At 43.3% G+C, this 117,026-nt stretch overlaps 2 protein-coding genes and 1 long non-coding RNA gene across 6 annotated transcripts; 1 reads left to right on the plus strand and 2 right to left on the minus strand.

Annotated features, from left to right (window-relative positions):
- Positions 1 to 19,239: 19,239 nt before the first annotated feature.
- Positions 19,240 to 22,843, minus strand: LOC309874125. 3 transcript variants are annotated; one of them, XR_014316778.1, is made up of 3 exons: positions 22,747 to 22,843; positions 21,913 to 22,519; positions 19,240 to 21,292 (listed from the first exon to the last, which is right to left on the minus strand). It is a non-coding gene; the product is annotated as an uncharacterized lncRNA (long non-coding RNA). The 3 variants fall into 3 exon arrangements; XR_014316779.1 differs by having other exon boundaries at positions 21,864 to 22,519; XR_014316780.1 differs by having other exon boundaries at positions 19,240 to 20,386; positions 21,098 to 22,519.
- Positions 22,844 to 22,974: 131 nt separating this feature from the next.
- CHST7 (carbohydrate sulfotransferase 7) lies at positions 22,975 to 29,008 on the plus strand. The gene has a single exon (XM_082751397.1). The coding sequence runs from the start codon at positions 23,051 to 23,053 to the stop codon at positions 24,476 to 24,478; it is 1,428 nt and encodes a 475-aa protein (XP_082607523.1). The 5' UTR covers positions 22,975 to 23,050; the 3' UTR covers positions 24,479 to 29,008.
- A 12,667-nt stretch (positions 29,009 to 41,675) lies between these two features.
- On the minus strand, positions 41,676 to 104,451 carry SLC9A7 (solute carrier family 9 member A7). 2 transcript variants are annotated; one of them, XM_082784850.1, is made up of 17 exons: positions 103,981 to 104,449; positions 77,273 to 77,472; positions 75,936 to 76,013; positions 75,203 to 75,279; positions 74,095 to 74,207; positions 72,667 to 72,772; positions 72,238 to 72,379; positions 69,274 to 69,379; positions 68,761 to 68,849; positions 68,524 to 68,637; positions 65,080 to 65,191; positions 63,661 to 63,814; positions 57,591 to 57,650; positions 54,177 to 54,240; positions 51,468 to 51,550; positions 48,374 to 48,479; positions 41,676 to 43,443 (listed from the first exon to the last, which is right to left on the minus strand). In XM_082784850.1, exons 1-17 carry the CDS (start codon positions 104,261 to 104,263, stop codon positions 43,195 to 43,197), a joined length of 2,136 nt encoding a protein of 711 aa, XP_082640976.1. In that variant the 5' UTR covers positions 104,264 to 104,449; the 3' UTR covers positions 41,676 to 43,194. The 2 variants fall into 2 exon arrangements, with proteins under 2 accessions (XP_082640976.1, XP_082640977.1); XM_082784851.1 differs by lacking the exon at positions 57,591 to 57,650 and having other exon boundaries at positions 103,981 to 104,451.
- Between the last annotated feature and the right edge of the window lie 12,575 nt (positions 104,452 to 117,026).

Here is a 117,026-nt window from a genome sequence, read left to right on the forward strand (position 1 = left end):
AGTTCAAGGAAATTACAGATCAGGACAAAAATCACTGTTGTCCACTTCCAGAATTTCTGTGGCAGAAATCTGGCAGAGCTATCACAGGAAGAAAAGCAGGCACTGACCTGGGGAGAACCACTCAGTGAAAGAACTACTAGAGCATATTTCTAGATCAGAAAAAAAAAAAGCAACCATTCAGTATTATAACCCTATTTTGAAAAACAGAAAAGGTGAAGATTCTTGTTTTAACTTGCTACAGGATGTATTAATTGAGGCCTTTAGGGGTGACATCTAGTGCCTAGGTAGTGATTTTAATGCACAATAACAATGATATATTTTTTTTAAATCTCTGGCATGTTTGGGCTAGTTTTGACTCTAATCAAAACAGCAAATGATTAAGTCCAATTTTACTTTGTAAATATGCTGTTTATTCATGGAAATGTACTTATAAGTACATAAAACACCACAAAACTCTCCAGCATGTGCTGCAAAAAGACAGTTTATGTTTATGAAAAATGTAACATTTATAGGCAAATGTACATGCCGTGTAGGCTGGCAAGCATGGTCATGACACTGGCATTTAACTGGAAACTCATTTAAATAGAGAGGGCAAGGAGACCAGCCTCCAGTGGTCTGAAGTAAAAGACAAACGCTCAAAGAATGTTTCTGCTGTAACTGAGGAGCTGCTTCAGTTTAACAGCAGCTGTAGTGAGTGGTTGAATTTCTTTGGATTATCTTAATTGTTTTGAATGCCCTGATCTGTTAAAAAAAAAAAAAATAGTAGTTAAGGTAATCACATTCATTCTTAAAATAAAATAAAATTAAATTAAATTAAATTAAAATTAAAAAAAAAAAAAAAACCTCAAACATGCATTCCAAAATGCCCCAATGCATAGAGAAGTATTACAGGAAGAAATTAATTTTACTTACCTGTATCGGAAATGAGCAGTGAATGTCTAAGCAACAACAACCTTCATAAATTAAGAATGTCCCAGAACTATATGTTTTAAATGCAGGTCTCATACTTTTGGGGTGTGGGGCATGGAAAAGCACTGAGGTGACTAATAGACTTATTCTGAAGTATATGCTCATAGGAAATCTTTTTACAAACTCAAGAATTCTAACTAGGACAAGCCCACATCAGCATCAAGCATAGCAGGAAGATGTTGACAGACATATTTAGGACACCATAAACATGACTTCCATAACAAGTGATTATATGGATGCCATCTGGAAATCACAGAAAGGGAGTTGGATGAGCTTCTGTTGACGTTGCTGTCTATTTTTCCTCCTTTTTTTTTTTTTGTGCAGGTTCCTGACTGTGATTATTTTTATATCATAAAAATTCTCTTAGCCATACACAGTCTTATCACACTTAAGGATGGAGGAGTTATGAAAGTTAAGGGCTTAAGGGGAGCAAATATTTAGTTTTGCGGGGTTTCAAGGAAAGGATTTAAGCTGGCTGGCTTTGCCACCATTTGTCATAGAATCATTTAGGTTGGAAAAGACCTCTAAGATCATCTAGTCCAACCTTTAACCCAGTACTGAAAAGTCCACCACTAAACCATGCTACTAAGTTCTACATCTACATATTTCTTGGAGACCTCCAGGGATGGTGGTCTCAACCGCTTCCCTGGGCAGCCTATTCCAATGCTATACAACCCTTTCAGTGAAGAAATTTCTCCTAATATCAAACCTAAACCTCCCCTGGTGCAACTTGAAGCCATTTGCCCTCGTCTTATCACTTGGTGCTTGGGAGAAGAGCCTGATTGCCACCTCACTAAAAGTACCTTTAAGATAATTGTAAAGTACAAGAAGGTCTCCCCTGAGGCTTCTTTTCTCCAAGCTAAGCAGCCCCAGCTCCCTGAGCCACTCTTCATAAGACTTGTTCTCCAGACCCCTCACCAGCTTCATTGCCCTTCTTTGGGCAATGTCTTTCTTGTAGTGAGGGGCCCAAAACAGAACAGAGTATTTGGGGTGCAGCCCCACCAGAGCCGAGTACAGGGGGACAGTCACTTCCCTAGCCCTGCTGACCACATGGTTTCTGATCCAAGCCAGGATGCTGTTGGCCTTCTTGGCCACCTGGGCACACTGCTGGCTCACATTCTGCCAGTTATCGACTGATATCCCCCAGTCCCTTTCTGCCAGGCAGCTTTCCAGCCACTCTTCTGCCAGCCTGTACTTAGGGACACGGTGTAGTGGGTGATACTGGTGATAGGGAGGTGGTTGAATCAGATGATCTTGGAGGTCTTTTCCGACCTTAATGATTCTATGATTGCATGGGGTTGTTGTGTCCCAAGTGCAGGACCTGGCATGTAGCCTTGTGCAACCTCATACAGTTGATCATGGCCCATCGGTCCAGCCTATCCAGATCCTCCTGCAGAGCCTTCCTACCCTTGAGCAGATCAACGCTTGAGCCTAACCTGGCGTTGTCTGCAAACTTACTGAGGGTGCACTCAATGCCCTCATCCAGATCATCGATAAAGATATCGAAGAGGAGTGGCCCCAGTACTGAGCCCTGGGGAACACCACTAGTGACTGGCCTCCAACTGGATTTGACTCCATTCACCATGACTCTTTGGGCCCGGCTATCCAGCCAGTTTCTAACCCAGTGAAGCGTACACCAGTCCAAGCCATGAGCAGACAGCTTCTTCAGGAGAATGCTGTGGGAAATGGTGTCAAAAGCCTTACTGAAATCAGGGTAGACCACATCCACAGCCTTTCCCTCATCCACTGAGCACGTCACCTTGTCATAGAAGGAGATCAGGTTCGTCAAGCAGGACCTGCCTTTGATAAATGCATGCTGACTGGGCCTGATCGCCTAGTTGTCCTGTAAGTGTTGAGTGATGGCACTCAAGATAATCTTTGCTCTGTGAGCTTCCTGGCACCAAGGTCAGACTGATAGGCCTGTACTTTCCTGGATCCTCCTTCTGGCCCTTCCTGTAGATGGGCGTCATGTTTGCTAGTCAGCAGTCGACTGGACCAGTCCTGATAGCCAGGACTCCTGACAAGCAATGGAAAGCGGCTTGGTGAGCACTTCCACTAGATCCCTCAGTACCCTTGGGTGGATACCATCTGGCCCCATAACATGTAAGTGGAGTAGCAGATTCCTAACCGTTTCTTTGTGGATTATGAGGGTTTCATTCTGCTCCCTGTCCCTGTATACCAGCTCAGGGGGCTGAGTACCTGGAGAACAACTGGTCTCGCTGCTAGAGACCGAGGCAAAGAAGGCATTAAGTACCTCAGCATTTTCCTCATCTCTTGTCACTACATTTTCTCACATCCAGTAAAGGTTGGAGATTATCCTTAGTCCTCCATTTCTTGTTTATATATTTATAAAAACATTTTTATTGTCTTGAACAGCAATATCCAGACTGAGCTCAAGTTGGGCTTGGCCCTTCTAATTTTGTCCCTGCACAGCCTCACAACATCTTTGTAGTCCTGAGTGACCTGCCCTTTCTTCCAAAAATCATAAACTCTCTTTTTCTTCCTGAGCTCTAGCCACAACTCTCCTTTCAGCCAGGCCAGTCTTGTTCTGTGCTGGCTCATCTTTCGGCATGTGGGGATGGCCTGCTCCTGTGCCTTTAGGATTTCGTTCTTTCTCCTTTGTCCTTCAGAACTGCCTCCCAAGGGACTCCACCAGCCAGTCTCCTTAACAGGCTGAAGTCTGCCCTCTGGAAGTCCAGGGTGGCAGTTCTGCTAACCCCCCTCCTTATTTTTCCAAAATTCAAAAACTATTAATTTGTAATCATTGTGTCCTAGACGGCCTCCAGCCTTCACATCACCCACAAGTCCTTCTCTATTTACAAGCAAAAGGCACAGCGGGGGGCACCGTCCCTAGCTGGCTCACTCACCAGTTGTGTCAGGAAGTTATCTTCCACACACTCTAGAAACTTCCTAAACTGCTTCCTCTCAGCTGTGTTATACTTCCAATAGGCATCTCATAAGATGAAGTCCCCCCTGAGAAAAAGGGGATCAAGAGGGGAAGAAGAGAAGTCTCAAGGTAGTGAGACTTCTCCCATCTGTTTGTAGAATACATCATCTGCCTCTTCAGCCTGGTTAGATGGTCTATAGCAGGACATCTGCCTCATTGGCCTTCCCCCTGATTCTTATAAACATTTAACCCTGTCATCACCATTATTAATGTCAAGACAATCCAAACACTCCCTAGCACACAGGGCTACCCCACCACCTCTCCTTCCTAGCTCTGAAGAGCTTGCAGCCATCCATTGCAGCACTCCAGTCATGCAAACCATCCCACCATGTTTCAGTGATAGCAGCTATGTCATAGTTTACCTGCCACAAAATGGCTTCCAGCTCCTTGTTTGTTGCCCATACTGCCAGCATTAGATGCACTTCAGTTTGGCTAGCGATCCTGTCACCTTTTGGGGGGAAAAATCCCTAATTCCTGCATGATCATTCCCAGGCATTTTTGTGATTTCTAACCCGTCAACATCCATTGTGCCTTTGCTGCCACATGGCTCTCCATCTTCTACCTCAACAGGGCCAGTAGACTGGTAGACCAACTGATGGTCATGATGGACCCTAACAATTTTTAACCACCTTTCTTGCTGCCTTGAGCAGTAGAAAAGCTATAGAAAGCTTGTGGATTCCAGAGTGTGTCGCAGTTTGTTCTAATGGTCAGGTATACATTAGCAAATAGCAATGCTATGGGTCCCACAAGACATACAAGGAATTAATTGGTCTTAAGTCACTCCTGCCCTGTTTGGTTGCTTGTGCTTGAACTTCTTTCTGAGTCTGGGACACCTGCATGTTTACATTGCTTTCAGTGGCTTCTGCTTTCTAACACTGTGATGAAAATCTAGCCCTTTAAAGAAGAGCACCCCACTTATCACCTCCAGATTCTTGCAGTCCCTTTCAAACATGTCATCTGTCAGTAAACATGGGATCCTGCAGGCTGTAGTTGGGATGATCCCCAGGTTGTCATATTTAGTCTTTGTCTGAAGCTGCTAATAAACTATATTTCTCGTTAGCACTGAAACAGTTATAAAATAAGTAGCTGTTGAGGTCTGCACTATAGCAGAGCCTCATAAATTCATCTCTTAATTACCCTATTTGTCAAAAGGGATACATTAATACTAGGTGAGCAAACTGCCTATTGACAAATTGGTTAATAACAGAGCACAGGCCACTTGGCCCAGTCTGGCATCTCAGAAGCACCACAGCTACCTGGGACCACGTCTCACAAACTGGGGCGTCATAAATTAATACCCTATTTAAAGGAATTGTCATGACCATGGGATACTGGATGTCTCCAGAAGTGCATTTATATTCAGCTGAATTGGCAGCACATGGAGATGTTTGTAAGATCTTCCTTGTAAACAAGAGTTTCTAGCACAGGGGATGTGCCAGGGCACACAGCATGTCAAGGGAGCCAGCTCCCTTATCCAACAAGCTGCAGACGTGTCCTGTCAGCTCCCAGCTGAACAAAACCCAGAGAAGACTTTGGGAATCAGGCCGAAGACAGATAACCAATAAAGTTTGTTGTTGCTTCGTTTCTTTTCATTTGTTTTCTGAATCTACTTTCTAGTTTCTTAATTCATTTTACTTTTCATCTGGTCATCTGGCAAATGTCATCTGGTTTGGAAAACACTTTCAGGATGAGCTGGCAATAGTTCAATGTGGTCTGTCTTCAGGGCTGAGCAACATAACGAAAGTCTACCAAAACTGCACCTATAGTATGGAGGCAAATTATGCTTAAATTAGAGTCTGTCCTGCTCCCTTCTGGAAGAAAGTAGTGAAGGAGAAACTGAGAGGCCTTCTAAGTAAATCGAGCTAGGACAGAAGTCAGCCTTCAGCAGACTTTTGTCTGCTGAAAGAAAGAAGAAGACAGAAGTCTGCTGAAAAGGGAAGAAGCACTGGACTGTTCTGTAGCACGTGGGAAACAAGTGGCTTAGCTGAAGAGGCAAGTGAATTATTGAAGATATGTCTGAGTATAAATAGGAAAGGACATGCCAGAAGAAGCATCCCCCTTTTTTCCAATCCACCAAGAGATTTCTTGGAGTCGGCTGGACTTGTCTCGCTTGACCTGTATGGACAATACACAGAGGACCTTTTGATTTATTTAAGAACTCCTAGTAAGTGAATGCTGAATCTGAAGACACTTGGAAAGAGTCTGCCTTCATCACTTAGATGGGATTTTAAAACATGTGAACTAAGTCAGTTCATAATGACATAAATTCTTAATAAGGACTTCAGATTCAACCCAGTACTTGTGGGTCAAATTTTCAAGTTCAAGAGAAGAACATAATTCAGGAAGAACAAAAAGAGCGTATAGAAATGTGTTGTGTCAGGAGTTTTTAAAAGACAAGAGCAAAGATAGGAGAGTAGGCTAAAGATGGTCAGATTAGATATTTCCAGTGCAGCATGAGTCGCCTCGGGCTTGTAGCAAATGGAGAAGAACAGATGTTTCTGGGTATGAGTCATCCCACGTGAAAGCTGGTCTACGTACTAATTAAACCAAACTGCACCTTGAAATTGCCAGTTTCTCTCTTTTGACTGCAAAGGTTGGACGAGGGTGATCAGCCTTGCTGTAAATGCTTCTAACATGGATGTATAAAACTAAGTCAGAAGTGGGGTTTGGACCAGAGGACCTCCAGAGTCCATTACAGCATCAACCATCCTACGATGCTCTGAAGCCCAGGCAAAGTTTCTACATGTAAAATTGGAGCAGCCAAAATCAGCTTCCCCCAAGCCCTCTACCCAGACCAGCTTTATGCCCAGCCTTTTGTGGCACTTGAAGTGATAACAGCAAAGTCATGAAGGGTCAGTGATATTGTCGCTTCATTTACCCATCTAGGTAGAAAAAGTGCAAACTTTGACAATAAGTATGTGCAGATGCTCATTGACAGATTGTCAGGAAAGCAAAGGAAGACTTACTGAAGGGCCTGCTTACAGACAACCTTAATTTTGTTAAGGTACTGACCTGTACTTTAGCACCATTAATTACCATCAACCATTTTAAAGGACGGACATGAAACTGTGTCCCTTGGGAACTGAATACACAACATTTTACATGATGAGAGTTAGCCAATTACAAAGTAATCACTTTATTATCCCTGTGTGACCAGACCAACGCATGCCGAACTGGTGTCAGAGCTGCTGAGGAATGTCAGTGCCTTGGGGTGGAGCTGCAATAGGAAAAGGGAAAGACAGAGGCCTGCAACCTAAATTGCCAGCTTTGTGAGGGGCCTGTGGTGGCCAACGAAACAGCTAACGTGGAAAAAGCCACCTTATTTGCCTGAAAGTCTCATCCTGCCATTAATTTCTGAAAATAGATTAGCTCAGAGGAGTAAGTGTCGTTATCTCCGAGCTGTTTATGAGTCAGAGATTAAAGTGGGCTGGAAGGGTGTGAAGAATTATGGAGGTGTGAGGAAAAGTGCTCCTCTGCGGCTGCTGTCAGATACAGCATATAGCTGCCACATCGATTGTTTGCGTTACAGAGGGAAGGCAATATCCTTTGTAATCATCACACAGTTTGTTTTTCCATACTTTTTTTAAGTCTGTTTTTAAATCTGATTGGCTAGGCCACCCAGGAGTGCCTTGACCTACTGTTGCCGTAATTCACACCAAAAAAAATCCTTAAAATGTCATCCGTGCTTTTTATGAACTTGGAGAAAACAATCAGAAGTAACCTTTCTCATGTGTCCAAAACACTGCTAAGTACAAATAAGTAACCTAGACAGATGGACATCCATGGTAGCAGACAAAAAGCTGCACAGATCTGTTTATCCAACATTTGGTGTCGTGGGCATCACTTCCAAGTAATGGGAGGCAGGGGAGGAGAGATGCAAAGCTGGAGCTGCCCTGTTGGAATAAAAGAACACCATATAGCAAACAGGAACATGATCGCAGCTCCACAGCTCAAGCCAATGTGAATGAGAAATCTTCCTCTGAAGGGCATATGGCTGAAGAAGGGTTTACACCTTCTTCAAGAGTGCAAGGACAGAAGAAAGAGTTTATATTGCTCTGTACGCCCTTTCCCTTTTCAGCACTTTTAGCTATAAGAATTTTATCAGTAAACCCAAGGAAAACACTTAGGAATGAAGTGAATGAAGACAAAATTTGTTTCCCTAGCTCCCCCACCCCAGCAAACTCACATACCGTAACTCAAGAACTGTATCCCTCTCTGGGCTGTAAGGTATGCATTCATCTCCCTAACACAATTTTTTTCCCTGTTGTGGTTAGCATTCTTTTCTAATTCAAATTCCCAACAATATGCATTTACTATCTGAACACATTTTGCAACCAGGCCAGGAATGTGGCAAAGAGGAAATTGAGGGGAGAAGAAGGGAAACCAAAACATCGGAATTCTTGGTGACTTCTGAAAGCACTCATTGTCTTACTCAGAAACTGATAAAGAAAGATGGATCCATTAGCTTGGCCTTGACAATCGTATATTTAACCTTTTTATTGCTTTCTTGATATATTCAGTTAATGAGGGATCTAATTCTCCAATGTGCCGTGCAGTTTTAAATAAGGAGCTCATGGAAAGTAATATGTGTATCTTTCACTGTGCTAAATGAAGCAAACCAGCTTATGTGGCAAAGGAGAGAAAGATATAACAGACCTATTTACTTGAATATTTAAGGTTGGTCATGTTTAATTTCTTAGTTCCTCACAAAAGTATTTCCTCGCGTTCCCAGCCAAAAGAAATGTTTGTTATAGCCAGTGATTGCTGCCCTGAATGAGCACACACACAGGCTGTGGTGCTGGTCAGCACTTCCAAGTCCTGTGTGTGGGATGAGCTAAGGGACAGCAGCAGCTGGGACAGCATGGCCAGGAGGCAGATGTGAACCAGGAGGAAGTCTCAGAAACATACAGTCCTGTACATAGCATCAGCAAGGACATGGTGCAGCACTAGTTGCTGTGAAATACACCATCTCGTATGCTGCAATCGCTCCAGAAGATCTTACTGACTGAACAAGCACAGTGTCTCTAGGCCTGGCCAGTGACTCTTCTGGTGTTTGGTGCACTCGACTCACTCTAAAATGAAACAGACACCAGAAAAATGTAACCCAAGAAGAGGTTTGCTGGTGAAAGCATCACAGGATGAGCTCACAGCCTTCCAGAAACTATAAAAGAAAACAAAAACAAAAACAAAAACAAACAAACAAAAAAATCACAGAAACATCTTTCCAGCATGTTTTCATAGCCTCCATTATTTAGCTGGTTTTCCATCTTGTCCTGAAGCATACCTTCATGTTTGGTCATTTCTCTCCCTCTGGGATTTGCTGTGATGCTGTCAGCAGCTATGTGTTTTACAGGTGCCAGACCACATTCTCACATTCTTGGCATTCCAGACCTTTTTGGTTTCTGAAAGTGGGGCCTGACCTCTTCTCCCCAGGAATCGCTATGGACCCTCCTCTGGGCCGGCAGAGCCCCTACCTTCCATCCTCTTGGCTGAGCTCAGATTTACTGCTACATGACTTTTTTTTAACTCTCTGCTTTCTATGCTGGCTGAAGTTGCTTTAATCCCATCACTTATTTAAATTAAAAAAAAAAAAAAAAGTGATTGTAAATGTCACAAATGAAGCCCCCCTGCCTTTGTCAGTAAAGTGAATTCTGCATAGGTTTGCCTGTTTGGCTGTAGCAAACGGAGCTGCAGTCATGGGAGCCAGAAAAGGCCAGCCCTGTGACCCATTTTAAACACACAATCACTGATTCCTGGTAGAAATCTTATTATGGACTTCTATTTTTTTGAATAACTGCTGAGGAATGGATAACAGCATATCTTCAAATTAAATCCAGTTCAATAAATAGTACAAAATTAAATCATTCCATGTCTGGTCTGCCTTGAGCTGCACTTAAACCCTGTGCATGATTAACAGATTAGAATGAGAAAAAAAGAAGCTTAATCTGTCTGCTGTGGAGAGACTTTTATTCCTCTGTGCTGCAAATTGTTGTATCTCTAGATACTACAGCAGTCAAGGTCTGCCTTTAGGTCTCAGCAGATGGTGTGATTAGAGGAGCACTAACTTTCTGCTTTTTGCTGGAACCCAAGCGTTCATGTTGCATCTTTTTAATGAACCAGTGATACGTGCCCTTTTCAATTCTTGCTAGAGGCATATAACTGTACTGATTATATTTATTACAATAGCATTCCCAGTGAAGATCAACACACTTAGAGGATCAGACTTGCAAAATAACCCGTCCCAGGCTGTATATTAATTCTGTATAAGAGAAGAAGCAATGGCATCCAGATACCCTGAATCCTACTTGAATGCCTTACCTGTAACTACACTCTGTAGGTTATCCTTTAAATTAGTATTCTATACTAGGACATTTAAATCCTAAGTATTCCTCATCAGGGACTTCAGTTAACAAAGGTTCATTTTCTTAAATGGAGCCTGTTTTTAATTTTGACAAGCTGCATAGCTGCATGAATACACCACAGCACTTAAAATAAAAGTACCCATATCAGATTAACATAAGGCGCAATCTAAGAGAATATGTGCTGAATTTTTCTGCTGCACTGGGAGCATACTTCACTTCCAGCAGAAACAGAAAGGGGAGAGTGCTCAGGGTTTTGCAGAATGATGCCACTACATACTTGAATTATGACATGTATTTTGTATAGCACTGACAGCAAAGAGTATCGGTCACACACTGAGACCATACTCAGTGACCTGGAATATCACCACATACTCTTTGGCACCTAAATAACCAGAACATCACTAGCTTTATTTGCATTTCTTATCAGCAGCTCACAAACATATAGGGACATACCTGAAAAACACTGAGATATACAGGCATATTCATATATTTTTAAACATAAGAACAAACAAACAAACAAAAAAAAACAACCTGCTGTTCAAGGTGCAATAAAAGAGGAACAGCCACCCTACATCACCATAGGCAGTCCCTTCCTCACTGGCCTCCCTTCTCAGCCCGTGCTCACCTGGCTCCTTGTCTGCCAGCCCTGGCTGGCCACGACACAGAGTCCCTGCCCTGTGACACTGCCACCGCCAGCACTCTGCCTGCTGTGACATGGCCACGATGTCACCAGGCCTGGTGCCCAGGATTATTCTTTCATCACATGATGACATGGCTTTTCTGCCGTATAATGAGAAGAAACAATTAAATAACTAAAATGAAACAAAATCGACAGCATCAGTTGGTAATGCCGGGGAGGGAAACGATGTATCTGCGGGATCAGTTTAAGTGTAAAAGAGAATTAAAAGCAGCAGGTACTTCCCACTGGGTACTTCCCATTTTAAAGGTGTGTGGTACTTGCTGCTGAGATATGTGGATTTGAGGGCTAAATTCTGCAAGAAAAATGCTCGTCGAGTTGCCTGAAAGTGATATTTCACACCTTTGACATTAAAAACACATCAACGCCCAACCCTGTGTCTGTGAGTGGCTGGTCATACTAAAGGTATCTCATTAAGACTTGCATATTTCTTTCCCTGAAACAAACCAAAGATTTTGTTGAGGGCTGTCTTGTGCTGTGCATGTCAGTTGGACACCAGCCCGAAACACAGAAATGAGCTGCCACCTATTTCCTTCACTGCAGACTATTGCATCCTCTTTAATTGATAGGACAGGAGGCCCTGTGCACAACCAGTCCCCCAGGAGGCTCCCCCTGAGCCCCAGGAGCACTTCTGTGCTGTGCGGGTGAGGAGCCCTGGCACAGGCTGCCCAGAGAGGCTGTGGGGTCTCCTCCTTGGGGATCTCCAAAAGCCGCCTGGAGATGGGCCTGGGCAGCCTGCGCGGGGTGGCCCTGCTGGGGCAGGGCTGGGGCCTGGTGGCCTCCAGAGGGCCCCCACAGCCTCAGCCCCTCTGGGGTGCTGTGATTCAGATGTTTCCTCCAAAAGTGTCTGAACAAATCAGAAAGCTACAGGCACACAGGATTTTTTGAATGGAGCAGTGGGATTTTAATTTATTAAGTTAAATTTAATTTAGTGTCACACCCTGAAATCCCCATGTGGGCCTACAGGCTACATGGCCAAGTCAGACTGTGGCCTCAGGTACAAAATCCCAATGACAATTAGTGAATGCCAGCTGTAAAACCAGTGTGGGCTAATGAGTACTGCAGTGGGGTGATAGCACATCACCTGCAGCTGCTGGGGAACTGGCCCAGGAGAAGAGAAAAGCTTGCCTGGGAAGAGGTTTATATGTTAGATAGTTTCCTCTTAGTAAGTTTTCCTATAATATTTCTCTATCAAGATTTCAGAACAGATCAGGTGTTCCATGACCCAGTTTTAAACAGGAAAGTCACCCCACCTATCATGTTGACAAGAGCATGGATGGTCATCTGCTTTCAGATAATACTCAGGAAAAGCAGAGATGATTAAATTAATCATTAGTTCTTAGGTTGTTGGGTTTTTGTTTGTCTGTTTTGCTTTTATTTATTTATTTATTTGGGGGGAGGGTGAATTTATGTTTGAGCAGCTGGCTTTCTTGTATTAGAGGTTTTTTGCAGTAGTAGTAGTTTCTCTGGTGACCTCTACCCAAATGTTGCACAGAACAGTGGCAATGTGTTTTTAAAACCATTCCGTGTGATAAGGCTGTGCTGAGAATTTACAAACCTGATTGTACATGTGTCCAAAATATTGGATGTTTTTATGGAGAAAGACATTCAGAACAATGGAGTCTGTAATACAGAGAACGGCAAGCAGTTTTTAAGTTTTTTGCTTAAAAAAGATTGCATTTTTACAAGCTGGTGGCCTACTTCAAATTTCAGTGGACATGAGTCTTCATGAGTCTCATACCTAAGTGATCTAGAAATCTTGGAGGTTGAAGTGTATAAAATCCCTTAAAAAAAGAGCCTGAGGTGTCTGATATTTGATTTGGTTATTGTTGCCAGAGACATCCATCCCCATAGTTTTCTACTTTTTTTTGCTTATGACAATGGAAGTGAAAGCTTCATGCATGCCGTGAGTAAGGGGAGCACGTCTATAGCTGGCAGCACTAAAGCATGGCTGTATGGAGCCCAAGGAACTAGCAGCAAAGACAAGAAATCTTTCAAACATGTTAGATGCATCAAATCTGCTGTGAACACACACATCATCTGGGCTCCTACAATCACTCCTTATGTGTCAAGCATGTGTGTGTCCAACCAGACATTTTGTATTTGTCCAGAATATCTAGCCAGGCAACAGTGAGGGCCACCAGGAGCTCAAGGAGAGCAGAAGCTCAGAGTACATCAACAGGGCTCTGGCCAAAGCTGCAGGGAGGCCTCAACCAGTGGGACCACTGATGTGATTTGGTAGAGCTGAAAACTGTAGGCTTGCGGAAAAAATAATCATTAAAAAAAAAAAAAAAAAAAAGCTGACAGTAAGGCCGGGCATAGGAGAATGAATGTGAGAAAAATTTCCCCTGATTTAACATGATTCTAAATATTTTCATAAGGAGAGCCTCTACACTACTTTATGCAGCTCAAATTACCTAGAGATCTGAGACTGTGCTCTACTTTAATTAAGGTCTGTTAGGATTCCCACTGAAATGATTTTGCTAATGTTTATGTTATAAAGGCGCTGTGCCAGTAATGTGAGAATAACAGGAGTATCCTGTCATCATAGCAAAGTCCCCTCATCATAGCAAAAACTGAAGGGAGTTCCGCAATCGGGCCTGAGTTTGTGGTTCAAAAACAAATAGTTCTGCTTTTCTGTTCAGCTAAGTTCTATAATTTATTCAGTAAAATTCTCCAGTCCTAGCCTGGACTTCTTGTTCAAACTCAAAGTCATATTTAAAGTTTATATATGGAAAGGTTATCATGCTATTCGTTGTTTTGGTATTGACCAAATTGACTTTAATCTCATTTGAGTTTTAATTGTTTTTATTACAATTTAGCGTTACATGTTTTGGTGATACCTTTTCTTGATTTAATTTCATTGTGTTTTGACCTCTAAATACAGTTTTCTACATCAGGAATGCATAATAAGTCGCATTTCTGTCAATAGGTTACATGTGTTACATGAGTACGGAAAGGCTGAAGGGCTAGGGCAGACACCACTCTACCAAACCAAAAAAAAAAAAAATTGTTTTGTGTTGATAAGTTTATGATTCCTGCATCAGCATCCAAAGTGGAAGCAAGAGTCACTTTCTGAGGACGCTGCTAACACAGGCTGACACAAAGTGGTACTGAGGAGCAGACAGCTACCATAAGCAGCAGAACTGCAAAGGTGAAGACAGGAAATCCCCACGCTGGTTTTGTTTAAGTTATTTTCTATAATCTGTTGTAAAACACACGTTACTCAAAAAGAGACTGAGAAAATCAGTTATTTTTTATTCTTTAACTGCAAAATTATGCATCTTAAAATGACAATAGAAATACAGTAGTCCAGTTTAATTGCCAAATTAATTGGGATTTAAATATTAGCCATGTGCTGTTTCATTTGGTCCTTTTTTTTTTTTTCCAAATTGAAAGGGATCAAATTTTTTTTAATTTTAAAATCCTTTCATACCTCTCACTTCCTGCAAGCACTGTATAAGATGTTTTGGATTGCAGTGAAAACCTGTGTATTTTTAAAGCTGAGAAGCTGACTACTTACATACTGATTGCTGATGAAGGTACTGATGACTGACTAATGTCCATCACTTGAACATTTGAGACGTATCACTATAATTTACTATCAAATTGCTTTGATTTTCTTGACTGTCTTCTGGCAGCACAAACTGAGACAGAGAGCATTTAGCAAAGCCACGTAGTTTGGTGTTGATGCTAGTATTACTTTCATCATGAGTCAGTTGGAGGCATCGCTAATTAAGTCAGGAAAGATGTTAAATGCTTTCTGCTTGAGCATGTCATGGAGCAGAAGGGATTGTGGTCAAGGCAGTAAAACTGAGTTCTGCAAAATCCAAGGGTGGTACTCAGATCACAGGGAACTCTAATTTGGGTGACGTAGGAAAGGAAAACAGGTCTCGCAATACAAACACAGATAATTTTAATTACTTTAATTGTTTTTACAGGAGCTGTTTAAAGAGATCCACCTTTTTTTTTCAGGTCTCCCACAGGACAAAGATAAGTTAACCAAGTAAATAGACACAAGGCATCTTAGATCCCACACAAAACATTTAAGCAAACTGACCCATTTGACTTCCTTGCAGGGTAACTGCCAGGCTTCCCCAGGGGAAGAGGGATGACACTGAGCAATCCCTAGGAAGTCAGTAAAACCAAAGTATGTAAAAGTGTTGATTTAGATTATCATTATACATTTACATTATCATTTTACAAAGCCTTTTTGTCAGTTCCATAAGGTGAGATACATCAAAACCAAGGTACTTGTGGATGGAGAGGGTTGAAGCTCTGAATTAGAGGGAAAAAAAGAGTCATAAGAAGAGCAACAAACAAAATAGATCAAGAATAAGGGAACGGAGGTTCAAGTTTCCCGAAGTACTGGGCATGACCGGACAGACTGATACCCTTGATGACCGTCAGTAAGATGCCAGGGATCTGGATAGGTGGAAGGCACCCATGTTCTCCTGCCCTGCTCTGCGTAATCGGGAGGTGTCTCTCAGAAGATGGCTTCAGCCAGAACTTCAAAGGAGGTCCTCAGGGCTTATCAAGCAACAGTCTGCAATGGCTGAGTTATGCAAGAGGTGAGGTGATACCATAGCTAAGAAACTCCTTTATTTCAAGTCACAGACTGTGAGTTTGGGTAAAATCTATACAGAAGCCTTTTCACCAAGACAAAGTAGATAAAACCCCCAAATAGCTGAAATGTAAAGGGACTGTTCAGCTGTCTAGAGTTGCTTGGTTCAGAGGCAGGCATAATTTTTTGTGGCAGAGACGTTACTTGAGTCAGTCCCAGTACCCAAGAGGACACCTCCCTCCTGCAAAGCAGCTCTTGGTCTAACAGGGAGACCAAGCAGAGATACATCCCTGTGATGCTGGTGTTATGCTTACCTTGGGGAGATGAGGAGAATATGTACACCTATTGTACACTAACCCTTACAAGACAAAACCCACCAATGTGTTTCTCTTCTTTCAGCGAGTGCAGGTGGGAGAGCCTGGGCCTCATACCAGTGAGTCAGCCCAGACGTAGGTGGCTATCCTGCACATCCCTCACAGTGACTTTTGACAGAAATGAAAGCCAAGAGCACAGAAAAACATCAGTTATGAGGTGCCAGGCCCCTGAGGGCAGCCACAGATCTCACTGTCTCTGCCCAGCCCCTCAGGGCTCCCCACACCCTGCCCTGGACCCCAATACGGCCTAGCCCAGAGCTGTCTGCGGGGAAGGTCAGGATCAAAGGCATCCTGCTTGAAAAACAGGTCACAACTCAGACGGAGGTAGCTGTGGCAACACCTTCCAAGACTTAAAATATTTGAAAATTTTGTAAAACTTTCTGTTTTACCCGTAGTCTTACAGTATTTTCAGGAGGTGTGTCTTAACAGCAGGTTGAAGGGGAAATCGCACACACACCAAAAAAAGAAAAAGAACATTAAAACCACAAAATATGGCAATTTGTAAAAACAAGATGTAAAACAGGGGCTTCCCTCCACTTCACCCCAGTATCAAAACAAATGTGAAAAGCCCACAGTAGCCTCCTGCCTTGGTAGCAGGTGGGACAGGGAGCCTTGGAGGCTGGGTGGCTGGGCCGTCCAGCTGGAGGATCAAGAAAACCCCTGTAGGCAAGAGGACTGAAGACAGCGAAGGCAGGATAAAAGCAAAGCTAACAAAAAATGTAGCAAAGACTTGGAGAAAATTTCTTGCATGCAGAGCAGTGGTATGGGGAACTTTAATATCTGCTCGGCTGGTGAATGTTGTGGAGGGCAAGCTGGAGCAGCCTCATTTGACCCATTCAGTCCTACTGCCAGTAATACCTATGTGGTCCTCTCCGTACACCCAAGCCCAGCAGCTAATGCAGGATGCAGGAAGCCTGCCTGGGCAGAGAATAGTATATATCACCCAAAGGCGATAGGCAGAACGGGCAGAAATTTCTCCTGGGCAAAGAACAAAAAGAACATTGCAGAAACTATGCTGAGACCAGCTTGAAGCTTTCAGGCTGAATTTATACGCTTTGTGCCTGAGCTGAATGGTTCACGTTAATTTCCACAGAAGCTCTGCAACTGCATGTGATTTTTGTTGTTGTTGTTCAGCTAGAACACTAGTTATCTCTCATTTGTAAAGCAGCTACCATATCCTGTAATGACCTTTTACCGTGTGGTTTTCTTATGTTCAACCGCTTGTCCCCATTACTTTTTTTTTTTTTTTTTTCCTGCCAGAGTGCTGATACCTCGGGCATCCTTTACTTCTTACTCCCACCTGAGCTCAGTCCTGACAACGCAGTGTGCAGTTACCAGATGCCTGTCTCTGGGACTGTGAAACTGCTGTATCCTGTTCTCATTCTGCAGTGTCACAAAGCAAATACCTCCTGCCTCTGAGAACTACAAATGTGTGAGACTGAGCGTGATGCAGGAGGAAAATGTTTGTGACAGCTGATGTGCATGTTAATGCAATTGTTTGTTGCAGCGATTCTCAGACATCTGTGAGTCTGCATGCATCTAGATGTGTGTGAGGTCTACCAGGAAATCTTCTCTTGTCCTCACAGACAAATAACATGTTTTTTTCATAGAATAAACTGTACTATATATAAAGTTTATTTTAAACTTTTAAGCAGGAAGACTTTCTTTGAAAAGTATTGATTTCTAGTAGCTTATGATAAGCTAACTTGGGCGCAGCTTCAGGTGGATGTGCCAAGGACTTCTGCCCAGGAGCAAATGAAATGAAATGGTAACACTGGAAACCTAGGCAGGGCTGTCCTGCAATGCCTGAGGAAGTGTGCTGAGCTAGTGTGCAAGTTCTTTGTTGGCAGAGGTTACAGTCAAATCAATATGGTTTTCACCTAGTGTTTTAAGCATGTAGATGTGTTACTAAATAAATTGTGTGTTTCAGCCACATAGTTATGCTATGATGCCCAAATTTTGTACAGCTTGCAGTGAAAGCCCAAAGGAGTAGCAGCGAGTTTTAAATGTTGCATTTCATTAGGCAGCTGGGAAAGAAAAAAAAAAAAAAAAAAAAAAAAAAAAACACCAGACTGCTGACTGCCCTTCAAATTGGGAAACCCCAGTCAGTACAACAAAACCAGGAGAGACTTCCTCAGGAACAGCCCGCAATGACAGCCAGGAAACTAGCCTGGTCTTCGTAGGTCACAGCAACCAAGGAGTTTCCCAGAATCACCACCTTTTTTTGCCTGTCAACATTTTCACAAGTTAGATCCTCTGGCACAAGGATATACAGGAATAGATTTCAAGTGAATTATACATTACAGCACTTGTCTTTCTCCCATAATGCACAGTAATGTCTCCAGGAAATTATTCACACCAGAAATTACGAATTTACAAAATAATCTTTAGAAAGCCGTAGGGACAAATATATTCAGCAGGTGTGGTGACTGAGCCCTCAGCATTTTCATTTACGCATGCAAGTATGAATTTGCATGTAAGACTAAAATGACTAAAAAGGCAGACAGCTCAGCCCAAAGATTATATTCTGTGCATGAAAGTGTTGAGTTGTGAAGGCACAGGAGACCTGCACATAGTTTGTGGCAATGGCTGTCAGAGGGATTTTTGAGAAAAAAAAAAAAAAATCCCCTGTTAAAAATAGGTTTCAAATTTTCTAGTTATTTTCTTTGCTTGACTGAACTGCAAAAGATTTAGTTCCCTAATTATACCGGCACAATGGCTTAACTTGTTGAGTTGCGAAAGCTTGCTGTTATTCTTAATCAGCATCTTTAATCCTGCAACAGCATGTCTGCGGCAATGAGAGAAAACAAAAAAGATTCGTGGTGGCTGCCATTAAAAATTGTTATATCTCACCCGTCTTTGTGTTGAGGCACTTCTTGAACTTGAAACTGGGAGACTGAGCACATTCCTGTCGGAATAATCCTTGTTCAGCAGCTACTGTGAATTGTCAGGCTTGGGGAGGCTTTCAGGAGGTGCTGGCTATTTGTGCAGCACAAGCCCAGCTCCGTTGCTGTTAAGGGGATAACAGAGCAAACTCTGCAGTGAGGAGCCTTAAAAACTTCAGAGTCACCCTTGGCATAGCTTGGAAATACTCAGGTTGCATTAACATTGAGTTTTAGTGTGGAATATGTCTTCTCCTTTCATCACCACTTAACTGATTTACCTGAATTTCCAGAGTAGCATCTTCTATTACTTTCAATGAGGGCATTATCTTCCTTTCTTAGAGGAGCTCAGAAGATCACCAGTTACATGAAATGGACCACAATATGATTTTATTTTATTTTTTAAAAAAGCTTTTTTTAAATGTTGACATTTCAAAACCCATATCTCCCATTCTTGGTAAAGGTGTGCCATGGAAAACCAGAAAAGGAAGCCAAGTCCACAGGAAATCCCCACGCTGACTCTTTGAGTGTACCATATTAATAACAGGTTAATCTTTAAAATCTGGAAGTGGAAATGGAATGACTGTGGTTCTTTCGGCCTTGCCGGGTGCCTGTCTGACTGAAGGCTCGTTTGTGTTTGCTGAACCATGCTATTAAGCATCCCTTAGCCCAAAAGCAGGCTGCAGGCTGGTCTGGCTTCACCCAGGCACTTCCCCAGCTCACGTGCTGTGCCTGGCATCTTGCTGGGTGGCACTGAGCAGCCTTTATGATTTTGCCAGTTCTCAGCTGGTACTAACTGGAGAAATTTGGGAGAGAGAAGGGAGTAGGGCACCCCTGCCACCCTTCTCCACACAGGCTGCTGGTCCCTAGACTTGGAGCACCAACCCCTGCAGCTGCCTCTGGGGTCTTGTAGCTTCCCACTCTTACACGGGCTGCTCACCAGCCCCTTGGCTAAAGCCTCCTCACATTTCGTCTCCTCTAGATCTCTCCCTCAAAACTCCTGCGATATTGCTGGCCTTCTAAAGGCTCTTGCTCTCTGTTCCTCTTTGGGGGAAATTCCACCGCTGTGAGCCCTCCTGCAACCCGTCAGGCTCCTTGTGCCACCAGCCATCCCGCTACTCTCAGAAATCCTCCTCTTAACCACGAGCTACGAGGACCAGACCCATAGGTGAGGCACGTGGTACTGCACATGTTGAAACATCTGACGACAAAGAGCCTTCAAAAAAGGCAAAAAGAAATAGAGAAAACTGTAGTCCCAGCTTGTCGGCTTCTCTAAGCTTCTGAAGCTGTCATTAACCACGGACTTCCTTTTGGCTGAAGCCTGTAAGTGACAGTATGTGCGAGCACAGTGCTCATTAACAGCCAGGATGTTTGAGGCTAATGCTCCTCTTGCAAAGCATATTTAATTTTATCAGCTAATCAAGTTATTTTTAATCAAAGTGCTCTTTGAAAATGACAAGAGCACGCATGATCTGAAAGATGAACAGCGAGAGAGAGGCAACTATTTCTATTTTAAAACCTCTGACAGAAATTATTCCGGGGCTGAAGCACGGCATTCCAACATCTACTGGCTTTCTTGTCAGTCACAGAGCTGTGGGAGACGGAAGAGCAAAAATTAAGCTAAAAGAGATAACACACAGGAAGCCAGTGCTGTGTTAGATTGAAAGCAGCCAGTGCTTTCGGTGACAAACTTGGAAACTAGAATGGAAACACTGCTACTCTAAATTATGCCGAACCTGCTAAATGTACATACTTTTTTTTTTCTTTATATAATAGTATAAAGCACAGAATTATCACCAAGAAATGGCAGAAGCTAGATGCCAAACAGTCGGGCTGCTTCGCGTATGAACAAAGAACCTGTCTGCCTGCCTCTCTCCCGCACTGAATTATCATGCTCTTCTTGGAAGGAGATGAAGATCATCAGTCTATTTAAGCAGTGACTTTATGATTCATAGAAAAGCCTAGGTGGGGGACATCGCCCCCCTTATCGCCACTGTTAGTGGCAGATAGGACAGAGTCATATCGAACTGAAAACCAAGACAAGCCATGGCTGATCTCCCTGCTATTTTAGGACCTGCAATCAGCTCCTGAGTGTGTGTGTTCAGATCTGATACTTCTCATGACCCATCACAAGGCTGGAAAGAGGTGATTTCAGGTTTGTGAAAGCGCCCCATCAGCTGCAGCATGAATACCAGCTTTGTTGGGATTTGTGCTCTCTCCCCACTCCAAAAACAAAAAACAAAACCAAATAAACATTTTAAAATTAAAAAGCAACCCCAAGAGAACCAAAGCAACCATTTACAGGCTAATCCCACTTCAGCACAGGAGCCTCGCTGCGAAGGCGCAGAACAAAACATTTACTGTGGTTCTTGTTTGGTTTGATAATCTTTCGAGAACTTCCCATGTTTTGCTATCAGTAAAAACAGCCTGTGGTAAACTGATTTGTGTTTTCTGCCTTTTCCAGAACAGTAGCCATAGAAGTTTGTAGCCTCATTGTCTGAAAACAAAACAAAACAAAACAAAAATGCGTATATTTATTTCATTGGTTTCTCATTTGTCTTACCCTGTGAAATGTCATATAAAGGGAAAACCCCAGTAACTCACATATAACCACACTCCTCTGTACTTCTCAGGATCCCGTCCCGGAAAGCATAAGTTGGTAAATCCTCCAAAATTATTCTCATGCATGATGACAACCATGCTGGAGGTACCTCCTCAAACTACTAGATAAGCATCTACTTTGTATAGGTCAAGTTTTTTTGGCAAGCCCATGGCCCATTTTTGGCAAGTGTGTTTTTATTCTGTCCTCCTCCTTTAGTTGTGGGAGGGTCGAGATGAAATCCTGGCCTTACCAAAGGTGGAGCTGAAGCTCAGGCTGATTTATCTGACTGTTTAAAATGCCCAAAGCCACAATGACTGTACACAGGGAAATGTATGTTGTGACGGGAGTTCCTTTCAGATGCCATCATTTTTACATTCTCCTGCTCAGGAGTCCAGGAGTCTAGTTTGGCTTCACCTCCTCACTCAGCACGCCATAAACCGCAGGAAGCCAAGTCTTTAACACGTACTTAACAGAGGTCAAAGAAAGTGTTAGCAGGCAGGCTGCTGGCTCACCACCTGGACAGAGCAGGACCGCTCTTTTTCTCTCCCAGCGCTCTGTGTTTCTCTTCTGCTACCAAATAAATCCGAAATAAGGGTATTGGTTATCGTCTACTCACTCAGGCAGAAAAATGCAACGGCAGTTGCAGACTCTGTAGCTATATACTTATACTATAGGAGCATTTTTGGAAGCTGTATAACTAGGGGGTCATTTCTGCCTGCTGTTACGCGTGGTATCGTTGGTGAAGGTGATGGCACAGGTGGGTACACAGCACACAGACTGCTCTGCAGGCGAAGACAGCACAGGCTGCGGGTGAGGACCATGTCATCCCGGCTGAATTTCTCTCTGAGCGCTGTGCTTAGTTGTTGATTTCTGCGCTGCCTCGAGGTTAGGACGGTCAGCAGCACAGCCAGCAGGACGGGGACATCACCTCTGTCAGGTGCACAGGGGGTCGTGACCCACCGTGTCGGTCCCGTCAGCATCTCCCCAGGACAGGCAGGGACTGCGCTGGATTTTGGGTCTGTGTTTTCGTATTTAAGCACCTGCGGTCGACCTCCTGTTGGCTGCGCAGCTCAGATGAAGAGATTTACTTAACTTATTCTGGGAAGCCTAAAAAAGCGGATGCTGAAGACCGAGTCGGTGATGTTAATGTTCATGGTATAAGCAAGGAGAGCGGCTGTCAGAAGGGGATCAGGTGCTGGGCGTGCGGGCTGCAGGACCCGCCTCACTCGCGGGCTGCCCACCCCCAGCCCCCAAACCCAAACCCAAACGCAAACCCTGGGGGACAGCCCCAGCAGCTCCCCTCCTGCAGCCCGCCCCAAACCCACCGCAGCCTGAAAACACACCCGCACCTCTCCTCGCCGCCTTCATTCCCCGCAGCGCCCGGAGACGTCGGGACCCGGCCCCGCACCCCCGGAGCCCCCGGCCCCGCGGCGGGGCAGGTGCGGCCGCTTCCGCGAGGAGGAGGAGGAGGAGGAGGAGGAAGAGCAGCAGCAGGAGGAGGAGGAGGAGGAGGAGGAGGAGGAGGAGGCGGCGGTGCCCGTGGGCGTGCTCCCGGCGGGGAGGGCCGCCCGCAGCCCACACCCCCGCCGCTAACTTCGCCGCCCTCCCCGCCGAGCCGAGCCGAGCCGAGCCGGGCCGGGGCCGCCCCCAGCCATGAAGGGCCGGCGGCGGCGGTGGTGCTGGTGCTGGCGGGGGGAGCCGCGGCGCCTGGCCGTGGTGCTGGGGCTCTACACGCTGCTGCTGCTGCTGCTGGTGCCCTACGCGCTGGACTACGGGGCCAGGAGGGCGCGGGGGGACGAGGAGCCGCTGCTGCGGCGCTGCCCCAGCCTGGAGGAGGCGCTGAGCGAGTGGGGCTGGGAGCAGCGCCCGGCGCCCACGGGCGACGAGGAGGACGAGGAGGAGGAGGAGGAGGAGGAAGGCGGCGGAGGGGCGGCGGGGAACGGCACCGGGGCGGCGGCGGCGGGCAAGCGGCACATCTACCTGCACGCCACCTGGCGCACGGGCTCGTCCTTCGTGGGGGAGCTGTTCAACCAGCACCCCGACGTCTTCTACCTCTACGAGCCCATGTGGCACCTGTGGCAGGCGCTGTACCCGGGGGACGCGCTCAGCCTGCAGGGCGCCCTGCGCGACATGCTGCGCTCCCTCTTCCGCTGCGACTTCTCCGTGCTGCGCCTCTACGCCGCCCCGGCCGGCCCCCGCGACCCGCTGGCCCCCGGCTCCCCCAACCTGACCACGGCCGGCATCTTCGGCTGGCGCACCAACAAGGTGATCTGCTCGGCCCCGCTCTGCCCCGCCGCCCCGCGGCCCCGCGCCGAGGTGGGGCTGATCGACGGCGCCGCCTGCGAGCAGCGCTGCCCGCCGCGGGCGCTGCGGGAGCTGGAGGCCGAGTGCCGCAAGTACCCGGTGGTGGTCATCAAGGACGTGCGGCTGCTGGAGCTGGGCGCCCTGCTGCCGCTGCTCAGCGAGCCCGGCCTCAACCTGCGCGTGGTGCAGCTCTTCCGAGACCCCCGCGCCGTCCACAACTCGCGCCTCAAGGCCAAGCAGGCGCTGCTGCGGGAGAGCATCCAGGTGCTGCGCAGCCGGCACCGCGCCGAGCCTCGGGGACCACCTCGGCCAAGGGGACCCCCCGGCCCGCTGCCCCCCGGGCTGCTGGGCGCGGGTCGGGCACCGCCGCCGCAGCACCGAGCCGAGTTCTTCCTCGGTGGAGCGCTGGAGGTGATCTGCCAGGCCTGGCTGCGCGACCTGCTGCTGGCACGACGCGCCCCGTCGGGGCTGCGGCACCGCTACACGCAGCTGCGCTACGAGGACCTGGTGCGGGAGCCCCGCGCCCAGCTGCGGCGCCTGCTGCGCTTCGCCGGGCTGCCCGTGCCCCCCGCCATGGAGGCCTTCGTGGTCAACATGACCCGCGGCGAGGCGTACTCCTCCGAGCGGCCCTTCCTCATCTCCGCCCGCGACGCCCGAGAGGCCGTCCACGCATGGCGGGAGCGCCTCAGCCGCCAGCAGGTGCGGCAGGTGGAGGCGGCGTGCAGCGAGGCCATGAGCCTGCTGGCCTACCCGCTCAGCACCGATGACAGGCGGTAGCGGCCCCGGGACCGACGCCAGGACACCCCGTGGCATGGGGGCCTGTCTGAGACAGGGGAGCAGTGGCCTCATGGGCCTCCGCCTTGGCGTTGGTGGACATGTTGGCATTGGCGGACATGTTGGCATTGACATTGGCATTGGTGGACATGTTGACATTGGTGGACATGTTGGCGTTGACATTGGCGTTGAGGGGCACATTGGCATTGGTGAACACATTGGCATTGGCCTTGGCGTTGGCACACAGAGGGAGGGAGGTTTGAGCGCCCACTGGGTGCCAAGAGGCCAGGGAGCACAGCTGCCGAGGTGACGATGGAGGGGACACGTTCTTGAGGTGTTTGGTGAGAGATGCCCTCGGGGCACAGTGCCGGACTCTGAGGCCCACTAGATGTGAAACTGCGACCCCCTGCCAAGAGTGGGGGTTGTGTAAAAAGAAAACAAGAATGCTGTGTTAAATTTTAAAAATCCCCCCGGACAACAACTCTCAGTAAGGAATCAGAGGACTCAAAAGTTATTAACGTAAGAGGATCACCCCTTCCAGAGCATGAAAACACGTTGTGTTCCGCTGTATTGCTATTAAAACACTTAAAGGAGGCTTCTGTGAAATTCATGGCGTTTATGCACGGCCCGACTGCCAGAGTCTCACGCCACGGGAGGACGTCCTGCCGAGGGAGGAAGCCTTGGTGTTGGCGCTTGCTGAGCCCGTGTGAGCTCTGTCTGTGTGGGTGGCTTCGTCTCTTTCCCGTTCCTAGTTGCAGTTCCCCTCTGTCCCTTGGAGAGCTTGGGTATTTGGTTGTAGGAGCAGGGAAAGTGTTTGGATGCTTAAGTGTTTTGGAGATGTTTGTTTCTTAAATCGTAACTTTTCTAAGGAAATCCATAACCCTTTTGTAAAGTTGGATATTTTAATACATTCCTGTAGCTTCATGGTGATATTCACGTGCAATACAGGTGGCTAACATGTTTTTTGCGGACACCCGTAGAGATAACTGTAGCTGGAAGGTGAACTCTTGGTATTTCCATTTTGTTTCCTCAACTAGATGAGTGAATCACTTTTCTTCCCTAACTTCCTGACTGATACATTGTGCTGTGCGCAGGTTCCCCTGCTCACATCCCTTCCGAACAATAACATCCTCTCAGCTGGTAACGCGTGTGCTTAGACAAAAGCAAATGCTTCCTAACAGGGCTGAGCAAATTCATCTTGGCGTAAGAAGCTCCCAGATAAAAGTTTGTATTTAAGTGGGGGGAGGGGGAAGAAAAACGAGAAGAAAAAAAAAAACACTCTAAGTTTCATTTTGGGTTTTCAGATGATATTTTCCTGCAGACTTCCTGGAGCTTGTATGAGAAGGGTGTGCGTGTGTGTGTGTGCAAGTGTCTTCGTTCTGTTTCTCAATTTGGGGATAGGAGGTTTAAATGTAACGTGAGGACACAGCGCTGTAACTCGTTATGGACGGCTTTTGAGCCCGTTCCAACCTGACAGCGTCTCAGTGGCACTGCAGGAGTATACGAGGCTGTGGGGACACTTACATACAGTCCTCCAACACAAAGTGAGAACACGAACTTCAAACTGAGGATAATCCAGGCTCAAGAACAAAGCTATATTTATATAAAGTGCTGGAAATAAAGGCAGTTCAAAGGGGTTACGCTCTCTTACAAGAAACATTTGCATTGCACTGTAGTTGTTCATGCTTTGCATATTGCGCTGTAAAACATGCCAGGGTGTTAGGGTGAGCCTTAATTTATTTGAGCTCTTTTCCTTCCTCAGCCTTCCCACCCAAGGGTACATTAGCAGTAGAAGCATTGCTGCTGTCATTGTCTGAGGAAAAGGGCAGTCATAAAAGTGTTTTTGAGTAAATCAATTAACTTCATGGTAGCATGCACCATACAGTTGTGCATCATTTGGTTTCTGCTTGAGGTAAAAATTGCAGGGGCCCATTTTGTATGGAAACCACCTTTGTATTATCTAAGGGATATTTCTGTGTCCTGCTGTAGGTAAGCATGAGAGCAGATTCGGTCTCTGGATGTTGTGGTGCTGTTTAGCAGTGGGATTTGTTTAGATGAACAATACCTGTCCTGATGCCTTGATCACCTGTGTCGGGTAGCCTAAGCTGGCAGACACCCAGCCTGGCTTGTGCAAACAGGTTTGGGAAGAAAATACGATTTAATCGCATGCCAAAAGACAGTACGGTACTTATTTCCTTACGTCAGATGGGAGATCAAAATGCAGGGTAGCTTGCTGATTTGTTTCTCAGCACACTGCAGTCACGGGGTTGCACTGTGCAGTTGTTGAGCATTCGCTTCACCTTGGCCAGGAATCTCTTCTTGCCACTGCGGGTTGTGATGGTCTTTTGTAAAAGAGGTTGTTGGAAGCGCATGCTTAGCCTCAGTTCGTCGTGGTAAGACAAGAGGTGCTTATAGCTGAAAATATCCACTACCTGTACAGCGTATAGTGTCTTCTGAAATAGTTTTTACACTTGACAGAGACGCATTTTCTGTACCCATATTTATTTTTCTCAATGGAAGTTGCTCCCTGATGCACTTTCTTCTTTCTGCTAGTGATTCGTTCGATTTTTTTCTCACCCCAAGCTGTTCTCCTAAGACCCAGTGTGGTTCCTGCAGGTTTCTGAGTGCTGTGAAAAGGGCTCTGTTCTGCAAAGTGTACAAAAATACAGCAAGTGCAATTTCCGTTTTGCATTCAGGGCACGAGAGTTTATTAGAAGACTCTGCTAAATGATCAACGGGGAATATATGAAGTGGAAAAATGGAGTAGCACAGAGCAGGATCTTCAAGCAGGATGTGCAAGAGCATCCAGGACTGGGCAGCAGTTGCCTAATGGCAAGTTTGAGTAGTTTAGGCTGAGATTTGGGGAAAGTGTAGGCTTGTGTTACACTGCTTGTAATGAATTAACAACTTTAATACATTGAGCCTTGGTGGGAAATGGAAACAAAACTGACAAACGCTTATACAACTTATTTCTGTCATCTGGTTTTACTTAACTTAAAGGTCGTCATGCGTTCGCCTTAAGGGAGGTCGAAACTTGAGCACCGTAACTGTACGTAAAGCCCTGTGTTCTAGATGCAGCGTTTCCACGCTGGAATTGCTAATTGCTCTGTCACAGCACTGTGCTTGTGTTTAAATTGTTAAATTTAAATTGTTGGGCGACAACTGGACTGACACACCTATGAGAAATGCTGGAGGTCGGAGTCAAAAACTACCGAGCCCCTGCGTTGCTTGTAGTGCTAGAGCATCACTTGTACATCCCCGTGGTACCGACTCACACGCTTCAGATATAACAGAAATGTTTTTGTTGCTCAGAAGTGTTTATTTCTTCGGTTTCTTTTTGGCAGCACAAAGCTCTCCCAGTGCAGCATCCCCTGAGAAGCGTTAGAGCAGGCATGGAGAACGGCAGCAAAGTTCCTTATTTAACAGCTTCGGCATCGCTCCGGTCATTTCTGTCCTGTTCCCCTGCTCACTGCCTGTCCTTCAAGAAAAGCTGTGAGTTTATACATTAAGTTCTCTTCAGGCATTGATACCACAGATTTCAGTAAGATCATAAAAATCAGCACAGAACTTTGGGGTTTCTTACGGTAACGCAATTAAGCAACACCTCCATGGAGAGCTGAGCTCTCGGAAGGCAGCAAGGAGCCAGCACGCCTGGCAGCACGTGCCGTCCTTTTCCTCAGCCTGCAGAACTGTCACTCAGCCTCCCCGGTGGTATTTGGGGTACAGGGAGAGCGAGTATGGTGCTTGTGCTTTCTGAGAACCACCCTGCAATCCAGCCGGCACTGGGACTCTCTGAACTTATTTCGCCATCCCTATTTAACTGGACGTGGCACCTACCGCCGTGGAGACGAATATGGCAAAAACAAGATCGTCAAAGCAAGTATTGCGCTAGCAGAAATTTTCAAGGCCACACTGGCCATGGGAGAGAGACTTTTTTAAACCCAAACTCAGGCTTTTAAATCCAACTTGGATTTTTAGATCCAAAGGCATTGAGGTTGAGGTTTTCTGTGGCTAAGGGCCCTGTTTCTGGCTGTTGAGGTGTACCTCCAGCGGTCTCGGCTCTGGACAGCAGGCTGGCTGGAAGCTGGCTGGCTCTGTAGGGCTTATACCCTGTGCAGGCATTTAGCACCAGCAGATTACAGCTTCCAGCACTGAGCTGTTAAGCTCTGCTGCTGACCCATGGCACCATTTCTTGTGTTGGTAAATGGGAATCAGACCTTTCCCTGGTGCTCCCAAATTTCTCTCCTCATTTCTAATCATATAACTTTGCCAAACTTTAACTGTATCTAGGCTGAAATGTTTCGTGTTGGGCTTAAGGCTCAGTTCTCTTTGGGAAGTTCAGTCCATCTTCTTTCGAAACCAGGGTTAGGATGCGGCGGTCTTTTGCCTGTGTTCCAGATGCTCTCCAAGATGTCTGTGAAATCTTCTGTCACGTCAGTGCTTTGGGACGAGCACTCCTGTTCAGGCAGGGGAGCTGACCTCTGTGTAAGGGATGCGTGTTCTGTTGCCATTCCAAGTTGGCCAAATATATTATTAATGTTTGCAAAAAAACAGCATGTGCTCAGTAAAAGTGGTTTTGGTATATGTGTGTCTGTCTTTATTTTGTACCAAACAAAACCTGCCTTGGTTTTCTCTTCAGCAAGCATGCTCAGACCTCTGCCTTCCCCACAGGAAAGCTCGGTGCGGCGTAAGGCACACGGCAGTGGGTACCAAAGCCACGTAAATACCACCAGGAGCTGCCATCCCTGCACTGCCGCTGATGCCTTCTCCTCCAGCCCCATGCTGCCCAAGGAATTTCTTAATTGCCCCACAGCTTAATTGCCCCTAGCAGATCTGAGGTGGGAGCAGCATCCTCCTGCTTAGCTTTTACAAGGTTCTTCCCCCCCATTGCCCCTCAGTACTGTCAAGCTTGGCTTGTGAGGAAAAGGGGTGATGTGGGAGCTGCCTGGTCCAGCTGGGATTTGGGAGCGCCTTTGCGATCCTGTGTGCATCGGTCATTAATACCCGCAGACGGAACAGATGTGTCTGGAGGAGGCCCTCGGCTGTGTCCTTGGCCCCAGTAACAGATGTTTGCACTTCGGATTGAGAAGCGCCAGTGCTGGCAGTGACTCATGTGCGTGTCACTGACATCTATTGCTTCCAAAGAATATACAGGATCCTCGGCTGGGAGGGACACGCAAGGATCACCGAGCCCAAGGACCATTGAGTTCCCTTCCATGCTTCTCGACAGCTGTATGCGTATCACAGGTGTTTTTTTCCACAGGGTGGACCTGTCTGGGGAGGAACTGATCCCGCATGAAGCCTGGCACTTGCAGAAGGGCCACAGCAGGAGCCAGCATGTGACAGGGGTGCCGGTGGCTCGCAGGGTGACCCTGAGGTGCGGCTCTGAAGGAGGCTTCCAAATGGGGCAGGAAGGGAGGGAAAAAAAGACAGCTCCTTTTAGGAGACAACTCCACTAATTTAGAAATGGAAAGGGATTGCTAGGGTAGACAGCCACGTGGAGACAACAGGTGAAGCTGTGTGATCCAGGAGCCCTGTGGCCTGTGGAAAGTTCCGCACCGAACGCTGAAACCTGAAAAATGGGCTGTCATGTTACAAAAAGAGCCAAGCCCGTGGCTCGCAGATGCTTTGTGCGTTTTGTTTGTGCTCTGTGAAAAGGAGGTAACGCTGACCTCCACGGAAAGGCTGCAAAACAGTTTGCTCTGGAGTACCCTGCAGTGGGCTGTCGTCACACAAAGCTTCCTAGGAAGAAGCCTGGTGACTTTGTCTTTGCCAGGATTTGAGCAAAACGTATTAGAGCTCAGCTGTACCATAAATCACAATGAGCAAAACTAATATCATAAATTCGTTTGCCCTGCTTGCTAAGAAGAGAGGAACCGAGGGGGAAGGGAAAATGCTCTGTGTTTGTGTAAACACAAGCCACGTGCGTGTTTACTTGCGATGGGTAAAAATCCAGCTGTGTACCCAAGTGTGCGGCCATGCAGCCCTAATGCTGCCCTAATAGTGGATGAGCTGCCCTTAATGCTTTGCTAGGAATTTGATAAATTATTCTCCTCTTGCTAATTTATGCACATGCGTGAAACAGGTACTTTCAGCTATGTTTTAGCAAGCATTTAAATCACAGGAAAGAGGTGAAAGAGGTGAGTGCAGTTGTTAAAATAATGAGAGGACTGTACGAGATCAGCCTAAGTACAGAAGAAGCCTCACTGGTGGAAGTTTTGGAAACCTTTCCTCAACTTACCATAATCATTGTAGCTACTGCTTGTGAAAAGACGACTTAGGAGAACTGTCTCTCCTCTTTTTTCTTTTTTTTTCCTAAAACCAGTGTAAGAATAGGCAGTGATACCTAGCTTCATCTCAAGTGTTTTGAGGGCAATAGGATGTGACATCTGTCACCTGTCCCAAGCTGTTCATTAAGGATGGAGACTTCATAGCCCCAGCAGCATGCCCACCGTTAAGTTCTCTCTACTGTCTACCTGAATCATTCCTCCTTCAGCTGAAGCCTTTTACTTCTCTTACTGGGTGCAGAAAACAGTCTGCCACCACTTGCCTGTACCAACTTTGTTAACTAATCTTATCAGAAGCACACAATTATATGATTTTATTTTTTTTTTTTACACAACAGCAGCAACAACAAAGCATTAATCAGCTTTCAAGCCTATTAGTTTCCAGTTCAGGCCTCAATTTGGTAATTCTTGTTCTTATAGAGCAATTTGGGGTCATTTATCCTTTCATATTGAGCAATTTCCCTATTCCACACTCAAGCTGCAGAACCACTCCAAGGCCTGCCTTAATGCCACCGTATCAGATAACCAGATAAATATTTCAGCTGCTTATATAACACCAAATTCTCACATGAATAGAGGTGCTTTTGCTTACTGGTCTTGCCTGTTCCAAGTGGGTTTTGTTTTGTTGTTGTTTTGATATAAGAGGTGGAAACTGATACAAAACAGGCTCCAGCCTCAAGTTCCTTCTTTCTGATCAAGTGACTGTAATAATATCAGCAACAAATGAGGAATCATTTTACATGAATTTCACTTTGCATCATGAATTGTAAATTGGGTGCCATAGCTTGCTATTAATTCTCACTAAATTCTTGCTAAAATATTTGTTAGCTGGCTCTTCTAGGAACTTACAGTCAAAGCAGTTACATTCACATTGGGAGCATCTAGCCAGCATTACATAAAATGTTTCTTGATAGAGAAGGAGCTAGGCTGTGCTCTGATAAAGTTTATTATTAAAATCTTAAATACTGCATGGCAGTGGGTGAGGTGGGAGGGGAGTCTCCTGTGATGCCACAAACCCGACAGAATAATTTAGAGACCGGCAGTTAATTAATGGAACATTTTCCTCTTCTAACGATGCTCTGCTGAATGCAGAAGCAGCGTAAGGCCCTGCGGAATAATTCCCAAGACTGATTTTTGAATTTCTGCAGGGCTTCATCTACATATGAAAAGATAATTCCATATTTAGTGGTTTTAAACCAGTGAGGGTAAAAATTTTCTGGGGAAGTTGATAGCTCCTCTTTGCACTAAACCAGCCGTAGGACTAGAAGCATCTTTTAAGTTTGAGCCATAATTTGAGCACCTGTAATGGCATAGCTGCAATTTGCACAGAGCAATGTTTGCATCCTTCGGACAGTTAGGTTTTGCAGGAACTGCCAGAAGGTAAAAATTGGGCTGATTGCTGCAATCAAGCTTTTTCATACTTTCATTGCGTTACTCTCTGTATGAAGAAAGCTTGAACATCTACAGGAAAAAAAAAAATCCATATCCATTGTCACAAATTGTGTTGGATAAATGCCCAGAATGGACCACCACGTTTTTTTAAATGGTTGTGCCATTTTTTTTCCACGCTGCTGCCTTTGCCTTGCCTGGCTATAGCAGTAGCTTTGTTGAAGCCTGCAGCTAAGCAATGGCTTTCAGTAACCCGAGGGTAGGGTTGTTCACATTTGCCCATAACGTTATGACAGATGGCTCCTTCCTAGCAACGGGAGAAGCACAGAAGTTTGTTGGTGTTATTTCCCACTCCCCCTTCCTAAATACCAATCCCCCGGGTAAATCATGTTTTGTCTGCAGGGTTTTATCAACGTGCTTGTTGCTCGTGTTAGGAGACTCCCTCGCGTACCCATTGACTAAACAAAGCTGCGCCTAAATCCCCTGGGATCTCCTCCCTGCAGCTGCTTTAAATTGCTCAGCGCTACTATTTACGTGGGCTCTGAACCTGAACAGCTACCTCTGGTTGAAACAGAAAAGAAAAACACAGTCGAGACCCAGTTGTTCATACAAGGGAGGTGGCAACGCGCCTTTTGGGTAGCGATGGACCCGTCTGGAAGGAGAAGGCTGTTGATCCCCACCTGTGGGGGTGCAGCCATGCTCCTGCCCCAGGTGGTTGCTCCAGTACCCCTCCAGGAGCAAAACTCACCAGGGGAGCTCTGCTTCTTGCGACCATTTCAGAAACCAAAGACAAGAGAAGCAATTTTCTGCGCAGACTAAAGAGCGTACAGCAAAAGACGGAGGGTATGACTAAGCACACGAGAGCTGTCTCCTCTTTTAGCACAATGACTAAAAGCTCTGTTGGAGAGACAAGGCTGGGGCTCCTGTTTAGAAACGGGGGCGTTTCAGCTTGGTGTTTAAAATTTCGTGTCATAACCCCAGTTTCTGACTGTAACTGGGGCATGTGTGCAATTACTCAGCCTCTCTAGAACAAAGCATGTTTTCTGAAGATTACAGCTGATTATGCTTCCCTTTTTCAGAGCGTATGTTATCATTTAGCATTTAGACACAATTCTTGTTCCATAACAAGAGAGCAGACTGGATTCTAAGATTTTAAATAGACACGGGTTTGATCATTTTATTTCATTAATCAGATGGCTCAGAACACTTAAACAGTGTGTTTAGAAAAAAAGTCACATTTTCAAGCATTACACTGCACAAAACTGAACATTTTTTTAAACAAACAAACAAAACCAGCAAACAAAAACCTCTTTGCTCCTAACTTCACAAACACATGACTTATGTTATTTCAAGTGTGTTGCAGAAATCACTTGGTCTGAGAGTAGGGTTAGTCTAACAGGAGTAAATAGTTTCTACTTAGTGATTCCAGTCTTGGTTGGGGAAAACAGGAGGTAGAATAGATGAACAAAATTCAGTTTCTTTGCAAATACTGAACTCAGTCTAAATACCTATGATGTCTTGCAATGGAAACAGTATTAGGTTGATAAACACAAATTGATGATATTAAGGGATGCACAGACTGCCTGGGGGAAAGGCAGCGTGCAGATCTTCCACAGTTTGTCAAGCACAATTTCATTCTTACCACCATTTCACAGCATTATTTCTACTCCTCCCTTGTTTGATCTAGTTCAAATATTCAGCTGATGCTAGCATCCCGAGAATTTACTGAGTATCCTTAAAAAGCTTGTTTTTATTCAGAACTTGAAAAGGAAGTCCCCAAACATCTGAGGAAAGCATATTGCAAAAGAATGGTTTATTTGGATTGAAAAAAAAAAAAAAAAGTTGCAAACAAGTAGCATTAAAAGCATCAGATCTTCAGTCTTCCAAACAACGAGGCTGTGTAGCTGCAGGCAGGAAGCACTGTGATCTTCTCAGGTCTTAGTTTTCCAAGAGGTGACGTGGTAATGTTGAAGAAGAGTTCCCTTCTCTTTAAATACCAGATCTGAACTTCATAACTTACCCGATTACAAGCTTTCGCACGTTCTCACAAATGCTAAAACCTACTTCACTGCAGGAAGCCTCGACAGGCTTCTCGCCTTTGGATTTAATGCAGAGCTTCCCTTCCTGGCTGCAGGACCCCTCCAGGGACGGGGCAGACAGAGGGACCTGTGCCACCTGGTCAGCAAGATCCTGCTTTGTGTGTACAAAGGGACAGGGACAGTTTGGGACTGTGACAGCAGTCACAGTCCCAAACTTGGAGCACACACCTACCTCAGCCAAACTGAAGCTGGGGAGGCTCAAGAACGACTTTCACAATGCGTTCAGTCACTTTTATAACCTCATCGTGAATCAGAATGGACAAGCACAGACAAAATGCAGCACTTCTAATGACTGAAAACGCTCCTTCAGCTACGTGTAGGGAGCTGAGACGAGGAGGACCTGAGCTAGGCCTCGCCTCCATTGACTGGAACTGTAATACCTCGTGCTCGGATCTGCTGACTGGGGATCACCCTGCCATCAAAAAACACAGTCACTCACTTCATGCAAAGCCTCAGACTATGTCCATGGGAAGAGGAAGACCATCCAAAGCAACTCGTGCACTGCTGCTTGGAGCAGACCTGTATGAGCAACTGCTGCACTGGGCCCTGAATTCCCCTGCCCCACAGCCTGCACAGGTACAGCACAGGGGTTAACACAAGGCAGCCGTTTCCAGCATTCATCTGTTTTATTGAAATAACAGAGAGCAGCTTCCTGTATATGAAGACAAAAGAAAATACATCCCAACAGTGGCACCCGGCCTGCCTAGGGGACAGCAATGCAGCGGTGTGGTGCTCGCCCCCCTCCCCATTTTTCAGTGGCTCAGGGACTGCCTGAGGCAGGGGCCACGTTTGGGTTGTGTCCGAGCAGTGTCAGGGGCACTGCTCTTATCAGAAGTGCTGACTTTTGTTCGAAAGCATATCACTGGGTGCAAAGGCTGTGACAGCAAGTTTCACTATTTGTTTAGAGTAAAAACACCGCCTTTGGGTTTGATTTGTCCCTTCATGTCAACAGGCAGCCTTTCATTTGTTTTAGTGAATCGCTCCCTGGTCTCCTTTGCTACACCACATTTTAATTTTACAAAGCCCTATCGGATCTCCCTTTGCCATCTCCTTTACCAAACCAAAACAACTCAGCTATTTACTCATTACGTGAAAATTACACTGGATTTCTGGTCACCTTACCTGGCTCTGCCTTTTCAGTTTTGTGTCCATTCAAAGACAACAAAGGCTGCAGGGGACGCTGATGACAGGGACATGTGGTGGACTTCAACAGTAAAAAAATAAATAAATAAATAAAAATGTGAAGACAGTACTTTGCTGACCTAGAGCAGGTGTCTGTGTTCATACCTAACCCGAAACTTGTTAGCAGCACAGCAGCTCATTGCAGCACTGGCTTCTCTTATTTTTTTATTTTATTTTATTTTTTTTTACAAAGGGCTGCATGGACAAGGCCTTCATCAGCATGTTCAAACACAGCTGAAAGCACAGCGATGCCTGCCCACACAACTGAATGTTTAGCTACCTATGTGCACACATCAGCCAGTGGCAGAAAGCCCAGCAGGTGTTTCTGTTCCCCCTCCTCCACTACTAGCACCCTAGAACAGAGCTTTCACAATATTTTTGTTTTTTTATCTCTGCCCCAACCCCCTTTTTTTTAGGTAAACAATATAGTTAAACAATAATCCATTGCTATTTGACATCATTAAGATACTGAGCTCCCAAGCCAGAGGTCCAAAACACCTGCATTTTTTCAGTGCACGAGCAGCCTAAGACCAAAACAAACCTTGAAAGTGCAGAGTTATTACTGCCCTTCTATCCTCACAGCTTCAGGTGTAAATAGTGGAAGGCTTGCAGTTGCTGCAGCTATCACCACTACGAAGAGGACGTATCAGCAGGTGGAGTGTTATATTCCCATTTTACCAACCCTGTGCTTACCACAGTTACTTCAGTGGCATTAAAAATGCACATGAGAGATGAATGCTGTCTCCGGGAAGGATACTGACTCCGTGTGCTACAGACCTCCCTGATACAGCACTTGCCACAGCCCCAGCTTGAACCTGTCAGGTAATGCAGGGTGTAGGTGCTTTGAGAGCAAAGGAACAGAAGTTACCAAAAATTTTGGAGAGGACATCTACCACAGCAGTGTTAGTCAGGACGGCATTAGCTACTTTGGTTATCTAGTGCCTATTTATGTTTGAAGTAACCTTCAGACAGCTCCTGCAACTTTGCCGCTGTGTTATCTTAAGTAGCAACAGGTTGCGAGTTCTGCAAATGGTAGACTGATAAAAGTCAGGTAAAACGCTGCTGCTGATTTTGTGCTCTATGGACAGATCACAACTAATGCACACACACAAAAAAAAAACAACAAACAAACAAAAACAAACAAAACAAAACAAAAAAAAAAAAAAAAAAAAAGAAACAACCCTGCAGTTACAGGATATAGTGTTAATGTTAAGGAAATGCACAGAAGGCTAATCTCCCTTAAAGGAAGAAAAAATTTAAGCCATCCTTGGCTGGTTTACCTTCTCCCTGTCCCCCTTAAGCCAGCTCTGGTGATATCCCTTTCTTTACTTCTGATTTCCCAAATTAAAACCAGACGAACTTACCTTAAGTGACCCCTTGTGCTAGAAGCTGTTATTTCACAATGGCTATTCCTGATATGCTGGTATGATCTAGAAGAATGTCTCCTGGCACGCTGCTTTCTGGTATTAATCTGTGTCAGCATCAAGACACTCAGTAAGGCAACCTAGGGCTGCAATTCAGAATCCGACAGGGGACGATGACCTCCTTGATTAAACTAAGATCTGGAAATGAAGTTCATGAATGCATTACAACATGGAACTGCGTGACCTACTTCTCCCTTGCCCTGCAATAGCAGCAAAGACTTAGTTAAAAAATAAATCCAATCTCTTTCTCATAGGCTAAAACCAAATATGTAAACACTGCAGCAAAACCCTTTTAAGTCGAGCATTCACTTTCTCTGAGGGAACATATTTTTCTTCCAAATAACCACATCAAAGTGGCCCTATAAGCGCAGTATTTCAAAATATTGCTATCTAATTGACCAGATTATTTTTTTTAATGCTAACAATGTAGCATAGCTTTGACATTGCTCTCAGGCATAAAAACTATGTCTATTTTGCTCCATTATTTTTTTTAATCTTGCATATTAAATGTGCTTATATGGGATGCTTTCAAGTTTTGAAAGGTTGGGAGGTGCAGGAAACAAGGAGCATCAAAAAGTAAATGAAAAAGCATTACATTAACAAAAGCTAGAGCTAACCCAGATGTTTTTTTTTTCCCCAGAATGAAGATTGCTGCCCATTTGTACGCACCAACCTAAGTCCTTTCTGGCTCTATGCTGCGGAGCATGAACGTGGGAGGAGCACAGGCTTTCTCCACATCAGTACACAGTATTTCCCTCCACGCTGACACTTTTCTACAGCATCAAGCTCCATGACACAGAGCACAGGCAATCGAGAAAGTCCTTTATTCCAGTACACATTGTCATGAGCTGTCTCTGTTCAGTTTCAGTCCCTAGATAAAGCTTTGAACCTAGACCATGATTAAGAAAGTAGTACAGGATAAAGGTGTATTGGCTAAAGCATCCAAACCAGATGGATCGTTTTATTACCCAAAAATCTGACTTGATTTGAGTACTTAATCTAGTACTAAGTTCCATAGCAAAAGCTTGTGCACATCCTGTATCAAACTAAGATGTGAAATGTCATTTGAGTCTGCGACACAGATGCAAACAATTGGTCTACGTTTACATCTTGCATGTATAAGGCACTTTCACATATATCAGACTAATACTACCCTAAAAATGACTTTCAAAGTCACTAAAGACTTTTAAATTCAAGAAAGCAGAGCAGTGATGAAAAATTATTTTTAAACGATTGTTCCAAGTTCCTTTCCTTGCCCTGAACTAGAAGAAAATCAGGGTGTCTCTGTGAAAGACTTTGAATCTATGATGAATTAGGACGGGGGTAGTCTAATTACTGTTGTGTTATCCTAGCAGCCTTACTTTAGGGTAAGTTATGCAGAAGTCCCCCAAAACTTTTCAGCATTTAGGAGTGCAGGATTAAGAGTAACAGTTGTTTACAATGCTGTTCCCACAGTAAAGCTGCCTGTTAAAGCCATTTCCTGGCTCTGAAATTCACTGTTTCCTCCCCACTTTCCTTCTCTTTCACTTCGCAGGCTCCTTTCTACTGGAAGTTATTTTTCAGAAGGGCACTCCCAGCATTACAGGCCAAAAAGTGCCTGTGGTTTCTCCCTGCAGCACGTGAACATCTCCTCCCCAGACCTGGGGAGCAGGACCCTCCTAACTACACTGCAGATAGGGTTTGTGGGAGCTGCTTCTTATAAAGAGGAGTTTTCAATATAGGAACATCTGAAATTGTTACTGGGCCTGTTTTTTGCTTAGGAACATATCCGTGGTACTAAGCAGCTCTGTCCTGCTTTCTGTGACTCTAGTCACAACCAAGATGACACTGGGGCCATTTGGGGATATTTACTGCCTTTTTTCCTGCACCCTCCCTTGCTTATAAGCTTCAGAGGGTCGCGAGTTCAATGTTTGGGAGAGGAACAGTCCCTGCTGATGATGCGTTTGAGAGTCCTCCCCGCGAAGGTCCTCCCCTCACCCTCATCTGGAGGAGAAGCTCACCACGCCGGGACTTCTGAGCGCTCAAATTCCATTCCCACACTTGTGCAGAAGCAGAGACCACGTCTGCCAAGACTGAGGTCAAGCATGTTATTCCTGTGAGCTACTTCAAACAGAGTTAAAAGAAACACTGGAAGTCTCCTTGAAAGGCATGTGAAACATATTAGTTTCCCCTGTTTTACTGTTCAGAATTTAAAAAAAAAATAATAATCTGATCAATACTGTGAGAAGAGAGACTGCAAGGCAAGTTACACAAGACAGACCATCCTTCCCACAGCAATCTACAAATCGTCTTGCTGAATGATTAAAATCACGGGGTGGGGCCTCTTCATTAGTGTAAGTTGCTTACCCTGTCTACTAAGGTTGCTAGACTTCTTCCTACGAGGCCTTCTGGCCGCCCCAGGAGCAAAACAGAGTAGCTATCGTAACAGCAGGCACGTTAACCTTTGCAGTGTATTTGTCTCGGATCAGCTCACTGGAAGTTCAGCCAAACACATTTGTATTTTTTTCCTGCACTCAACATTTCTGCAGTCCTTTCCCCAAAGGCAATTCCTTCCATGTGGAAAAAAAAACCACCATACTACTTCTCAGCTTTAACTGATAAACCGCCTATAGCCCTGCAGACATTATGGGAACCAGCCTTTTTGCACAAAACACGCAGTGTGTACAAGTCATTCGTCTCACGCTCACACAATTAACAGCAGGCTAAGCACAAAAACACCTCATCTAGGTATTTTCAGTGTTCTCCCGAGTTCTGTAAATGGAAGCCTTCGCAATTCTTCCCCCAAACATTATAGATGAACATACAGAGAGGTTTAGGTAACTTCTTAGTGTCTGAATATCATGTTAATGTATCACTTGTATATTGCTGTGGCCTGTTGTGCAATTAAATCAGTGTTAGCTTCTATGAAGTCTTCTATGAAGTACTGAAAGAAGACCAGGGACTTCACTTTGCCCGTCTCCACCACTCATATCAGGAGATACCTTGGAAATTTCAGGTGAAGATTTCCAGCAGTAAGTTGACGACGCAGTAAGCAAAAACCTACAAGGAGGAATCGCTCAGCCCCAAGCACAAGGGCAGCCACACAGGCTGCAACACCCCATGCTAGTATAGCAGTACCTTTTTCAATGAAGACCATCATCTTACATGCTTTCCTCTTCCTATCTGAAAAGGACACTAGTATGCATCAATCGCCATTCATCCCAATCTTACGCTGTTTTCTCTGTGCAAAACCTCACGCACAAGTCCTAAGAACTTACACATCTGCTGTGCAGTAGGTCAAGTTCTTGCCAGCTCAGCATCTTATTGGAAAGGAACTGAAAGGATCTTTAGGAGAGCACTAGTTGGTGAAGTACGCAGCTTTTCAGGACTGGGTGTTGTTTCAGGGCAAGCAGCTTTATTATATTTTTTTTTATTTTGTTTCTTGCTTTTGTCCCTCCCTCCCCCCCCCCCCGCACTTTTTCAGTAAAGGAAAATTGGGAATTTTGTACAAGGATCAATGTAGTAAGAACAGGCTAGATAGTGCAGCTTACCTTCAGCTGACAGTGGAAGATTTCAGTTGACATTTTCGAAGATTTAAAATAAAGAATTAAAAGATTTTTAAAAATAAACAAAAAAATCGAGGAATAAAACTAGGGTTGTATATACAGGTCTCTCCTCATTATGTTGGAGAAGTGTTTCAAGTAATTCTCGAAAACAAAAGTTAGACTACTTTATTCATCACTTCTCATCAGTGATCAGTCTACTTTCGTTGCCCTTTCACAACCACATTTTGGGCTTACTGGCAAACTTAATTCATAAAATTATAGAATGACTTGGTTCAGAAGGGACCTTAAATATCACTCAGTTCCACCCCCCCACCATGGGCAGGGACACCTCCCACCAGCCCAGGTTGCCCAAAGCCCCATCCAGCCTGGCCTTGAACACCCCCAGGGATGGGGCACCCACAGCCTCTCTGGGCAGCCTGTGCCAGGGCCTCACCACCCTCTGAGTAAAGAAGTTATTCCTTACACCTAACCTAAACCTACCCTTTTTTAGTTTAAAGCCATTCCCCTCTGTCTTGTCACTATCTGCCTGTGTAAAAAGTCACTCTTGGCCATTTATCTTTGCCATAGAAATTATAAACATAGACAAATAAATCTACTACAGATGATTTACTGATGCTTTCAAAAGACTTTAGTCTTCCTAAGAAATCTAATGAAATAGATTTTTTATTTTTACAATCTGTACATGATCTTTCTTCTAAGGAACAGATCACTGCATACACCCCTGTTTTTCAGTCAAAGTAATTCGGTACATTTCAGCTTCAAGCTGCCTGTAAAGGTTTGCCTTACTGTATTATGTACTTTTATTTTGGATAAAGTTCACCGTCTCAAGCCAAAATTTAGTTCATACAACTCGCTGATAACTCAATTAACTGTTGTTGAAGCCTCAAGTCCTCACTCAGAGTGGGTCCTCAAGACTCTTGTTTCCATAGTTTTTAAGCTACTTTTATACTGTCAGCACTTAAAAAGAAAAAAAAAAATGAAACAAGCCACAAACAGTATAAATAGAGTGTGAATCATTGCCATCTTTGTCTTTCTTGAATTTGTTCTTCTCAGAGATCTTCATCAGGGTTTGTTACTCTTCACCACGTAAGATCAGAGCTCAGACCTCCAGTTTTCCCCACAAAAAAAGCTTCTTTGTTTCCTTGAGTCTTTCTTCTTTAATGTCAGATAGTCATTACAGATCAATGCCCTTTAAAAATTTCATCTTGGAGGGACACACAAGGAGGTAGATCACTCAAACACATTTGAAAGAAAGCAGACTTAGACGATACAACTGCAATGTTTCTCTGTAGCAGCAAGTTGTCATTGTTAGCCCATCATTAAGTTTAATAGTTGAGGAAAAACAGAGTGGGTATTAACTCACACACAATTTTATGACGAACAACTGAAATGGCAGCAAGATAAAACCACAATTTTTAGACAAACTGATATTACATCACATTAGTGGGCCACAGAATGGTTTGAAAAATAAACCTTTCGAGACATGAGAAATGACATTTTAGCATGCTTTAAACAGCTGAACTGCTCTTCAAAGCATAACAGTTTTCAGCTACTGGCAAAGACAATGATACCGCCTCACTTTGAAAGTAAAAAGCATTAAGCAATACGTTAAAGCTAGCCTACATGTAAATGGGCTAAATACTAGGCAAAGATTTTATTTTCCCTTTTCACATTTAAGATGATACTACAGTTTGTCACTTCTGTAGTTTATATATTGTTGTGCAATGCCCCACTGAAGTTTCACATCTACTCTGCAAAAAAGAAGAGCAGTAAACACCTTCCTTTTAGGATAGACACAAATGGTAAAGCCCGCAATGTTTGTCTGTCCTTATAGTTAAATGTTTGCTGTTTGTCGCACAGGAACTGCAAGCAGAGTCTATGGATTCTTCTGAGAAATATGAAACCTCACGGTTCCATGCAACTTCAATACTGCTTTCTTTTTTTTTTTCCTTCCCTTCTTTTTCCTCCTATCAGCTGTTTTCCCCAGCCCAAGACATATTTCCACCTCTCTTCAACTGATTTTAATAGCCTTAAGGGAGAGAAGGTTTTTCCTCATGACTTCTGCTCAAGAGCCTGGCTCCAGGCATGTCTTGGACCACAGGAAGTTGGACGTTACTCTTTTGAGGCACTAGACGTAGGCTAGTAGTCAAGTTGCCCAAAGCTAAGGGGACAAACAGCTCATTGTCTTCCTATTTAAATACATGTCCAGTGAAGAAATTTTCCCTTTTTTTTTTCCCCTGAAACACATTAAGTACAGCTTGTAGTAACAGATTTGCCACAGTGCTGCATTCACGCGCCTGTGCTCCTAAGGTACACTGTCCCATTTTACCTCTGGATTCCTCATCCTCACTAGAGAAGTTAACAATGGATCTCTCCACATTCAGATACACACACATTCCTTTTTGTCTCATAATCATCTTGTTTATATTTCTTCTTCCACATTCACAAGCTAAGCCAAGACAAGCTCAGTTCTATGACAATTTTGCCACATACCTCTTCTCAGAGAGAGCTGCTGCAGCTGAACACGATAACTGCAGCATCTTAATTATACCGAGATTCAATGTGTGGTTTAAAAGCAGAGCGTGACCAGTTTTCATTTGTCTGTTTTCAGACATTTAGAAAACCCCCACTGTCAGCATCTTGAGTAAAAAATAGGGGACATCTTCAGACCTTAGTAAAACCACTCAAACACATTAACTTGTTCAAATAAGCATCCCACCTCAAGTGACACAGTGGCCTGCAGTCTTCCTTGATCCATCCACAGAGCAAGAGTTGTTTTTACTGAGTCAGTAATCATGCATTGTCTTCCAGAGGAAAAACTAGCCGGGTACCCCTGCTCGTAACTTCATGGTCTGCTGCTCCCAAGTCACGTTCCAGCGCCTCCTCTGAATTACTCTTTGTTCGCCTGCCATCAAGGCTAGTGGTAGCTGTATGGGGGCCTGAGGAACCGTTTGCAGTTATTGTTGTGTCACCATATGTCACAGTGAGGTCACCGTCATTGAGAATAAAATCAGAATCCTCTTCTCTAAGCTGTTCTTGATTCTGGAATAAAGGAGAAAAGTCTTTGTACAGTGCACGACATTAGGTCTTTGCCAGAGAGATAATGGAACAGGAAAGTTTACCTACATGTCAATACAGAAGCAACAAGAGGTAGAATTCCACCTTAAGAAGGTGTTAAAAATAACCTTGAACCCAATGTTTGCAAATCAGATTACTGTTCTCTGAATAACTACTGCTCTTGTGGATAGATGAGGGGGAGCTGAATCCAAGAACAGATTTAGCAATTTAATAGCACTGTAAGTTCACCAGAAGTACAAGAGAGAAGCAGTCTATGGTGGTTTTTGCATGACAATTTAGAAGGCTGTATAGAAAAAAGAAAGACTTGAGACCAAGCACAATTAAGTAATTCCAGATAAAGTCTGAGTTGCATCTTTCGTTCATTAGACAAGTTCAGAAGCAGAAGATTCATGTAAGCTGCTAAGAATTCATTAAGTCCAAGTTCTTTATATTCAAGGCTTCCTCAACAAATTGTGTTTAGTTCTTGAACTAAACATTTCAAATATCTGCTTACTCTGTTTACCTGATACTAAACTGAGAATTACTTGACCTAGTTCTTAGGAACACTCCTGAGCCCTGGCAGTAGGAAAGGCTGATAAAGGAAAATGCTTCCTTCATAAATTTGTGGCTAGTTCTGAAGTGTTCTCTTTTCAACGTCATTCAGGCAAGTGGCTCATCAAGCCTTATGAATTTGTTTTGATGGAGATGGGATGAAATATATTGTCAAGGACTAGAAATCAGTGACGTATAATAAAACACTTGAATTTAGTTGTCCTACACAGCATAGTACAACAGCAAGCCATTACACCATAATTCACTGCTGTTCAGCATGGTCTTCACAAAAGGCTGAATTGGTCAGAAAACGGCTTTTCCTCATGTTCGAAGAAAATTCTATCAATACTATAACCTTGCTGTCCTACAACTGAAAGCATTTCTCCATGTGAATGGCTCCATATTGCTTAAAGAAAATGAAATTTAGGTGCATGTATTGCTGCTCTCCCTGGTAAGCTGGATGCTGATCAGGCTACGTTCTCATAATGCATCATTTTCTTCCACTACAGCAAAGGAAGAAGGGGACAGGGCACAGGCTGTGTGAGATCAGCCTGACCAGAAAACCCTACTTCTATTGCAGAACAGGATTTCAGTACACTTGAGACTGACAATTTTGATTAATCTGTCTGCGATGAAAATCTCTGTGCCTAGCTAAATAAAACTTCCTGGGAAAACTGCCTGTCCTTATTTCAGGATGACAACCACTCAAAATAAAGCAGCATAACCCTCTGGATGATACAGAATGTCAACTAGACAGGACTCAAAGAGGTGTCAGGAGTTTACCGAAACCAACAAAAAAAAGTGATGCAGTTCAGTGTCAGGTACAAGACAAGTCCTACTTAGACTGAACGCTAATTTCTCAGAACCTTTGTGGCATCCAAGTTTATCATCACAGATTTACAGATAGTATTACTGTGATAAAGAGCACTGTTCTCAGAGAGCAAAAGAGTTTGGGATTCTTCCTTTCTTTGATTACAAAAAAAAACCCCACCAAACTACTGAACTGTCTTAATGAGAACAAAAGTAAAAATTAAAAGGTTCAGATACAGTGAACAGAACTGCCTTTATAAGCTTTACACGGCAAAAAATAAGCAAGTCTGGCGAGTAAAACCAAGAGGAACAAAAAAGGTACAGAAAACAACCAGCTGTTTAAGAAAGTCTGATATCCTTCTATATTCCATTTTTGAAGAAGAGACACTCAAATTAAGATGACAAGCAGAAACACTAATATGAATTAAAAAAAAAAAAAAAGTAGTTTGTGACTGATTATATTCTAAAAAGCCCAAGAGGCTGCAAAGATGTATCACAAGTTGCCTGTCATGGTGCTTGCCCTTGGAATAGCATCAACGAAGGGTAGGCAGTGCACTTGGAGGTACTGCGATCAATCCCAGGGCAATATGCGGAGCAGCTCAGCAAGCTCCACAGTCACCTCCTGACTCCACAACGCCACTTCACAGCGAGTCCTGGCAGCAAGGGCATACCAGATGTGAAACTAGCAAGAACACACATTACACCTGAGCTTCCCCAAAAGGCTGAACAGCTCTTGGAAGAAAAATGTTGAGTAGAGACAGGGGCCACAAGCCTTATACTAGATGGCAATTCTTAACTAAATCTTTTCTGGTTTTCCCAAGTTGTACGTGCATGTACATAAACACGATCAGTTCCAGAGAAAGCACTGAGCTTTCTCTCAATATAGTGAACAAACATTGCCTTGCGTGAGGCAAGCTCCTCTTACTTGTTTCCCTTCTGAAGTACGCTGCAAACAGCAGGCACTTCATTTCACACGCTTCCCCAGAGAACATACATGAACAAACCCATGTAGTATACAGATTTGATGCTACGTTTACAAGCACAGAGGATGCATGAATAAACCTACTGTGCTTCATGCAGCATGAACAATTCTTTCAAGAAAGACAGGAAATGTATCCAAGTCGGTCCCTCGAGACTTGAAATTCTTCCAAGAATAACCCTAAACTGGCCTCTACAATCCCCTACAACTCTGTTAAGAGTAACTTCAATTCGCTCAAGAAATACAGGTCTGAACTTCACTACTTAAAAACTATCATGTCTAAGTACCTAAATCCAACATCCTACAAAAGACTGAATCTTGTTTCAACTTGGGCACTGTAACCCACGGACTTTACAGCACTGGTCGTAAAATTTGTTTGAGAGGTCACATGCCTATGACCACATGCTGGAGATGTTCACACTGCTAAAGCTTATTTAGAGTTACTGCTCACAGTGTTGGTCTTTAATGCCTCTTAAGGCAGTATGAAAATAAGCATGAAGCATGCTACATGTGCAAAACACGGGTAGGCACTATTTCCACTGCTAGTAGTGGAAAGCACAAGCATCACAAGCGACAAAACTTACATCACAAGTTACTTATCTTGTGGCTCCAAAGTAAAAGCATCATGTACTATGCATGCAAAATATATTTCAAATTAAATCTGATGCTCTGCTTAGACTTTCTCTAGTTCTCACCTGAATTCAAACCCATGAAGGAAACTAAATTTCTGCTATAAAGCTAGATCCACTAGGAAAAGGGGGCGAGGTGAGGAAATAACAATTCTCACCAGTTTTGAGAGTTACTTTCCCCAAGACTCAGACATACTGCAAATGAAGTTTCTTTATTGGATTTACATATTTAGAAAACCACTTCTCTCTACTGCCATACCAAGTGTCACACCGTGTATGGTGCAAGAGCTAAACATTCAAAAAATGGGTGGGGACATGTGTAGGACACAAAATACAGCCCTGAGCAACCAAGCAAAAACAAAGTAGCCAGCAGTGCTTCATCAGGAAAAGCAGATGAGAATACAGGCGCTTCTTCCAAACAGGAAGAATGGCTGGTAGAATAGGTCTTTGGTCTTTAAGCCTCTCAGATGTACCATGCAATTTTCCTGAAAATACCTCACAAAAGCAAAACTACTCCAAACAGATCCTGTTCTCCAGAAGACATGGCTCTGAGTTGCTTCATCTGCACTTAAGAAGGCAAGAAGCTTCCTTATCCTTCTAGCTAGTAATAAAACGGTGTAGTCACGCCATTGCAGCAAGGGCAGCCAAGCAAAGAAACAAAAAGCAATCGCAGAGTTAAGATATCTGGAAAGGAAACTAGAAATTTCATCTCAAATTAATATTCCTAATCCTAATGTAGCAATGCACCAAAATCGGAACAATAAGAAAGACTACAACATGGAAGTTCCACATTATATGTGTTAAAGAAAAAAAAAAAGTATGCAGGCTTTTAACATTTTTTTTATATAAATAGCGAATTATGCAGTGATGAAGCTAACACCTCAAGACAGGGGATGGTGAGGTATGTCACAGAACCAATGCAATTAAATAAATTAGCAGTGGCTAATGGCAGTAGTTAATAATGAGTAAAGAAAGAGCCAAATTGTTAGAGAAAATGAAAGCCAAAACTACATGCTCATTCTGGTTAGATCCTCAGTTACTGGAAAAGTAATCTCATAAGATCATACACAGATAGCCAAATGTGCAACACACAAGTAGGCTAATTGCTCTGATGGATGCTTTCCAGCCTAGATCTGCTTTAAGATCTCCAATGGCATTGCAAAGATGGGAACAAGGCCAATTTCTTGCATTACTAATAGCTCTAAATAAGCAGTGGAAGAGGAAAGTTTCTTTGAAGTTTTACTGTCAGATAAAAGCAAGATTCTAATAATACAAAAAGAAATGAAGGGAAATATATCAAAAGTTGCATGTGGAATTTGTAACTTTCTGGGGAAAATAGTAGAAATCTGGTCCTAAATTAATAGAGAACTGGCTGTGCTACTTGAACATAACAAAGATGTTACCATCTCCAGGTTCTGGAGAACCTGCAAACTGGAATGATCACACAGTACTAAGATTTTATTTACAAGCAGTTCATAAAAAGTTGTAGATTTAAGGAGCACTTCACAGATAGGAATGACATATATCAGGATCCTGCAAGAGTAACAGGAGAACGAAGCATTAATTATTGCAAGACACGGCTGCAAACATAGTGTACTGCCCTGCTAGACTGAGATAAGTAGCTGATTAACAGATTCTGAAATCAGATCTTAAATTTCACTGTGGAAACAACGAAGGGACATTCTACCAGATTTCCTTCTGGCATTGGTAAACATGTCAGTGTCTTTTCTGAAGGAGATCTCAATACAGCCTCAGCAGTAACAAGAAAACAATTTTGTCCAGAAATGTTAAGAACAGACATCATATTTGGAAGCAATTTACTAAGATCACTTACCAGCACTTACAATAAGTACATCAGACCACCTTTTCTTAAAAGAATGCTTTGGTGAAGTTAAATACATTAAAAAAAAAAAACAAAACACAAGTATTGAGTTGCTCTACTTACATCATAAACCTGGGGACTCGTCAGGCAGCGGGCTATGAGGCCACACCAGCTGGGTAGAGTTGTGGTTAACGGAGGGCCGCTGTGAGTGAGAATTGGCTTTAAATAACTTTAGTAGTTAAGGAAAGCAGAACAGTGCTTGAAAACCACTATTTAAAATAAAAAGACAGTTGTACATAAACATGGTTCTGCCTTTGATCTATGTGTTGCTCACTAATTGCATGTAACATCCGTCGAAAAACCTGCATTTGTGAAGAAATAAATTAAAACCATCTCCCTTCCCCACCCCAATTTTCCCTTGATCCTTTTAAGGGCAGCTTCTTTACCCACATGTTTTCTGCAAGGGCAACTAGCTAACTCCCTTACTGTAGTTTCATGTAGTTGCAACACTTCAAGCTTTTGCGCTTGCTGAAGTCAAGGGGAGCAAGCAGAGGTACAAGTGCTTTAATGTTGGTCCAAGGGTATTTCTGCTCTGCAGGTGGGAGCACAGTGTTGAGGTTGCACGCTAGAGATAACAAGATACCTATGTGGCTTAACACATACCAGTGATGAAATATTGTTCTGAGGATGTTGCATGCATACTACAGTCACCTGAACTGGTCCACTATTAGCTGGCCAGTGAGCCACAGATGCAGCCAGGAGTAGACCTGGAAGCTTCCAAATAAATCCATGTTTGTTCATACCATTACTCTAGGCTGCTGATATGCCTAAGAAGTCAAAAAAATTACTCATGAATCAATAAGGGTGTCCCAGCTACAGAGCAGCATGCTAATCCTGCCTGGCTCCAGGCTACAGAATAGAGCTGGGGGAGAGTGCTAAGATGTCCAAATGTTGTCTGAAATCAGGGCAAGTGGTTTTTTTTGTTTTGTTTTTTGTTTGTTTGTTTCCTTTTTCCTTAGGGCTTATTTTAAATGCAAACATGATACAGGTATTCTAGCTAGTTTAAGCCTCTATACACAGCGAGAATTTATTCCACTTGCGAATTAATAGTTTTCCTGATTCTTACTCAACAGATGACCGTTTGGGGAAGGTCAGGAGAACTAAAAAATAAATAAATTATTGTTTTAGCCAAGGGGTATCCCTCTCCTTTGGCAAAGCCTGGCATAGTGCATTTACTTGAACACACAGTGGTGTGATTATGCCACTGCAGGGTTATATTCCCTCCGTACCTTCTCTGCTAACAGTGCAGCTACACCCAGTCCTGGAAAGAAAAACTCTCCCCCCAGCCCTTGCACTAACCTACCTGCCTACATGTTTCCCTGTGTTGGACAGGCAAGCAGCAAATCCACCATAAAAAAAAAGCAAACCCGCTAAAAGACACCTGGTACTTCATCACAGTTGTTGTTTCCTTCATATTTAACGGTTGTGGCTGAACCCAGAGAAAAGCCCATGGCACTGAATGAACTCCATGTTCCACAGGAATGAAGTTCCCAGTTACTCCTCCGCACAGTGCTCTGCAGAAAATAGCCAGCATTACAGCACACTGCCAAATACACCTTGCATCTTTTTCAAGTCAAATTTCATTCTTGCGAAGAGTGATTTTTGAGACAAACTGCCTTTCTACTCAAAACCAAGTGAATACATCAGCAAAAAATATTTTGATATTTACATGTAAATATAGAGCTAACAACTCTGTGGATCATCCTTTATGTGCAACTAAAGCCCGCCCAGCAGATGTTTATCTGAATGCTTCCTTAGAAGAGAAGTAACAGAATTTAACTTAAGACACAGCAAGACAGCTCTGCCTCTGCATGGCAGTTTCCTCAGCACAAACTTGACAGAAAGCTTCACTAAAGCTTGCTAGTTGCTACTGAAAAAGCAAGTGCACTATCAGCACCCTTTAAATAAAAGTTTTGTGAAACAGCTCATTAAGCTGTAATTTCCACTTAGCACTCCCCCCTTGCTGTGGCTGTTGGGGACTGCACTTGTGCTGGTGTCAGCTGAAGGGAAGTCAGCATTGCCAGCTACTCCTGTTATTCATAAGGCACATCCCCTTTGCAAAGGCAGGGGAAGAGGACAGCTCTGCTTCTGCTTCCTTGGGGGGTGAGCGGAAGGCAGTCAGTCATAGCCAGGTCCTGCTCTTACCACACGAGTCTTTTTTTTTTTTTTTTTTTAATACAAATATGGTATTTGAACAAAAAATTGACCTTGATGCACTTGGACACCAGCCACTATGTTCAAACTGTTTACTTGAAATCATTAATAGCTATGAATATTTAAACTATACACACACCCTTCTGGGTTTTGTCCCACTACCGTGCCATTTGAAAGCATCACTCACAGGTTTTACCCTGAACAGGGAAGTGCTATTTGGATCCAAATGCTTCCAACACTACACCTTGGTTTCCATGGATGGCTGATCTTGATGTACAAAGCAAGGAAGGAAACAGGCCAGCAACATCTCAGCCACCAATGGACAAGACCCCAGGCCATCTATTCACTTCTCAGGTGCAAGCTGCAACAAGATTAAGACCCTATCACAGGTATCTTTAATACCCCACGAATTACTAGGAATCAAGTACAGAAATGTCTAAGTTTTTAGTTAAAAGGGACTTGGCATGGCCACAAGATTAGCTTTCCCATTTTCTACCAAGTGAATATAAGACATTGAGGAGGGACACCTGTACGATATATTGATGAGGAATACACCAACTAGTTTAAAAAGGAAAAAGCCAACAAACTAGCATGAAGGATGGGACAGGTACATAAAAGTTATTATGAAGTTCAAGCAAGGCTATCTAAACAGCATAATAACAGCTTCAGAAAGGTTGTAGAATACTATATAGACAGAAAAAGACACTCTCTACGTTCATACTCATAGGAAGAGTTAATTGTCTGTCTTACTGTTAAGCAAAACCTCAGTTCACTGACTGACTTCTTTTTTTGGTCATCTGGCAAATGTGAGATAGCATGCATGAAACAGAAATGTCCATTTTCTGAGTCAGCAAGGTGAAGTTTCAGTTGTGCCTTGTTAAATACTTGATCTTTAATCATGCCTGACTCTCTCAAGTGCTTAAAGCTGCATATGGGTAAATGGCAAGGAAAAAAGTCTGAATATTTCACGTCTTGAAGTGAAGCTGTGTTTTCAGAAGGATACTTATGGTCAAAGCTATACCACAGCCTGAAGAGCCAAGCACTTTCCTGCTTCGTTCTGTTCCTTCTTTCAGAATCTGGGCCATCCTAAAAATAAGATAAAAGCATATTCATTATTATGGGGAGGGAAAAAAAAGAAGTCATACATTCCAGTCATTCACATTATAATGGCCTATGCAAAGCCAAATGACTTCAGTGCTGTACAGAGACCTCAGGAGAAAACTATTTAGAGACTTGTACTGATGTTACTTTCCCTAGAAAGACCAGAAATGACTGTGCAGAGAACAAGCAGGCTCTCTTCATTATCCTCAAGTTACCTTAATAAACTCCCTACCACCAAGTTACCTTAAGCCTTAAATTTCACCTGTCACTGCACTGACTATGTGATAAGGAAAGAAGTTCAAAACTGAGAAATAAGCCTCACTGATACCCTGTCCTCCACCCACCTGTCAAATAAATGCACTGAGACAGTCCAGTCTGATTCATTTTCATTACTCAGCTGGCTTCCTTAACTCAAGGGAAAACATAAAATACTCCTAAAGCCTACTACACCCTTGAAAGAACAAGAGAATTTACTATACCTGATAAATTCTTGCAAACCTGAATAAACACATCAGGCCTAAAAGAAACATGCTTAATAGGGAATCCACATAAAAATCACAATTGAGGAAGGTTATGCAAATTTCCTAAGTGCTAGATCACAGCAGCCCTCAGAAGTGCTAACAGTTAAATATAGTCCCTTCACTAGCTGTGCTACATGTCGTCACACCAGCTGGTCTGCAGCTGCATTTGTGGTTTTTCTTTCCTCTTTTTTTTTTTTTTTTACACTTTTGTTACTTTTTTTTTTCTTGGACAGAGACCAAAGTTAAGCCCAGGAAAACAGATGATGCGAGAACGCCCTGCGTGAATCATCTTCCAGCGGTGTTCTTCTCCAGCAGTTTTGCTAGAATTGCCCTGTGTACTTCCCATCTGCAGAAAACCCTATGATTCACCAAGAGTTAAACCTCAGTACAAACTCCTTTTCCCCCCTGCCTTATCCCTAACTTTGTATTTTCTTTAACTGTGACTCGCAGCCAGTCTTGGCTTTGTGAGAGACAGAGGAGTCCAAAGGGAACTGACTAATGGATTCCAGTAGGAATGTAATACACAGCTAAAGAGGGAAACAAATGGGTAAGTGCTTTATGTTTACATGGGAAAAAAGCAAACAAGTGATTTCCACCCCGACACTGAATGAGAACAGAATACTCATGTTCTGGCTGTGGCTATTTCCTGTTAAAACAACTTCTCAAATACTGACAAGCTCAGTCTGAAAGTCATCTTACCCTGATACCGCTTCCTAACCTTGGTTTTATGCCAGAACTGTGGCCTTCATTGTAGATGGTGTTTGGAAGCCTGGCCTTCTGGTTGCATCCGGACACACACAAAATCTACAAGAGTCTATTATGTGCTGGACCTAGGCTTCATAAAAAGAACTCAGAGATGCCTAATTCAGTTTCTGCAATGAAATAAATGCTTCCTGAGCAGGTAAGCATCTGCAGAACCTGTCACAAAAAGGAAAACAAAAAACAAAAAAAAACAAAAACAACAACAACAAAAATAAATAAATAAATAAATAAAAACACCAAAGAAAACCAGCACACCTACACGAGACAGGAGACCACTAATAAAAGATGATCCCAAATGGAGTAACAGCCAGCCTGAACACCAGCATCATACAACTTGGGGTTTACAAGGCAGAGCTCACATGCTTGTGCTCTGTTCATCCTCTGGCTTCAGTCATCCTGTTTCCTGCCATTCAACCTCACTTTCCTCCAGCAGATGCCTACATAACCAATCAGTCACACCACTGAACGATTACTGTCAAGCAGTACACTGTCTGGGAGAGTGTAAACCTAGGTCTGGACAGAGGAACCTGTGATGAAAGTGTCCTTGCACAGAGGAAGCTCCCAGTCAGACCTCAGGAATTGTTTTCTTTCCAGACTATTTGCTCCTCCTGTGAATTCACTCAATTTATAGATGAGGAAAACTGAAGTTTCTGATACAGACAACATTCTTTCAGGAGTCTTATTTGCACATAACACTTTGCATCACAAAAAAAAAAAAAAAAAAAAAAGCAACTCAGACTGTTACTGATGCACAGAATGCTGCACATTTCACAGCACGTTTGCTGAAGATGACAACTTTCCAGCTCTTCTTTTGCCTCAAGCAAGGTAGGTAGCTAAAGCAAGATCAAGCCAGGCAATAGTATGGCATACAGGAGTTGAAGTCGGAATAGCAAACTTAATCTTTGATTCAAATCAAGTCCAAAGGCCAAAATTTGCTATCAACTACTTGACATAATCCACGACGATTAGCTATGTGTCAGTCTAAGGGAGGACCGTTCATGCTGTAAAATGTTGAAAAGCACGTTGGGTGGTGGGTGAGGGAAGAGGAAAGCACATTGTTATAGACTGTGTTAGTAGCTTTGGGAAGAGTTTTGATGCCTTATATTTACACACACGCCAAAATTTGAAATGCAGAGAGACACTGCAGTGTTATATGCAACAACACAATGTTTTTTGTGGGCATTACTTGAATACTATAAAGTAAAATGCATTATTGATTTGCCAGCTAAGAGAAAGGTTTCCCCCATGCATGTAGCTTCTGCAGTTCTTTATCATCCTAAGTTATAAAAAAAAGGTCAGCCTAATAGAGAAGTTATGTAATTACTTACTCCTTGTAAGACTTGAAAGCTGTCATTAGTAGGTGGAGGATCCTGATCTGGGTCAACCCCAACCCTACAGAAACATTAGGAAAACAAAGCAAGTGGTGTTACTGAGGATTGCAAATGCTGTGAGTTTGGCAGAACGTGTTTTAAAAGCACCTTAAGCATCCAGCAAAGCTGCATTCAGAGAGATAAGAATAGTTCGAGGAAGAGCTGTCTATTATTCCCGTGCAGTTACATAGGAACAAACACGATGCTTTTTCACTTAAGCAGCTACTACTACCTGTAGATAACAGCTTTAACTCTACCTCAGCATTAGCTTTAACTGCTTACCTTTGTTGCCAACTCTTTTAGGACACTGGCAAATACTACTTTGGGCCTAAACAGGTGAATTGTAGGTGAGATCCTCTTCAGTGAAGATTCCTCATGTCCAGCAGCAGGAAACCAGAGACTAAGGATAAATCCAGCCTAAATATTTGACATGGCAAATAACTTTGAGCTATTCTCAGGCCTGTCTCTCAGCTAACATACTATTAAGAAAATGAAAACACAAAACCCATATACACGCACCATTTTAAGGCACTGACAGTACAAATCAACAAAAATACTTCATGAAGGTTTGTAACATTAGTTCTTGCAAATTTTGTTCACCTTACACATAACAGCCACAACGCATTAGCAGGCAGTCTATCTAGTCCAGCCTCTCATCTCAGGAAGGGTCATTGTAGTAAGATGGTGTATGACTACTGTCTTTTGCATAGTTAGCAGGCATCTTACTACTGGACCATCCTTTCACACAGCCTTCCTATCCAAGATAGGTATTTAATCTGACCCTTTTAAGTATGTTCACGGTTTTCTGATCCGTTGTTCAGATTAGACTTGTCTAGCCTCAAATCCCATTCATGTCTCAATCTCTGGTGGTTTAAGTTCTGCAATGAAGTACAACCTCACCTGTAAGGCAAGACTGTCAGTGTCAAACTGTTGTGTTTGAGTTCTATGGAGTTATATAATTAGTGTAGAAAAATGCAAGAACTAACAAAAACACTGCCTTAAACAGCTCACATTTATTTTCCCCTCACTAGGAAGGGACTGAGCTGGTTTAGTGTCATTTATTTCCACCTCGGCTTTGTGTCAGCTATTTCTAGCCACAGTGTCTATGCAACCTCCCTTCTGAGACAGGATAACCAGAAACCGACAGAATACTGTAGGAAAGACCATATCATTTGTGCATCCAAGGGATGCATGCTTGTGTAAGGCACACAGGGATCCACACATGACTTACCATCAGACACAGAAGACTGCATTGATTAAACTAAAACAGAACACCATTAAACAGCATACAGGGCAGAACTTTCTAATAGGATTTTTTTTTTTTTTTTTTTAAGAAAAAAAAAAGGTAGGCATTGAACTCAATGTTTAAATCATCCTTGTGGACTCAAGGCTTCACAGAACTTAATGCAGTTCAGAGAAAATCCAGGAGGTCGCTCTAAGACAGCCTCCAGCATCCTCACATTGAACTAGCTACTGCTAATCCCACTTCTCTGCTTTGACTTTTCCCATCTTTTCTTTCTTCATCCCTTTATTTTTCCTTTCATAGCAAAGAAACACAAAGAGAATCATCTTAACACTTTGGCACTGACCAGCCTCAATGACTAAAAAGCTTTGCAAATTTAACACTAGACAGATGGGAGTACTGGTCAGATAGATTGAGCACTGGATTGTAACACATGCCAGAATGAAATGCCACACACAAGAGCTTAGAAAGGTTACAAGGGCTTACACGTTACTGCTTAGGCTCCTGCTAAGCAGTGAAGAGATAAGAAGGATTTTCTACAGACAAACAAATCAGTTATCTGATGAGGCCTCACTCGAAGCTGACAAGCAACATCAGGATACAGGCTCAATATGGCCATATACAAGATTGCACATTCCTTCATAAATACAAATAATTAAAGATTTGTGGCTTTTCTCACTCCAACTACACATCAGGGAGGCTCAATGCACTACGAACAGCCACCATGCTCGACTTAGCCTTGTGACTGGCCGTATAAACGGGGAGTTCACAGAACTTCTTCCAGAAGACAAACACATCTCGAATACCCCAAATAGTTTTAATTCCCTGTGCTACACATTCACTTCATATTATATAAAAGCATAAACAATTCAGAACATCGCAGGTTTTATTTGATAAGGTTGTGTGTTTGATTTTGCAGACTTCTTAGCTTCCCCAGGGCAGTGGAATGGGGCTTCAGGGACCAGAGCAGGATGACCGTACTGCTCAGTGAAAAGTCATAATACACGACAGGTCAGGTTCACTGACTTCCTGAATAAGAAAAACACCTTTCTATATTAAAACATTTCAGCTTTCAAGAAATAAAAATAAAATAAATTCTTACTACATAAGTTTCTTTCAACACTGAAATAATACAAAGACACAGGCTCCTATTTTTAACAGTTTCCAAAGTTATTCTTCAAGGTAATTGGAGTATTTCTAAGGAATTTCTTTCCTTCAAGACACTTTAAAAAAAAATTTGCTGTTTCAAAGCTTGTCCCTCAGTTCCGTTTAACACCAAATGCATTACTATTTTGAATTCCCACAGCTACTTTTTGTATCTTCCAACCAGCGTAGAGTATCTTCTATCTGATGCACTAGATAGAAAACATTTATTATTCATAACAAGTCTGTCTAATCAAGTTTAAAGATACATACACCCAGCTCTAATGACAAGCATGGTTTTTGTAGGCCCTGCACCCCCCAGCACTGGTGGATAAGGAGTTCAACATGAGCCAGCAGTGTGTGTTTGCAGCCCAGAAAGCCAACCATACCCTGGGCTGCACCAAAAGCAGTGTGGCCAGTCAATGTGGGAAGTGGAGCGTGGGGTGTTTGTAGCAGTTCTAGAAGCCACCAGCTGGAGAAGTCTAGGATTCTGTGTCTTCTCCACCCTTATCAGCATCGTCATGCAAAGCATTCCAACAACCCTTGCTTTTAAAAATAGATCCCAATAGATTCTGTGGGCTGAATCACCCACAGAAGTCCTTCTTACCTGAACAGTTGTATGACATAATCCCACGGAGTGCCTAAGACCATCTGTGTGATTAAGGATCACATCCATAACTTCTCAGCTTTCAAGTCCTCACAGGCCAGAGACACTAGTTTTGTTTTATTTTTTACCCATACACAAGAGTTAAAGGTACTTTTTGTTTGGTTGGTTTTGTCTTTAAGCTGAAGACAATGAATGATCCACACTCTCCCAGCTCACAAGAAGAGAACTAATACAGAAGTGAGGAGTATCTACGGCACTGCAAAAGAGGAGATGCAGCAACGGCATGCCACAGAACAGAAAAAGAGCACACGGTGTTATAAAGATGAAGAAAGCCAAGCACCAGGTTAGTTCGGTATCAGGGAAAGCAGCTCAGTGTCACCTGAAATACAGCCAGCGGCTTTCACTCATCTCTTCCACCGATGGAACACGGTCACCAACTCTGGTACAGCACAAGAATGGAAAGTGAGTAACAAAACGCTCATGAGATGGTAGCTTGACAAAGCTGCCTAGCAAAAACAAAACAAAAACCTACCCAACCAAAGAAGACACGACATACAAAAATAAGAATGGCAGAACAATGACAAAGTGACAAAAATCATGGAAATTAACAAAAGCAGCCCTTAGTTATTGAGATGTCAAATAATAGCCTTCATTTTTTTCAGATTCAGGCTAGGAAAGACACCCACATTCATGACAGGCCACCACTCTGTATAAGTCATATTCAACAGCTCTTAAGAGAATTGCTACATGTAGACAGAACTCAAATACATGCTCCCAGTGCCTTGGGACCTGTGCATTTTCTAAAAGAAAGTAATAATATGAAGTCAAGACTGAAAACTATGCATATATGAAAGAGGCTATCATCACTTCCTAGTTTGAGTCAAATACAACCGGTAATACATGCATAAATCACTCAATTGGTTTAATTAACAGTTAACTAAATCTCCAACATAATACTTCAGACGTTGTTCTTACTCCTTCCTTTACTTTTTTTCTACTGTACTTAAAAACAAGTGAAAGCATGCTTGGTTTCTAGTACTTTCAATATAAATTCCTTAGCAGTTTGTGTTTTTTTTTCCCCTATTCTTCCATTAAGGTGTGCTATGTGAGTGACACACTGCCCACATGAAATAAATGCCCAGATTACCGCAAATCCACAGTGGCTTCACTTTACGAAGAACAAGTATATGCTTCCTGATTGCAAGCTTACGTGTTTAAGAACCAAACACTTAAGGCCATAGCCTGCACTACAAAGAACATGCACTAATGCAATCCTTGAAGGCTGATGCAAATACCGAACTTGGGTTAGATTTATTTTTTGGACTCTCGGTTCAATAGCTCGCTCTCATGCCAACACACGCCACAGGTCAGAACACTCTGCATGAAAGGCCAGCGCTGAGAGAGCTCTGTATATGTAGCAAAAACTAAAATGAGAACTGTCTGATAGCTTCCCTTTATGACTTTTCTCTTTGTTGTGTCTTTGCCAAGCTCATATACTGAAGTTTTCCCAGATGTCTATAATGAGTACAGCATTTTTGGAAAATTTTAGCTATTTTGGAAGAGTTCAACTGTTTCTCAGAAGGTGGCTGAGGAAGAAGGCAATTCCCACCCCAATATTAAAAAAATATGAAAGCACTGATCACTAAAAAACCCTAGAACTAGGTAAGCTGCTACAGATGTTGTTTTTAGGGTACCTTCAGGGATTCCTTTACTTGACCTAACCAAGATAATGGCTCCTGAAACTGCCCACAGAGGCTTGTTAGAGCTCAGCAGTTAAACCTGTATCACCCCATTTGCTGTAGATACATCAGCACAACTCCTGTGGGTCTTTCCCATACTCTCTTTCTCTCTGTGTAAGGAATTGCCATGTTTAAGAGCACAAGAACTGACATAAGAAAGCTTCTCCCATGCTTACACCCAGACATCCAAAAGAGGAAGCAATCCCTCTCCCACCAAGGAGATACTGGGGACCAGTTCAGCAAGGGTGGAGAACTGAAGGCTGTCCTGCACCTCCATTAAGAGATCCATGACAAGAAATTAGAGGTTGGAGGCAAGAGAAGAGGAGAAACCAAATGTGAGAAGAAGACTGGAGAAAACAGTGCAGAAAGATACAGCAAAATAAAAAAGCCCACAATGGAGGGAAAGGCACAGTGCCTGCTGCGTGGGCAGAAGAAAGCAGCTAGAAGTCAGGCTTAGAAAATGATAAGCCAAATGAAAGATGTAAATTGCAGAAAAAGTGGAAACAGGCAGCAAAAGAGAAGGATATGACCTCTGATCAAACATTCCCCACACCAGCCCTGGATATAACAAGGTTGGATTCTGGCATCAACACTCACTTCTTGTCATTGCAGCACATGCAGGCACAGTATTTAAGGAATGCACATTTAACCCAGCAACTAATAGCTGGACCACCCTGGATGATTTAATATAATATAACCTGAGACTGACATCAAGCTGTTTTACCACCACCCCAGAGAGCTGCTATGTGAACTGTCTACCTGTATGAGTTTCAGTATTTCCAGATTATTTTTTTTCAGTTTGCTTAATGAGGAAAAAACACTAGATAAAAAGCTATGAAGATTATAATTGCAAAGTCATATAGAAGGCGATAAAAATTTAAGTTATCATCATTCAGGCAACCTTTAACTTTTCTCCAGAAAGATAACAAAACTATATTAAATCAAAAGATACTATTCTCATGTTTAAGATTTAGAGAGACTGATTAGTATAATTGAAATTACTTTATTAAAATACACAAACATTTGAAGCAGCTTATGATGGAGAAGCAGGCACTAATTTACCTGCTGCTTCATTCAAAATGAAAAAAAAAACAAAAACAGGTCAAACCCTAATGAAAAGTGGCAAATATTTTTCAATGCAAATGCTAGAAGCTCCTCTTTTTTTTTGTTTTCCTTCCTGTGACAAATAAATGAAACAAGTCAGCTACTTTTCAGAAAAGAGGAACTTTGCCAGTAGTTCTGATTTATAGGGCTAATTTGCTGAAAGCATTAAAGCTTCATGCAGGAAATTGTTTCATCATTTTAGTCTCAAAGGAAGACACTTTCATTTGTAAAATTCAAGTAATGCTTTAATATCTACAAAAAAAGCAAATCTACTGCTAGAAAAAATTACCATTTATGATTCACATACATGAATGTTTCACAGCCAAGACAGCCAGCAAGTTCAAATATATGACATCATGGCTTTAACACTAATTTCTGGTGTCAACTTTTAAGCTTGCTTAGCATTAAGTGGCAGAAACCAACAGCATCTGAAGATCTCGTTCCTTTTGCTTGGATTTTGATGCCATGGTGTCACTTTCCCAACCAGTTCAGCAGTGAACTCAAACTAAGTCTCCACTGCAAACTGTAGGTCCTTTGCTTGGTTGTACCTTTTAATCCTGAGCACTGGACACTGGCCAGAAGAACCAAGCATGCATACAACTGCTATTAAAATAACAGGCACTTGCCTTTGCCTCTGAGCCCTAGCAAAGCAATTCGGGGTCCTTGCAAAGGCACTGCCCCACGTACGCACACTGTGGATGTAGGAGTACCAAGCCAGGCTGAAAGTCGTGGCTGGAGTCAGCTCTCCGGTACTGTTCTACTTAAATTGTGCAGACTAACCTTAAATAAGATCCCTTCCTGTTTATGCCTTCCTTCGCTCCCCAATAACTGCTGTAAGCTTCACACGAGAGCTGGACTTGTGAGAGTCCACACAAGCCCTAACGTTTAAATCCAACACACAAATGGCATTAGTTTCCTATTTCCCTTCAGTTACTTACTCCAGGAAACAACCAGCCTTCTATCTTTTATTCTCCCTTCTGCTAAATGGCGCTATACAGAAGCAGCACTTATTTCCAGCCTCTTGCGGTGCAATCTAATGGGTAAGTGCCAGGGCTCACAAAGCATCCAAAAAAAAATGCTGTGTCAGCAGCGTGCACTGCAGCTGCCTGAGGCACCGAGACAGAGGAGCATCTTCATCTCCTCCTGCCGAACTCCTCCACTGCCTGGAAAGGAATGGAGGAAAGCAGCACGCTTCCAAAATTCAGCTGGAAACTAATCTGCCCCTGTCTTCTCTCTGTAAGGTCAGACAGGTCTTGATTTCCTGCAGAAAGGGTTTTGTCTCAAACTCTACTTTACCAGAAACAAGTTCCTAATTCATCAGCTGCACACGGCTGCCACCTCCTGGTACAAATCTGAATTCGACCCTAAAAAGTGCAGCCTCGATGACCAACACAGCAGTGCTCATCAGGGCAACTGTATACTTACATAGAGTGCCCTTTTCTACATGGTAACTTTCTCTTAATGGGGATGCTAACTATTTGTTTTCTGTCAACCATGCTTTTTCTGTCAACTGACACTTAAAATTCCTACTTACTAGCAAGCATGCGTAGGTCTTCCAAAACAAAACAGCTAAACACTCAAGACTGTGGTTCAGCTCACTGTTGGCAGCTGCTCCCCAGAGACAGTATCACAGGCACTTCTCAGTGTTTCCAGCTGTTCTGCCTTGTTGGCCATGGCAGTGATTTTTGCAAGTGCATCTTACCTAAAGGGCAAGCCTGGAACAGATATGGCATTAGCTTTTTCTACATTCAGGGACAGCTCATGAACCAGGTTCGTGGAATCTCATTATTGAGCCCAACTAGACCTGTTAAAGGAGTAAGTGCAGCTTCTTAGATGCTTCCACAAACTGTTTACTGGGCTAGACTGCACTAAAAAAAAAATAAAATAAAATAAAACAAAAACAGCAAGTTACTTCAACTAGTTTCCAGTTGGCCAGGAGCTAGGACACGCCAGAATTCAGTCCTGTCCTACTGCGGATGACTGAAGGAGCCTCGTGGCAGAAGTAATGGTTGAATTTCACCTCAGCCAACGAAAAGCTGCAGGCAGATCTTGGCAGACTTCTTACCTGCACAGCACATGCCAGAACTCATCCCCTGCTCCTTCATACCCCATTCTCCAGAAAGAATACGTACGCTGCTGGTTATACAGACACTCTGGCTGCTTGGCTTGGTGAGGTGTATAAGTACAGTTGTGCCTTATATATCTCTCTATATCTCTATATCTCTGGAACTTGCATTTAAACACAGTTGTAAAGGACAAAAATTGATTTGTGTGGCACAAGAAAAAAGAAACCAGGATTTTCCAATGTGTGCTGTTACAGCAGTGATTTACCATATTTCAGCTCTAGTACCTCTCTCGGGCTGGAAGTATTTGACATCAGATACATGTGCTATGTTCTTGGCACAGAGTGGTTCAGCTCTGCTCAAGTGCATATCCATATTGACAGGATGTCAGCCAGTCAGTCTGACAACACAGTTTTGGTAAGCTCATCCTGTAACTCCAAAATTTGCTGTTGACATTGTTTTATCAGACATTTTAGCTTTAGCTACTTCCAATAATAGGAGTCTCAGAGTCTCAGGCATTTCTGAGCACCCTAGCCATCCTTTTTTTTTTTTTTTTTCCAACCTAGAAAGCAACTGCTACCTATCGCCACAAGAAATTTACTGAAGACTTCCAAAAAACAGCAATACACCTTGAGAATGGTTAATTCTTCCAAAGACTGAAACTGTTTTCTTTACCCAAGATTGTATCATGCTAGGATAGGAAAAAACAATAGTAGACAAATTCTGGTTAGCACAACTAGAATGCGAGACAAAGTACGCTTTCAAGGACCAAACAGCATGCATAATTTACATATGAAAAAATGCACTGGAGTATTTGTACAGCGTGCTTGCATTAATTCCACTCTATTTACCCTCCCTCCCCACAACAACAGCCAAAGCTTTCACAGAATGAAAAACATACGTAGTCTTTAACAATGATGGATTCATGATTCTCTAGGACTTCTGTTGATAAGCAGCCTCAAACATGAATATACTTGCAGCCCTACAGTACTAAGTATTGGCCCAGATTTAAAGCCAAGTGGCGATACTCATGCTGCTCACCATTTTCATAGTTCTCGTCAAAACAGAAGAAACACACTGGAAAGACTAGCAGGTTCCCATTTATCACAGTTGTAAGGTCATCAAAACATTTATCCAAACAAACTTAAGTGCATTTTTAACACTAAAGGATCCATCTAACTCAATAAATAGAATAGGGTCATTACTTAGAGCCAGAAGACAGGGAAATGACTAATAGGACAAGAAGTCGATATGGTACTAGATAGGCTAATTCTTTCTTTTCAGTACAGGGGCTACTATCCTGCAATGCTATCCCATATCCTACAGGGCTGAGAAGGATCAGGTACCTAATCACAGAGCATCAGGGAGCTGAATCCCAGCAGCAGCCTGTGCATTTCCTTTACCTGCCTGCACTAACACCCTCCTCTATATAAGAGAGCGTTCTAAACACCCAGAACAGCTCTAGGAAGCATCAAACAAGTTCTGTAGGACTTCAAGTTGCCACCTCAAAAGAGTTTTCCCCAGCATACGTTTGCATACTGACCTGATGTTCAGCCATGACAGCATGGGAGTTGTACCTCCACCGACAATCCACACAGTGAAAAAGACGATGAGGAGGGTTGTTGAGAACATCATTTGGTGTGAGTAGGTAGCAGTATCTCGTATGGCCAGAGCGAAGGCCATGGCTCCCCTGAGACCTATGCAAAAGAATGAAATAGCAGAGCTTCAGAAGTGTGCAACCATGCCTATTCATAATATGGAATCTTTCCTTGCTCCCTCCCTGCCATACATGCTCAGAGACAGGCAGAAAGCATGGGGCTCAGCCTGTTCTCAGGTGAATTTCAGTTATCTCATTTTCCCTGGTAAATTATACTCTGGCATGTTTTAAAGCATGATTTGCCCTAGTGCTTTTATGTGGCTTACAGAAAACACAGTGATAAGGAGTAACTATTTCCAGAAATTAACAGGAAAGGAATGCAGAAACAAACAAGTTGTGGACAATAGCAAAATATATTTTGGAAATCAAGGAGCTCCCTGAATCTAAATGAAAATAGACACTTTTCCATTTGATTCCATAACCAAAACTTAACTTCTTGATATGGAATTGTTATCTCCTGGAAAAATACGTTAGTTACGAACATGCTCACAGGCAGAACACATTGCTTCCCCTCTCCTACAGATTATGAAACTCCCCTATCAAGGGCAAGCAACTGGTCACCTGCAAACTTATTTAGGAGGGGAGTCACCAAACAGCTCTAGAGAGAAGGGGGCTCTAGAGGTCATCTGGTCCAACCTGTGTTCATGAGGGGCTACCTATTGCTGGTTACCCATGTTCAGACAGCTCTTGAAGATCTGAAAGGAAGGAGACCCTGCAGCCTCCGGACAACCTGTGCCAGTGTTTTGTCACCTGCAGAGCAAAGAAGTGCATCCTGGTATTCAGAGGGAACCTCCAATGTTTCCCTTTGTGCCCATTGCCTCTGGTGCTGGCACTGGGCACTGCTGGAAATAGCCTGACTCCATCATGTCAAGTAAAGGAGTTTAATACTTTTTTTTTTTTTTTTTTTCAATTAAGCAGGAGAAGTCACCCATAAATGTCTCAATTCTCTCAGAAGATACCTATTTCTGCACAACATGCAGATCATCTCACCTAGAACTAACTTTCTGGAAGAAATACATCTCGATTCCCCGCATTGCCGTCAGATGCTCAACATTTCAAATGAAAATACTCCATGCCCAACATAAGGTGACTGTGGGCTGCCAGCAGCTGGCAATTCGAGGTGTCACCCTTCTCAGACACGACACTTCATGTAAAAGTTTAAAGATACATATGAGGGCATGCTGCAATTGTTAATTCTTCTGTTTAAAAAACCTACATGTGAATTATAAAAGCAGGTGATGGATCTATAAACATCTTATGATTTAAAGAGTATTATTGCTTTACCAAACCTTTTTGCTCTTTTACCTGAGAACATCATCATGTGCTGAAAGTTCCAGCTGATCTTATGCCTTCTGCCCAGATTCAGCAAGAAAGACAGAGGGTAGATGTGCGCAGCTCTGCCCAAAAAGATCGCAACCTGTTCACAGCTGAGGGTTAAGGATTTCACTTTCCTGGGGTGTGCACACTCAGATACCTGTCTCTAATACAAACCTTCTGCTTTAATAGGAAATTTACATAATGATAAAGTGCTCACGTTATCCCTGTCTATGTAAAACAGAGTTTCACCAGTTACTTGCATAGAGAACTCACTGCACAGATTACAATCTTTAACTAATACACCCACTTTTTTTTTTTTTTTTTTTTTTTAAAGGCACAGTGAAATTACACCTAGTATTAAGGCTACCAGTACAAATGAAGACTTAATATCACATGTTAAACAACTACCACTGACATTAGATTGTGTATTTTAGCCCAACAGAAATGCAGCCCCAGTGCAGAAGGAAAGCCAACATAGGAGACCAGCAAGTGGCCACTCCATTATTGCTCCTGCAGAGGCACGATCTCCTACGGGCTGGCAGGCACTTCAGAGTTCAGAGAAACTACAAAGATGAATCCAAAAACAATTGCCAGCACTATAATGAGGTTCAAAAAGTATTTTTAAAAAAGTACTGCAGAAATTCATGACAGTAAGTGGTAAGCTCTTTCCATGCTGTACCGTGGTTCCAGTGAATATCAGAGAGCTGAATACATGCTCCAGCAACTCAGGAACACTTTGGTACAAAATAGAGTGATAAGCTCTGAAATCCTGTAACACACCAACATAATTAGAAACGAACTGAGCACTGTTCATTTGCTGCTGGGATAACAACATTAGAAAAGTGAAACAGCTCTCTTACAGAAATGTGAAGTAGAGAAGAACTCTAGATATGTCCGGGTTGTTGTCATACCTAAATATGGATTTAAAACAACACAGCTTGCAGAAAGTTATGTCTACAAGAAACTAAGATTTTTATAATTAGTTTCTACAAAAAAGTTCATGTAATTGTTACATGAAAAGAAGCATAGATAGCATAGCCTGAACAGAGAACAGAAGGCTATATCAGAAATGAAAAATTGCGACACAGCACACCAAACAGACAGCTATTCTATCCACATCTTCATCCAATGGCCATAGGGCTCTGGGACACTTTTTAGTTCAGAAGAACAGATAGGAAGACAGAGGAAAACTCTTCACTTCTCTGAAGCAATGAAAATGGCCAAATAAAGACTTATGTGATAAAACAGATGAGATAAAGAGTAAGAAAAAAAAGTATATTCTATATTAGGCCTTTTTTTTTTTTTTTTTTTTTTTTTTTTTTTAACTGGGTTTTATCGCCATGGCAGATAGCCCTACTCCTGCAGCAGGTAAGGAGAAAACAAGACAGGAAGATCCGTCCCCATTGTTTGATTCACATAATTGCTCTGTTTTTTTTTTAAGCACCCAGTAAACCACAAAGGAATAGGTATATAGGCTATTTCAAGTTGGACAGGGGGAGAAAAGTATCTAATGACTCCCAAGTAATTTGAGTGATACTACCAGCAAAGTGCTCTGCTCTGAGGCAGCTGAGAACCAGCCAACAAGTCAGCCAGGGATGAGGGGAACTGGATACCCACCTCCAACATCAGCATCTCTCAGCACTGTGTTCCCTTCATGATCTGCACCACAGCTCAGTGCCTGCCTCCTCCATCACCCGAGAACCTACCTCCACCTTTAGAATATTGCTTAAACAATTTGCCCACAGTCCCTTTTATTTACTTGAAGTTCATTCGCTTTGTTCAAGGGACAGCTGGAAGTGAAGAGGAAAAAAGTCTTTCTCAGGTCTCAAAAGTTTGAATACAACAGCATTAGAAGCACTATTTGGCATCAAATCTGAATTTAAGAAGAGATTGGACTGTGAACTTAGGCACATGGTCTGAACTTTTGGGTAGACCTGTGCGGTGTCGAGAGTTGGACTTGATGATCCTTAAGGGTCCCTTCCAACTCAGGATATTCTATGATTCTATGATTCTATGATTCAATAGCCAAGGCATATGATAAAGAATTGTTTTTTTGCTGTCCTCCCTCCCCATCCCAACAGAACTTGACAAGAAGCAACAAGAACAGTTTTTCTTTTGTATGAGACTGTACAAAAAAAACAGTAAAAAAAACAGTAATAAGAAAGAAGCTTAGGTGGTCATAACCTCATCTCTACCTTATTTGTCCTGATATCTTTTGGAATCTGATTCACAAAGCTATTATTCCATTTATATGGACTGAAAACCACACAGTGCTTCCACTTAAGTTGTCAACATCTCCACAGCAAAGATTGGGAAAGAGCAGAAGGATAACCAGCTATTATTTCACTTTTTTTTTTTTTCAGATTATTGTCAAGAATCAGAGATTTTGTGTTAATATATATTAATTCAGTGTCAGTGAGTGGTAGTCTTCTAAATGTCTTTCTATCAAAGACAACTGAAGTTATACCATGCAAATCCTCCTTGAAGGCACTATGCTTTGCTTTCATTAAGCTTTCTAGCATTAAGCACTTCAAATCAACTGGAGGAATGAGAAAACAGACTACACTTCAGGAATTTACAAGTCCAGAAAGACGTAGATGTGTTTCAGCTCACACCACCACACATGTTTAAGCTGCATGATGCAATATAATTTCTTCAGTTGTAAGGTCTGGAGAAGAATAAAAGCTTCAAGTCTTCCGTCCCCAAAAGGCACAGATACTTGACATAGGTTCTCTGAACAACAGTCTAACTCAGACCCATTCCCTCTCCAATACTACTCTACCCCTCATTTCTCTGCTCTCTTCCACTCCATAGAGTATTAGATTCAATCTAGCGTACTTTTTCTAGGTGAGCAAGGTGTACATCTGGGACGAGAAGGGAGCGGGTAAAAGTTAGACTCCTGAATGTCATCTGGAAAAAACACTGCATTGGAGAACCACTCCTCTTCTCCAAGAATTCCCTGGTATCATCATCCATCAGTTTACCTTTAGATTAAATGTTTCTCCATATCTGAAAAGCAGGTGCTCACGCTTCTTAAGAAACCGACTCAGTTTGCCTATGCTGATAAATACAGGCAGCATGCTGTTTTCCCTTCCTGCTGACACCGAGGTTTCTGAGCTAGGAAAGAAGTTTCCAAATCCAATGTTAAAAGCTCCACTGCTATGACTACATGCAGCAAAGCATATTAGTTCATTTATATTTTGAATTTACACGACTTTTAGTACTTGCTCAGGTGCAAAGCCAACAACTTTGTGGCACAGAGTCCTTAGGACTTTGGTGTAAGGGTTAATGAAAGCCTTTCTCAGAATTTTTGCTCCTACAAGACATCAGGAGAACTCCAAGTCAACCACCATCATTTATTTAGTAAAGCCAGACACCAACAGCCTTCAGGCACACAGGATAATACCAAAGCCTCAAACTGAAAAAGGATACAAAAGCTCCAATGATGAAAACCGGGCTGAATATATGTTTCTGGAAAGTAAACAGTGCCAAACCCATGTAAGAAAATATGAAGTTCTCAGCCAGGAAGTGCAATACCTCAAATAGCTAAGGGGAAAAACACAGACAATAACATATTAAAGGCCAAGCAATAAAGACACTTTTCAAAAGAAAAAAAAAAAGTACACAATTCTAGAGCAATAGAATGTACAAGAGGAAAAAGAATCTTGCCTGCTTGGTGCGACTTCTTGATTCGACTGACAAGTTATTGTATGTATAATGTGCCTGGGTAATTCCACAAAACAGGACAGCCACCACACCTGTGAACAGAACTACATGTAAGTATCAGTCTGTTTCCTACATAAACACAAGACTGCTCCCTTTTCAAGTTCTATTAAACTTAGACAACATCCTTAACCCTGGGATTTTATGAAACTCATTTTCAAGTCAAGGATTAGGCAAGGCACAGGGGGGCAGAAGCATTGGAAACAAATCCAAGCTGTTCCTAAAAGCTTTTGCCACACAGTGAGTTGCACCATCAGTGGTATTGTGCAGGAAATAAATAAATAAATAAATAAATATATATATATATTTATATATATATTTATATATTTATATATATATTTATATATATATATAACTGCTAGAATCATGTTCCTTATAGGAAGGTTTAAATGAGAAAGTGGAAACATGGTAGCTTAGACAGACAGGAGTTCTCTTAGCGTACTAGAAGCCACAACTCACCAGTAAATCCACAAGCTTCTGCTAGCAGGAAGGTGCTCCAGGACATCAAGAAGAAGAGAGCCGTTTCCAGCAGGGGGAAGCAGTGCAACTTGGTAAACTTTGTCACGTTAAGTCATTTGTTAAGGGATCAAAAATAAGAAATTCACCAGTCCTTTGGCTTCTCTGTACCCAATATTTGTGAAAAGAGCTATTACGTGCTAACAACCAATGCTACTCTGAGAACAAAACACTTTTTGCTGAAAAACATCAATTCCATCACATGCAGACAAACTTCAGAATCAAGGTCTCCCCTTACAAGCCATTAATTTTAGGTATTTGTGCTGCATATCCTAAGCATAACTACGGCTCCACCTCCGTGAACTAAGAACTAATTCAATACCATGTTTCCCTGCAAAGCACCAGCAGGGAAGGCATGTGTACTTGGTGTTCCTTTTACTGTTCTTTCATTTTATTTTTAAATAAACACATGTACACAGGTCACCTTTAAATAAGTCATAAAATACATTGAGAAGTGCTTCATTACAGGGCTGTTCTTGACTACAGGAATCCTAGGATGAAGTAGATCTGTCAGAATTTTTTCTGCTCAGATTTGTTGACAAGGTCTTTCAGCAAGTTGGACTACTTCTATACTTTTGAGGCAAAGCAGATATCCTGCCTACAACAAAACGTATTGCTTCTTGTGTTAATGTGCTTTAGAGGACAAGCCAGCTCAACCACAGCAGCTCAGCCTTTCAATGGGAGTAAGTTTATCTTCCAGATGAGGGCAAAACTTGACTAACATCAAACACACACTGAATTAACAGTTCAGATAGCTACCTGAAAGAGTGGGACAGATTTCAGTAGTCTTAAATATAGCTTTCTACATAATACAGAATGTTTGTTCACCTGTCTATGGACCTTTTTACCCTACAATCACTACTCTGGCAGCACGCAAACACATTACAGAGAGAAACCATGTGCTAGTAAGAGTGGTGGAGAAGTCCTTGGTCTGACAACTAGCAGTTGTCTCTGAAATCCAAGCAGAAGGAGAGCACGAGACCAGCAAGGACACCTGAAACAGCGACAAGGTGGTAGCACCCCCTGCCCCTATGTAGGAAGCCAGTACCTTGACAGACACACGGAGGCTGCACCACCACCCACGGCTCCTCTCCACGCACAGCACAGCTGCAGCCAGGGCTCTGTAGCATTACACAACCAAAACCTAATTTCAGGGGAAGTCTGGTTAGCACAAAGCACTGCTGAGCCCAGCTACCTGCTCCCCACCCATGCCACTACGTCTTGGTGGCCTTCTGAAGCTAAGAAAGAGCCCTCATCGGAGCTGATGCCTCATTTCTAGTCTCTTCTGGCAGCTTTGGGAATCAAACTCTATTCCCCTGGTTGTTATGCTGTAAGTAACCATACCAAAACATTTTAGAAAGCCAAAAGTCAGCATATATTATCTGCATCATATTTGCAAACCAAGCGTTCTGCCTGCTTTCAAAGGACAATGCATGACCACAGGAACCCCCTTTGCTGGTACAGGTACAGCTGTAGGTACTCCACAGCTGTGGCAGTGCTACAAAACATTGGGAATCAGGTCCTATTAACTTCACTCACGGCTTAAGTTATGGGCTCTAATTAGCTGAGAGTAGTAAAATGCACATTTACCATTTGCTTGTAGACTATTACAAGATGTTAAGTATTCCTTCGCCAACAATAGTTTAAATGGTATAATTAGAGCATAAGTTTATGTATTTTTATGTATTTATTTTTAAACCAGAGGCTGTCTTGTGAACAGTTTCATAGCACTGTCCTGAGCACAAGCATTACAAACAGCAAGAACCGACTGCTGCTTTTAGATCATGATTTTACAAAATGGATCCGAATGTATTCAGGCTGTAATTAGAAACTAGCCAGAAAGCCAAAAACCACAGCAACAGCACTCCATCGGCTAGAGCTATAGATGGCTGGTAGCTTAAAAGCCAGGCTAAGAATCATCGTTCTGGGTCACATCGATTGCAGAACAGAGGAGCTTGAAGACCAAACGCTAAAGCATCACAGCACACCTTCCCCCCATATCTGAAGGGTTTCCATTCTGCAGGATACAATGAGGAAAACCTGAGCAGTGTATATATAACAAGATACAGTTCAGACATTATTGGTGAAGATCAAGAGTCGCAGGTTCATGATTATTGTAAAAAATATCACATTCTACCAGTTTTCAGAAGTCTAGGCAGATCAGAGCAAGCTGGGATGTGTAAAAGTATCATTATCCTAGCCAGTCCAAAAGCAGAGTTTGATTTTTTTTTTCCCTTTCCTGGGGAAACATCACAATTTCTGGTGCAGATCAGGCTTAAGATTTATTGCCCAAGCTTAAAGCAAAACCCACACAGATTGCTCCCTGAGTGCCTCAGAGCCCTCATCAAATAGACAAAGCTTCAAGAGAGCAGGACAGGTCAAGCAAAGCACGTAATGTTATGATGTTAACTCTGGTAGAGATACTCTTACCCAAGCCGCATGATACAAGATTTCCAGCAGAAAGGTTAAACACAGAACTCAGAAAGAACCCATTAGGGTCAGAAATAGCTATTAAGGATTTTGCTGAAGAAGAGCAAAACACCAGTTATCCTATGAGATGTCTTTCAAACCTATATAATAAAAACTTTTTTGTAATTCCTAAAAAGAAACTGAACATTAGGACGTGTCTATTTAGGGCTCCCCCTTGGCTTTAAATCTTTTGGCAGTACAATGCACGCAGCAACATCACTAAAACTTCTAGTGTGGCCACAGTTACACCAGAAAAAGGGGATTTTATGGATACCTATATGCCTTTCTATAGGCAGAGGTCACACGAATGCTGGTCACGTCTTCACAATCAGATTAAAACCGGCTTAAGTCACCGTTGCTACTGCTGGAAATAGGTGAGCTCCATTAGCACATGAATGTAGCATTTTATCTGGAAAAGCTAAACATGAAAAAGGATATCAGAGCTGTCACTACTCCTGTCACTGCTCCCATCATGAAAGAACCACTGAATATTCCCAGGAAAACACCAACCGACTTGAAAAATGCTGCTGCATCAAAAGCATGGGTATTTTCACCTGTTGGCTGGTAGGCAACTATCGATCTAGGAACAGAGTAACACAGTGACAAGTTAGATGTGGCATCAGCAAGGCTTTACTCCAACAGCATCACCTGAACAGCAGAAAAGACAAACCCATACAGAAGGCAAACTTTCATTTCTGGTGCCTGTTATGCATGAGATATCTTGGCAAATGCTTGTAATATTTACTAATTCAGCTCAAGATGATCCACTTAAATTTAAAATAGCACGTCTAAAATAAATGCTTTTTCTGAGAAAAATACCTAAAACGATTAAGTAATTTCAGAACAGAATTTCAGGTAGTTACTTACGAAGATAATACAATGGCAACAGCGTCATTCAACACGCTCTCCCCAAACAGAAGGGCATAGAGATCAACATCAGCATGCAGCTCATTAAATATTGCTAGCACGGTAACTACAGAAAGAGGGAAAAAAAAAAAAAAAAGAAAAGACTGGCTGACTTCAAGAAAAACTGTGAGTTGTGACAGAGTAGACTTTCCAGTTTGCCTTAAGCAACAAAACCCAAAATTGAAGTACAGGCTCAGAATCAAACTGGGAAATAGACCAGCCACATTTATCTACAGGTAAGCAGCTTCACCATCAGTTTTAAGGCAGCTCCATTAGGACGGGGGCTCTGCAGTCCTCCCATCTGCAAAGTCCCCCGTGATCACAGGGCACAGTGCAAATGAAACTTCTACCAAAAAAAAAAAACCAAACAAAACAAAAAAAAAACACCTTCAGCACCTAAACACCTTCAGCAAAACATTCTGCAGCCCTTGCTACTTTTAAAGGCTGCATGGCTTGTTGACATGGCTTTATTAGTTCAGTCATAGTGCTAATAGCTGTAAGTGTTCCCCAAAGCACGCACTATGCCACAGCAGTGTAAAATTGTGTAAGATTAGAAATATTTAGCAGTCTTGCCCATTTCAATCAGTGTTTTCACAAACACTTCAGTCTGGCATGAGAGAATGACTCTGAAGATGTTCCCATATATCAGCTTCAAAAAAATCACATGGTACTTCTTTTTTGCATAAAGGCCAAAATCATGTGCAACCACGAGCTGTTCAGAGCTCAGCTCAATCACAGGAGCTACTTCCCATTTTTACACCAACTAACACATACGACATCACACAATCTGTTTTAAACATCAGGCTTCACACTTCAACACTCCCTCCCCTAGCCCTTCACGCACACCAGCTCTCCAGACTCACCTGTCAAGTGTGGAAACCTTTGTGAATATGCTGGACTTCCAAGGAATGACTAAATTTTTTTGCCAAAAGATAAAGTTAATCTGCAGAAGAGCGTTCTTCTGCTTGAATTTGTATAGCATCATTGGAATGAGAAAAAACACAAAGCCTCCTCAAGTACAGCCCTTAAAATATCCATTGTCCCAAGCAACATAACTACAGAAGTCTTGCTATCCAGACAGTATAATAATTTCATTAATTTTCAGCCTTAAATTTGAGGTACACTAAACAAAAATCTATTAGGGAAAAATATTTAAAATAACATAATGAACAGGAAAGTTTGATTTGTCCCCAAACATATTATCACATCAACAAACTGACAGAACAGCTTTCACAGCACCCAGCATTTGTATGCATTTCACAAAAAATCTGAGATACTAACACAACACAACTGAAAATAAAATGCAATTAATAACTTTGTGCTGTACAGCCAACAATCCTAGCAACAGGATCTTTTAAGAAGATTATTAAAAGTTGTTCAGCAAGCTACCTGGATCAGTGGCAGATATTATTGCTCCAAAGAGGAGGCAGTCTGTATAATAGAATTTACCAGAGAGCTGTCCCACCAACTTCATTAGTTTCACAACCCCATACATGAGATTCCTGTAAAGAGAAGATAAAACAGTCCAAGTCAAACAAGCTGGCACATTTCAGACAGGAAAAAAAAAAAAAAAAACCCACAAGCAACAGAATTTCAGGTGGGCTTTGTTATTCTAGAGCTCCATGAAACACTGCTGCAGTTTAACACCATGCTCTCAAAATTAAGTTCCCTCTCTTTCTGAGCAAACTGAGCAAAGAGTGAGATATGATCCAACATTTAACAGTTAAAATCAGCAAACAGCAGAAGATCTGTTCATACAACTAGCACAAACTCCACAGGCTGCTTCCTTTTTCCACCGCAGGGAACATTTCTGTGCTCAGAATTCCCCTCAGTGTTGGTTCTGCCACAGTACACAAAGACACAGAAAAAGCTCTGAACTAAGAATGGCTTTTAACATATTTCTCTTTGGTGAAATTGAGAGACATGAACCAAAGTCGCATATGCAACTCTGTATTTCTCTCTCTGCAATTTCTGTATTTGAGAATTGCCAAGAACACAGCAATACTAGCTGCAGAAGTGATTGTATGCAAGTAAACCAATGTGATTATCTTTAACCAAACGTGTACATATACATATAAAATTATGCATACACATCCATCAGGGGTGAAGGGGGAGAGAGTGTGCATGCACAATGGAAGGAACATCTCTAGAAGTCTGACAGCTAAAATTCTATTACAAGTAGTGCCTACAACTCAAGATAAAGTTAATTCTAATAGGAGCCTAACGAGCTTTCACTTTGTACTGTAACATGACATTAAAAACAGAACGCTGCTCTCTATTGTAAATATTGTTGCCAATTGACCTTGACAATATTGTTTGAAGGAGCAGCATTGTTTAAAAACCATATCTCAGCAGAAGTTTATTTTAATTCTGTCTGGAAGATTTGCAAATAAAAATCAAACAAATCACAAAATTAAGACAATCTAGATAGCTCAGTGTGAATTTTTCAAATTTAGCTTTAGTAAAAATAGCAACAGATAGTACGGATTTCACTTACCCAATGATAAAACAAGAGACTGCTGTTCCTAAGAAGGCATAAGCCAAAATTGACCCCAAATTCCTGAAAAAGTGTCTCTGCATAAGAAAACAGGTTTACTTACTCATTTAAAGAAGTTACATCACTTGTTCAAAAACATACAGTGCATTATTACACCTGCCTTTATTGGTGCTTTCTAGAGAAATCAAATGATTACTGCAATGTAAGTTCTGTCCAACTTCAATAAATTGAATATATCAAATCTGAACCAAGTATTGAATCTTATATGGAGCTCACTAACAGGAAACTTTCCAATAATATTTTTATAACAAATATCTAGATATAATATATAGATATAAGACATAGCTATAATAATAAACACAAGCACCACTTGAAGATGTCATAACCCAGACCTTCCGTCACCCAGAATCTAGAACAACTCCACTGGGATTCAAGTTTGGGTCCACTTCTCAGGGTAATTTACTGCATTTTGGACACTAGAGAAGGACCAACATGACTCATAGCAGGACATCTACTTTAAATGTAACTGATATTAACCTCTGGTAATACTCAAAGGAAAACAAATCAGCAATTTAATACGTTTGTCTCTTAAAACAGTATGACCTAACCATCTATGCAGGAAAACGGATTTTTCTTATTGTCACACGTGTTCCTGAACAAATCCTGATCCTGACCAGATCAGCAGTCTCTCATTAAGAAAAGGCTATTTTCCTCAGGAAATGATTACACTTACTTTCTTCAGGCTATAACCAGCGTGAAAGATAATAGGAGGCAACAGAATGTTGAAAAAGACTTCTGGGTCAAATGTTACCTAAAAAAAATAAAGTGTGAAATGAATTAGAAACAATCCCCCCCCAAAAAAAATAAGTCTTTTTCCTCTTTTATTTTTTTGACAAATATTTGTAGGTGTTGAAATAAACTTTTGGCCAAGTTGACCTTCCAAAATATTGGCCAGCTCTATATAGATGCAGCAGCAAAAAGCTGCAGCTATTCATATTGAAGAGCATCTAGGAAAATAAACATTGCATTCATCAGTAATGACAGTCTTACAGTCCCCTTTTTGAATAAAAAATACTCTAATAGAAAGGATACTGGAGAAAGTATCTCTTATTGTGATACATGACAGTCACGTATTTGTACTTTCTGTTGTTGTGTGTGTTCCTCTCCCCCCCCCCCCGCCAGTCAAGTCTGGTTTTCAGGAACTGGGATCACTCATCACTTCCAAATATTTCAGTGGATACTGCAGATATCCATGAGAGACTGCACTAGACTAAGGAACTAACCCAAACATTTAGAATTAAAACAAGACCCTCACACATGAGGCTGTCTAGGCCCTCTTCATTTAGTATCTAAACACAGACTAGAATATAAACACGTGTGCACTCCCAGCATGGGATTCATTTCATTAATCTGTAGCAGACAGGTACATATGAACAGTCACCTACATTCTCTTCATAATCACAGAAAAGTATTTTTAGGTTACAGGCCTAAAGCGGCAATCCTATACCTCAAAGTCTAGCTTTGCTACACAGAAAGGGTGTTTATTTCCAGCTACTGAATAGAAGCAGTGACATAGCAGATGCAAGCAACAGTTGATACGTGAATTTCATCTCCAACACCAGATTGTCTTGTTTGGCAGGTTACAGGGATGTAAGCAGCAACTATCTCCTGAAAATAAACAGTCGAAAACCCAAGGACAAAACAAAGAAACAATCACAATTCGTTTTCTCCCATATATTGTATTATAGAAGGCAGCATCAGAGATCAGAACGAAGGCCTTTTTTGCTCAGCTAGCTTTCATGAGTTGTACAGATGTTAGCAGTGTACATTAAGCCTCCAGCAGCAAGCAAGGGCTTCGGGGAGAACTACATGCTGGCAGCAGAACACAGCTTTGCCAGCAGCGCTAGAGCACAGAAGGTGCTTTTGAATTCAGCATTGAAGTGTTGTTACCACCAGATATGCAGACATTTGAGACTACCTAATATCCAAATGGCAGGGGAAGGAGGGAGCTGCAGAAAAATCCCCACACAGCCAAGCAGCACACACTCACAAGAAATGGCCTGGCCTCACCTTTCGTAACATGTCATTTTGCTCCACGTTGTGGATTTTCCCGGGGCTTATCTCCCCTTTGAGCGTATATTCGAAGAACTTCCCGCTGACGTTGACCAGCAAGGTTGTAAACGGCCTGTCCTCCTGCGAGCAGCTGAAGGGTTTATCGTGGCCACTGGTAGAGGGAGTCCCGTACCTCAGGATCACCCCAACGATGAGTCCTGGAGGAAGAGAGTTAAAAATCCATGAGGCTGATCTGCCACTTTACCTCGCTGCTGAGTTTTGAGTATCAGCTGAAGTATAAAGCAGGAACCTCACAAGCATCAGACACACAGCAGTGAATTGCTACTTTCAGTTTCCTGCAAAGGAAGAGATGCCCCAAGCACACTGAAACTAAGGATGAGTTTGTCAAATCTGGCTTCTGCCCAAAGTGACAAAAATACTCACTTTCATGTCTCTTCTTCCTCACCCTCATTCACGCCTCTGATGTGTAAACACCGAGTTGTGCTTGAGGCCAAGCACTGGGACACAACAAATGGATTTCACCTTCTTACAGGCAGAACTGAGTAGATATACCACTGCTGATGAATAACTGCTGAAAACGTGAGACCGTAACTTAACTGAAACCATTTGCTGTAAAATATTGGAACACAGCTGCAGTGAGGATGCAGCCTTTTTTTTTTTGCCTGGCAATTTTAAGCCAGCTAACAACAGCAGATGCAGGATCTCCTGCATACTTGTAAATAACAAAGGTAACCTGATAGAAGGTCAATACCAGAAATCTGGGTAAGTATAACATTTAACTGAGCACCATTTCTTTTTAAAGGTACTGTGGAATGAACGAGACTCCACAGAAAGATGGATAAGAATAGTCAGGGTGGCTTTGGTCTGCTAAGTACACAAATGGATGCCCTCTTAAAGTCTCCCCGCCACGCCACCTTAAAACAACCTGTGATTTAATCCTTGTTGCAGACAGCTGCAAGGTGATGATGGGTATTTGTCAGTAGAGAAATGATCCTTTTGTGGACAGGTCAGTAGTTAATGCTGGCTTTGCTGTCTGCGACCAATCTGCACCCATAGATTTTTTTCCCCCCAGATGGTAAATAAAATTGACAGGTGTTAGCCAGAGCATAAATGAGGTATAATAAGAAAAAAATACACAGCACCAAAAAAACCTTATCTTTATGGCATGGATTAAAGAGTAATCAAACTGTAATAAAACAATTTTAAAAAATAGAACAACCTCCAACCAAAATAAGCCTCCTCATTCTCCTCAGGTTCAGAGTGGAAAAATGGTTTTAATGGAAAAGGAGGTACAACAATAGCTGTGCCACTCCATTGGGCGGCTACCCACGTGTCCCCCTTCTCTGCCATCAGTACGCCATAACGGCAGCATGATCATTAAAACCTAATTGAAAGATTAGCATTTATTTCGTTTAGAAACGAGATGTGTATACTCAAAAAGAACACACGGGACGAAGACTTGGGCAAGACAAGACTACCTTCTGAAATTTCAGCTGCTGACAACTGAAAGGCAGAGTTACGGAGCATGCTTCCTCATGACGCCCGAGTATTTTTCGGCTGCACATAATGGCTGCGATGAAAGCGCAGCTATGCACAAAGTGACAGGCTACAGCCAGCCAGCTCCCAGCCATTTGCACTGCCAGCGATGGCTACAGACGCTTTCTACAAACCCAACCAGCCAACCTGCCAAAACTTTTTGCTGTTCCCACTCTCCTCATCCCTAGACAGAGAGAACCGAGCTCACACAATACCCCCAGAAGGCTTTCAGTCTTAAATATTGATCTAACCAGGTTCAGCCAAAACCCTGTAGTAAATCAGGAGCAAGAATAAAAACTCCACAGATTAGCTTGTACTCATAGCAGTGGCACAAAACCAGCTCCGTACTACTGCTAGGCTGACATAATAGCTTCTTAGGCTCAGGGAGCATCATTCAGTGAATTCATTTCAAAAGCAAATAGGGAAACCTTTGTTGCTATTGTATTAGGAGGATGCACCAGAGGGAGCAGGATGTGATTCTATTACAGGACTGGATGTAAGCCACTCATACATTTTCCCCTGTAATAAAATACATCGGTTATTTTAAATCTGGTTTTGAAGACACGACAATTATAGCTGTAACTCGTACTCACTGTTTGAGGTTAAACATACTTTAACCCTCAGCGTCCCATGGCCCTGCTACCGGGAAATATCCTGCTTTCATACACTTTCCAGTGACAAAACACCAAGCTGGATGACCCTCACACCCAGGACCATGCAGTTTGGGAAGCTCTGATCCCCGCTGTCAGGCTGTCTTGCAGCTCTACCCCCAGCAACCTTGGGAAAACCATCACCAGCAGGATGCAGCCTTACCTACTCATCCCCCCAAGGTCCCAAACATCTGAAGACCTAAGCAGCTTTCAGGCAGACCAAACAGCCCAATTTACAGCTTCACAAACTATGCCTTTCTAAGCTGCCCAACATCACGTGTTATAGAGGGAGCAAGTTCATCCTTTATGAACTCTCTCTAGATCCTTGACTTCAACCATTTCCAGATCAACAGAGTCACGGCTGCAGAAAAAGGCCGTAAAAGAAAAAGACTTGGAGCTGCTCGATGGCCAGGCTTAGTGGGATGCTCCAGACTTACTTTAGCAACAATTGCTAGGACACTAATACAAGCACAGATTTGGTACAGCACTACTGCTCATCTGGAGGCAAGAGGAGGGATGGCAGCAAGGAATAACGCAGTCCCCAGGCTACTTTCATCCTGCACAGGTTCACTGATGAAGAGTTCATAGAGAACTTGGATCAATGGAGCAAATATTTGTCTGAACACTTGAGCATTTTAGCTCTTTAAAAAGAAACCTCAAGGGCCACTAAACCAGCACTGCCTTTTACTGCAAGGCTGTCACAAGAGAGAGCTAGAAGCAAACTATAAACGCTGCAAAACTTTAGAAGAGCCTTACTTTCAAAATTTGTTTGTGGTAATGGCTGTAGATTTACATCACTGCTCATTAGGACTCAGGAAAGATAAATTCAAAAATTAATACTTTATGTCTTGCCTACGCATGACTTGTGCTCTCACTTCTAGCAGAGAAAGCATTTCTGCCACTGCGCTGCCTGTACAATGCCAGTCATGCAGCTGCTACACAAAGAGCATCTTATTGCACATAAAGCATTAAAAAGCTAGGACTTCTTTCCTTTTTTAAAAAAAGGAATCTCTAGTGATGATAAAAACTTCACAGGCAGTTAACACCAATCCAACAAAACACCACTTTAAGCAGCATATTTACTTTTGCTTTTGTTTGAGCACAGAAATCACTGCTGTGAGACTGAGCTCAGGCACTAAGCTCAACCACTAACTAACGCCTGTCCCAGGTCAGGGCTGAGTGTCGTGTGGTTTTCCAGTCAAGTCCCAGGACCGGCTGCATAATCTCCATCCTTGCATACAGTCAAAACTCACACGAACGCGGCCCTGCAGCCTGCTCTGAGCAGAGGGCTGGATGAGGCCACCTCCAGAGGTCCTTCCCCCTGGGTTAATTCTGCGATTCAGACTCTTTCCTGCAAACATTTAGAACCCCAGACAGGTAATTTATATTGCAAAGGTTTCTTTAAAAGCAACTTTGCTGCTTCCTTGGTCAGCCTTGGAGCTTTGTTTCAATGAGACAGCGCTGCTGGTGCACAGCCCGAGAGGCACAGAGCATTTTCTGGGTACTTGTGGGGCTCTGGCCTGCAAGTGGTCCGAGGTGATGGCAAGTGAAATATTTTTTTCTCTCCCCAAAAGTAAATAGAACAGGATTTTGTAACATTTGAGAGCCTAGATTTTTCCTACATACACCCAAACCGAACTTTTTACCAATTTGTGGACCAAGAAACAAAAGACAAAAAAAAAGCAAGACTGATGAGAGAAAGCCCTGCTCAAATATTTTCAAGGCAGAAGACTAATAATAATAAACAATATTTATCACACAGCTTATTTTACTATAGGATGTTTGTGTGCATTGAGATGCCACAGTTTTAAAAAACCAGGAAGTGTTTTTCTTAACACAGGGTCAGCCTCTGAACGTGACAGCCCACACCTTCACCTTTCAGTGATTTATCATCAGGAAGTGTCAACACTTCTTACAAAGGAAAGAATTCAAGTATTGTTTCTGATCCAGAACTGAGCCAGCAGTGCTGCACCTAAAATAATCAGATCAAATGTTAGGTCCCACCTGCAGACCAGCTTGCAACACACTCTCTCTGTACCGAGTGCTTGCCATTCACTGTCCTTTCCACGTACTGCAGTACAACTTCTCCAAGAAGGTGAGGTGCAAGCCAGACATTGCTGAGCTTCAGCCCTCTCTTAGGGTCTTGCACTCAGCACCACCTACCATTAATTACTTTCGCTTCCAGCACAGGATTCATCAGCTCGTCACATCTCTGCAAAAGATGAGACTTGTTTTGAAAATAATCCTCATCTTTGGCAGTTTAGGTTCAGCAGCATAACTACAGGATGAGCCCTCACCACGTTTCAGTGAAAGAGCTTTTTTTTTCTGAGGGGAAACGGAGGCAGGCGGTGCCAGGTCTTAAGTCTGAAGGAAACTTTGGGGATATCCAGGAGCTGAAGTGTTGAATAACAGATTCAAGGTCATGCTTTGTCATTGCCTTAGGACTATTTTAGATAAGGACATTAAAAGACTGCAAACAAGGTGTGGATTAATGTCACTGCACTAATTCTTCCCTGTAGGCACAGCGAGTGGTTACGCTATCAAGGGCATTTTTGTAAGAAGTACTTTATTCACTTAAAAAAATATATTAATAAAAAAATCAGTGAACCAAACTAGGCATTGCTCTGTATTTAAACAAACAGATTACTCAAAAAAGGTTAGAGATGCTGCACAGTAGCCAAATATCAAATTAACTTGTTGACTTGATGCTGCCAGACACACACACACCATGCATGCCGCTGCCTTCTCTAAAACCTTGGTTTCCAGGAAGGCCACAGGAGTATCTGATGGCCAAAAATCCCTTCTGACTAACTGTTAAGTCTGATGGGTCACTTTTTGTCTTCGGAGATTTAATTCTTCTTCAGGTCATGTCATATTAGTGCCATCTACATACTCACGTGAAGTGACACGGTCAAAAGAGCACAAAGTACAGAAGGCAGCAGATGTACTTTACTCTTTAATGACAATGGGGTTAAAGAACAGCTTTAAGAGAGGAAAAAGGCATCTAAAAATATAACTACCAAAAGACAGAGGGCTGCTTTGGCAGTCAGTGATGTGAAAAATTACTGCTTCACAGAGCTGCACATTTACACAGGGCAGTGATAACCCCAGAAACATCAGTGCTTTCCTAGTAATTGGGAGGGATGAGCAGACACTGTTAGCAAGGTGCTGACCACAAACATGACCACAAGCATGTAGCAAACTGCTGACCAGCAAAAGAAATTGTTCCTTGTATTCCCCCACCCTTCTTGTCCCTGGAATCTAACATTCAGAGAAGAGTAGAACAAAATCCACATATTCAACAACTTTTCCTGGAAGAAATTGCTGTCCTGTGGTAAGGGCATGTGGCCTCTGGCCCAAGCATGGGACAGTGAGTCAAGGCTCCTGGCAGCTCCCAGCTTCAGCAGTGACGCAGTGGAACAGCCTGGACAAGCCATGGAGGACAGTTTCAAGAAACACCCTCACAAATAAATAAGATACCGCAGTTATAAAAGGCAACTTTTAAGTGTTTGTCAGAGATTACAGGTAACAGTCTGCAAGTACACTGTCTGTGTGCCTTCAAATTCAATTATAGCACAATTACCATCTCAGGCAACGTTCTTAAAGCATTTACTGTCAAGCATTTTATACATATTTTAAAAGATTCTTTGTACTTCCAGAAATAAGTATTCCTTCTTAGCAATCAAGCCCAGAGCAATGAAAACCATACACATACTAAAGCCACACGTACTCCTGGAGGCATGAGCAGCAATGGGCAACCACGAAAACCCTGACTCCAACCTCAGGGCACTTCTTTCCCTCTCTCCTTCCCCATGCAGCCATGGCTTCGTAACCCAGCACCAGCTGCGACCAGTCCCATCCCCTGCTGCAGGAGCAGGGTCCAAGCATCTCTTTCAGAGACCTCTAAACCAGAGAAGGGAAAGCCCAAACAGACTTATTTTTTATTTTCTCTCTCGGCACACTAGCAGGCTCCTTGAGAAAAATAAGCAGGGGGAGCAGCTCTGTGTTATATAACATAAAACTTCCTATTCTGTCGTGTTTTGTTACTGCTTTTCTCTCCATTTGCATATGTATACACACTAGGAACACTTGGTATACCTCACACCAGAGCCCATGAGCTCCTCAGAGGTCAAAAAAGAATAACGTCAAGCTGTTTGGTACAAGAAACCTTTATACCAGTATCATCACCTGGCTGAGACACTAGCCAGGAAAGCAGCTTTCCTATGTAAGAGAAAAAAGCCAAGACAACAATTACTGCCCCAACCACCCCAAAACATATGCCATAATGCTTAGCAGAAGGAGTTATTAATCTGTCATTGTAGAAGTCTGGCTTCAATCCGAAACCCAACAGAAACTCATTAAGCAGCAGCAGCAATCTCTTTGCTGACACTATCATTTCAGGGTTTGACACAGGGAGAGGGTGGAAAGGGAAGAGGCAGGAAATATATCCATCTCTGCGCGGCTTTGGTTTCAAAGACTCCACAACGGCTACGAGGAGAGCTGTGAACTACAGATAAGCCTGTTTTCTTGCTAAAAACAACAAACCACATCCCAGCCACCAGCCCTTGTTCATCTGAAAAATATTTGCAAGTTTACAGGAGCGTATAGAAGCCTTCATCCTGGAAACTGTTTCTGGGATCTTCTGATTAGGACAGTGGCCCAAGCAAAGCCTTAAGAAGACTGACTGAAGACACATGAGCAAGGTGAACAGGCTACAGCCTGCATCAAAAAGGCATTCAAAGGTTTTAAGGAGTACTTCCCAATGCTCCCTGCAATGTCTTTTTGCTCCAAGCCACATCCATTTACTAACAAGACATCCTCCTACCTGCGGAACAGGAAGTTTTAAAGTTGACTGAATTTTCAAGGAAATCCTTTCTGCTGAGGCAACTGGTGCTTGTACGTGAGACAGGTCACGGCTTCCAGGGAAATGCAGTGATCCAGATGCCAGAGAAGGGGGGAAGATGACAACCCTGTGACTTCCTGTGGTGACGGTGTGTGATCAGTGAAGTCCTGTTACTGCAACACCCACCCACAGCCTCAACAGGAGACCTATTCCATCTTTCCATGCCTGTACCATTCTCCAGGAGCCATTCCCAGCCTCTTACAGCGCTCCCTCCAGAACTGGTACAAGATTCACCTTCCTCTAACCAAGATCACCCTACAGTTTGCACTCACTGTCTCTGCTCCCACTGCAGACTGATGTCTCCCTGCCTGTTCCTGACAGATCTTAAATGCTGTTCTCGCCTGACATTTTTGCCATCCCTTCCATCTTTTTTGCACCAGTGGTGTCAGCATGATGCCCGAGCAGCATCTGCTGTGTCTCATCTGCATCCCACCTCAACCCTAACCCCAGCACATCTCACTAGAGTGACAGAGGTGGTTGGGAACTGATGAGCTCACATCCCCTTGTAGCCCATAAGGTGCCAGCTGAGATCCAGTAGGATCAGTCTTATTTCAGCTGAACAGCAGTCAGTCCCCGCTATGTGGAAAAATAGGACCCACTGACATCCAGGGCACTGCCTGAAACTGCGAGGGCTTGCTGCAAGACCCCTTGGCGTTACAACAGCGGAAAAATAAGGAGTAAAACATTCTTCCAAAGGCTGATCTCACCTACATGATGAGAACCACAGTACATCCCATAAGACTGCTTTTATCTTAACCATTTTTGCATGCATATAGCTATTTATGCTGTCTTCTGGCCATCCATTCCTCTCTGCAGGCCTTCTCAAAAGATACAACCTGAAGAGAAAACAGTAAGATTCTCAGATTGAGCCAGTAGGTTTTCCACAAAATCTATTTTAACAGCAACAAAAACCTAAACAGTAAGATCTTGAATTTAGACATATACAAAGTAATCACCATAAAGCAACTCGTGCATCCCAAAGTGGAAAAATACCCTTTCACAAAAATACCAAGACAAGAAGGATCTATTTCATTCCCTTTACACTACTCTTGGGACCGTTTCAGCAAATTGTCACCAATAGACCCTCCGAACTTTATCTTGCTTCTCATGACACGGTTTCCATCAAGACAATCACAAGGGGTTAACAACTTGTAAGCAGTTTGCTTATAAAAACCACCAAAGCTGCTTTCAAAAGAAGAATTAACCACATACCATATGTATAAAAACCTGGCAATGTATACATTTGCCACGAGGAACATGAACACCTCCTGTGGGAGTGAAGGCCGAGGGCCTGGCTCGCGCCCACACAGGATGAGCAGGCCGTGAAACCCGGCGCTGCTGCTCACCACAGCAGGATGCCCTCCACCATACGTGAGACTTCTTTAAATAATCGGCCACCTGACTTTGTAACTTTTCCATTCAGGTTTAAGCAAAACACAGCATCAGCTAATTCTGGCTTCGCGTCACTTTCACTTCTCCAAATACACTCTTTTCTGAGACTAGAAATGCTTGACGGAATAACACGAGTGCCAGTCGCAACGTGCAATACCATATAAAATACCGTGTCTAGCCTACAGCTGCCATCCCAAACCACAAAAAAAGCACCTTATTTAACAGCACCGTGGCTGTTAGGACTCCTGTATCAGACAAACAGCTGAAAGTAACACAAAACTCCCCAAAATGCCAGTTTGTGGAGATAACCGGTTACACCACCTGCCTGAGCTCATCCGGATCTGCCCATGCTGCTCATAGGGAGAGCTCTCAGAGAGCAGTCGAGTCTTTGCCAGAAGCTGCTTATTTGTAAAATCACATGCTGGCACTACTGCTTTTGGGCAGCGTGGTTAAGAGGTGGTTATTTGGACACTTGGAAAAACATCTCTTGAAACTTTCCATATTTATTTATTTATGTTAAGTACTTACTCCGAGGTCGGTGACTATATGAATTTGTGGGTCGATGGCCATGCACGTATGTGCACCTTATTAATACTCTCAGCAGACAAGTTTGATCAGTAATTAACACACAAAGACCACAGATTTGCTTCGCTGGACGTAATTTATCAAGGGCAACTTGCTGTAAGCTTCTGTTTTGCCTCCAGCAGCCATGGTGGTGGTACAACCATCACGCACATATACCCCGAAGCTCAGGGAAGTCACAGGACCAACAAATAGCTCCTGCTCGTAGCCAGCAGGACACAGTCCTGTTCTCTCATCCCTTTCCAAGGGCTCAAGCTTCCTCTCTAACAGAAAACAGTCAAACCCCAGGCTTGCCAGTGCCTTCCACTGCAACTCCAAACCCTCAGCCAGAGGTTAACTTCTCCGTTAATCCCACTGACAGGTTTCCAGCCCACCAGCACAGGAGCATTTTCAGCCCAACAGGTTACTCCCTAACCCCCAGAAAAATGCACTGCTTTAATATGCTGTAAAGTTGAGTTCAGTTACACCCCATGGACACTGGATCTCCCCTGCACAGTTCACGTCAAAAAAAAAAAAAAAGCCACAGGAGTACTATAAATGAAGTTCCTTTCTTTCAGAGATTGAAAATCCATGGTGCACTGAAAGAGAAGAGGTTTTATTTAATGATTTGCCTTTTAGAAGAAGTCATTAGCAGCTTGCAAGAGCTCCCACACATTCCTCTTCCAGGTTGTTCATCAAGAAAGGTGGGGGAAAAGAACAGTAATCAACTGCAAACAAAAATTACAGTGTTGAAGCATAAACGCTGACTTCAGTCTAAAAAACTAGAAGTTCAAGCTCAAGTTCAAATTCTAAGGACATATTAGGAGAAAAATGAGGTGATCTTACAAACCAGTTGTGACTTCCATCTATAACAAACTTTTTATTTTCTTTGCTTTACTCAACCCTCCAGAAAAATAAAACAGGAGGAAAAACAACAACAACATTCTTCCTTTATACTTCATGTAACAAATCACTTTTGAAACCTAAAAAAAGGTCCCTTTTTGACCCACAAAACTGCAACTATTTTTCCCTGGAAGAGTTCAGTTTTCCAGAACTGCTAACGCCCAAACCATGCAACTCAGAGCAGTGCTTTCTCAATTCAGCTAGGCAGTTTCCTACACACACACACACAACTAATTCAAAGGTGTTATGACATTTAGCATAGATTTCCTTGTTGAAACATGCCAGTGTCACAAGATTTGATTTTATTTTTTATTTATTGTATTTATTATATAATAAATGTGCACAACTTCCTGGAACTGAGACAAAACAACTTACTGGCTGAGGATTTGCAGCAAGATAGATCCTTTGCTTAAGCAGCCCCGAAATCAGAAAGGGCAGCTGTTCCAAAAGCAAACTTGAGCTTGCAGATTTGGGATACAAGGTGCTACATAAAGCATTCTTCCTGCAAACAGCTTAAGACTTGAATACAACAGAAATATGGAGCCACAACATTGATTATTATTGGTTTAGCCTTCAGGCACAGTGCTACGAGCACACCTCTGAATTTAAGGAGTCTGGAAAGAGCTTCAACAAAGTCACAAGGCAATTTTTAAGGAACTACTCTCATCCGTGAGATTCCTGAACGTCAGGTTTATAAAACATTAAGGCCTGACAAATTGCAGAGATGCCAACAAGACTTAAGACTTCACAATCCAGCACTGACAGCCTGAGTGTCTCTAGGATGTCCTTACCTGACGCTGTTGTGGATTCTGTGAAAGGCATGCTTGTATGAAAGTAACTTTGGATTTTTTGCAGAAAAAGAGTAGAAAATATTTATATCAAAAAAATGACACTTCACAGTTCCAGTTTGAGAAAGTGTTTCTTAAAACTAAGGCAAGTTCTCTCAAATAAAACTGTATGAGAGATTTTGCTAGGCTGAAGTCATATCCTTGTTAAGGCCTATGATTTAAATTAAATTTGCTGTAAAAACTTAACTAAAAACCTCCATGTGTTTCTTTCTTTTTTTAAAAAGGGGCATTCAAAAAATGTCCAGACTGAGCATAAAGTGACAGCAGACAGAAGAGGCTGTTGCAGCTCTTAAGACATCACTTACTACACTAGAAAAACTTTGAGCTAGCTTATCAATCAGTATCTCCAAGGAGGCTCCCATCATGGTTTTGTCACTGGTTAGGAAAGATTAATAACAAAAACTGTATCTACTTAGGCTGCCCCAGCACAGAAGCTCATGGGATGCCACAAGAGCCACAGATCTTGGAGCAGGGAGAGCACAGCGACAGCTCCAAGAGGGAGGAGGAAGGAGCAGGCTGCAATGAGCCGTGGAAGCTGAGACAAGAACAGTCACCAAAATGCAAAGAAGCTGCAACCAAAACTGCACAGAGCTGCAATCCCAGACTTGTGTCTTCCCTCTGTTACAACTGCTGTAACTTTATCTCAACTCCAATAGCCATTGTTGTGTGGAGCACTCAGCATTTCCTACTCTGCATACGCAGGGCAATAATCTGCACCTCAGTTTGCTTTGGTGAATCCCCCCTCTGCTCCAAGAGCAGGCAGACCACAAGAACATTGCACCAAATCAGCTTAAAAATGACATCCAGCCTTCATCTAACACTTCTGCTGGGATTTACTCTGAGATCAGACAAGTTACAACTCACGTGAGGCTGCTGCACACTTGTCCCTCATCCTGTTTGGTAAAATTTGGAAAGGATATCACCTGAAGATGGGTCTTTTTCTAAGAGTGACATCACGCTGTCTGCAGAGCTGGATTCAAGGCTTGTGCCCGAGAGGTTCCGGGTGATGCTGACAACCACAAGGGGCTTTCCACAAGGGGTGTGTGTTTGCATTCTTACACCAGTAAGCATTTAGAGGTCTGCCTGCAAGAGTACCGGGCTTTCCAAGCTTCACTGGTACATGAAATCATACCTGGGATTACGCTGAGGAAAAAATCCCTGTCATGGGCATCGTAAGAGGTTCGGTGAATGCTCTTGATCTTGTTCCTTGTCACAGTTCCCTAGCAGGGAGATGGAGTAACAGCACTCCTCTGCAAACACATCAGGGAATTTAACAGATGGCTTGGTCAGTCTCCAGTGTTTGGATTCCCATAAAACAGGAGAAGGAGCAAGGAAAACTTCAGGAAGGATGTGTGACATGATGAGACTTCTACATACCACATACAAGCTCTTTTCTTGAAGCTAAGAGACTACTGTGCAAGTGAGGCAGAGCTCTCAAGATGCAGACGTTTGCTGTTCTGAGGACCCCCCTCTCTCACACATGTAGGAACTCATCTTCACTGCTGCTAGAAGCAACTTTTCCTGAGACCAAGGCGAAACACAACCTGACCAGCATGGTTAGGAGCTGACATGTGAGCTAGGCACACTGACAGGGACATGACGCCTTTCCTTAGGACTGACACATGCAGAGCACAGGTTGGTCCAGAACATGCTTTGCATGTGACAATTGTGGCTTTTGCAGTTTCCAAAGGCCTGGTAAAATACCCCAGGAGTCCAGGTGACCAGGGTATAGCAACACTGGACATCACAGATTGATTTTTTTTGTGCCAGAAGCAGTATGGAAGCCAGTTTGTACAAATGTACTTCTATACAGGCAAGTTCTTCACTGTGACCTATCAAAAATATCAGAATAACATGAAAAAAATATCTGACATGAATACAGCAATGCAAATCAAGCCCCACAGGTAACAGCTGAGCAACTGATGCCTACAGAAAGACAAATATTCAATTAGCAACTTCTATCAGCAATAATGGTAGATGCCCTGATGTCAGGAAATGCAGCCATGAATTCATGCCCAGTCAGGGAACACACATGCGTTAGCAGAGATCTGCAAAAAAAAAAGAAAAAAAACTGTGCGCTCAACGCCTCTATTGGTGAAGGTCCTAAAGATGGCAACTGCATGCAAAGCAACGCCACCAGAAGTCTGAATGAGAGCAATATTCAAAATGCACATTTAAATACAGTATCCTCATCAATGGAGCAAATCTTTACCCTCTAACGTCCTTCCTCCAACTACGTATCTCAGTTAGTGACCATTTTCAAGCTCTTAGTTCGCTGTTCAAAAACTGTTTATGCAAGACTTGCTGTTAGTGACAAGCTGTCACAAGCCACACACTATTGAAGAATGGCTATGTCTAACCGTAGATGTCTCCAAAAAGCCCCAGATTTGCTCGTTGACCCAACCAAAATACCTGAAGTGCCAGATTCTACAGTGAAAACAAACCCACAAACAAAGCAAAAAAAAACACCACATTCTTCAGATCAGAATATTAACTCTGTGTGCAGTAAATAAGACTAACATCAGCATGAACGTTGTATTTTGTTTGTGCAGTCCCCAGGTGAACTAGTACTGATGGAACTGGAAGCCCAGGTGATGAAGACAAGTCCACTCTGACCTGCAGTCTACCTGCAAACAGAGGACGATTCAGCCTTCTGAATCAACTCAGATTCTAACCAAGGTGGTAAGATTTCCCTTCTTCAGTGGTCCTGGTATAACATCCCACACCAAAGTGCAGGCAGCTTTATAAGACCTGTCTGACAGGACAAGCACAGCTAACAATGGAAGGAAGAATTAAAGTCTGAAGTTGCAAGCTTTTCCTGAGAAATAAACAAAATCAAGTCATACTTGAGATCCACACTGGTACATCACGTGCTGTCTCCGAATACATTCCCTCTGAGTACTCCTTTATGCTTTCAGTAAAACCTGTATGCTACCCACAGCGAATGTTTTTTGCCAGCCCAAATACATCACAATATACTGCCAAACGACCAAAGCCCGGGACAATCCATCCATTCACGACCACTGGAGTTCATCATTCCTACTTGCTCTTCATCCTTCACAGATGCAGTAACCCTCATGAATGCGGGCTTTCTTTGGATTGCAAACAGCAGCAGCGGGGGCCATAATGAAAATCCATCCAAAGAAATTCAGGCTTTCAAAGCATCCGCTGAAGACTTGCTGATCTGCACATTGATCAGCCAACAAAGGTACATGCTCTCCAACAAAACAGGAAAATTGTAGAAATTAAGTCAAAGGGGGTTTACAAAGCGCTAGACCATTCAGATGTTATATTTCAAAAGCTGCAATATGCTTCTGTATAAACAGAGTTGCTTCCCATCCTCCATCCCAAACACACAACGAGATGGCCTTTCCCCACACCTTGGTACCTAGGGATCAATAACTCGCAGAAAGAAGGAATGACAAAAATCGAACAAGGTTACCAGTGTGCAGAAATTACAGGGCACTGCGGAGCATCCTCCTGCTTCTGTGCAGCCAGCAAATTCGCATCAGCTCCTGACACTGCTCTGTTCCGAAGCAGTGACATTAAAGTAGCTCTTAAGAGAAAAAAACACTGCTGCAATGCCTATTCATGCCAAGGAGCTCAAGAGAATTACCGCTTTAGAGAGCCTTCGCTCTGTGGCAGGCGTACCAGCTGTTACAGTACTCTTGCTATAACAATGCGAATAAAAAAATTGCCTCTCAAATTCTAAGAATAAATTGCACAGTAGACCAGTAAATACACATTCACCAGATTTTTTGCATAGCTTTTAACGAGACTGTATCAACTTAAGCATGAAAACTTGTTATGAAACACGAACTGGTTAAGCAATAATAAATAGGAGACCAAGTTGGAGAACTGCTCCTGAAAGGAAGGCGTTACCTGGCTGCTAGGATAAAGGCTCGGTTTCCAGATCAGAGCTCATTATCATAAAGAAGCAATTGGACTAATTAGCCCAATTTATTTATTGGGCCATACCAATTATTTATGCTGGAAGAAAACATTTCAGAAGCAACAGCAGAACTTTGAAGAAGAACTTTGAACGGGCTGCCCAGGGAAGTGGGGAGTCACCATCCCTGGAGGCCTTTAAAAGACGTTTAGATGTAGAGCTTAGGGATATGGTTTAGTGGGGACTGCTAGCGTTAGGTCAGAGGTTGGACTCGATGATCTTGAGGTCTCTTCCAACCTAGAAATTCTGTGATTCTGTGAAGAGTACAGTGCTGTCCTTGTTGGACTCCACTGGATTGTTCTAACAGCAAAACCAGTTGCTCATAGCAAATACTGACAGGCTGCACTGCAAGAGCATCGGGAAAGCATTACCAGATCGCAATCAGACACATTTTAGACCACAAATGTAACACTAAAAAACCAGCAGGTATTATGACTGAGTGTATAAAACCCACGCATTTAGAAACCAGCACAATGACTGGGCACTCCCGAAAAGCTTGCTTTGAGCACTAGGCTCAGCTATAGTTACTCTCTGAGCAAAATATCTTTTTTCTTTCCTCAGCAGTTTAAGGGAAAGAACACGAAATATAACTAAAAGTTAACAAGGTGTGCCAAATTTCTCCCATCACAATGGTAACTGAAATCTTGCATTGAATTAAACAGTAATAAAGAGATCTGAGCAGATCTTGTGAGTAATATATAGATACTAACTTTAGGCTCGTGTAGATTTAAGCTGATGAGTAGAAGCTGCCCAGCCATTCCCTTGTTCTCTGCTATCACACCACCCCTTCAGGTGCGCTAGGTGTGCCAAGCAAGGTAGGAGTATGAAGAAAATAGGAGTGGTGTTAACAGGTGATTAAAAAAAATATATGGGCTGAGCAATATAATTGTGTTTCTTTAGTCAATGGTGTTTGATTTTTTTTTCCTTGTTGTCATTAGAAAATAAAATATTGCCTTGACATTTAAAGTTATGTACATACTACACCAAATCAAATGCAAAGAAAATAATGTCACCGATTTAGGGAAGTGTCAGAAGACTGTTTCTGTGTTTGGATACACAGTATTGCCCAAGAACAGGCTATTCTGGCAAGCAAGTCAGTCAGCTCTGTGGCATGCGTGTAGTATGTGGGCACTCGCACGTGGGTCAGGAATGTGACCAGTTCACAGATCTCAGTGTCCGGAAAACATGATACAGATATTGCGTAACTTGGATCCTGGCACTTGCCATCACTGCCAAATCTGCCCATTCTTGTTCTTAAGAATTGCCCTTTTCTGCAGCTAAGGGTCCTGAAGATCTCAGCAGATCAGATCCACTAAAAGCCTATTTTTACCCAACTCATAATAACACAGTTGGAATTAAGCCAAGTTGGATTCACTTCCTCGCTCACCAGTCCAAGAGAATTCCATAACATAACCTTGGTAGTAAAGAACAGTAAGCAGTACACTTAAATAGCTTGCAGGCAAAGACAGGTCTAGATCATTTCAGCAATGCTCAGGGAACAGGCCTGCATGACAGAGAAGTTGGTGGCGGCAGGGGGAAGAAGTTATTTCAGTCATTTTGGACTTGAGCCTGTTACCTGTTCTCAAAAGAAATGAAGAGCAAAAACGTTTAGTTTTGACTGAAAAAACAGGCCCAATATACGATGAGGAATCCAAGTTGCCAGCATTAAGCTACTGAATGCACCTTGGGTAAGAAACAGAGAAGAGATGAAGAAAGAGTTGAAGGTGCTTTGCACAAAAAGCTGTAGGACAGAATGAGGACAGTACTCCTAGGGGAGCTGAACATGACCAAAAACAACAGGAAAACCCAGAGGAGCCATTGCAGGGCAACACGTATCTGTACCCACGTCAGCACCTCTTGTATGACAAAAGGAGGGGAAAGGCAGACAGGAGACTACCAAAATCCATACGGACATTATTCTTCAATTATTATTCATTATGTGACCCCCTCTTTTTTCTTGGAGCTATGGTAGAGGTAGAACCTAATGCTAAAAAATGGCTTGTGCTCTGGTAGCAGAGAAACTGTGACTTTGGGCAGCGAGGGTAGCAAACCAAACACTTCAGATGTGTTTTTTCCCCCTCATGTGTTTTTTGTTTGTTTTATAAAAAGAACATAGCTGCAAGTTTAAGCACAACTGAAGAAACCTAGGCCCTGATCCAGGGCCTTAACTTCAACAATCTTGGGTGAACATGTTAATAGATATAGAGTAGATTGCATTTGCACTTCCTGCCTTGACTTTCCAGCCTGTAGCATAGGGCCACACTCAACAGCTAATGAAAAATGTTCTCCATCCCTAATTAGGGTTGACAAAATACATATTGCATCAGGTGCTTCTGATGTCAGCTAAGCAGCTTAGGTATTTGTGTCTGAAGTACAGAGAAACATAACTGTCCTACGTTTTACACTTTGGAAAAGATCCCAGAACCATTAGGATTTGAAACTGAAAATGTTGAAATAAATACACTCAAATATTTGCCAGCAATAGCAATAAACTCCTTTTTTATGCTTCTCTGAAGCTAATATATGGGAAAGGCAAGTAAGAAATCAACATATTAAGTACTAGGTATCACCAAGTTATCCAAGTTATTTTTCCTCTGTTTCATGTGCACATATGTAAAAACTGAGTATGCTGTAATTATATTTAGTTAATGCAGCTTAACAAGCATTCTCAACAGGAAACCACTCACCAACTTCAGTTATGTTGTGCTAAGGAAAAGATTAATTTTGTGTTCATGAAGCTCTGTAAAAAATCATTAGGAGGATGGTCACCCACTGGACTTTTGGAAGCCCAAGAGATCTGTGTGTTCTGAACAGACTCCTTCTCAGAGAGGGAGAGAGCGATTTGGGAGCAGCAAATGCCCTGACAACTTAATAAGTCCAAACTCCAGAGAAAAATTAAAGCTGGTATGGAAACAGAATCTTCCCATTTAAGCTCCTTAAGTCTGAAGAATATGTCTGGGACTAAGCACATAAACACACCACTCTAACATAGATGAATGTGGTTTGAGGGGTTTAAAGGTTAAAAGTGTTTAGAGATAAAAATCAACTTCATGAAGTATTTGCCAAGTTACGTACACTGCTGTGCAGAGATGAAAAAACAGTAATGGTCAGGCTAAAATATTGCAGCAATACTCAGTTACCCACATGAAAGTCTATCCCAGAGTTAAGGCTAATTCACTTACACCATCACGTCTGCCAGATGCTCTCCTCCTTTGGCATACTCCCGCTGAACAGTGCGAATAAGCTCCCTGCAAGATTCCCAGTAGATGCAGCAAAGCTGTGTCTTCCGTGCTGTGCCACACTCGTGCCTTGAGGCTTTGTACTCTGGCAGTCAAGCGAAACCAGCCCAAGTGCCTGCTTCCACCCCATGGGGCACATCCCTCCTGACCAGCCAAGGAGCTCTCTATTTTTGCCAGTTCAAACTCCATTAAGTCCAACTTTTAAAGACTACTTAGAGTCACTTAAATAGCAAAGCTAAGAGCCGGCTGGAATAAATTGGTGTTTCAGGCCAAGAATAACAAGTTCAAATACAATATCCACTAGCAAATATAAATATAGCATGAATTTTATTCCCTGTTTCTCAGCCACACACAGACAAGCAGGTACCTAACTAGGTCTTTGATTACTGCTGTTATACAAAACAAGCCAACCCAGATCATTTTCAAACATGTCCTGATGAAGCCTCTACAAGTAACTAATCTCCAAACATCTATATACTTTTAAAAATACTTAACAGTACAGAAGAGTTTGCAATTCACCCGCAGAAACAACCAGGTCCTGAGACTGCAATAACAGCTATTATTTATTTTTATGACTTTGGGGTTCTTCCTTGGTATTCAGGTAATGCAAGGACATGACCTGCAGCGTCAGCAGAGTCCTGGATGGAGGAAGTATTCAGCTCCGTAGCAGAAGACTTGTATGTGCAGCCAAGTCTGCAAAGCAAGTTCTCCAGCCACAGAAAAGGGTGGATGCTGGGGCCGAATCCTATCAGTTTGCTCATGAAGAAGGCAAATTAAGGAAGAACATTCACGTTGTCTCATGGATAAGGGGAAGGAGAGAGACCAACACCCAACCAGTATGCACAGTGAAGACTGACATGAAAGGAAGAACAAATAGGAGGGATCACGCAGCAGTAAAACAGCTGAGATGTATATGACACTTTAAATGCAGGCCCCCTTTCACTACTGAAAGACTTGATTATAAAGTGCTAAGAAGTGGGGGGAATAACAATTATCTCACCAAATCAGTGTGGAAAGAGGTAATATCCATCTTACTGGATTTAAAGAATACTAATCAAAAGCTATCCATACCCTTGCAGGACACAATACTTTTATCAAGTCTCATGCTTGCAGGACATCCAACTGCACAGGACACTTTAACCAAAGGTAGCCACCGATGTTAGGAGTCACAGGTGCACACATCACACAGTGACACGGTGCCAACATGATGAAGACTGTCATCTTATGCACAGACAAGTTAATTGCACTTTGGGACACACTTACACTGTGCTCTTTTGTTTCTACACTTTTTATTTTTTCTTAAGAATAGTCCACCCACCTTCATAAGGAAAGAGCAGAAGAACAACTAAAGAAACTACTGAGGAGAATTGCTCCAGAGCTCTTTCAGCAGGGGACACGTCACAAAACCTGTGAGCTGTGACAGCGGCAGGCAGGGAGAAGCAGCGCAGGCCACAGCAGGGCTTCCCTGTGAGCCCTCGTGTGGGGCAGCCATGTTGGGCCCACGGGTCGCTGCCAGGCCGGGTCCCTCAGTCTTCCTCCATGCCTTGCTCACATGCTCACAGCTGTATCAAGAGGAATTTGGAACTTAAACCCTGCCTTTGAAACCGAATGTGAAATGCCAAAGCCAGGAAGAAAGCACACCCCTCCCTCGGCCAGGAGCACAGTTCACCTTCCTCCAGGCTAATTGAAGGGGAGCCTCCAACTCTCTCGCCCTGATAAAAACCAACTCCCTCGCCATAGCTTTCAGGGGCCTTTAGGCACCTCTAAACTGAAGTGAATTGTCTGATTTCAGGGCATGATAAAAAGCAGTGTTTTTTTGTTTGTTTGTTTGTTTGTTTTTGTGTTTTTTTTTTTTTTAAATCATTTCCCTTTTATTCCTTCACACTCTGTTAATTGCAGGCTGAAGTGCTTTTTAATAGGAGGGGAAAAAAAGCAGTACTTTTGAGCTAAATCACCCATCTTCCGTAGACACAGAAGAGATCTGATCTGCTGAGAACAACTGTGTATTTTTACAGCACTAGTGGAAGTGTTCAAGATAAATACCCTTCTGAAAAATAATAGCTTGTATCGCACTCCTTTCAATATAGATACCACTTAGTCTAAAGCAGAGGGAGAAAGGCTACATTCAGTCTTAAATGGGGATGAAGTATTAATCCTAAATCACAAATAAGAGCACTCTAAAACTTTTTTTCTTCAATCTGCAAGCTGCTGTTTCTAGCTGTCAGAGTGAAAGTAACAGCCCTGAGTGAGATACTGAGGCTGTCTCCAAGGAACAGTTCAGCAGTTCAGTGCAGGACTCACAGCAGTCAGCAAGAAAAGCACATCCACGGCACGCAGCAAGCTTCAAAGGGCTAGATAGGAACTGCAACACCTGCAGGAAGTGTCCTTAGCGTCCATAGCTCTGAACCTATTTGTGTTATTATTTTGGATGGCTGACTTGCAGTTCCTGCTTCAGATTTCTGGTTCCTAGATCACCTCTCGCAGGCGACAGATACTATCACCTCTATCTAAATAACAAAGATGCTTAGTTGCTCAGATAGTAGGGTTGGGGTGGAAATATCTCCCTATCAGAAGGGAGGGAAAGGTTTCACACACACTTTAAGGTGTTGTCTTGAACTGCTACATAGAATAGGTTTGGAAGGGAAAGTTAATGTCCATTAGGAAGGAAGGGGGCAAAAGACTTACTATGCACCTGCAATGCGAGGTTTGTGGCGACACAAGCAGGAACATAGCTAGCTGAATCAAGACATCTGTCGGAGACTCTAGCCTTCCCATAGCTGCTCTCAGAGCCATCTCTGTACGCTGCAGGAATCCATCACAGCTTGGAGGCAAGGCCAGGCCCCCCACAGAAGTGAGAGCTCGGGCCCTATCGAGTCAGAGGCGAGGTGTCAGCTTGTTTCCAGTTGCACCAGCTCTGCCAACAGCAGGAGCCAGGAGCACATACAGCAGAAGCCTTCAGTTCCCACCTCTGTCAGTGAGCCTGACACAGTCACTTAGGAAGGAGTTTTGTAGGTCGCACTCCTGCACTCAAATGCTGCCCAGGACTGGCTGTACAAATGAACCTGTAGCACTTCTGAAAGCACCCTGCTGCGCACCTAATTGCTTTGCATGACAGCGACTTCAGTGTTATGATGCTCTGGTTTTTCTTTAGCACAAAAGGTGAGAAAGAAATGTAAGAGATGCTGCAACAGAGTCCACAACCAAAATGACTTCAATCCAGCACAATATTAAAAAAAATAATCACGTAAAACAGTGTCAAAATTGTTCATTCTATTTTGAATAAGGTATAAGGTAATATTGTATTGCAAAATCCAGAAATGAGATTGTGATGGTTGCTATTCAGATTTTTGATAGCATGACCTAGGAAATATTTCTTATTATCTTTTTGTTATCCATAAAGAAAACACCCAACTTAACAAAGGGAAAGGAAACAGCTGAAAACCCAGACCTGTTCTGTCCCAACCACGTTCTCCCAAAAACACGGAGCCCAATTCCTAAGTAGAGAAGCACTGAGGTGGGGATACCATCAGCACCCAAGAAGCATTCGGGGGTATCCCTGTAGGGCTTGACAGCTTTTATACGCTCCCTCATCATCCCCTTTTCAGTCTTATCTGCAGTAAGGGCTGAGGGTACTGGAATAGCTGCAGGCATCTCTAGGGGAATTCAGCCCTTGTGTTGTTTTAGGGAAATTCCTTGGACAACCTGTTGAGAGCCATTTCTGTTGCAAGGTGGCAAAGAAACCAGAAATTAACAAAAAAAAATCTGAAATGGACTAATGAAAATCTCAAGCTAGGTAATGTGTAACATGCTGTAGAAGAATATCACCGTCTAATAACAAAGCTGTGCACTAGACATTGGGTTACCTGCCCTCAGTTCAGCACACTCTTACCAAGAAGACCATTCACTGTACAGACACACACGAGCACAAGACAAGCACGTGTGAGAGCTCTGCAGCATTACTAGCACTTGTTTACAGCAACTTTCTAATTCAGATGAGAATTGAAGTATATGCAGAGGGAACACTTTCCTTCCTACCACGACAGTTTGATGTTGTAGAGCAGCACTAGCTTCAAAAGCCAGTTACATTACCAAAAGGCTGCTCAGACAGAGGAAATCCGGGGTTGTCATTTCTCTCCTCATAAATCTGGGGTTGGCATTTCTCTCCTCTCCTACAAGTGATCAGAAAGGTATTTTGACACTGATTTGATAGTGCATTGAGAAGCTAAGATTAACAAAAAAGAACTAATTTATATTAATTGCTATTGAAAACACTTCAAAAAAAAAACAAACAACAAAAACAAACAAACAAACAAAAAAAAAAATCACCCTACTGTCCTGAGGACTATAACTGAATTGTATCCCAGAGACACTTCAGAAATATTTAGGCCACCCAGCTATCCCACCTGAAAAGCAGAGTTGAAATAGAGGTAGGTTAATGGCAGAGATACAACGTTTCTGAAATCTCTCACAAGACAAAGATTTTTACAACTATGTAGGCAGAGCCCACAAAGTAAGCTTAGAAACAAGATTTGCGGTACAACTGAAGTGTCCAGAGCACCCAAAGGATGGAGCAAGACTCATTTTGAAAGTTTGCAACTCGGTGATTTAGAAAGAACATGCAGGCTGCCAAAGAGAAGATAACGCTCTTGAAATTGAGTGCTTGGAGTTTTGCTCCTAAATCTAATAGTGAAATGCTCACATAAAAGTGGTTTATTAAACATCAACTCTGCCATTATTTTGACAGCCACAGAGATGCATCAGGTCCTCTCTTGCATGTCTCCAGCCTAGAATTGTAACAGATAACACTGCAGTGAGATGAGACAAGGACAGGCTTTCTGTACTTACTCTCCAGATACAAGAACCTCATCTAAAACTGAGTATTTCAGAACAAATTTAGTATTTTTTATCCTGAACATCAACCTCACCTCTCATTTCTGATTTACAAAGAGTAACAGAAGTTTCCAGTGACTCATCATACATTGTTTTTCTTAGTACTCGAGTCCAGTTTGGCTTTCATTTCCACCTGCAGGGAGTGCAGCTTTGAATAGAAGAGCCTAACAAACGATCCGGCTACCTAGGCTTGCTCCCTGCGTCACACGAGGCCAGACTTTGATGGAATTGTTCGGGCAGCGTGACCTTTGGGAGTAACGTGGCTGATAAAGGAGAGCGGCACGCAACAAAGGCAGCAGCAGTGAAAACCAGGGCAGGCAGCCAGGCCGCGGCACCACGAGGTGCGGCCCACAGGTGGCTCGGACCTGCACTGCAGTCAGGGAGGCCCCAGCTTCAGCTGGGACCCGTGCTGACGTGCTCTCCTCTGGCATCCTGTGTTTCCTTAAAGCCCAGGAGGGCTCCCAGGAGGAGCCAAGGCAGCCCCGCACCACCAAGCCCCTTCAGGAAGGGCACAGCTCTGGGCACTGTGCCCTCAGGACTCAGGAAGCACAATGCGAGTGTCACGGCCACCACAAGTTGGCATGCACCTCATTTCCTTCATTGCCCTCAATCTACTTTTTTCTCCCCCCTCCTCCTCCCTCTAATTGCTCCGTAATGACTCTCATTAGCAATACCATTGGTGGAGCAGCTGCAGAAGAGCAGCACTCCCTGTTAACGTGTGAAGACCAGGCTTCAACCCTATTCACAAGCCTCTTCTGGAACCACCTGGGCACAGACACCGTGCAGTGCCATGGTGCAGAACCAGTCAGCACTGCACCTGAACCTGCAGCTCTTGGTGAACAGTATTTTAAGACATCCAAAAGATCTCTTTCCCTTTCACATATGCAGCTGTCAGAGCTAGCACGTGCACCTGAGCTCTGTGACTTTCATATTTCTTGATCTTATTTCTAAGACTTTAAGCTGTGCACCACACAAGAAAGCAGCACTGTAAGTCATTAAGCAGTCGTGTAAACTTCACGTTATTTTACATCTTAACAGACACTTCCAGGAGGCCATTTAGCACATCAGAATAATAGACAGGAAAACAGTGACTGTCCCTGAAGAGATGGTGACAGCACAGGAAACAAGAAACATGGCAAGACCCTGTTATGGTCCCAATGGCTTCTGAACCAAAGCAGCTCACATGGTGAAGTTCCACAACACCCTGCAAATCTGGACAGGGCAGGAGCCTTTGCTCTGCTGAGGGCTGGGTAACTGTTAGACTACCACACTAAAACTGACCGGCATGACAGATGCCTCCTACTCAACAGGAAAGGCGCTACTTAAAGCCCAGAAGAAATGCAAACTTCAGCAGCACCAGCAGCATTTGGGCCACAGGCCCCTTCAGCTGGATAAAGCGCGTGCTTTCTGTATCAGAAACGCGATCAGATCAGCAGCCAAAACATGGCGAAAGTAGAACAGGATGTGCTTGTAGCTGGGTTCTGAGAAAAGATAAGTGAGAAATGCTGGTTAAAGGTCTGGCTGCAGGCAGCTTCTGCTCTCGCCGCCCACCACCTCAAGCCGCTGTCATGCCACCTGATTCCTGCTGTGCTCGAGGAAAGAGGTCGGATGGCACGCTGCTGTGCGGCTAGACCAGAAATAAGAAGAGCTCCATCCCCTCTTCCTAAAGAAGGGAAGAAGCAAGCAACCGTCAGCACCTCCAGCTCTAACTACCTCAAACGCATCATGCTGCCAGGTTTTCATCTGCTGCAATCACCCCAAGATTCAGTCACTGGAACCAACCATTTCAGAGGGCTTTTAGGTGCAACAAGACCAGTTTTTCTGGGTCATTGTCTCCACGATAAAAAGTAATCGGCATTTAACTGCCAGCCTACTTTTCTCCTGTACTTGAAAGCCTTTTACTCACCGCTAAAAGCCACTGTTAAAGAAATGGAATGCAAAACGGTACAGGAGCTGTCGACTGGAGCTTAAAACCCTGCGAAAGTTACCTACATCAATACCATGCTGATCAATACATCTTGAGAGCACCTAGACACCTGTTATCATAATCAGAACTGCTTCATGCCAGGTGCTTCTGCTTTTAGGACTACAAACTTCGGTTAGAATATCTCCACACGATTTTATGTCAAACATTAAATGTGTCATAAACATCCAGTTTGAGACGTGTGCATTTCTCAGATCCCAAGTTATCAGCAAAGCATAAACGTTTCTCAGCTTAACCACTGTCTGTTAAATAACAGAAAGAAGAGGAAAACACTCCCATGTGAAGAATAAAGCTTGGTTATCAGAAGTGCAGCAGACAGTTACTATGATACTTACTATGTTTTTTTTTTTCTTTGCTCTAAAGGAAGTCTACAAAACATTTAAACGAAGCCAGGCCTCAGCAGAGCTTCACAGGCACCGAAGGCTAACAGCGTAAAACAGAACTGCACTTGCTGAGTATGTTTCCTCAGACATTTGCTGTGACATGGCAAGAGTCATTTTGCTTGGGAGGTAGGAAAGTGTGTGTTTTGGGGTACCAGAGGGGTTCATTGGGATGTTTCCCCAAGATATTCACTGTCTATGAAAACAAAAAGATTTAGGTGAGGGAGTGCCAAGAACATGCGGCAGCTCGAGCCAATCATTATTTTGGCAGTGTTGCCTATGGTGCAGAAAGGGCCATAGCATGGCACTTTTTCCACCACACAATTTCACCATTTGTACATCAAATCAGGAATCTAGTGCCCATTTCATGGATCAGCAACTGCAAGCTATCGTAAACTAATTTGAGTTTAACGAGAGGCAGAAGCTCTGTGGGTGAACAATTTCTTGTTGCCACCACAGCTCATCAAAATGCAAACGCCCTTGATGCCCTGTTATTCGTATTGCACACATCAGCACGCCCATGTACGCAGAATTTCTACCATACAGCCAACCACCTGGAGCACTGTAATGGTCTTAAAGCAGTTTCTGAAGGTGACAGCACCAGGGTGATATTTAAATAACGTCCTCAATGCAACCTTACTCTGTCACTTCCAATCAGCATTCGTACAGTTAATCTACCACCTCCCGGGTGCTATTCAACTGTTAAGGATTACGATATGTTAAGGATTACGATGCTCGTGCATAATTTACTTGTATGCCCGGTCTTTAATTTGCCAGTTTTCAACAAGGAGCATATGTGAAATACACAGCAATGCAGCAAAGATATCAGTGACTAAGAGCAAAGCGGGGTGGTTTGAGAGATGCTTCAGCAGAGGAAAATTCCACTGCTTGGCAAGCAACCACGTCCATCCTGAGAGCAGTAGTACTCGGCGGGGAGGACCCCCTTCCCTGCTGCATTTCTCACCCGTGGCGTCCCAACCCGCAGCGGGCAGGTGTTTCGCACTGCTCAGCGGGAACGCCAACTAAGAAATCAGAAAGGCCCGCAGCGCTAGGGCAGGACAAATCAGTTTCCAAATGGGTGACCGCTTCTCCTCGGGACCGTCACGTCCCCTGTAGTGCACGAATCCCAACTGCATAAGTTCGCAGCAGGGCGCTACGCCCCAGCACGGGCTCACCTGCAGCTCCCTGCACCAGTGGCTCGTGGAAACAGCTGGGAGCCCGGCTTACCCCAACCACCAGCGCCACGGGAAGCGGGCGAGGACACGCACAGGCTCTGTGCAGGCACTCACTGCCACTTTCCTGGCGCTCCCTGGGAGCAGGAGCAGACAAAGCCACCCCAGCACTGCACGCATTGAACAGGATGGGTTCAGGACGAGCTGGGGGCGCTTTGCAGGCTACCTGCTTTGCGATGCAGGCAGGACCCGCACCCTGCTACAAGCAGCCCCCCAAGCCCAGCCCAGCCCAGCTCACCGTAGATCATGGCCAGGCCGGTCTCGTGGAGGAAGCGGACACGGCGGTGCTTGAAGAGCCAGATGGTGAGAATGGTGAGGGTGAGCAGCAGGATGAAGGTGAGCAGGCTCACGCTGTCCTGCCGGTGGCTCTCCTCCGCCTCCTGCTCGGTGGCGAGCTCCTCCATGGCGCTGCTGCTACCACCACCACCAGCAGCAGCAGCAGCGCCGGGCTCGGCCGCCTGCAGCCCGCCGGCCCCCAGCAGGAGGAAGAGGAGGAGGAGGAAGAGCGGCGGCAGCGACATGGCCGCGGCTGCCCGGGCCCCGAGCCGGGGGAGGCGGCCCCAGCCCCAGCCCCGGCCCCGGCCCGGCACAGAGCGAGGCGCCGGCCCCCGGCCCCTGACAGGCGGCGGCCGCGGGGCGGAGCCGGGGCGGCTCCTGGGCCGCAGGGGCGGGCAGCGAGGGCCGTGGGGGGAAAGCTGGGGCCGGTGGGGCCAAAATCTCAACTTTCTGCCCCGACTCGGTGCTGTGACGAGAGGCAGGGGCTGGCCGTGTCTGGGAAGGAGGGGGGAAATGGGGCGGCGCGGCTCGCTGCGCCTGCAGGGGCTGGGCTCGCTGCTCGGGGGGAAAGGCAGCTGAAAAGGCTGTGGAGACGTCCAGCTGGCTGTACAGCAGGTGCCCCAGGGGCAGTGCTGCCCTCTGCCTCAATGTTAATGCACAGCTGGTCCTCTGGGTGTGCTCTGGGGTTTTCAAGAGTCTGTCCCAAACTTTCCTGCTAGTGGACTCGGGATTGCCTCTTACCTCATACACTTTCATTCATAGGAGTCCCTTCTAGAAACTTTTCAAGACGGTAACTATGTACATTCACATCTTTATTTACACATAGTCCCTTTAAACATGCTATTTATACAAGCTCCTCAGCAACCTTCAAAACCTGGTACAGTTATCTGTAAAGGTTGTTTTGTACTGCAGTGAAAGTGTTCCTCGAGGAGATGAAAAATGCTCATTTGCCTTAAAGACCTAGCTCTTAAACCTACATGAACCGCGAAAAATTGCCGCCTTCAGACTGTCTCATGTTAAATCTCACATTCAGGTTAGTGTTTCTCTTGCAAAGATAGCGTTGTACCTCCAAATCTTCAGGACTTAACAACCTATAGGCCTCACAGCAGCCTACAGGTGTGCAATACGGTGCTAGGTATGTGTAATGCTGATAAAGTTGGAAAATAAAAAATAAATAAATAATGTAAAATAAAAAGCTATACGACCATAGTAACAGAATCACTAAGGTTGGAAAAGCCCTCCAAGATCATCTGGTCCAACCATCCTCCTGCCACCAATATCACCCACTAAGTCATGTCCCTAAGCACCACATCCAACCTTTTTGGCTCTCTTCTGTTTTGTTCTTTGCTGTGCGCTGTGTTGTGCCAAGTAAAGTCAGTCCCTGAGTGTATGGTGGGTCTTAAGAAAGCAATTTACATCTATGCTTTATCTACCTCATCTACCTCGTAGATGAGCTGCAGTCAGCATCTTAAATTGCATTCTGCAAAATCTTCCACCAGTAATTTGTATTTTATCTTCCAGCATTCCTGCAGGTCAGATGCATTATGCCTCCTGCTCTCCAGGCAACAGTGAGTAATATCAAGGCAATTCTTTCAATGCTGAAGTGTAATAGCCTGGACTTACTCTTTTTTTTTTTTTTCTTTCAGCTGAACTATTGTTTGTGGAGGAAAACATTATCTATAGTTTGGCATGTCGGTTACCATAAGCACAACTTTTAAATCTCCACACTCAAATTTATGTGTTTTGACTGCTGCATTGCCCTTGTAGCCTCTGCCCAGGTATCCCCTCATCCTAGGGACACCTCCACTAAAATCAGCACCTCAGTGGGCACTGTCCCAAAATATTTTTATTGCACATAAAATTTATTTTTGCCACTGTTGTGCATAAAATCCAGTAAAACTCATCCTTGTGTTGGACAATGGGGACGTGACTAAATCACATACACAAATTGGTGACAAGAATATGATCGTTTCCATCTGTTTAGGAGTTCAGTCAACTTTTAATAGCGATGTAATTAAGGTCTCCTCCGTTCTGTGCATTGTCTAATAGGTTGTTGCCAGGAAATTTGATGCACATATTCCCACATGTGGTATATGTGGCTCCTACAGACCAAAGTTTGTTGTTCTTACACTCATGGATTGGTATGATGGTGCCTGAATAGTTCATCTGATTTAAACAGGATCATTTGGTGAGTATAGCATCAAATAAAATAAAGGTATCGGCCTTAGCTTGTCTACGTAGCACTGTGAACCAGGATTTACAGCATCCTTCTGTGAGAGCTGTGTTCATACACCTCAGTACCTTACAGCAATGTCTCTAGTGGACTGCTGTGATGGTTTTAGTCCATTAGGAACATCAGCAACATCACCTCTAGGTAAGCTTCATCACCACAGTAATCCTGTGGTTGCAGCTGTGCTCCAGACTTTTTGGCAGGTCTCTGCCTGCCTTCCCATGCCATTCTGCACTAAACCTTTGCGTTCTCTGTAAGTGGCACCTGCATGTTACCTCTGTTTCAAGGCCACCACATACATTGTAACCTATTCACTTAGCAAAACTATCTTTGTTCTATCCCTACTTTCTTCCTACTTGCCATATTTTTATCTGGTTCCATGCAGAGGCCTTAGATTTGATTGCTGTCTGAGAGGCCCCGCTCGAGGCAGAAACAATGACGTGCAAGGTGATGGCCAGGTGGGATCACAACAGAGGCATCAAGGTCATAACACAAAAGCTATGAGATGGCAGTGGACAAAATCTAATCATTCTACTGAGTTCAGCCATAGCTGGAGAGATGCAGGAGGATTTTTGGTATTAATTGCTGATAAACAGGTGCATTTACACACAATCACAGTGACTCACAGGATTGATACGGATCAGCCTGCTCCATTCCTTTTGCCAGGCGGTCTTCTCTCATTGACAAGTTCATGTTGCCAGAAGCACCATCAAGTTGTCCATTCAGCAGTTTTATAATTTCCTTTGTTATGTAAGCCATTGTTACCATGTGAAACGACACACACTTCTTGTTTATTCTTATTCCCAGAACTGAATAATGTTATGTTAGGCAAATGCCAAGTGTTATTTTCACGCCTCGCTCTGTCTCTGAGTTCTTGGTGTTAGCATTGTTCGCTCCTCATCAGTAACACCGAAGAGCTTCTACCCTCTGTCCAGACCTTTTTTTGTGTTGTTCAGCTCTGCTTTCAGTAGCTCTTTGTGTTGCTGAAAACAGCATTTTGAGATTTTCACTGATCTAACATGCCCTTATTGGACTGATTCTGAGAGAGAAATGCCTCACAATCGCTTATGCTTACAACAAACTGGAAAATCAAACTAATCCTTATCTCAACATGTGGTGTCTTTGTACAACTTCCCTTGCATGCTCAAATTTTCTACCACATTAATCCAGAACACAGCAGCAAGTTGATTAGTATTCAGAATAACCTTGCAGCAGCTAGAACAGTCCTCATCACCTTCCTTTCTTTCTCCTTTCTTCCCTCCTAAGTTTAAACCTCCCATCACCATGCTTTCAAAATGGCAACCCATCCTGAGCCTATTGCCAGCTTCCGACAGTGGTCGGATTGCCTTGTGGGCTGCCCACCTGTGTCAGCATTAAAACATCCCCACACCCTGGGATCCCAGAAAATGTGCCTTGTTGCCAACATCACCTAAAAGACAACTAAGTGTTCTGCAGCAAAATCCTGAAGAATGTGTCATATTTTGACTCAAAAAGGAACTTGTTTGAATCTCCATTTTGTTGGAGGTGCTAACAATTGTGCCACATTTGTCTATTAGTACCAGTTTTGCAGAGGTGTTGTATATCAGAGAAAATGTCAAAACTGCCACTTTTCATTGTGCAAATGCAGAAATCAACATTACCCTTTCCAACAGACAAAAGTGTAGAAAGAGTAAAAGCTCTTTCATGACACTTGCAGGGTGCAGGAGTTGTTCCTTGCTATACAGCCATATCTTGGCTTTTAGGGCATGGTACATTTTAAAAGTGTCAGAAAGGAATAAGAGTAGGAATTTTATCCAAAGAGGGGGGCTTTGTCATGGCCCTCACATCCAAATAGGATGCTTTCCCCTTCTAGCTGTTCATGAGACAAGGAAGTGCCATTCTAGTAGGAACTAAGCAGGTTTCCCCTTATTCTTCGTAAGAAGGTAGTTCATTACTCTTTGCAGGTGCACGTCATGGTGATGACTTTCAGTCCTATAATTGCTTGAAGTAGCAAAGTGATCACTGGTCTGTTCTCATCACTCCCCATCACGTCCCCATAAATACTTAAACAAGCCAATATACTGGTGCCAGGGCTCACCTTGTGCCAGAAGAGCCTGAAAAAGTTCTGGAGAATAGCAGGCAAGCCTTGCCTGAGGCAATTTGACCTCCTCTCATGCATAATTAATCTTGTCTAGCCCTGTGAGGAGTTATTTGACCATCGAAACTACAAACATGCAAGTGGATGCTCTATTCTGTCAACAGCCTGTTGGCCACTACTGGAAACACTACCTATGGACGATTTCCTCAGGCAGGGTTCTCAAGTGCAAAGGGTGAAAGACTGGGTACAGTGTTGTGGCATTCAAGCTTGGTAGAAAATATTTCTGTTCTGGATTTGTACAATCATGCCAAATCTTTTGACAAAGCTCTTTTTCTGTTCTCTTCTTGGTAGAGAAACAGAATGCCAAAACTATGTTTGATTAAATCTTGATTACACTCAATACGTTATGCCCGTAGGCATCGGATAGGCTAGAAAGTGGATCTTTGTGAGTAAAAATATGGTAAGTATCTTGGCTTCATCTGAATTAGGCAGCTAGACATATCAAATACGAATTAGGCATGGCTAGGCATATGAAAGAAAAAGGATAGATCTGTTTTAGGGAGCTATACCTGAATGTATTTATTTTTACTCTTGTTCTGGAAAAATCAGGAGACTTCTAGTTTCTTCTCCAGGAAAACAGGCTCTTCTATAAATATTCGATCCTAAAACATCCCTTGAGAAATGTGCTTGAGTGATAAATGGCTCTATCATGCTGCACACTGTGCTCTGCAATTTTGAAAGCCCAGTAGTTTGGCAAGTAAGTCTAACTTGCTTGCCATATTTCCTTAGGCTCTCCTGATGCTGAAAGTGATGAATTATTAACTATATACTAATACAGCCAATTTGTGTAATCTGAACAACCTCCTACATAGATAATAAATTGCTTACTAGCAGAGTGTCAGCTAACTGGCCGGTAATCACAGAGGGGCTGAGGCTGTGGGGGCCCTCTGGAGGCCACCAGGCCCCAGCCCTGCCCCAGCAGGGCCACCCAGCGCAGGCTGCCCAGGCCCATCTCCAGGCGGCTTTTGGAGATCCCCAAGGAGGAGACCCCACAGCTTCTCTGGGCAGCCTGTGCCAGGGCTCCTCACCCGCACAGCACAGCAGTGCTGCCTGGGGCTCAGGGGGAGCCTCCTGGGGGCCTGGTTGTGCCCAGGGCCTCTACTCCTGGCACTGGGCACCATTGAAAAGAGCCTGGCTCCATCTTCTTTAATGCCCCCCTTCACATATTTATACTAATTGATGAGATTATTAATGTATGACACGATGTTTATCAATGATGAGATTATGAACGTAGCGTCTATCTTAGTAACAATACTTGTCTCCAGCATTTCCCAGACTGGCAAAAGTCTATGTGAATGGCCCTCCAAGAGGACGAGAACAACTTCATTGTACATTTTGATTGCTGTGGAAAATAAACAGCTAGCTGATTGTTACTGATCTCATTTCACAGGGTTGGACAAATTGTGTAGGAAATCTGGAGATATTTTTCGAAAGGCTATGTAATTCACCACAACATGGGGAAACCTGAGTGAAGGAGGCAGAAAAAGCTGCCTAGCTGAAAGAGATTCAGCCGTGAGTGCAGAATGAGGTCAGGTAATGCCGATACTGGGAGCTGGTTCTTTCTTCCAAGAATAAGCAAACTCAGGCTGGTGAGGACAAAACTTGCCATTGGGCAAGTTGTAGTGCCTCATGGACCCTGGGTAGTAACAATGGGAAGCTCTAAGGGAAAGCATGCTGGCTCCAACAGTTGATCCCTCTCACAACAGCTCTGCATCTGCCAGATTAATGATTACAGTGGGGCCAGGCCACATTGTGGGAGAGCATGAAGTCTGACAGCTCACAAGCATGCCTATTCAAGAAGGAGCTGGATGGGGATGATATGGAAAAGGGTGCTTATCTGGTTGACTGTTAGGCTGCTGGCCAAAGGCAAAGAGGAGAAAGACTCCAAAAGGCTTGAAATCAAAAGACCGGGAGTAGTTGTCACCTGCTTCAAGATTATCTCAAGCTGTGCCCCCAAGATAGGAAAATCCAAGGCAGATATGCTAGCAGAATCAGCGTCATAGTAGTCGGGTCAGGCACAAGTCACTACTTGCACTATTGTAACGAAGGGTTTCTTAATATACTGGACTGCCTTTCCCTGTGTGTTTGTTATTTTCGTGGGGAGCATATTTCATTCTATAAAGAAGGCCTTTCATGCTGATATTATTTGCATATTCCCCATTCCTCATCCTTCTCTAATTGTGTGCTATTGACGATAAATTCCAAGTTTGGGCAATAGATTAGGTAGGATGATTTATTGTGGCCTGGTTATTACATCCATACAAAGCAGGGACATCTAGCAGGCCAAAGCAGTGTCTGCAAACACCATCTACAAATAATACATCGACTAAATGTGGAGTATTAGAGCATTTTTTCAAAAGCAGCTTAGATAGTAAGTACATTGCATGACCTCTAGTGGTATTAAGCCCAAGTGCTGTCAAAGTCATTCGCAGCAATCTGATGTAAGTGGGGAAAAGCCACACTTACAGAGGCACTATGTGTAAGTTTATTCTGATGTATCCTGCCTTACTGTCAGGCTTACACTGGCCCAAATGTTGTCCCATGGCCAGGATAGGATTGAGAAAAGATTTTAATTCAGCAGAAATTCCAAACACTCAGCAGAGCAAATGTCTTGCAGCGATGCTTTTGTTGTCAACTAATTACACACAGTCATCGATCTTCCCTTCTGTTGTCTTCATGTGGAGAAATAAGAAACCAGCAACACCAGTGCAAGAAGGAATGGCAAGGAGTACCTGGAGGTAAAGCCTCCAGCGTCTTTTCTGCAGTGACTCAGGAGGTTAAGGGCAGGTGTCGTTCTTTTTTAACACTGGCAGAAGAATAATGTTCTATTTCCCCTGGTTTTGTGGGTCCTATCGGGGTCCTGTTCCCTCAAGGAAGAAAAGCAGGACTTCCACTTGGAGGGTCCAAAGTCCCTACAGCAAAAGCAGAAGGTCAGGAATGGCTCCCTGCCCAGGATATGGACATTGGCAGCAGGGAGAGGTAGGACCAGGGCTGCCAGAAAGAAGCCACTGGCACAAAGATAAGTTGGAAATGGAAGCAAACGTGGCAGCAGAAATCAGTGAACATGACCGTGTGATTAAGAAACCACACTTTCTTATGGGACTGCCAGGAGAAGATCAACCTTTTCAGAGGCAGTAGCTGGCGCAGTCTCGACAGGGCAGTGAGCAGACTGCGGGACGCCCGAGACAGACAAGTTATGTTCTGCAGAGTGCTGGGCCGGTTCCCGTGGCTTTCCTTCTCATCCTTCATATTCTGCAGCCTCTGAGTCACAGTGAACGTGCACTGAGTCAGTCGCCAGCAGCCCCTCAGCAGAAGGTGTCCCGGTGCTCTGCCACGGCTGGGAGAGATGCAGACACCTCAGCGAGGTGCAGGTGCACGTTTTGGAAGATGTGGGGTGTTTTGTTTGCACTTCAGTTTGGTGTCACTCCCCTTCTGGGGCTTGGAGCCTTTCTCTTGTGCACTGCTATTACATTCAGGGCAATTGGCTGTTTGATTGATGTTTTCTAATTATTTGCTTGTTATTTTCTGTGATTTGCTGTGTGGTTCTTTGGTGTGCAAATAGCTATAAAATAGAGAGAGGAACTTCAAAGCAAATTGTTTTTAAAGGAAATCATTTTAAATAGGTGATGTACAAAATTGATCACAGACCAGTTTAATTCAGAAAATTAACATCGTGTTTGCCTTATCTTACAAAACTATTCAAACTCTTTTCATTTGCCTAAATAAAACTTCTAATGGACTTGTTTCAAAGTACAATACAGGGTTATTCACTTAGCATATTTATCGCTCTCTATATATATCACCTTCATAATTAACAAGCAAGTGTAATTTAGCCAGTTGTTTGAAGCTCAGTTGTTACAGCAAGCACCTCTTTAATGTGTGTGAGCTGGTTGGGCTCAGCTGCTTTTCAGATGTAAGCTCCTGCTGGCAGGGACTGTAGATTCATTTATGTACAGCACCTGTAACATACGGGGTACTGCTAGAAATAAGGAACAATAAGCAGTTCTGCATAAAAGTGTGGTTCACCTGAAACAGCTTCAGACAGCTGAACTTTGATGCCTAAGTCTGTGTTCCTCACCCTACTTTGGCTTTATAGTCAACACAGAAAGATGGGTAGTTGAGACGGGTCACATTAACTACCCCAAAAATTGCCTATCCGAGGAGATGAATTTGCCATCAGCAAAGTTTTCCTCCACTGATTCTATTATAAGGAGATTGTTTTGGATGACAAACTCAAACCGACTTGCATATCTAACTAGTAGACCTAGGGCCAAGGAAGCCAACCCACAAATCTAGTCTGGTACCAGAGAACCCCAGTTAAGTACTGCAATCTCCAAAAGAAAGGTGCTTTTTGGTAGTTCATCTGTACTGAAAACATGCAGTCTCTTACACACATAGAGAAGGGACAATTTTTTCCTCAACTGAGGCAAAACAGAGACAATTAATAGACTGGGTCCCAAAGTGAGCCATTCTTATTGGTTACTCTTTTATTTATTCGGCCTTTCCCCATGCCTCTCTCATTTACAATTTTTTACAGAAGTTATTGCAGTTTGAATGACTTCTGAATGCCTAGAAAGAGAGGGGCAGAAATTCAGCAAAACAGCAGAGGGTTGAATGAAGGGAGACTTCATCTGCATTAACTCAAAGACATTTTCCATTTTCCCCTTGCTGTGCACCAAGTTCTCGTGACATGCCTGTGCTTCCCTTCTTCTGACCTTTAAGCCAAAAGCCATCAGCCTATGCTCTTTGTAGGTTACACAGAGTGTGCATACCCCTGTAAATGGTCACAAAATTCCTTTGGAATTTCACTTTACAGTATTAAAATCTGTGTTTCTACCTCTCTGAACTGAAGGGAAGGTCTTTCCACTGCAGATTTGTCTATTGTGTACCTCACTCTGGTGAGTGAGTCTGTTTTGCAAGAGAACATATGTTTCATATCACTCTGATTCTTCCTGATATGACCATTTTAATTTACTGATTTCTGTACGGGACATTCTTGCTCCTTCAGTGCAAATTACATGATTTGAAAACCAGGCTTAGTGCAACAACCCTTCCTAATACGCAAGCAAGCTTTAGTTTAGACTCTTGCAGTTAATAATTACTTTGCTATTTTCCTTCCACCTGCTGTCTGCAGAATCCCTTGCTATTTCGTGCTATCAACAGCTTAACTAATTTACTCCTCGGAGCCTCGCAGTGACGTCGCAGTATTTCCAAAAACAGCGTCTGGAATGTTTATTGCACATTCTGCTGACAGACAGGAAGGGAAGAAAAGGCAAAACAAACGGAATCCTGTATTTGATGACTTTAACAGCAGGAATTTTTTACAGTTAACACGGAGTATTAAAATGTGTAATTTAGATCTGATTCACTGGCTCAGTATGGTGCTGATGAGGTTTGATAAAAACCTTGACCTGATCCCCTAAAGCATGTGGGGAATGTTCAGGGATACAGATCCTGTGTAATTCCCTAAAGTTAACGTAGGCAGAGTCGAGCACACCTACAGCCCTTGAGTACCTTTTGCCAGGATTTCACCATGGTTGCAGATAAGTGATGTCTCGTACATTTTTGTTGGAGATCCCACTTTTCTCACGTTTTGCCAGTCTCCCTGGGAACATCAGCCAGCCACTGTTCTCACCCACAAAGACAATGGGCACCATAGATAAAGCCACCCCATATAATTAACTGCTTGAAATGGGAAGAGCATCTATAGGCCGTGCAATAATGTAAAAGAAGACGTCAGCTAGACAAATTTTAATGAACCGTGCAAAAGCAAATGAACGTGTTGGTACCTCTAAACACCCGCCTTTGATGGTCTGCTGCAGCAGAATTAGGAGAATGAGTGTGTACACCAGGCCTCAGCAATCCCTCTCCTGTGCCATAGCAGCAGCTTGAAACTACAGTGAAATAGGGTTGATATGATGTCAGACAGCAAACAACACCCCCAAACCTCCAAAAAAAAACAGAACAAACAAACAAACAAAAACCAACCCAGGACCACAAATAGGACTTCTATCCTTCTACAGTTAAAATGTTATCTTAAATGATAACATCACAGAACCATGGAATAGCCTAGACAAGAAAAGACCTCAAAGATCATCATGTCCTACTTTTTTTGGGGGAAAAGGGAGCCTAGATGAGACTATGAAGCACCTTGTCCAATCACACCCTGAACACCTCCAGTGATGGGGACTTTACCACATCTGCAGAGAGGTTATTCCTGTGATTGCTTGTCCTCACTGTACAAAACAACAACAACAACAAAAAGAAACAAACAACAATCTTATTATTAAATTAAGGTGAAACCTCTCCCATTGCCCCTTGTCTTGTCCATGTGTCTCCTTGTGAAGAGCGAGCCTCTGTCCTCCTCGTAAAGCTGCCCCTTATGCTGTGACGAGGTTGCCCCTGAGCCTTCTCTCATCCAGGATGAAAAAAAAAAGATATTAAGTGGTAAAAGCAAGCAACCCTTACTCAGTTTATTTCTGGCTTTTGTTTTCTGCATTAGGACTGTGGCAGAGTGAAACTTCCCAGGAGCCTCCCTTTGGAGCAGTGCTCCACAGAGCACCCCTAAGATTAGGAGCTGGAGGCCAGGATAAAGCACACAGAGAAGCAGCCGGAGACTGATGCTGGCGGATGATCTTGTCATTTTTAACTAGGACGCAGAGGGCACTGGTGCACCTAAAGCAAAAAAAGTCCCCGACATAAGCCTAGGGAAGAAAGCAAGGGCTGCTGGGCTATGCTTCAGCAAGCTGTTAAGGCTCATCTTAATTTTAACCGTGTGCCCGGCTTTTTGCTCTTGCTTAAATCCCACTGCAATCTGTAGGTTTTGGCGCGTGCATACATGCCTTGCTGAATCAGCACTGCAGCTTGTTATCTGAATTGCTGCCCTATTAGCCAGAAACCACACAAGGCACTCTCCATAAACTTTATTGTCGTTACATCGCATCTGCACGTAGCATTACACTGAAGAGCCTTGCCTGCCTCAGCGAGGTGCTCAGCTGGAGCACAGGCTCCTCTGGCGTGTCGGTTGGGCAACTCCCAGGTTGCGGCGGCTGGCTTCTTATCACAAAAAAGGATCTAGGATCTCGGCTCTTGTGTAACAGCTGTGAAACTGCAACTGCTAAACAAGAATATGCTTTACAGACGAAAACTTCATTTTGCTCTGTTTGAGAAAGTGCAGTCAAAACATGAGCAGCCCTGAAGCGGACTGTGACCCCTCTCAGCTGCAGAGTTTCTGCCACAGAAACAGCTTGCAGCAAAATTCAGATTAATGTGTTCTCTGTGTCATACATTACGCCGTCCTAATATTAGGATGCATACTTTGACTGTGTAGGATATATTAAATGATGGCCTTACTTACACATGATTCTTTCATTTTGGCCAACAGTATTTAATCTATGGCTTTTAAATTTGGGGGGCTACTTAGATTTTCAGTTAAAAAAAAAAAAAAAAACCTTCTGAAATGACTTGTAGTTCTGTGAAGTGTCTCTTAAGAGTGATATTAAATAGCATACTCCTTGTTTTTGTCTAATGTACTGCACACAACTCTGCTCATCTTTGTCCCAAACACCAGCACTAGAAAAAGGATTGTGGACAGGGTGTAATTTCTTACCAGGAAGTTAACTGGGGTTGGGAATATCAGAAAGGTTATTTCTGAACAAACAAGTTAGCAAAAATGAACTGTTCAGTTTTGCTATTTGTGCTTTTCCTCGTCGTAGTATGTCAGCTCACAGTGACCTGGGACACAGCCACACGGGTCCATTGTTCCTACTTAACTAACCCCAGTGCTAAAGCTGTGTACCACACCTACCAGGCTTGCTGCTGAGGACAGCTACAAAAATCAGTCCAAAATCAGCAGTAACAATGCAAAAATAGATTATAATACATTGCAAAATTAGCCATATTATTTGTGCATCTTGGTCTCAAGTCCCAGACCAGCTTCTGTTGGTTGGTGTTCAGTCTGGCGAGAGCCCCTGGCATTAGGGAACCTGCAAGGAGAAACGAAAAAAGGCCAGTGTGATGTGATCCCAGAGTATGCGATGATTTCTGCGTGAGATTACTCAGTATACGTCATCTGCTTCTGCGGAAAAAAAGAAAAAAAAAAGAGGGTCTGTTTAGACACAAATGCACAGATGTCTAATTAAAATGGTTGCTTCTCACGTTCATCAGTCACCCAACACAGTTTACCACACGTCTGTGCAAACATTTGTGCATAGGTGGTGGGGGATTGAGATAAGCAGCTGGAGGCAAGGGATGCTTTCTGGGAACAGCCCTGTCATCACCGTGCATCAAAACACAGTCTCAGGGGATGAGCCCAGCAGTAAACGCCCTTCTCCTCCTTTCTGCTGAATACATGAAGAATTGCCCCTGCCAGGTGTAATTTCTCTCTCCCATAAGTCACAGTTTCATATGAGTGCAGGTGAATCTAATCTTAACTGGGGATGCTTTCAAAGCTTCGCCCGGATAAGCTGCCAGCCTCTCAAGCGCAGGATTTGTGACCCTTGCTGACAGAAAACCCGAGCGGAGCTTTCAGGAAGCAGCAGCAGCAGGGAAGTTTTTAATTTTTCTCTTCTTGACTTTCGCGTCGTACAGACGACATTTTCGAGGTCTTCTCCATGCCCAGCAGGCCTAAAACCTGCGCTCA

The sequence above is a fragment of the Aythya marila genome, assembly GCF_965140915.1.
Source record: "Aythya marila genome assembly, chromosome: 1".
In the NCBI taxonomy this organism is placed as follows: Eukaryota; Metazoa; Chordata; class Aves; order Anseriformes; family Anatidae; genus Aythya; species Aythya marila.

Excerpts from the sequence above, each read along its gene's own strand:
- SLC9A7 (XM_082784850.1), bottom strand. The coding sequence starts at position 104,263 with ATGTCGCTGCCGCCGCTCTTCCTCCTCCTCCTCTTCCTCCTGCTGGGG. Across the intron at positions 57,651-63,660 it reads CTGTCATGGCTGAACATCAG|AGTTGGTGACCGTGTTCCAT; the intron begins GTCAGTATGCAA and ends GTGCTGTACCAG. Across the intron at positions 54,241-57,590 it reads AGCCGCTGGCTGTATTTCAG|GGTTGGGGTTGACCCAGATC; the intron begins GTGACACTGAGC and ends ATGTTTCTGTAG.
- CHST7 (XM_082751397.1), top strand. The coding sequence starts at position 23,051 with ATGAAGGGCCGGCGGCGGCGGTGGTGCTGGTGCTGGCGGGGGGAGCCG.